Raw genomic sequence first — 144,179 nt, 5'->3', positions numbered from 1 at the left:
CCATCCAGCCGTCAGCTTTCAAAATATTCCAAGAGATGAAATGATGGCCTACGGGGCATGTTAGAACCACACACACACCCCTTGTGTGACTGATCAGCTTTGTGAAGAAGGGGGCTGGCATCAGTTTGTGACAGAAGAGCATCATAGAAGGATGCTGGCATCTGGCGGCTGGAGTGCCTGATGAGAATCCTGGCTGACTCGCCTGAGCAGAAGGATGGCACCAGGGGCTGAAACGTCTCCAACTGTGTGAAGTTGCCAAGAAACAGCCGAGAAACCTCTGTGGCAGAAGGAATCTGGGCAGGGTGTGGATGCAATCTGAAGAAATGGCACATCTGTCCTAAAACTCAGGTAAAGAAGTCTGGGTCCTTTCTAGACATGAATGTCCTCAATATTTTTATCTCTCTTTCCATCCCTGCCACTGTGACTGCAAGTCTGCCGCTAGCCTTTGGATCCCGGAATTCCCCACACTGCTCAGAAAAGAGGACAAAGCAAAGCATAACTTTTGGACAAATTTGTGGAGGAGAGGGCTATTGATGGCTTCTAGCCATGGTGGCTATGTTCTTCCTACATGATCAGAGGCAGTAATGCTTCTGAAAACCAGTTGCTGGAAGCCACAGGAGAGGAGAGTGTTGTTGCCATAGGGGCATTGGGTTGGCCAATGTGAGAAAAGGATGCTGAATTAGATGAGCCATTGGCCCGACCCAGCAGAGCTCTTCTGATGTTCTTCTGAACAATTCTGGCTTTCCAGCCAAGATATTGGTAGGATGTCTGACTTTTTAAACATTGGCGAGTTGCCTTTTTCATGCTGTGAGGGATTGCGGAAAGCTGGAGACTTAGCAGAGTTGGGTCCCAGTGATGCTGCAACATGGGAGAGTCAAAAGGGGGTGGGGAAGAGGCAGTGAAAACTGGAAGCTGGGAGTCTGTGTTACATGGAGTTGACATGACATAGGACTTTAAACAGAGGTTGGATGGCCACCTGTCAGGGGTTCTTTAGCTGTGAGCCCTACATTGCAGGAGGTTGGTCTATATGACACTTTGCGTCCCCATCAAATTTCCACTTCACTGTTTCTGTGACCCAGGCAAGCTTAGCTTCCAGGGGTGTGGGGTTTGGGTTACAGAGCAAGAAGGCAGATTTATTGAGCTGGGGAATGGGCCTAGGGAAAGCTTTGATTCATCAACCCTCCCTATGCCAAGGCTGAGGCTGGGAGATATTTAGCTCTCTTGGGGACTGCAGAGACACTGTGTAGCCTTATCAGAAAGGGAGTTTTCACACACCCTGGTTGAAATGTTAGGTCAATAACCTACGCAACTTAAAGCTTATGAGGGACCCAAAGACTCTCCTTGGAAAAGCTTCCTTGGAGGAGAGATCTTGACAACTGTTCTGGTCAAAGGTGGTTTGAAAGATGTCAGCTTAACCCAGAGAGATCAGTTTGTAAATTTCATGCTATCACTCTGTGTGGGGTGTGGGGTGTGGGAGGGAGGATGGGGTGGGAGTGGGTGACTGCTTTATTACAAAGTGAAGCCAGCCAGCCCAGCTATGCCCTGGGCTCCTTTGGGTGGAAGTGAACAACAACAACAACAACAACAACAACAACAACAACAACAACAACAACGGTGCCCAGAACTTGACAGTATTCCAGGTGGGGTCTGACCAAGGCAAAATAGAGCAGTACTATCCAGTGCTTTTTTTCCTTAAAAATGTTTAGGGGTACTCTCATTTTCCTACTCATATTGAAATACTGTCCCTCAAACTTATTCACAAACTGTTTAGGGGTATGCGTACCCCAGTATACCCCCAGAAAAAAAGCACCGGTACTGTCATTTTCCTTGATCAGGACACTATACTTCTGTTGATGCAGCCTAGAATTTCATTAGCTTTTTTTGCTGCTGTGTCATGCTGTTGACTCATGTTAAGCATATGGTCTGATAAGACCCCAAGAACCTTTTCACATGTACTGCTGTCAAGCTAAGTGTCCACCATTCTATATTTGTGCATCTGGTTAATCCTGCCTAAGTGTAGAACCTTCAGGTTGAGGAAGGCTGGTCTAATGCATCTCCTCCACAGGAGCACAGATTGCAGGCTCCTGGGGAAGAGAAAATGATGGTTAAACCAGTTTGAGGTGGTGGGTTTCTGGACCCAGTTCAAGGCTCTCACATTAGTGTCTAAAGCCCTATATGACTTGGGCCCCAAATATGTGAAAGAGACTCCTTTGAGCATTAAGATTACCAGGGGGAAGGATTCCAAATGACACAGGCCTCTATGTGGCGAGGTTACCTTACTGATACATGACTCTGATTTCCAAGATGTCTCTTTGCAGAATCTATTTTATTATGATGTCTTGCAAAAGTGCAGGGAACCTGTTCATTTCCTTCCAACTGCAATAAACGTTCCACACAGTTGTTGCTCTTACTTGCTTTACTGTTTATTTTGCTTGTACATTGTTATTTCTGAAAACGCAATAAACACATCTTTTTTTATATATAAAAAAATCAACAGAGGGGCCCCTCTTTCCTGCGGCAGTAAGTTGTTTTAAACTGTTTTAATGCTGCCATTTAAATTTTTGTAACCCACCCTGGAAGCTTATGGGTGGGCAAGATATCAAATTAATAATAATAATAATAATAATAATAATAATAATAATAATGATGATGATGATGATGTGTGGCTGTTATTAAGGTGTTTAATTTAAAAAAATGCACCATCTTTCATTTGGAAGTTAATTCTTGCTTTCTTTACAAAAGGTGTATCTGAACTGGAACTCCCCCAACCCCCACACCATCCTTCCAAATGCAGACAGGTTTGCCTCCTCTTCTGTTGTCTGCTCCTTTGTCTGGTGCAGCAATTTGAAGTGAGAGAGAAGGCGAGGCTGGCTCGAAATGCACTTATTTAAATGCCTGGTTCATCAGTGTCACTGGTAATATTACAGTGCATCTGTTTGTGTGTAATTAGCAGACAAAAGTAGCGAGGAGGATGCTTTGGAAATGACTCATTAGCAGACTACTAACGAAGATATGAGCCCGGCCACGCGGCTTGCAGCAGAGCGCAAACAGATGGGCTGCTCCCCCCCTGCTGGAGAGGGTAGATTCAGAGGTGAGCAACTGAAATGGGTTGTTCATTATCGGCAGCTCCAATTTGGCTCAGATTCTGCAGCGCTCATCGGAGAGGAGGGCCTTGATGTCCAGCTTCCAGTACGATGCAAGAGTTCAAGGAAGGCACGTTCCAAGTTTTGCAGGCGGGGACTGCATCAACCAGAAGTCTTTCAATACTGCTGTCTACAGAGACAGACCACTGATGAGGCAGGCTGAAGAACATGCCTCAGGCGGTAGACGTGCAAGAGGTGTCACCCCTTTGCCCCACTGCTTCCGCCGCTGCCAGAACGCCCCCCTCTCGCTGGCAAGAGGGAGGGGTGGAGAAGACAAATGGCAGCACCTTGAGGAGCACGCTGGCTCTTGCTGGGTTCAGCAAAATCCAGGGCACTCCTGTGCACAGATTTGTTGCTTGTCTCCTCCCACCCGGAGTGGAGTAGGCAAGTGGCAGTGCTTTGAGTGGTGCCCTGGCTCTCACCGGGTTCAGTGAAAGTTGGGGTGTTCCTGCATGCAGCTTTGCTGTTTTACTTCCCTCATCCTTTGGGGCGAGAAGACAAGTGGTAAGGAACGCCCTGGCTCTTGCTGAGTTTGGCAAGAGGGAGGGGCATTCAAGTGATGGTGGAAATGGGGACGATGGCGGCGGGGGGGGGGCAGGGAGAGGCACATTCCCATTTTGCCTCAGGTGATGATATAGGATGGGCCACCCTTGGCTGTATACAAGCCAGCATTCCCCGATCAGACATCCTCCAGCTACTTTGGACTACAAGTCCCGTAAACCCCAGCCAGTGTGGCCCTGTACATCATGCTGTGGATGATGGGAGCTGTGATCCAGAACTTATGGAGGGCAACCGGGTTGCAGAAAGCTCTGCATATCTCGAAGGGTCGCTTGCATGGCAGATGAGAGTTTCTGGACATGCTGTAGTTTTTCTTATCTAACAGAATTGTAGCTAAAGACCTGTAGCTGCTGTACAGCTCTTTACAGCCATACGTTGGCACCTGGGAGGGCCTGAATAGAATTGATGGAGGGACAAAATGTCACGTGTGTGTAGAAGTAAATATTCAGCAGAGAAAGCTTTTCATGGTATGAAAAGGTAGCAATGGGTTTGTTTGTTTTTAATTGCTGTCTGACCAGTGCATGTATATGTATATGTATATGTATATGTATATGTATATGTATATGTATATGTATATGTATATGTATATGTACACCCACCCACATTGAACTTAGGCTAAGCATTGCCCTTTAAAAATCAAAAGCCACAGCTGCAATCCAATATGAGCGATGTCTTAGGATGCAAAGATACAGGAACAGGAACCTGTTAAGCTGGCTCTATGTTCTTTAAGAATAATAGAATTGCAGAGTTGGAAGGTATCCTAGCATCATCTAGTCCCACCCCCTGCAATACAGGAACCCCAGCTAATAAATCCTGACAGATGGCCATCCAACCTCTGTTTAAAACCTCCAGTGAAGGGGAGTCTACCAATTCTGAGGGAGCCCGTTCCACTGTCAAATGGCTCTTCCTAAAATTGAGTTGGAATCTCCTTTCTTGTCATTCGAATTCATTGGTTCATGCAGGGGCGAAGCTAGCTGTTCCAGCACCCGGAGCGGTGGGGGTGGGGCGATCCTCCCAGGGGGCGGTGCAGCAATCCACCCACTGAGTCCACCTGGTAGACGCAAGCCCCTTGCTGCAGTTTCGGGCAGTGTGGGGCCATATGTCACTCCCAGGAGTGACGCGTGGCTCGGGCGCTCTGCAGGCCAGGCCGCACGGTAAGTGCTGCCACCTGTGGTGTGCCATTTTGTCACCCCCCTCAGGGATGACACCTGGGGTGGACTGCACCCCCCGTACCCCTCTTCTTACTCCCCTGGGTTCATGTCCTCCCATATGGAGCAACAGAGAAGAAGCTTTCTCTATCTTCCACAGGACAGCCCTTTAGATGGGGTGATGGGGTGGTGTCGTGGAACCCCTGCCCTGGAAAAGGAGGCCACCTTGGCTGGCTGGGTTAGTCAAATGCACCAGCAGCTCCTTTCGGGCCGCATGTTGGCTCTTTCTGGTTCACCACTCGAAGCTCATTTGGAATTTCTCTCCTTTTTGAACCTCCCCCCACCCACTTCTCTTTCCGCCTTTCCTGCACATCTCCAGGCCTGCTGTGCTCCGTTTCCCTCCCTGAGTCCTACAGGTGCTTGAAAAAGCATTAAGCTTTTATGTGCTGCAAAGAAGGGGGGGGGGGGGAGAGAGAGAGAGATGGGAAAGGAGGGGGAAGAGCTTGCTCCCCGTCTGCTTTTCGGGAGCTAGCTCGCAGCTGCCCAAGTTCAAGAGACAATAAAAAAGCAGAAGGTGATTCAGAAGGGCTCTGGAACCCCCCTCTACAGCCCTGCTTAAAGACGCAAGGGCAGCCACTTTGCACAACGCCACGTCCTTCTGCTTGGGCCGCTTCTGCTCATTTGCCTCATTGCTTTGCCATCAGTGAAGCATCAAGCGAATTCCAATCAGGCAATTGGCTTCCTCAGAGCTGAGAGAGAGAGAGAGAGAGCCAAGCACAGTTTGATCATCTGCTTAAGATGGAGAGGAGAGGAGTCTCCAGTCTGACTCCCACCTTGACCTTTCAAGCTGGAGCAAGTCACCCCAAGCTCTTCAACGCTTTAATGCTGCTCCTGATACCACAAGCACTTCTGGGAAAGCCTGGGAAGTGGAAGGATTTCTGTTCAGGCCCTTGTTGTCATTGGCTGGGCTTTTGTGTCTGCTGTCAGCTGTTGCTCACAAAGGCAGCATCAAAAAGAGGGTTTCTTACACAGTCGTCAGCAACATTGAATTTTTCCAATTCATGCTGGACCATTTTATTACAGTAATACCTCGGGATGAATACGCTTCAGCTTAAATATTTTCTGGTTGCGTTCTGTGGCAACCCGGAAGTAACGGAGCACGTTACTTCCGGGTTTTGCCGCTCACGCATGCGCAGATGCTCAAAATGACGTCACGCACATGCACGGAAGTGGTGAAACGCGACCCTCTCAAATGCATCCAGAGGTACCACTGTACTTATTTACATGCTCCATTTCTATCCCACTTTTTTCTCCAAGGATTTCATGTGCACAAGGCTCTCCTCCTCCTTATTTTTAATTCCCACAACAACCTTGTGAGGTAGGTTTGGCTGACAGAAGGCAGTGACTGGCCCCCAAGGCCACACCAAGTGGGGCCAAGTAGGGATTTGAACCCTAGTCTCCTGGGTCCTAGTCAGACACATTAACCACCTCTAGCTCTAGATGAACCAATCTAGCAAATGTTGCACTCTGTATCCAGAGTGTGACTCACCACTATGGTTTTGGGTGGGGCTTTCTTTCCCACTTTTTTAGGGGAAAGGGAATAATGAGTAGACCACTCCCAGCATGAGGGTTCTACCACAGGTGCAGCAAAGGCTCAGGTTTACTAAATGAGCTCTCTTAAAGAAACCCTCAAGAATTAGGCTGGCTTCCTCCCCTGCTTGAAGACAGATCAAGAGGCTTGGGGGTGGGCTAAGGGCTCACAGCTGCTGATGTCTTTTGTTGTTTTTGTTTAGTTGTTTAGTCGTGTCTGACTCTTCATGACCCCATGGACCAGAGCACAGCAGGCACTCCTGTCTTCCACTGCCTCCCGCAGTTTGGTCAAACTCATGCTGGTAGCTTCAAGAACAATGTCCAACCATCTCGTCCTCTGTCGTCCCCTTCTCCTTGTGCCCTCCATCTTTCCCAACATCAGGGTCTTTTCCAGGGAGTCTTCTCTTCTCATGAGGTGGCCAAAGTATTGGTGCCTCAGCTTCACGATCTGTCCTTCCAGTGAGCACTCAGGGTTGATTTCCTTAAGAATGGATAGGTTTGATCTTCTTGCAGACCATGGGTCTCTCTAGCGTCTCCTCCAGCACCATAATTCAAAAGCATAAATTCTTTGGCAATCAGCCTTCTTTATGGTCCAGCTCTCACTTCCATACATCACTACTGGGAAAACCATAGCTGATGTCTTTAAAGACCTCTAAATGCCCATCCCACTTGCTTGTCTCCATAGCCTCTTAATTTCCAACTTTCTTCCTCCAGGCAATCTTTTCTACTCTGACTTATCTGCTGGGGAACTGCAGACTGTGTTCTAGGACACATTCTGTTGATACTGAGCAGCAACCAGGCTTAGTGAACCCCACGGCCTTCATGAGGAATCTCTGACCAGATGTTAAAGAACCACAGGCTTGCCTGGAAGACAGCATGAGAACCACATTCCTGCAGCCCCTCTTAGAACCCCTCCAGGCTTTTTTGGCTGATATTTTCTGCAGCACACATGCCCCAGGCACCCCCAATGTGGGGCGGAACCCAGCGTGCCTGACTGGGACATGGGGAAACTTAGCCTCATGCTTAGGGATGATGGCTGGGAGATGAGTGGAAATGTTTTTCTGAATTTGAAGGCAGGGCGAGAATTACACCACAGAGTAGCCCTGGGAGAAGGGGGCGGCAAAGGAGAATCAGTCCCTGAAATGCTGTATAAGGCCAGGGCCCAACTTCACCATGTCCTGCTGAGTTATCTGGGTAGATTCTTTGATAATTCCCTCCACCTGCCAGCTAGACGTATTACTGAGTTCTTCAGTCTTTAAATCCCTCTAAAAGTGCCATTAAGCTCCTCATTTTGCTGCAATTTACAATTAGTTTACATCATTAAGCATGGTAAGAGTTGCTGCCTAAGCAACCATGGCCCCTATCTGTCATTGATTATTGCTCCATGTTGCTAGATGTTTCTGCATGCAAAACAGAGAAGAGGGAGGTTCTTTGGACACATGTTGGCTGATTTATGGCAGGCCGGGCTTGGAGGTACCAAAGGGAAATGCCGCAATCGCTTCCATGTGTGGAGGTTACGCTGCTAAGCACATTCAAAGAAACCTGGAGCTCCAGCATCCCTTTGGAGGCTATACAAGGCCGTTGCCCCAGCTCTAGAGGGAAAGCCTTCTTGGGGAGAAAGTTCCCTCTGTCTGTTTCCTAAATAGGGATCTGTAGTTTTTGACCGCTTATCTCGAACCAGTATCAGAATTCCTGTTGGTTTCTCCTCTCATGTGGCCTCCCTGGTGCATCATCTCCTAGTCACCTTACCTCTCTCTAGGCCTCCTGAGCTTATAGAATCATAGAATTGTAGAGTTGGAAGGGAACCAAGGGTCATGTAGTCCAACCCTCTGCAATGCTTATTCCTCAACCTCCTTGACCTTCCACTTATGTCACAGCCTGGATAACTCCAAGGTTGCAGGTTTGATCCCCATAAGGGACAGCTGCATATTCCTGCATTGCAGGGGGTTGAACTAGATGATCCCCAGGGTCTCTTCCAATTCTACATTTCTATGATTCTATGTCACAGAGGCAGCATGTGAAGGGCCATAGCTCAGTAGCAGGACATCTGCTTTGCATGCAGAAGGTCCCGAGTTCAAGCCAATTCATCAGATAGAGGGTTGGGCACAGCGCTGCTACATGCTGACATTAGAGAACTTGAGTGTTGTAGTGAGTAGAATGTTGGACAAGGACCCGGGAGAGACCAGGGTTCAAATCCCCACTCAGCCATGAAGCTCACTGAGAGACCTTGAATGCCAGTCACTGCCTCACTGCCTAAATATTCTCATAGGGGATTAAAAACAAAGCAAAGGAGAACCATCAGTGCCAACTAGAGCTCCTTGGAGGAAAAGATGAGATGTATATGCATTAGATAGATGATAGATGATAGATAGCCTCTACCCTCAGCACTTAACCTTTTTTTTGCTCTAGAAGACACACAGACCACAAGACGCACCTGGTTTTTGGAGGAGGAAAACAAGAATGGTGGGAGGAATGGAGGAAAACAAGATGGTCAGATGGTCTGACTCATACATTCCTATGGAAACAGCAGGAAATGGGCATTCGAAATCAAACTGAAAACTGGTGATGGAGAGGTAGATCCTGCGCTCCTCCCTATATAACTCTGAACTATAGAGGATAAAGTTGACGAAGCTTCTGGATCTGCCAGGAATATTTAGGACTTGCCTCGTTAGCCAACCGGGAGTGAGAAATGTCATTAGCTTCATTGCAGCTCCTAATGGAATGGAAGTGACAGGAGAACCCCCCTGAGCACCTTTCATATCCTGACAGGAACAGCCCTCTTTCAACTCTGCTGTATGAATTTATCATGGGGCATTTGATCTGCCATGGTTTTATTCTGGTCTCTCTAAAATAGGCCAAGTAACTAATGGCCTTTAAGAGAAGTGTGTGTGTGTGTGTGTGTGTGTGAGAGAGAGAGAGAGAGAGAGAGAGAGAGAGAATGAATGAGAACCACCTTCCTGATCTGACTTTAAGTATGTTTCATCTCCTTTGATCTTAAAATAAGAAGAGAAATTGCACTCACCTTCACTTTGTGTCATCCTGACAAGCTGTTTAATAGGAGATGTGACATTTGCCAAACTTTGAAATGTCTTCGGCTACAGCAGAGGTGGAGAGCATCTGAGTCTGACAATATGTAGGTGTTCTGGGATTCCATCAGTCCCAGCCAGCTTAGCCAATGGTCAAGGATGATGGGGTCAACGTCCTGAGGACCACAGATTCTTCAAACCAGATGATGAGTCTAGACTAATCATTCCCAAACTTTTTGGGACACTACCCATGAACTCATCCCCAGTTCCCCTTACCCTATAAAATGCATTATTCAGAATGGTGGTTTGCATGACACATTAAGGAAAATAACAGCACAGTAAAAATCAAAACAGTAACAATTAATTGCCCAGTTATGCAAAATCCAATTGAAACCATTTAGTTTAATTAATTCAACAAAACTGATGAACTTGATCCAGTGATACCAGCTTTTCAAAGTCTGATAGTCATTTGTACCTCCTGTGCCCCCAGGGCACCTTCTTTCCTCTAAGCACCCCTAGGTAATCCCACCTGCATCTCAGAAGGCAGTACTGCCTACTTTGGGGACCACTGGTCTAGAGTCTAGACCCTCACATACATTTTTTTTTTATGGCTTCACCTTCAAGTACAGTACTACAGATTTATGGGAGGGGGGCTAAATTCCCCAAAACTATTTTTGTTTGCATCTAAGATTGTAGTTCAAAAATACTAGGGTTTTTTATAGTGCAATTGTGTCGGGAAACCAGCTTAACCTTCCAAGCCTAGATTAAATTCTAACACTTACTGGATCTGGGGATTATTAGGAGTCTGGCATGCATAAACTCATACATACGTGATAGCATACAACTCACACATGCAGAGGTTATAGTGATGCAAGATGATAGTGATGCAGCACCTTCAACATGTCTGGTGCTTCATGAAAATAACAGGATACATCCCTGCCTCCAGGAGCTGACATGATAAAATTATATACAGTACGATCATGTATTGCATTGGGGAAGGGGGTATGTTCTGGGGATTGTAAAGGTAAAGGGACCCCTGACCGTCAGGTCCAGTCATGGACGACTCTGGGGTTGCAGCACTCATCTCGTTTTACTGGCCAAGGGAGCCGGCGTTTGTCCACAGACAGCTTCTGGGTCATGTGGCCAGCATGACTAAGCTGCTTCTGACAAACCAGAGCAGCTCACGGAAACGCTGTTTACCTTCCCACCGGAGGTACCTTCCCTTCCCTTCCCTTCCCTTCCCTTCCCTTCCCTTCCCTTCCCTTCCCTATTATCTTCCCTTCCCTTCCCTTTATCTATTTGCACTGTGACATGCTTTCGAACTGCTAAGTTGGCAGGAGCAGGGACCTCAGGGATGCTCTTGCTTGGGCTGGGAGGCTCTCAAGGGATCTTGTGGGGCTGTCCTAGTTCCCATAGGATCTTGCCAAAGCATTCCAGAACTTGCTTGAGAGCATCCCAGAGCCTGGTAGGCATTTAATTTGTGTGATTTCAACCAAACAGCCTTCAACCATGTAAGGCTGAAATCTTCACAACAGCCCTGTGAGGTGGGCTAAGCTAAGTTACATTACGTTGCTGTTTATTTATAAGCTGCCTTTCTGCCAAAAAGGCTCCCATGGGGCTCCCCAAAATAAGTACAGACATGCAAATGCAATAAGGCAAACACAAAATAATGAGAATACAATACAAAGGATGTAAACGAAAAAACATTTCAATGGTATTGAGAAGCAAACAGATTCATGTTCCTGAAAAAAGACAAATAACATTTCATACAAAAATGTTAATAGAAGACAAGAATACATAAGCATCATTTTTGCCTTACCAGGTCTGAGTGACTGGCCCAAGGTCACCCAGTGACCTTCATGGTCAGGTGGGGATTTGAACCAACCCTGGTCTCCCAGACCCTAGTCTGACATTCTAACTACTATGCCACTACTGAACCTGTATAGCACCTCTGGGCCTGTGTAGCACTCCTTCAGTTATAGCATTTGGGTCCCCAGGATTATAAACTCTGTTCCCAGGAGAGAAAATGTAAATTCTAGAAAAACTCTTTTTAAAGTTACTAAATTTTAATTACTAAATTGCTTTTTAAAATTACAAAAGGTAATCTCATTCCACAAAGATAATTGCACCTATACACATAAAACATAAAATGAATGTCACAATACAAATAATACATAGCCAACTTAAAGCTCAGGAAGCATAAATTTGTGACTTACTAGGTATCCTTGGTTACTGTTATTACTCATAAGAGAAATGTCAAGTAACAGAAGTGGAAAAAAATGTATAAGATTGACCTTTATCTTGGAATTTTATAATCTAATGATTAACAAACAAGCTCCATTTTTGCAATAAATATATTTTGTGCTTGTCCTTCAGGTATCATTTGTGGAAAGTTTTGTAACAATGCTGTCCCAAACCTTCCCGCACCATTGCAATATGGTTCATCTGATATCCAATTCTATATTAAGTTATAGCTTAATTAAGTTTTATCCCCCATCACCCTCCTTACGATTTAGGGGATGTCCTGCCTGAGTCCTCCCACTTTTGCTTTGCATCTGTCGACCTCAACTTTGTCTCCTGCCTTTTCGCCTTCCTTGGGCAAATGGATGCCCCAGAACCATTAAGGTTTATGACGCGTTTGTCAATAAAAGGAAAGGGAATGACAAATCTCCCCCAATGAAGTATGCTCTGAGCCGTATAAGAAGGGGTGTTGCACATAATGAAAGCGGACAGTTGATCAATAAGGAGTAACACAGAGGGAACCATTCATCTGGCAAAAGAGAGGCCGGAGTGGCCTGCTCAGAGCCAAAGCCATTTTCCTGTCCTTTCTCAGGATTTGTTTTCTTGGCTTTTGCATAGGAACATAGGAAGAGCCCTGCATCTGCATCAGGCCCATGACCCATCTCCTCCAGCATCCTCTTCTCACAGTGGCCAGCCAGATGCCTCAGTGGAAAGTGCCTTCTACCAACTGCAGTTGGTTTGTCAGCTCTGGCCCTTCCTGGACTGGGAAAGCCTGGCCACAGTAGTTCATGCCTTGGTTACTTCAAGATTGGATTACTGCGAGATGCTCTATGTAGGGTTTCTCTTGGGCTTGACCAGGAAGCTGTACATTGTGCAGAATGCTGCAGCACGATTGCTGACAGGAGTGAGGCCTGTGCTCAGAGATCTGCGTGGCTTGCCAATCTGCTATTGGGCCAAGTTCAAGGTGTTGCTATTAGTATATAAAGCCGTTTACAACTTGGGACCAGTTTAGCTGCAAGATTGCCTTAACTGCAAGAATCAGCCCTGTTACAGATACCACATAATGCCCATTCCATATTTGTAAGACATAGATCTTTTACTGTGGCAGCATCTACACTTTGGAACTCTCCGCCTGTTGATACCAGGCAGGTGCCTTTGCTGTACTCTCTTCAGTGTCTGCTAAATACCTTAGACAAGCCTACCCTTATGGTTAGAAAGTTGTGTCCATTTTAATCTATTTTAGTCTATTGCTTTTTTTTTTTAGCTTGCTGAAAGTCTTAAATGATCATTGTTAACTTTTATTATGTTTTATCCTTTTTGTAAGGGACGCGGGTGGCTCTGTGGGTTAAACCACAGAGCCTAGGACTTGCCGATCAGAAGGTCGGCAGTTTGAATCCCCGCGACAGGGTGAGCTCCTGTTGCTCGGTCCCTGCTCCTGCCCACCTAGCAGTTCGAAAGCACATCAAAGTGCAAATAGATAAATAGGTACCGCTCCGGCCGTAAGGTAAACGGCGTTTCCGTGCACTGCTCTGGTTTGCCAGAAGCGGCTTAGTCATGCTGGCCACATGACTCAGAAGCTGTACGCCGGCTCCCTCGGCCAATAAAGCGAGATGAGCGCTGCAACCCCAGAGTCGGCCACAACTGGACCTAATGGTCAGGGGTCTATCCTTTTCGTAAACTGCTTTGGGTTTTTCTTTTTACAATCAAGTACTGGGTGAAATTTATGAAAGAAATAATAATGGGAAACCTCCAACAGTGGAGGCACTGACATCATGGCTAGAAGCCAGTCATAGCCTTATATTCCATGAATTTATCTAAACCTCTTTTAAAGCTGTCCAAGTTGGGTGGCCATCACTACATCTTATAATAGCAAATTTCATAGTTTAGCTATGCACTGTGTTAATAAGTCCTCCCCACATCCTGATATCACTAATGCAAATATTTCTCTAAAGGCAACTGTGGCTGGGAAGTGGCTTCGGTGGGCTCATCAGACCTCAGCTTGCAGCCGATCAGTGGCATCATTATTGCTAAAGGAATCTGGGGAAATTTTGTCGCTAAGAAACTTTGTCACTTCAGCACAACACAAAGCACGGCCTTAACATATCTGCCTGTCAGCAGAAAAAGGAGAGGGAGGGGAGGGAAATCGAGGCAGAGGAGAGGAGGAAGCTTTTGAGGGAAGTCTGTAATGAAAAGGTTAGGTGATCTATTGAGGATAGAAGATAGGATGAGAGGACATCATGTACCGCTCAATTTTAGCAAAAGTTGCATTTAACAAGGTAACCTGGGGAACCAGACCTGAGGAGCTATCGTTTGCTGTGGATGAGCTATTGATTGCTGCAAATGAAGGACAGAAAGGAACGAGGGACCAGTGGATGCTGGAGGTGACTTTGGGACCACAAAGAACATCCCAAACTGAGAAGATGCTAGTCTTGCAGAAGAGGGCGAGGTTGGCTTTGGGCTCTGTGAAATAAAATAATTCTGATCCCACTTATATAACTTCCTAGTGCCCTATCAAGCAGATTTAGGTAGATATACGGTACATCCAGTGTTTTGTTTCCGGGGGAAATATGCTTATTATTACATGGAATGGTTTGAGATAGGAGGGTGGAAATCAGTGAACGCCCTGTGGATGGTGATTTGAAGTCCATGGAGAATCAAAATGAACACTTTATTTATTTACACTTGTCTCTCCAACCAGATGTTTTGGAAAACAATTCCCATCAGCCCTAGCTAGCAAATGCTGGAGGAATGGTGTTAAAGCCCCCGGGGTCTGAGGAATCCAAAAGAAAGACTAGTTTGAGACAAATCTTGCTAACATTGCCAGGAGATGGGCCCTGAGACAGCTCATCTTGTCCATTCCACCCCAGCCTGACCATCGGCTATTCTGATCAAGGCTGGGAGAGGCTTCGCCGATATCCTCTCTGTGCCACCACTGAGGGCATTTATCCCACCCTGGCTCCACAGAGGAGTGAACCCCTCCTTTGCTCCCTTGGAGTTTACCGGCAGCTGCTCAGTTCAGACCAAGAGGGATGCAAACTCTGTTAGAACTGGTTCATCTCTAATTCTAATATAAATTCAAGAGGATTCCAGCAGGGCTGTGTTTGCTAATTTGAATGACTGACAGCCAAGTGTTAGCTGGAAATGCTCTTCGTTTCAATAAACTGTCACGCTGACTCTTGAAAGGAAAACAATTGTACCTGTCACATCACCTGAGATAACCTTCAGTGGCGAGAGTGTTCCTCTTTTGTCAGGGCGATAAAGCCGGTGTTGATATGTAATATACTGAGCCCGTCAAACAGCCTTGCGGATTGTCTCTCCATTTGCTAATTAATTTTATCAGGCTCGTCATCTTTTTTGCTCGAGCCCAGGCAATCCTAAGCCTTGCAGAATTGATTTTTTTTTTTTTACTAGCTGAGGAATGGTGGAGAAACTTCTTTGTGCTAGGCAGGCAGCTGACAAGATTGCTGAGAGGCTGCTCTCTGTGTGCAAAGTTGTGGTGCAGCAGGAAACTCTCCAGAGCTCCCAGCACTCTAAGCTTGTGTAATAGGGCACAGCCCCGTAAAGCAAAAGCAGTGGTCCTCTGAGCGGGTGCTTGAGAGGTGGCCCTTTCCTTATCACAGGGCTACCTGGACTCCAGATAGTGGCTGGAGCAGCATTCTGAGCTCATTGCTTTGTAGCCGACCTAGCAGAGAGCTCTCCATGGTCCTGACCATCAGCAAGTGAGCCTGCAGTGAGCTTCTGACTTGCCAGGACATCCCTGTGGATTCCAGCTTGGAACTGGACAGTTTGGCAGCTTGACTTGTAGTCCAGGCAGGGAGGATTATCCTGGCCAGAAGCTGTCCCACAAAGCTGAGAAAGAGCCAACTATCTGTCAGTGTTTGGGCCTGTGAGGCTTTCTGTAACCACATTGTCCAGGAAGGTTGATGGTGTTTTGGAGGCCCTGCTAGCTAACTTCAAATTAGCTCTTAGATTCTCCAGATGTGCTTCCCGCCTGCCTTCCAAATTCATCCATAAGCTCCTTAAAAAACACCATTGCTCTGGGACTCATCTGGATGACAGCTTTTTGGACGGTTGATTTGGCAGTGCAGCACACAAGCTGGAGCATTCCTGGCCCCAGCTGGGACACCTCTGTGGGGAGGACTGTGGGAAACTGCTCCCCTCTCAGCAGTGACCCTCAGTGAGCAGCGACAGCAGTGTGCTAATTCTTGGAACTAGATTCATCAGTCATTCCCCCCTCCCCCTTCCTTCCTTTCTGATTTCTGCTCCTAGGAAAGTTTTTGCCAGCTTTTCCTATTTGGTTTTTTTTTTTTTTTTAAAAAGAAACTGTCCACTTGGAAGATTTATGGCTTCCAGGGTTTCACTCCCCCCTCCTACTTGTTCTTTCTTTGCTTTTGCATTGCACAAAACATCTGCTTCCATTCAGTCCTGTGTCAGCCTCCTGCGCATGTTGCTGTCGCAAAATGGTGCTTGCTGCCTTTTACAAAGCAGCTGGAGGCAGGATCCAGGAGGAGCACCTCATACCGCGGCAGCAGCAGATTCCTCATCCAGCTGGTGAAGCAGGCACTTTTGCTGTGCAATTGTCTACTCCACAATGAAGAGCAGGGTGGGGGGGGGGGTAAGACCACAAAATTGCTATGGTTACAGTTGCTAAATGTATCACTGGTCCTAAGAAGCAAAGATGTATTAAAAGTTGGCCGCAGGTGCATGAGACCTAGATGAGACAGAGGGACAAGTAGAATTGGTGGCTTGAGGATAGTTCAGAGGTAAAGGTGGAAGAGGTTCAGATGAGACTGGAAGCTGGTCCAGGAAAGGACTTGAAGGAACAGAGTAAATGACAAAGAGAGAGTGAATGGAGGGAAGTCTCTCTCTCTCTCTCTCTCTCTCTCTCTCTCTCTCTTCTGTCACTAGAACTTGTGGACATTGCAACGAAGCTGAATGTTTGACGATTCAGGGCACATAAAAGAAGTACCACTGGAATTATCAATACCAGTTGCTTCAAACCACAGAGATCTTGCTTGCTGGTTTCCAACAGGCATCTGGCTGACCATTGTTAGAAGAGGATGCTGGACTAGGTGGGCCATTGGCCTGAGACAGCAGGCTGTTCTTACATTCATGCATTCTTATGTTTTTATAGGACTTAACTCTCAGGGGTCCTTTACCTTTAGGTTCTTATAAAGGAGACTAATGCTGCCTATGATGGATCAGATGAAGGTGGGTCCAGATCATAGAATCGTAGGGTTGGAAGGGCCACAAGGATCATCTAGTCTAACTCCCTGCAATGCAGGAATCTCAACTAAAGCATCCATGACAGATGACCACCCAACCTCACCTTAAAAACCTTCATTGAAGGAAAGTCCACAACCTGCTGAGGGAGTCTTTTCCACTGTTAAATAGCTCTTACTGTCAAAAAGTTATTCCTGTTAAGTTGTAATCTCCTTTCTTGTAACTCGAAGACATTGATGCCTCTGAGAAACTTGCAAGTAAACCAACAAGGAGATAGCCCTTCCTTGTCACTTCCCCGTAGCACCTGGGGACCAGAAGTAGAGAAATCTGCTGAAGATGGAGGTTGCATTTCGATGACTAATAGTTTAGGTGACTAATAGTTATGCATAGACCCATCACCCCAATATATGAAGGAAGGCCATTGTATCCCAGATATGAGGAATGGAGGAGGCTTTGGAGGAAAGGGAGAGGAGGGTACCTATGTTTGAGCAGGAAGGTAGGAGACAGAAGATGCACAAGAGAAGTGGAAGAAAGGAAGCCAACATCAGAGAGTTGGGATATCTGGAAAGATTGGGACCATGATATCAATGCAAAGGCATCTTGGACACATTGTGGCTCCTGTCCAATTGGCCTCTGTGAGAACAGGATGCTGGACTGGATGGGCTATTGGCCTCATCCAGCAGGGCGCTTCTTATGTTCTTACCACAGTGGTGGCCCTACCATTAGGGAGGGTAAAGCAGCCGCTTCAGGTGGCAGATGCTGAGGGTGCGGAGGCAAGATGTTGGGAGGACAGAACTGGGTGGGCCATGGGTCCTTCCTTGCCCTGTTTCAGCGAACCTGTGCAGTGGAGGATGCTGAGCAGAGCTCAGCATCAGAGGAAGACTCAGCTGACAGTCTGTTAGGAATGGAAGAGTGGCGCATGATTGTGTCCTTTGCCTTAGTCTGCAAAGCATATTGGGTCAGCTCCAGAATGCTGAGTCATGGCTGGGAGTGAGCCAGCTGACATCCTATTCCTCTCCCTCTCTCTCCCTCCACTCCCCCAAACCATAGGGCTTGTCATGTGGCCTCTAGCACACAACCCAGGAGGGGCACATCCTGACCCTTGGTGTAATTACATTGATGGTGGCTGCTCCAGAGGACCCTGCTGGCTTGCAAAGGGGAGAGAAAACTCATTGCAATGACATGACGTTTCTGTCAGAAAGCTGAAACTTGATCAATAGCTGATTAATCTGGTGGAGAAATTAATGTATTAAAAGTTGTGATTGATGTCAAATACATTTTCTCTTGCCTATCGATCTTCCCTTACTTTTAGGCTAGACGTGCCAAAATGGTAGAGCCCAGAGACGGCAAGAGCCGCAAGTACATTCATCTCCTTAATTCTTATGGGTATAATTTACTAAGCACTGCAATGGACTGAGTTAAATGTGGTGCCATTGATCTGACTGCTGAATTGTCTGATTTGATTGGCGCTATGTCCAACTCAATAGAAAACACTACTGGGTCAATAAGTAATGCTAGTAATTGGATAGCTGTTTTCTGAAGAAAGATTGCCTGTGTTTAATGAAAGAGAGGCCACTCGCTCCCCTTATTCTCTCTCTACAGGGATTTCATGAATTTATTTTGGATTTGCTTGTGTGTCAGGAGAGATCTTAAAATGCAGCTTGGTCTAACCCCAGTGCTGAGTGTCTACCTCCTCCTCCATCACCAGGCCCACCTCCATACTATATTTCAACAGCCTAAATCATGGTGTGTCACAAGCAGAGAGGTTTCTTTGTTTATTGCATTTTTATCCCACCTTCTTCTCCAAGGAGATCAGGATGGTGTACATTGGTGTACATCCCTCATTTAACCCCCCAAACCGTTTGAGGTAGATTTGGTTGAGGGGTGGTGTCTGGCCCCAAGGTCACCCAGTGAGCTTCATGGTCAAATGGGGATTTGAACCCTGGTCTCCCAGGACCTAGTCTAACACCAATCACTACACCCCACTGGTTGATGCTTAATAGCATTTGTCTCAGAACTCTTCAAAGGGTCATAGCAGGACACACTCTGGAGATGGGGTTGTCATCTACTGGCTTTTACTCACCCACTGATATTAATAGACCAGCACCACTAATTTCAGTTGGTCTACTCTGAGTAAAACGCAGCTGAAAACACCCCCCTTTTTTTGTTCTGGCGTGATGGTAGTCATCTGAGCATGGAGGGTCAGTATGTGCATCCTGTTAGCATTTGGAGTTAGAATGCTGACAGAAGATGAACTGAATGCTGAATCCCTGTTGGAGGAGCACACTTTACCCTGGATATAATCTGAGTTTATAAAAATAAGGAAGCTATGTTTATTACAGGAAATGATAGAAATGATCCTAGTTCTAGCTACAGTGAGCCTTTCTTGCTCTTGAATTGCAGGTGAAGAGAGATCCAAAAACAGAGAGGGAGGCAAGGACAGGAAGTGAGGTCAGCAACCCTAAGAGTATCAGTCTAACACTGGAGGAAGTTCAATCAGTCAGCGCAGGAAGTACAGTCTAGGAAGCTTGGAACTTCCTCTCTATCTTCCCTTACCATGCAGTCAGCCCATCAGCCTACAGTACAAGTTGAGTTGCAACCTAACACTTCTAACCTGTCCTTTGTCAGATGACTTACCTTGGGTGATTTCGACTTGGTCCTTCTTTCCAGCCAAGAATCTACCTGCCCAGATGCTGATGCAATATCTGTTGTCGGGGCAGGGCAGCTGGATGTGGTCTGGAGAAAACAGCCTCATGGGTCAAATGTGAGAGGGCTGGTGGGCCAAATTTGGCCTGATGGCTGGAGGTTCCCTGCTCTTGTTCTGGATTGCTTTTCCTTTCTTTTTTTAAAGCAGGTCTGCATTTTTAACTAGATAAATGATTTACAAATGAGTTTGTAAAAGGAAAATGTTTGCTATGGAAATGAAAACACTAAACCAGCAGCATTTCATTCCAGATGCTCTATTGAGAGTGAAGAGCGAGAAGCACCACAATAGGAAGGATATTGATAAGCTAGAAAATGTGCAGAGGAGGGCAACCAAGATGATCAATGGTCTGGAAACCAAGACTTAGGAGGAACAGTTGAGACAGCTGGGTATGTTTAGCTTGGAGAAAAGAAGACTAAGAACCACCTTCAAATCTCTGAAGGGCCATCAAATGGAAAGATGGAGCAAGCTTGTTTTCTGCTGCTGCAGAGGGTAGGACCTAAACCAATGGATTCAAATTATGGATTCCAGCCAAACATCAGGAAGAGCTTTCTGATGGTAATAGCTGTGGAACAGTGAAACAGACTCCCTGAGAAGGTGATGGGCTCTCCTTCATGGGAGGTTTTTAGCAGAGGCTGGATGGCCATCTGCTATGAATTCTTTAACTATGATCCCTGAATTGCAAGGGGTTGGGCTATATGACTCTTAGAGTCCCTTCCAATTCTACAATTCTGGCCTGTGCATGGGAGCACTGTGGCCTAGTGCATTGCACATGGTTGATCACTCAGAGCATTTGCAAAGTTCCAGAGCCTTTGCACTGAAGCCTCAGCAAGAGAGCCACCCAGGAGATCATGCCCCACAAAAATTGCTGGAAAGAGGTGCCCTTTGAGTTCCTCATGTGAGGCCCCCAAAGGCTACTGTCAGGGAACTGCCATCGGAAGGACAGGAGGTGCAAAGGCTCACTGAGGTTGAGAGAGACGTAGCAGCAGAAGAGGGAACCAGTAGGGGGAGAGCAGGAACTTCAAGGGAAGGTGAGTCGGAGGGATGGCTCAGAGACGCTTCCAGCAAAAACAGCGGGGAGGTCTCAGGACCTCCTATAGGGACACCCATTCCTCGCCGGAAACTGTCACGCCGAGAGTCCAGAAGACGTGTTTCCGTTAAGGAGCTTTTATGTTGGAAACGATTCCGAAAGCAACCACTTTCGGATTCTGCTAGCGATTGATGCAGCCATGTCGGAGGGGCTCCGTCACAGGGAGAGGTTTGAAAACCTGATCAAACTCTGAGGGACTTGCATTTTACGCACAAGCAGCTCATCATCCCATCACAGCAATCCGAAAGTCTCTGAAAGCCAGCTTGTGCAGGGAGAGGCATCATGAGCGACCCAGCCGGAACCGGAGGAGCAGGAGCAGCTGGAGGGGGTCCAAGCCTGGAAGAAAGGTACAGGGCGTTGGAAATCCAGCTTGCCATGCAAACGGCGAGGCTTGAGGAAAGGAGGGCTCAGGATGCAGAAAAGGGGAAGGAGAAAACCACCCCGCTCGCCAGAAAGGTGCCAGGATTGGTGCAGAAATTCGGGGGGGATCCCAGAAACTATCATGCCTTTAGAACAGAGATGCAATACGCTCTCAACCTGCAGTTTGATGACTTCCCCGATGAAGAATCGCGAGTGGCTTTTGTAATTGGCCATCTCGAATCGGGAGCGAAGGACTGGGTTAGACCCCTGATGGCAGTAAATAATGAGATCCTAAAGGACACGAGGAAGTTTTTCCGTGCCATGGACCTGATGTTTTCCAGCGACATTGAGCAGGGAGTGGTGCGAAGGCAGTTAATGGCTTGCAAACAGGGGAGCCGATCTGTCCGTGAGTACTGGACTGAGTTTACTATGTTGATTCACAAATTGGGGTGGGACTTATCGGCGGAACCCATCCAGATGCTTTTCGAAGAGGGGCTTTCTTCGGCCGTTAAAGATGAACTTTCCCGGGGGCCCAGGGCGGAGTCTATGGACCAGCTGACCAAATCCGCACTGGCCATAGGAGCGCGCCAGGAAGCGAGGGCTTTGGAAAGGCGGGAAGGGAAAGGAGAACGTTGGAGGGAGCTCCGCATTCCAGACATTCCAGAGCCACCTTTCCCGTCGGGAGAGCCGATGGAAGTTGGAACAGCGCTGGCGCGCGCAGTTTCTAATCCCAGTGAAGGGCGGAAGAAGGAGGGAAAGAGCGCCAAGAAATGTTATCTCTGCCAACAGCCAGGGCACTTTGCCAGAGTCTGCCCACAAGGAAAGGAATGGCAAGGGATGGCAGGAGCTGTTGGGGAAAAGGAGGAGGAAAGCAAGGAGCAAGTAAAAGCCAACGCCTGGCTGCCACCGTCGGGGCACAGCAGCCAGGCCAAAGAGCAGTGAAAGTGCCCACGCCAGAACCTCCCAGACCTGCCTTAGTGATAGAGGTGTTGCTAGAGCTGCCAAACGGACACCCACTACAGATCAAGGCGCTTTTGGATTCAGGCAGCTCCTGTAATTTCATGAGTAAGGAGTTTGCAGCTGAGCATCAGATACAGACCATCCCTTTAACTAGCCCCTTGCAGGTGACCACGATTGACAGCAGAGAGCTGTTGGGAGGAGAAGTTAGCCAACAAACAGTCCCGATGATAATGAGGGTGGCAAAGCACACCGAACGGATAGCGTTTAATGTGGCCACCTTGGGAGGAGCTCCCATCATTTTGGGGATGAGCTGGCTGGCGCTACACGATCCGCTAGTGGGCTGGCATCAGAGGGTGGTCTCCTTTGGGTCAGCGCATTGCCTAGAACACTGCAAGCAGGGGAAGGTTCCGGGAGGAGCCAGAGTCACCCTAGCCGGGATGGAAGTAATGGATAAAGGGAAGGTACCCCCGCAATACGCAGATCTGAGCAACGTATTCAGCGAAAGGGAAGCAGACAAACTGCCGCCGCATAGACCCTTTGACTGTCAAATCAAGCTACTCCCTGGGGCCCAACTCCCGGTGGGCAAGCTGTACGCCATGTCAGACAGGGAGATGCAGGAGTTGAGGGAGTTCATTGACAAAAACCTGAAGCGAGGTTTCATCAGAGAGTCTCGAGCGGTGGGGGGCAGCCCAGTGTTTTTTGTGGACAAAAAAAACACAGATAAGCCGAGACTTGTAGTAGACTTTAGGGCCCTGAATGCAGTGTCGGAACCCCTGGCTTTTCCTATGCCCCGAATTGATGACATTTTGATCAGGGTGAGGAAGGGAAAGATTTTTACAAAACTGGACCTGCGGGGGGCGTACAATCTGATACGCATAAGGAAGGGGGATGAATGGAAGACCACCATGTTCACCCCTTTGGGAGCATTTGAATACCTCGTTATGCCCTTCGGTCTACAAGCAGGCTCGGCGTGCTTTCAAGCTTTTATGAATCACGTCCTGGGGCCTTTGCTCTACAAGAATTGTGTGGCCTTTCTAGATGACGTGTTGGTGTATTCGGAGGATGAGGAGCAGCATGTGAGGGACGTGCGAGAAGTGTTGGGCAGGCTGCAAGCCAACCAGCTGTGGGTGAAACTGGAGAAGTGCCAGTTTCATACCAAGGAGGTGGAATTCCTGGGGTACTGCTTGTCAGACAAGGGATTGGCCATGGATCCAGGCAAGGTCCAAGCGGTACTGGAATGGAAGACACCGAAAACCAAGAAGGATGTGCAAAGATTCCTGGGGTTTGGGAACTTTTATCGGAAGTTCATCAAGAACTTTGCACACTTGACGGCGCCCATCACCGACTGCCTGAGCAGGAAGAAGAAGTTTGTTTGGACGGCGGAGGCGGAGCGAGCATTTGAAGAACTGAAAAGGGCTTTCGCCTCGGAAGAACAACTTCTGCATGTGGACTTACGAAAACCCATGAGAGTGGAAACCGATGCGTCCGACCGGGCGATCGGGGCGGTACTTCTTCAACCGGGAAGGAATACGTCGGAGTGGAGACCGTGTGCCTTCTTCTCGAGGAAGCTGAATAAATCCGAGAGGAACTACACGGTGTATGACAGGGAACTACTCGCCATTCACGAAGCGTTCCGGAGGTGGAGACATTTATTAATTGGGGCACAACACAAGGTGCAAGTGTGCACAGACCACAAGAATTTAGAGTATTGGAGAACAGCACGAGTGCTCAATCAACGACAAGTGAGATGGGCACAGGAATTCTCCAAATTCCACTTTGAAATTTGTTATGTGCCAGGTCCAGAAAACGTCAGGGCGGACGCTCTCTCACGCAAACCAGAGTATTTGGAGGGGGAGGGGGCAATCAAAGAGAGACATGTCATCCCTGAGGACCGCTGGGTGTGTGGGGCGGCGCTGGTGGGGCGACGAGAACTGGTAGAGGAAACGGAAAAGGATGAATATGCCCAGGATAAGCTCAGAGGTCTCAGGGGGGAGGGCGAGAGCCCCGGAGGTTTTGAGGAAAGAAATGGGGCATTGTATTACAAAGGGGCACTGTATATACCAGAAGGTGAATTGAGGGGAAGAGTGCTCAAGCAGTTGCACGATAGCCCCACGGCGGGACATTTTGGGCAACACAAGACCATGTGGATGGTTACCAGGGAATTTTGGTGGCCCAAGGTGAGGGAAGATGTAAAGGAGTATGTAAGAAGGTGTGACCAATGTCAGAGAGCCAAAGGGGAAAGAAGGGCGCCGGCAGGGTTATTAGAACCATTACCCACACCAGAACGGCCTTGGGAAGCGGTATCAATAGATTTTATGACGGATCTGCCGAAGTCCAAGGGGAAAACAGCCATCATGGTAGTAGTAGACCTGTTAACTAAGATGTGCCACTTTGTAGCATGCTCACATGCAGTCACAGCGGAAGAAACAGCGAAGCTGTTTGTAGAACACATTTTTAGGTTGCACGGGGCCCCCTTGAGGGTGATCTCAGACCGCGGCAAACAATTTACTTCCAGGTTCTGGAGGAAGCTCATGAGCTTGCTGCACGTGGAAGTCAATTTTTCGACGGCCCGGCACCCTGAAACCAATGGGCAGGCGGAAAGAGCTAATGGCATCCTCCAACAATATCTGAGGTGTTATGTCAATGACAGAGAGAACGATTGGGTCGAAAAGTTGGCGCTGGCAGAATTTGCCTACAATAATGCGGAGAATGTGTCCACTGGGATGAGCCCCTTTTTGGCTAACTACGGGTGTCACCCCAGGGCATTTCCAGGGGAAGGAGGGGAGAGATGGAGCGTCCCAGCGGCCGAACATTTTGTAGAAGAGATGGAAGCGATCCATCATCAGCTCCAGCTCAACTTAGAAAGGGCCAAGGCACAATATAAGAAGCAGGCAGACAAGAACAGAAGGGAAGGCGAAACCATAAGGGTGGGAGATCAGGTGTGGCTGTCAACCCAAGGGTTGCCGTTCAAAGGGGGTTGTAAAAAATTAAGACCCAAAAGATTGGGACCCTTTGAGGTCATTCAGCAGGTCAACCCAGTGGCTTTCAAACTCCGGTTACCCAATCACATGAAATTGCACCCAGTGTTCCACAGGTCGTTACTGTCACCATACAGGGGGGGACGTAAAGGGGAGCACGCCAGGGGACCAGCCTTGGAAGAAAAGGAAAGCAGCAACCATGTAGCGGAAATCCTCGATTCCAGGTGGAAGGGTAATCAGGTGGAGTATTTGGTGGCGTGGGAAGGGGAACCGGAGTCAGAAAACACCTGGGTGACTGCAGGGGAGGTCAATGACGAGGTTTTAACAGAAACGTTCCACCAAAGATTCCCGAGGAAACCACAGCCGGTAGCAAGGTTTAGGAGGGAGTATTTCAGCACCACCGACGAGGAAGAGGAACTGGAAGGATTCGCGGAGTCGGAGTTGGAAGAGGGAATGGACTCCGATGACGAGGAGTACCGAGAGACCAGGGACAGCAACAAGTGGAGGGAAGTGTTCGAAACTTCAGACGATGAGGAAGGTTCTTTCAGGGGTTTTACCTCCTCACAGCCCGTAGGGGAGGAGACGGGAGGGGGTGAAGGGGGCCCTGGAGGGGAGGTGGATGTCAGGGAACTGCCATCGGAAGGACAGGAGGTGCAAAGGCTCACTGAGGTTGAGAGAGACGTAGCAGCAGAAGAGGGAACCAGTAGGGGGAGAGCAGGAACTTCAAGGGAAGGTGAGTCGGAGGGATGGCTCAGAGACGCTTCCAGCGAAAACAGCGGGGAGGTCTCAGGACCTCCCATAGGGACACCCATTCCTCGCCGGAAACTGTCACGCCGAGAGTCCAGAAGACGTGTTTCCGTTAAGGAGCTTTTATGTTGGAAACGATTCCGAAAGCAACCACTTTCGGATTCTGCTAGCGATTGATGCAGCCATGTCGGAGGGGCTCCGTCACAGGGAGAGGTTTGAAAACCTGATCAAACTCTGAGGGACTTGCATTTTACGCACAAGCAGCTCATCATCCCATCACAGCTACCACCACTTTTTTTCCTTTTGCAGCTTTGAAGACCCTCTCCCTTCCTCGCATTTCTGAATCAAGCCCAACAAAGGCATTTGAAAAGACCTTCTGTATTAGTGTAAGAAAGTAATCTTTTTTTAAAAAAAAAAATCATCATCATCATCATCATCATTATTCTATTTTGTCACTGGATGAAAAACTGGGGGGCTTAAATTTATCATGCCAGTCACTCCGGAAGCAGCACACCTGGGAGGTCATTTTTATGCCACTGTACAGTAAAAAGGAAAAAGGCAAGGCATAATGGACATCAAAGCCTGTTTCCATTTGCTGCTGCAGCATAGATGGCCCTATCAACACCACTTTCTAAATTATGATAAATTGGAACACTCTGGTGAGCAGCATGGGGTTGAGAAAACTGTGGGGAAATGGCATATCTGGGAGGTTTCTGCTTTTTAGTGGTGATGATTGTCACCCGCAGGTGAAGTGTGTTAATTATTTATTTCGGCTGATGGCTCTCCTTGCTCTCTAGCTTGAATGTGATGTTTTTAAGAAATCATAATGGACACTGATGGCACCAGTGACCTTTGGAGAGGGGTGGAGGGAAGTGAAGGCTCTTTTTAGCACCCCCCATACCTTCTAACGCACAGACCCAGTTCACAGGCCCTGGTAGTGTTGGTCTGAAGCTGCCTGTCTCAAACAGCCCACAGCAGCCATTTAATTGGTGTTCAGACAATTGTGACAACGTGCCTGGTTGTGACAGCAAGAAAAAGCTCTTAGAGGTGTCACTCCCCTCTCTGGGCTGCCTCTCGCCAAGAGCCGAGGCCTTCATTTACCACCAGCGAGGCAGGCTCCTTGTCCGGGCCTGTGGAAATGTCAACTCTGGTCGAGCCTCTCAAAGGAAGGATTTCCCAAGAAAACACACAGTCTTGAAATCAATTTACTTCTTGGGCTTTTTGCAGTTTCTTCTTAAGCTGTTAGCTGGGTCCAGTTGGGAATTCATCCACTAGGCTTAAAGAACTGTCAGTCTGTAGCTTGTCGGGCTGCAGCAACCTCTCATTCCTTTCCGTCCTTGGCAGTCCAAATGGTGGCGGTGTTCCTGTTAGTGTCAGACAGCGGTGCCTGGGCCGAGTGTCACTGCGACGACAACAGCGACAAATATGGTGCCTTAATTGCAAACAGGGAGGGGGATAGGGAGAAGGCTGTTACAGGCAGGCAGGGAAAAGAGCCACTCTCCCATAAAAATCACCTCCTCTGACACCCTCATTCAACCAAATGACTGGATTCCTCCTCCACCTCAGTCTGTTAAAAGTTACTTCTTCCTATTAAGACTTACACAGGGTTGAAGAGGTAGAATTACAGAAACTGCTACCTATAATGTGCATTACAGCAATACCTATTTACACCTTACAGCAAGGAAAACTACCAACAACATTCATCTAGTTCTGGGTAAACATACCTAAAATGATTACATTTCCACACACCACCAGAGTGTTCCAGGGATGGGAGGACCTGACTGTAAAGTCACACTGGAACATCCCATGAAAATTAACTCTGTTCAGATAGGAGTGTGCATAATTTGTTGATTTTGTTTCCTCTGAGATTCTCATTTCCTCAAGTTTATTTCTGATTTCCACACTAGTTTGCAAATTATTATTATTAATATTATTATTATTATTATTTTGGGGGGAAAGTCATGGTGAAATTTCATCAGCATTTTCATTCACATTTCTCCTAAGACCACATCTGTACTATGCATTTTTATTGATTTTATACAGTAAAACTCATGGACATCCAGTGAAGGTGAAGGTTTGAAGATTCAGGAAATACATTTTCATGCAGTGCTTAGTTAAACTATGGAACTCATTTCCACAGGCAATGATGGTAACCAAGTCAGGTGCCTTTAAAAGACTATGAACAAATTTATGGAGGAGAAGGCTGTCAATGGCTACTAGTCATGATGATTATATATTCCCTCCATTATCAGAGGTGCCATTCTTCTGAACACCAGTTTCTAGGGAACACCAATAGGTGAGTGGAACTATTGTGCTCATGTCCTGTTGGTGGGCTTTGCAGGAGCACCTGGCTTGCTACTGTGAGAAAAGGACTATGCAGGTTTTGCTCTGGACCAGTAGCCTCTTATGTCTTCTTTATGAGATTGCCTGTCAAGAGGAAAAGCCAGGCTCAAAAGAGTCAAAAGACTCCATTCGAGAGCAACAATGTCAGAAAACATGAATTTGTGAAATGCAGATCAAGCATATTCTCCTCTCTTTTCACCACAATGCTGCTCACTCACACATGAATGTTCATTTTCTGAAGGCTGGTTGTCTCCCATGCACACACTCACTGCTTGACCGCTGCAACATGATGGCTTGCTTGTATGAGGGGCCATAAGGGAGTACTTTCACATCACTTCAAACCCGACGCTGTTCAATAAGTCACTTTCCATGCTCAGCAGCTGCTCATAATGTTAGCAAGTACACAGCAATCAAGGGAAGAGATGGCAAGGATTGGACATGCATCGTTTATTTATTTATTGCATTTATCTCCCTCATTTTTCTCCAAGGAACTCAAGGTGGCATACATGGTCCCCCCCCCCCAATTTAAACCCCACAACCACCCCTGTGAGGTAGGTTAGGTTGAGAGGCAGTGATTGGCCCAAGGTGAGCTTTGTGGCCAAGTGGGGATTTAAAGCCTGATCTTTCCCAGCTCCTAGTCCGACACTCAGACCACCATACCACAGTGGCTCTGTGTGAACTCTTGTCCCATCACACCCCTGCTGCTGAAGTAACACGTGGATTGCCAGCAGTAGAATTTTTTTGTATCAGATGATGGTCAGGGGAACAGCTGGCTGGGCATCATTCCCAAGGACCCTCTTCTGCCATAAGCTGCCTGTTATCAGTGGCATAGCAAGGTCAGGTGGTACCCGGTGTGGAAAATTTATTGTCACTTATTAAAAGAAGGAAAAATAAGATACAGTTGCAAGTGTTATTTTCTGGTTTATTTACTTAACATTGTGAGCATAAGCACTTAAAACATTTTCCCCCTAACTTTGTCCTCTGTGCTTGAGAAGAGCTGTGTGGGCGATGGTGGGACTGTGGCTGAATCCTGCGCTGGGCAGGTGCCTTGCTCGCCAAGCCTGCCTCACCTTTCCCTCACTAAGCCACCGGGGCGAGAAAGGGGTCTGCTGGCGTGCCTTTGCCCGGGCAGGAGCCACCACAGCTGTACAGCGAATATAGGCAGGGAGGCAAGATAGTGCTCTGAGTGTTCGTCGCTTCCTTCTTGGGCTCCATGGTAGTGAGTGGGGAAGAGGTGGAAAGGGACGGAGGATGGGAGGACGAATGAAGGCAGGCGTGAGCCGTCTTGTGCTGTGCTCCTGAGGGGACTTCCTTGGAGGAAGCCCCATGGGTGACTGGCAGCTGAGCCCAAGGGGGACGCTGCATCCCCTCAGCTTGAAACCGGATGCACCAGAACCGCTCTTGCCTCTTTGCCCTGTAGGTATGGAAGGAGGGAGGAGAATCCCAGAGAAAACAGGCTTGTGACATATTTTTGCCATTTTGTTACCCTCCTCAGTGATGACACTTGGGGCGGCCTGCACCCCCCCTTCCTATGCCACTGCCTGTCATGGGTCCCATGGCATCAACTGGGATGAGGCAGGGCAGACGAGATATGGCAGAGAAGTAGAACCCAAAGGCTGGGGGCAAGGAGAGCCAAAGCAGAGAGATGTCCACTGCTTTGTTGCCAGATAGCAGAGAAGGCGAGAGGGGCCTCTTTGAGTCAGCCTCTGTTCTGTCCCTTGAGACCAATGTTCCCACGGTAGCCAAGGAGGAACCTGGCCAATCAGCAGGGCTGGCTGAGTCAGAGGTTGATGGAGAGTCCGCAGGAATGACTCAGGTCCTGTCTCCAAGGATGCACCACTGATTGTCAGTGTTGAGGTAGAAATTCTGCAGACTCATTATCAGTGAGGCCAGTTTCAGCCTGACCACAAAACCCGTTTTTGAGGAACCTAGGCTGACTGTGAAAGACAACTCCAGATAAGGTGCAAGGAGGGCTCTGCATGTATAGTTTTTTAAAAAAGTGTAAGTGTTTTCAAGGACTATGGTTGGATGATAAATAGTGAGATGCTAGCTAGGGTGGCAGAAGGTGGTTGACTACAGAACGAACAGTCAAGATGACATATTTTCCCCATATAGGGTGTTTGGTAATGGAAATGCTCTTGCAGGCTCTTTTGGACCCTTTCTTGGAATACATTACTGAATAAAGTCTGAGTAATTGGGGATTTGGTGTGACCCTTAAAGGAAATTTTATCCCATGCTGTGAACAGACCTGCCCACCCACCCCAAGCAGGGCATGCTAGCAAGCACAATCTACTTGCTAGGGGTGAGAACTGTGTCAAGGACTGAGCCCACCCTGCTCTTCAAAAGTCAAACAGGAGGGGAATGTCAAGTGCTGGGAATGTCTTAGCTCCCACCTAGCCATGAATCTGAGAACTTATGAATCATGTACCCTGTACTTTGAACTCGTGCTCATGCTGAAGGCATGTGCTGATTTCTTGACTAAAGCTTTCTGGTTTTCTCAAGCTAAGAGCAAGAGCTCCATGCCTGACAGAGAGAGCCAGGACATCACTTCACACCCTCAGAGGTGCTGCTGTCCCCCATGAATGGCCACATTCTCTATCCTCCCTCATCTACCACATTCCCATTCAGAAGAAACCCACAACCGGCTTTCTAGGCATTTTCGCTGGGAAGAAAGCCTTCCCTCCCAGCCCTTGTCTCCTTTGATGGCATTCAGCTCCGAGGCAGAGGTGTCATTCTCATGCAAGAGATTTTTGCTGCTCTTCATAATGTTCTGTATTGCAATTGAAAGGGGAACAAGCCACAGCTTTGGCAGCAGAAAATTGAATTAGCTTGGCAGCACCATGACACAAAATAAGACAGATATTGTACAGAAATATAATTGAAGCCGTATTATTCAGCCATCCTGCGAGGTTATTTGTCAGCATACGGGCTGCACGTTACAAATTAAAATGGCTATTGATTCTAAAGTTGTTTTAAAGTATTTTCTACCTCCAGCTCCTTTGAAACAATTATCTTGAACTGTCACCAAAGAGCTGAATCTCGGTTTTAACCAGGCCCTGGGAAGATAATGTATTTTCACTACATCTTGGCGCTTGGCGGACAACTCAGATTATACGCTTTTAATAGGTTGCTTGTTCTGCTCGGGACAATGGGGAGAAATGAAGATGAAATGCCATGATATGGAGGGTGCTGGCTGAGGCTGGGAGGAAGCAGGGTGGAACGCTGCATAATTTGCACTCAAGGCAACCCCCCCACCTTCCGCCAAGCCAGAAACTATTGCTCTCTGCTTGTCTCCCTTTGTTTTGCTGAACAGGAACAGCAGGAAGATGGGGAGCTGCCTTATACTGAGTCAGACCCCTTGATCCATCTATCTCAGTACTGGCAGCAGCATCTCCGCAGGGTTTCAGGCCAGGATTTCTCCCAGCCCAACTTAGAGATGCCTTGGGGGGTTGAACCCGGGACATTCTGCATGCACAACAAGTGCTCTGACACTGAGCAGAGGCCCTTGTCCAAGTTTTGCAGGATCGTGGATTTTGTGGAAGGTTTTGGTCTCTTGTTAACCACACAGGGGTGTCTTGGTCTGATAAATCTCCAGGAGGCAGTAAGTTTCTTCAGGGTCTGCCCTAAACATTTTGGTGCCTGAGGTAAAAAACCTAAACTCACCAGGAAGCAGAGGCGGATTATGGGGAGCGCAACCAGGTCAGTCAAACTGGACACAGAGCCTTGAGGGGTGCTTCAAGTATTATGTAGAATGGAAGCTGAGAGGCGGGGTGGGGGTACTGAATTTTGGTGTCACACAGGGTGCCGCTGAAATTTGAGATCCACCACTGCAGGAAGTTCCCCTATGCAAATTCTCCTATGGCAATGAGTTTGCTCTGCACCTCAGCTGGGTTCTTCCTCTGCTTCTGCCCCTCAAAATTCCCCCACCTCTAATTCACCGTCTACACTTGAGCTGCATTTCTGGGGAGTTTCTTCCCACATGGGCATCTTACTTAAATTATCATTATTTATTACGTTTATACTTCCTTCCTCCCAGAAGTGTGGTTATCCCACTCTTTTAACCTGTAATCAACCCTGTGAGGTAGGCTAGGCTGAGAGAAAATGGTGAGGCCTTGCCCAAGTCCAACCAATGTGCTTTGTGCCTTCAATCCTATCCACTAGGTGGCTACACTGGCTACTTTTTCAAAAAGCAAAGGCTGAAAGTCTCACGAGGTCAGCCTTTCCCAACCCAGTGCCCTCCAGATGCTGTTGACTACAACTCCCATCATCCCCTGTCGTCTGATGGAAGTTGCAGTCCAACAGCTGGAGGACACCAGATTGGCAAAGGCTGATGTGGATGAAAAGGTCTGTCCTTGTAGTGTTAAGACCATACAGAAGTCTAGCGTCCAGATCAAGGGAAATAATAGCACCACTCTATTCTGTTTTGGTCAGACCTTACCTGGAGTCCAGTGTCCAGTTCTTAAACCACAGTTGGAAGTTGGAATGTGTGCAGAGGATGGCAACCAAGATGATAATGGATATGGAAAAGAAGTCATGAGAAACGGTTGAGGTAACTGGGTATGTTTAGCCTGGAGAAGAGAAGACTGAGAGGTGATATGAGAACCACCTTCAAATATCTGAAGGGCTGTCACATGGAAGATGGAGCAAGCTTGTTCCCTGCTGCTCCAGAGGGTAGGACCAAATGAATGGATTCAAATTACAAGGAATAAGATTCCAATTAAACATTATGAAGAGCTTTATGATGGTAAGAGGAACAGTGGAATGGACTACTTTGAAGGTGGTGGACTCTCCTTCGCTGGAGGTCTGGAGAGTTTGAATGACCATCTGCCAGGGATTCTTTAACTGTGATTCCTGCGTTGCAGAGGGTTGGACTAGATGACCCTTGGTGTCCCTTCCAACTCTGCAATTCTATCATTCTGTCTGTAGGGCACCAGGTTGGCAAAGGCTGATGTAGATGAAAAGGTTTGTCACTGTAGCTATAAGGGGGCTGATAGTGGACAGGTAAAAAAAGAAAGGGGGGGGAGAGAACAAATCTTGTCCCCACTTCATGGTAACTGACTTTAATATATGCTCTTTCCATCAGGATTTTTATTAGAGCCCCCTCTCCCACTTATTACTCTATAATTTACACACTGGGTTGAAGTAACAAAAGTGCTAACAGACATCATTAAACTTTTACCCGCCTAATGGCACCTGAGATTTACCCCCCCCCCAACCTGGTGAGATTACCTTGCCCCATAAGAGGAAGAAAAAGGGAGAGAAGAGACAGGCCTCGCAGGATGCCAAATTAGTTTTAAGAAAGTATTAGAGCCGAGGATTCTAAAGGAAGATAAAGCTTGCAGATAGCAGCTGCTGGGTAGAAAATAATGGAGTTCCAGAGGCAGTTTCAGGGTTTGAGTGAGCGCGAGAGAAGCAGGTGGAATGTGTTCGACAGGCACGGGAGGACGGATAAAACAGGGCCCTGACAGGCTCTTTGAAGAAATAAATAGCATTTCAGAAGATGGACAGCAGCAGGCTCCACACCGGAATTGTTGGCCCCTGGATCCCTTTACAATGGGAGGAAAGCTACCAAACTGCAGGCATGTGGGGTGTAGGGACCACAGCAGTAGCAAATGGTTAAAGCTGCCCCACATATGCACACTGGGCCCCCATACAACTCATTCCCCAGTGCCACCTATTTCTTTAAAAAATAATTAACCAAGGAAGGGGTAAACATTGCAAATAACATCACATTTAGTTTAGGAATGAACAAATCTTGCCATTTTGGGTTTCTCTAAACATTTGCTATGATAGCCACCTTCAAATATCTAAAGGGCTGCCACATGGAAGATGGAACAAGATTGCTTTCTGCTGCTCCTGGGGGTAGAACCTGAACCATCGGATTGATTCAAATGACAAGGAAGGAGATTCCAACTCAATATTAGGAAGAACTTTGCTATGGCAAGAGCTGACAGTGGAAGAGACTCCCTCAGAAGGTGGTGGACTCTCCTTCTTTGGAGGTTTTACGTAGATCCATAAGCAGGCAGTAATGGTCCCAAACAAACACCTGTCCAGCATCCCACCTAAACTGTCACATAGAACCCTACCTTTAGCCCCAATTTCTGTCTCCCTTTCTTGCCAAACATTGCAGAGGGTGGGGCTACAACCTCTGTTGCATGTAGAAGGTCATAGGTTCAATCTCTGCCATCTCCAGGTAAGTGCTGCCAATCAGCCTAGATACTGAGCTACCAGTAGTCTGGCTTGGTATAAGGCAGCTATTTGTGTGTTCCTTTCAACACCCAAGCTGTAGGCAGATGTGGCTCCAAGTATCTTCCATGATGGTTTGTTACTAGGTAAATATTAGCCTGGTGGACCACTAGTCTGAGCCAGGCTGTACCAGAACTTGGAAACTGAGACGCCATGCTTCGACTTGAATCAGGCATGTCCAAAGTCTGTTTTGGGGACGTAATCCGGCCCATCAGTTGGTTTAATCTGGCCCCTGTGGCAGTTTATTTCCTGGGGTAAAATCCTAAAAAACCCTCAACAACTTCAACCCTAATAAAAGCTCAACAAAGCCTTAAAATAGGTCAACAACTTTGGTTGGCCCTCACGGCCCTTCACTTCATCAAATCTGGCCCTCTTTGAGAAAAGTTTGGACACCACTGGACTAGGCAGAACAATCTACATGTAAGCAAACTGATAATCTTGAAGAAAACAATCCAGTCTCTTCTCCTCCAAGCTGTCGTCATAGTAGTTATAACCAAACCCTTCTCATCTGGAGCTCGGAAAGCCAGGTTGATAGTGATTAACTTTGGGTCTTGTTTCAATTGATGTCTTGCAAACTTTCAGCCAGGAATAAACTCTTGTGATTAGCCAGGACTTAATTGTGCATTAATCCAACTCTCAACGTGCAGAGAACTAATGAAGTAATTAAAGGGACTTCATCACCTCTCACCAAGACCGATCAATACCTTATCGTGTTTTTCCAGGGCAGGAGAAGAAAAAGGAAATGCTTCGGGAGGGAAGATCATGAAATCCAGAAAGCCCTGGGTGGGTTGCCTTTGAGGTTTGCTTTTTGGAAGGTTAGGGTTAGAAAAGTCTGAAGCATTCTGTGGGAAATGAAGCACCAGGAACAATTTGTAAATAGGAATGCCATATTTCTGGGCATTCAAAAAATAAAATTCACCTGTCTCATTACAATCATTTATTTCTGTTTTAGCAATCAGCCTGGAAAACCTGTTGAAGTTTTTCTTTATTTATGAGACAGGTATCAAAGATATTTTCCTTTAAATGATGGGTGAATGACCCATAATATTCTTACATACACATTCTGCATCATGGCACACACCTAAAAAACCCATGACATGTGAAAGCAGCAGACATATATCATTGCAGGTGCACTCGCTGATGGATGGGATTGGCTGCTGCTCTCTGCCGACAACATTTTACCAATTTCCAAGCCTTGTTTCAAATTCAACCCCTAGAAATGAACATCCTCACCATACTTGTGCCCTTCCTTCCTCCTTCCTTCCTTCCTTCCTTCCTTCCTTCCTTCCTTCCTTCCTTCCTTCCTTCCCTCCCTCCCTCCTAGATCCAGTATAAAGCCTGTGATTCTTGTATGTGTCAAGTAAGCCCATAGGGTGTATTTGAGGGTGAGGAGGGCCCCCCTTTTGATTTACAAAATAAACTGGAGAGAGAGAGAGAAAGAGCCAACATCCAGACTCTGCCATGTTTCCACCATTCTTCTCGGGGTCCTCTGAGCCTCTTTTCCTTTGAGTTAAAGCTCCTTGCATAAAGTTTACGACTCCGGCTGGGGTATTTCCAGCAGATTACATTCAACCCAGCCAGCGTAGTGTGCACCAAGAGAAGCCAGTAAATCAGCGGCTGGCCTCATAATCGCCTCAATGGGTCTCTGCGCTGAAGCTGAGCCCCTTGTTAACAGCTGGCATCTGGTGAACAAAACAAAGATTTGGCTTTCCAGACACTTTGCACATCCGTAAAGAGGGAATGGTGGGCCTGCTCACTTTTGGAAAACCCTAGAGGGAGTTATCTTCCTAATTTTGAAAGGCTCCTATTTTTCCAAGTCCATATTGCAGATATTTTAATATCCTCACATCCCCAAGGGCCTTGAGATTACGGCATTGGCAGAGAAGAACTTTTGTGATGATTTTCAATGGAAATTTTGTTATTCACCAGCTTTTGCACTTCCTGGATGTTCCAATGCACCACTCAAAGCTGTTATGTTTAAACCTTTTTAATATATTCATTTTTTCAATTTTATTGTTTTGCTACTTTGGTATTTGCTTCCCTGGGCACCTTTGGGAGGAAGTGTCAGGTAGGAATTTAATAGTCAAATAAGTGTGTACGAAAATGTGCTTGGAAATACATATTCTGTCAGTAAATATGTTTTGAAACATTTAAAATCTGTAGCAGGGTTTTGGGTTTTGTTTTTAGAAAACAGGCAGATTGTGCAACAGACTAATGGAAAAACACAAGTAGCATGGACCAGGGACAAACTCAACCCTCTTGTCAGCTCATCTGAATTTTATTCTCCTTTAACCTAACCAAGGATGTCTGTCCTTATTATCCAAGGATGGTGGCTTCACTTTTTCACTGCATATTCATGATTTGTGCTTGTGATGGTACAGGGGCAGTTATGTGTGAGCCTGCTTTCAACACTGTTCTTCCAAAAGTTTTATGGCTGACACTCTGCTTTGTTTCAAATCAGTGCACATCCCATAACTTCTTGCTGAAACCCTGTGCCTTCTTATACCATAAACGTTCTGGTTTATTTTTCGTCCCACTTTTGTTGAGCTCTAGCACATCAGTTCCCTCCAGCTGGCAATAATGCAGCAACTCTGGGGAACCATCACAGAACAACTAATAAAGTAGAACAAAGTGTGAGTGGTCCAGTATAAACCCACCGCCAAGGCAACAATTGCTGCATCAGTGGTGTGTTGCAGAATATACCCACAATAGCCTCGACTGGAATGCTAATCTCTGTGCACTTTACAGGCCGAAGCTGCCTTCTTTCCCTTTCAGCAGAGATGTCTCCATCTTGAATTTGTCTCAGGAATTAAATACGGGTTGCAGAGATCGCTTTATGTTTAAGCACTCCGCCCCCCATTACACAAGTGCAGAAAGAGAAGGAACCTGGTTCAGCTGCTCCGATTCTATTTAGTTTGAAGACAATGAAATAATTCTCCGGGTTTGTGGTTACAGTTGGCGTATGATTTGCAAAATGTGTCCTCGGTAAATCACCTTTCCACCAACATTTTTATATAAATCAACTGAACTCTGAGTTGTTTGCTGTGCTTTAATTACTGAAGAAAGAGAGCACGGCACTCTGATATTACCCAAATCCTTTGATTTATAATTACCACCGTTTGTGTACTTTGCATTTCAGTCCTGTGCGCCAGAACTCAGCTTTCCAGCTCTTGAGCTAAGAACTTCAGCCTTAAATTAAATGTAAATAGACTGATATCTTGCTTTCTTTCTCTTTCTCCCCCCTCTGTCTCATTTTCCATTTCAATTCTCACTGCAAAGCCGGCTTAGAAGATGGAAAGGGGGACAATGTAGAACACCTCCTTTGAAAAGATGAAATCCTTTAATACAAAAATTCTCCCCCCCCCCCCGCAAGGGTGTTTACTTGCAAACTCAATACTTTTTGAACTTCATGGAGGAGGGAATAATGCCAGATGTTGGAAGCAAATTTCTAAATTGGGACAGAGAGGGTTGCACACTGTTGAAGAGGGATCGGGGAGTTGGTCACAGTGCATCCTTGAAAACTCCAACAGTCCCTACCCCATGGTGTGAATTAATAATTTCTGCACCATATGCTGGCTGGCTACTAGAGGAGGCAATGCAAACTGTGAAATGAGCCTTCTTTGCAGCCTGCACTGCCACAGAGTTGGCACAATTAGGTGCACTAGTCAGTGTTAAGTTGGCTTCGGAGCAAGACTTGAATACCTGAAGGGGCATCTCCACCCCCATCATTCAGCCTGGACACTGAGGTCCAGCACCAAGGGCCTTCTGGTGGTTCCCTCACTGCAAGAAATGAGGTTACAGGGAACCAGGCTGAGGGCCTTCTCGGTAGTGGCACCCGCCCTGTGAAACGCCCTCCCATCAGATGTCAAGGAAATCAACAACTATCTGACTTTTAGAAGACAGTCCTGTTTAGGGAAGTTTTAAATGTTTGACGTTCTATCGTGTTTTTAATATTCTGTTGTGAGCCGCACAGAGTGGCTGGGGAAACCCAGCCAGAATGGGTGGGGTATAAATAAATAAATAAATAAATATTATCATCATCACTTGCACTCTAGTCTTCATCCAGCTTGCTTTATAGTTCATAGCTTCCCAGAATGCCAAGCAGCCACTCAGGCGCCACAATGCAGGAGAGGACTCCCGAAGTGACCATGTCAGCCACTTGTTTCATCTTGCTAGATCAGGACAATGACAGGATTATCAGCTTTCTCTGCTGGAAAATCTCCTAGATTTTCAGAAACACACTAGGTTCCATCAGACTCTGAGGGCAGGCCATCCAAACAGGCCCACCACCCTTACAAGGGAGAACTGCAGCTACAATCTTGTTTTTAAGTTGTATTCAGTCAGCTTGTTTTTATTATTGCTTGTTAGCCGCCCTGAGCCCGGCCTTGGCTGGGGAGGGCAGGGTATAAATAATAATAATAATAATAATAATAATAATAATAATAATAATTACAAATTCCAGCATTCTTGCATTGCAGGGGGTTGGATTAGATGACCCCTGGGTCTCTCCCAACTCTACGATTCTATGCTTCTATAAAACCAAAACTCCACCAGATAATGGTATGACCATGATAATTGAGGGCATTGCCTTTGGTCCATGTTTCCTCATGGCAGGCAGAGCTGCAGCCTATTCTGGCTCTCCCTCTCTGTCCCATGCAGTTGGACTAGGTGACCCTTGGTGACTCATCCTGTTCTACAATTCCATGAAATAAATAAATGTGGGAGCTAGAGGAGTGCGATATAGCGGTCACACCCACACGCTGCCCTTGAGACGGGATCGTCCGCACATCTCAATAGACTTTGAAGTTCTGTCAAATGCTCAGCTGCAATTAGGATTTTTCTCACATCTGCAAGGTATTGGAGCACTTCAGCATCCGGATTTACCAAGACTTTATGGTTCTGACTCTAATCTTTCCCTGTCGATTTTGACAGCGGGGAATTTAGGAGGAGACGCAGCAGCCGTCTTGCACGTGGCTCTCATTGATGAGGCTGGAGGCAGGTGGCTGGCTTGGCAGCCTTGGGCCGGCTAATCTGGGAGTTCATGACTCTGTGATGGCAGGTTCATTACGGAAGTCCGTGAGTTTGTGTATAAGAGCAGCACAAAACCTTCAGGATAAGGAAGAATAAAACACATTGGGTTGCAGTCAACTCAGTTTTACTCAGAATAGATCCATGGAAATGAACTAAGGCTGCAATGCTAACCCCTACTTTCCTGGAAATAGGCATCACGAAACTCAGTCTACTTCTGAGTAGACAAGGCCAGGATTGTACTATTAGGTGGAAATGCTTCTGAAGACCAGTTGCTGGAAGCCACAGGAGTGAATAATTCTCTTGTGCTCGACTCCTGTTTGCAGGTTTCCCGTGGGGCATATGGATGGCTACTGTGTGAAGAGGATGTTGGAGTACATGAGCCCACTTTGGCCTGATCCAGCAGGCTCTTATGTTCTTAGTCGTGTTCATTCATTTCAATGGGCATATTCTGAGTAGTAGAAGAAGAAGAGTTTGGATTTAATATCCCGCTTTATCACTACCCAAAGGAGTCCCAAAGCAGCTAACATTCTCCTTTCCCTTCCTCCCCCACAACAAACACTCTGTGAGGTGAGTGGGGCTGAGAGACTTCAGAGAAGTGTGACTAGCCCAAGGTCACCCAGCAGCTGCATGTGGAGGACTGGAGACACGAACCCGGTTCACCAGATCCACCGCTCTTAACCACTATACCACACTGGCTCTGGGGACTAGCATTTGATACAACCCCATTGCAGTTGAATCTGGTCACTGGCTCAGCTATCGCAGCATAGTCTGATCTGATTGGTGATGGTTCTCCCGGGTTTATCAAAACTAGATTTTTTTAAATTTTTTTTTTTTGTATCTGGGAGGGTCTACATGCGGACTGCAGAATCTGTTGCACAAATCATACAGCATGATTTTGCTGTCAAGATCAGGAGATTTGTTCCTAGACAAGGATTTAGGACATCATCAACATCCTTTCTAACCCTCTGATGTCAAAGGAATGGTTTGTTCATCCTCTGGAAGAAAGTGATGAAGAGAGATGCCACCAAACCATTGATATTTTACATTTACTTCAGGGAGCAGGTATTCAATTTTATTTATCTGCATATTTTAAAAGCCTGTATCCCCCTTCCTTCCCAGAAAACAAGCTGAAAGTGGCTTACAATAAAATGTACAAACCCTTCAACCCAAAAGGGCTTCCAGTACTCAAAACTGAAAACAGCAGCCAGCATGTTAAAGCAATAAAACAAAAATGCTCTGTGTGGCTCAACTGCCCAAAGGGGAATTTTTTTTATAGAAGTACAAGTCCCCAACAATTCTTTTAGCAAAATTAGTGTGGTGCACACTCAGACTGGAATGAAAGCACAGCAAGAGCCTGGTTGCAGGATCAGGCTGGTGGCCCACCCAGCTCAGTGTTCTCACAGTGGCCAACCAGATGGCAGAAAGGATTGAGTCAACCCTTCCCAGCTTGTGGCAATATGAAGTTAGGGAAAGTATTTGCTTTTTTTCAACTCCCAAGTGATAAACCCTGCAATTACTTGTAGGCTAATAAATCATCTGTCTTTTTGTGCAAAAAGAAATAACAAGCTAATTAAAAAAGTTTCGTCCTCCCAAAATGGGCAATCAATACCTTATCTTAGTTTTGTAGAGAGAAATTGGAAACATTTCACAGTATGGAGAGTCGTCCCCCCCCCCCCGGAGATTGTATTGTTATAAATTGGGCGGGGAAAACTCCCCTAAAACATCTGGATTCAGTAAAGAGTTAGAATTTAAGCAAACCTCTGAGTTTCTGGGTCTAGTGTGGGCTGGTTTAGTTTTTATGTGTTCAGGAATACACCTGGAAAGAACCATCAAGAAGTAATCAGTGGAATGGCCGAGCCATTATCCCATTAGAAAGGCCATTAACAGAGACTCTCTGGGTGGGATGGAAAATGGGGAAAGCCCCTCCCAGAGGTGAGAGATAGCAGAGACAAAAGGCCAGAGTTTCAGGAGGAAGGAGCAGAACGGCAATGGGTGATGAGGTAAGCAAACAGGAAAAAAGTGTCTCTTTTGCAAAGTGGGGGGGGGCATAGCACAATGCGGACAGTCTGTTTTATACTGCAGAGAGAGTCAGATGTGATGATTGGAGCCTCTTGGAATCAGAAGCTGCAGCAATAGCAGCAGCAGGACCCTCTTGGGATGTGAATGCTCTGTATTCTCTCCACCTAGACGCAGCTCGCATATATGTGTAAATAAACCATATATCATGAAGACTCCACAGACTCCACTGTGCCTTATTGTTCCAAAAATAAACACAGACCCTGGTAAGATTGTCTTGTACTTTTAGAATCTCATCCTGCTTGGAAATGGGGTGGTGTGTACAGTATTGTGGGGATGGAGGGGCATAGTTTATATGGGGTAGGAAAGGCAGAAAATGTAGGAGAAAGGGGGCAGAACAATCTAATGACGTTCCCTCCCACTAATTCATCTGGAGCACAATCCATCCTTCACATCTCCTAGTGCTGCCTCATAGAAATGAATGGAAATTGTGCTGCTATGGTTGTTGCCGTGTAGGAGAAAGTCCTGGGATGGAGCCTGTGCCAGGGGAATGTGTTCTCTGCCTCCTGGGCTTCCGCCCTTCACAGAGCCAAACTTCCCTGCCAAATTCATACGTTGTTCTTTCCTCTTTTGACATACTGGAATGTAATGCATAAGTGCATTCCTTTCTCCAAATTGAGAAAGTTGAGTCTCTTTTCATGTATTTGAAATCCCTTTTGAACCTCGCCCAGCTCTTGGCTCCCTCCACCCTTCGCTTCCAGAACATTTTGTTCTCTCGCTCACAAAGATCTCAGGAGCGTTAATATTGTTGTTGCAGTGACTGACAGTTGCTGCGAATATGGCTGATGGAAAGTGAAATGACTGTGCTTTGGAAGCTGTACAAAGCCATGGTGCTCAGTCACATCTGCCAGGGAAAGGGCAGGATTTGAGAGGTGTCCACCAATTTCATGGAGAGCTTCTGATCTGCCCCCATACCAAGGGAGACTATTAAAAGGCAGCCTCGCCACCACCACCCCATTTCTTCTTTGGTGCTGACTGAGACATTTTCAATCCCCATTCTTTGTCCTCTGGCCTCTTCCCCCTCGTTTTCTTTCCAGTGGAGGTGAGTGTTGTAGCTTGGTTATCTTGCAGGAACAGCCATTGGGGAAATAAATGCAGGACACAGACGCCAGTGATGTACATCAGTTTGGTGTGAGGCATCCAGTCTGCAGTTCCTTATCTCATCTCTGCACCTTCTTCTGAAATGATGCTGACGAAACTTTGTTGGGAAACTGTGATTAGCTTTGCTGGTGATTGGCTGTCACAGAAGAAGAAACAGAAAGGGAGATGGGGAGGCACCGTATTAAGTAAACTAAGGCCACCCCCACACTGTACTTTTATACCGCTTTAACAGTCATGGTTTCCCCCTAAGAAACTCTCTGGAGAGAAGGCTTCAGGCACAAGGCCCAATGGCAGACCAGCTCTGCAGTACAAACTAGCAGTGGTGTGCAGCAAATTTTTTTTGTAGGGGGCCAGGGGTGCCAGCTTGCAAGGGAGATTGAGGAAAATGTCACATTCATGACGTTGTGACGTCCTGACATCTCATTCAAAGCCAGGCAGGTTTTGGGAAGGTGGAGGGTGGGCTCTTGGACCCTTTGGGGACTAGTCTAGCCCCCCTGGTTCACTGACCAAACACCACTGCAAACAAGTATGCAAATGTGACACAAAGGCTGGTAACTTATTCATTTTAATCGCCAATATTTTTCCTAACAAAAAAATGTGTTGCCAAAAATACTATTTCTATGGGAAAATGGGGGAAAAAAATAAGGATGATATCCTTTTGGGTAATATGTTTTGTTTTAGTTTTGAATTAAAAAAATTAAAAAACAAAACAAAAGCAATGGCTGGCAACTTTTAACTCCTCCATGTGGGAATCCCTTGCAATGCCTGGAGAAGATCAGTCAGATCGTTATCCACAGAAGTGGCCAGAGGAGGAGGAATGACTTCTGGGGGGAGTGCAGAAAGAAGAAACACCATAGTGTTCCTCTCTTCAATTACAAACTTTATTGAAAAAAGGAAAACAATTACCAAGCATAAAGTGCTGTTTTTCAGGACAAATACATGTGCAGGTGTTAAGTTTCAGCTGAGAGGTGACAAATGATATTTTATTTGTTTGCTTGTTAAATTTCTATACCTCCCTTCATCTGAGGATCACAGGGTGGTTTGCAATATAAAAACACAGAAATAGGGAACATAGTAACACACAAACACACCCAATTAAAAGCCCATGGATTGTTGGCCAAAGGCCTGTGAGAAGAGGAATGTTTTTGCCTGGCACCTAAAGATATATAACAAAGGCACCCGGTGAGCCTTTCTGAGGAGAGCATTGCACAACCCTTCCTTGGGACACATATGAAATCCTGGGAAGATTCCCCCCGCCTGTTTTTATATACATTTCTCTCACCCCTACCCCTGATCCTTCAAAATGTCCACAGATTTCATATCTCTAAACAGCCCTGAGAGGGATATGTTTTGCAATATACTTCTAAATCACAATAACTGGCAAATGCCTTTTGGGAAACTGTGTAAGAAGAGGGAGTACAAACAGAGTGGGGGCTGCTGCTGCTGCTGCTGCTAAAAAGTCATATTTTTAATTAAATTGTGGGCATTTTTAACTGATAAGAGACTCCTTTGGCTGGTGGTTAATGCCATTTAGCTGCATTAATTGGGATGTTTATACTTGGAGTTTTGCGGGAAGAAAAAGATACTGGAGCTGTGGAAATGGATCAGAGAGGCTTAAAAACCTGGCATCGGTCCAGCTCAGTTGTCCGCATTATGAAATAGAAACTATCTTATCAGCTTGCATAAAACAGCTTGTTTCGGGAAGATTGCAAGGACCGCATTTAATTAACTGAGCTTTGGGAACAGTAGAGTCTTATTGTTGAGAAATGTGCCTTTGCAGGGAAAATAAAGGCGTTTTCATTTAAGGGAAACAAAAGCGGGGTTTATCAGAACATTGCTTAATTGTCAGGCAAGCTAAAGAGCTTTGCTTTTGCCATAATTTATGAACTCACATTTATCAGTGCACCAACAAACAGGTGCTTCTCTTTGGGCTGAGGAAAGGCAGGGAAGCCTCGCTGCAAATCGCAATGAAACAGGCCAAAATAAATGAGCGCTATTTCCCCATAAATCGTGTCCTCCCTAAAAGAGGGCACGTGTTGTGGTGAGACCTGGAGACTGATCTCCTGGTTATGTGTGGGTCTATTGAATAGCCACAAGACCCGATTGGTAGGTCCCTTGTTGCTGGGTTTAATCTGGCCAATGGGGTGCAGTCTAAATGGATCGAGGGACCTATAGAAACCTATGCACATGTCCCAGAGCTTCCTCTTTTGGCTTGTGCATCGGAACACCCACCCACCTCTCCCTATTTTTAGGGCATTTTGCGATTGACCTTGCTATGCCGTCGTGTGTCGTCTGTCGTTGGGACAGGGGCACGGCAGGAATTTCCCCCACTTGGCTGGTTGCCTGTAGCCATTTGGGTTTCGCCTGCAGCGTAGCAATTCATCACAACTTGTAAGGTTGCAGATAGGCACTGGTTCATGTGATAGGGATGGGAGAACGGTCTCGCCATCCCTGTGCGAAGGGTATTCTGTTAAAGGAATCCAGGGACTCAACTTGGTTTGGTCAGCCCCTGAAAGGGGGTTGTGCCCATGCCTGAGTCCAGGGGAGCATCTGGGGAGTGAACAGAGTCTGTTCTCAGGTTTTTCACCTGCCTCAGGTATTCACCCTTGGCTGACCTATGATAGAGCTCTGGGTCAGCGCTACCTGCAAGGGTGTATGGAGCTAGTCAAACCAGAGCCTATGTAATCACTCACTTTTCTGTAATCAATAAAGTTGTGGCCTAAATTCTGCCAAAAACCAAAACTAAAATTTGAGACAAATGTGTCTTTATTTAGGGGGGAGATTTCTGGGTCTGAACATGCAAATGTTCCATGCCTGCCTTCATGCAATACATGGGAAGCTGCTTTATTCCTCCAGGTGAGACTGCTGGTCCTTCAGCCTTGCTCCTTTCTCTCCTGTGACTTGGCCTGCACACATTTCTCTTTACTCTCTCCTCTGCACATCTTCCAGCTGGTCAATATCCTTTTTAAACAGTAGTGCCCAGAACTAGACACGGAACTCAAGGCAGGGTCTGACCAAGCCAGCTTCAATGTAACTTGAGCACAGTTTCTTTAATTAAGTCGCACCGAATCCCAGGTGTATACCGTACATTTGCAAAGCCTTCCTTTCTGCCTGGGTTTCTGGGGGTCGGGGTCGGGGACAGGGTGGGGGAAGCAACCAGGCAATTCCATCACCTCCTGGTCTCTGCCCATTGGCATGGACCCACAGCGGGTGATGCACTTCAACCTGCACTGATGTGTACTGCGGTGGGCAAATTTGCAATGGGCAGCAAGAAATTGTATGTTTGCAACAAACAGCGACAGTGTATGCAATTGTGAGATGGCTAGAACATCACTATCAATGATGCTGAGAAATAATTGCATGAGGTGTAAAATGTGGGTGGAAGGGTATGTGAGAGAGCTGTCTCTTGATCTCTCATATCTATAGCCTGGGATGCATGTGCAGCTGAACCCAAGGACAGCAACACTCTGAGGCAGCAAAGCATAATACCTACATTGGCTACCAGTACGTTTCCGAGCACAATTCAAAGTGTTGGTGCTGACCTTTAAAGCCCTAAACAGCCTTGGCTCTGTAGACTTGAAAGAGTGTCTCCACCCCCATCGTTCAACCCGGACACTGAGGCCCACCTCCGAGGGCCTTCTGACAGTTCCCTCCCTGTGAGAAGTGAGGTTACAGGGAACCAGGCAGAGGGCCTTCTTGGTAGTGGTGCCCGCCCTGTGGAACGCCCTCCCACCAGATGTCAAGGAAATAAACATCTACTATATATGACTTTTAGAAGACATCTGAAGGCAGCCTTGTTTAGGGAAGCTTTTTATGTTTGAAGTTTTATTCTGTTTTTAGTCCTCTGTTGGGAGCCGTCCAGAGTGGCTGGGGAAACCTAGCCAGATGGGTGGGGTATAATAATAATAATAATAATAATAATAATAATAATAATATAGAAGGGGACCCAATTATTCATGTTTTCCTCTTGCAGGCAGATGTTTATTTATCTTAAATGTAGGGCACCATTACAAAGTCGTGATCCTTCATCAGCAGTCTGAAACAGTACAGTCCACCTCACTTCCATGATGTCACTATACTCCACAGGGGCGTGCATGCATTTTGGAACAAGAAAAGCCAATAAGGTCAATTTTCATTTGATCCTAAATTAATGTGCATGGATAGGATTGAGGCTCCCATCTGTTCCCATTCATGTCTCTAGAGGTGGTGGTGGCAGCAGCAGCAGGGCTAATTTCTCTCGCTGTTCCTCATGCTTGCCATTTTATTTACCCACAATGTGCCGGATGTGGTGTGTTATTCCAGGGTCTAGAAGGCGAAAAATCCCCGGCTTCTCAGATGCATACATTGAAAGTCAACCCTGTTGGGACAGTGGTGCCTCGCAAGACGAAATTAATTCGTTCTGTGAGTTTTTTCGTTCTACGAGTTTTTTTCGTCTTGCGAAAAACCGTCTTGCATTGGCGGTTTTTAAAAAAAGGCGCAAGACGTTTCGTCTTGCGAAGCAAGCCCATAGGGAAATCCGTCTTGCGAAGCAACTCAGAAAACGAAAAATTCTTTTGTCTTGCGAGTTTTTCGTCTTCCGAGGCATTCGTCTTGCGAGGTACCGCCAATGCATTCCTATGGGAAACCGTCAATACACATTGGTGCTTCGCAAGACGAAAAAACTCGTAGAACGAAAAAGCTCGCAGAACGAATTAATTTTGTCTTGCGAGGCACCACTGTATTCATCTTTTGCTGTGTGGTAGCCTCCGTTTTTCAGAGCAAGGAAATATTTCAGAATAAATAAAAGGATGCTGTCTCTCCCCATGCTACCACTGCCAAACACAGTCCCCTGTAAACAATTGGGTTAAAAAAAATTAGAACATGAGCATGGATGTCATAAAACAAATCTAATTTGTGAAAATGACTAATGAAATGATGTGCTGCTTAATAACAAAAATGAACTAAATAAATAACCAATGCAAACACCTCTGCTGTTATGTGAGTAGATGTCCAGCCAACAGTGGCAATCCCCTTTTCCTGAATTCACCCAGGCCTGGACTTTGAGATCCTTTCCAGGTGTGACTTTTAGGGGCCAAAATTTGAGTTTCAAACGCCCAGGATTTGTACACACTTTGTGATTTTCACCTCATTTTTTTCTGGTTTCTGAAGAGCAATACCACCACCTCATTCAAGTCCCTGGAGCGAGATGGGCTGTCCTGAAATTTAACAAGCAAACCAGAGACGAAATAATTGCAAGTTTAAAATAAGCAGTAATAAGCCTTCCTCTTCTTTGCTAAAGGAGAAAGTGGCATAATGTGCGTGAAGCATTTTGAAGCTTTGAAATGCTCTACATAAATGCTCTGATTATTATTAATTTGCAGAAGCTCATTTCAAGTTGCTACGTTGAAATATATTACTTGAATGCATCCATGTGTTTCTAAAGCGAGGTAGGAGCGGAGGCTGCCTGCCTGATCCCTCGAACAAAAGGCTGTTCATGTTTTCAATGAGTTCATTTTGTTTGGATCTCAAGTGTGATTTGATCAGCAAATTGTCCTTGGCATTTGACATGCCTGTCACCACCACCAAACGCCGTGATTCCTGCCTCTGGGAAATTAATTTCCCAGCCAATCTCCTGAGCAGCCTAGGCTTTTCTCTTTACAATCGCTCCCCTTACTAGCTGCCCACTTCATTCTCCTGCAGAAAAATATGTATTCCAGGCGGTTTATTAACCAGCGGCGAAGACTGCCAAGCTTTCACAATCCTCCTGCCGTAAGAAAATACAGGGCTGTAGTGTATCAGAGATCAGCATGAGCTGTTGTGAACAATAACAGTTCGTGGAAAATTCCAGCTGGGAGGAGCATTGAGAAATGTTCAAGGGCAGTTTCCCCCTCATGCGATGATTGTCAAGGAGGAAAGAGACCTGGGATGTGAATGGGAGGTAAAATCTGTTATCAAGGGAGGCCATTATGATACGCCAGGAGAAGAGAGAGAGAGAGAGAGAATTGGATTTCAGAAGAAATAGAGGCAAGCCAGATGTCCCACCGAAGCAAACTTTCTGAAATAGAGGAAATTGCAAATTTTCCCAGAGGGAAAGTTGGCAGGCAAGGAGGAGGGAGCCTGGAGGCACTCTGCAGGCGTGAGGAACCAGCTTGCACCTTTGAGGCAGCTCATTTGGGGGAAATCTTCTCTGAGCTTAATCCCATCTTAGACAGCTGGGAGTGACCAATAAACATGTCACCAGTGCACCAAGTTTATTTCCTATTGGAGGGAAAGGAAGGCAGGCAGGCAGGGAGGGGAATATATATTGCTCCTTTGGAACTCCCTTCCACTTGAAGTTAACCCACATCCAAGGCTGTGTACACATTACTGCCCTAGGGCACAGTGAAGTTGCGTTTCATAGCTCTTCCCCACTGGCTGCTCACAACAGCATGATTTCCCTAGTGTCAGATTCATTTCTGTTTGTATGCATACCCAGGTGCATTGATGGAGCAGGGCTGTCTTTACCCTGTGCAAAGGTGTTTGCACCTTGGCTAGAGATGAATTAGGAATGGCTTAAAGGACTCCAGCAGGTTTAAGAAACAATAGCAAGTACAATAGAAAGTATAGGATACACCTGCATTTTGGATAAAATGTGAACACAGATTGAAAACCCAGCCCTGGGAAAAAACACTGTGGGTGCCCAGTCAGCAGGAATGTGGACACAGAACTTTTTTTAAAAAAGTGTTCCCATTGGGGCACAGATTTTGAGGTTGTAGTGTCACTGCTTATATACTTCACTTATTGTGTGGCATATAACAGACGCTCCAAGTGTCCCTATTTTCCAGGGATGTTCCTGATTTGGAGAAGCTGTCCTGGTTTCTGATTTGATCCTGGAAAGCCCTACTTTTCCTTAGCCAGTCCCTATTTTCATTGGAGAAATGTTGGAGGGGTATGGAGTTATCCAACCCCCGAGCCGTCTGAACATATTTTTATATGCTGGAAGCTGCCCAGAGTGGCTGGCGTGACCCAGTAAGATGTGTGGAGTATAAATACAGTGGTGCCTCGCAAGACGAAATTAATTCGTTCTGCGAGTCTCTTCGTCTAGGTTTTTTTGTCTTGCGAAGCAACCCTATTAGCGGCTTAGTGGATTAGCGCTATTAGCGGTTTAGCGGCTATTAGCGGCTATTAAAGGCTTAAGGGATTAGCGGATTAGCTGCTAAAAGGCTATTAGCAGTTTAGCGGCTTAGAGAAAGGGGGTGGGGAGCGAAAAAAGCCCTCAAGACTCGCAAGACATTTTCGTCTTGCGAAGCAAGCCCATAGGGAAATTCGTCCTGCGAAGCGCATCGAAAAACGGAAAACCCTTTCGTCTAGCGGGTTTTCCGTCTTGCGAGGCATTCGTCTTGTGGGGCACCACTGTATTAAGATCAAGATAAGGATAAAGGTAAAGAGGGAAAGGATTTGCTGAATAAATAAATTGAACTGGAATACAAAGAGGGGAGGTGTGGGGAGGTCCGGGAAACAAGCAAATGCAAGATATGTTATGAAAGATTGAACTGCTTTTAATTGTTTTTAATTTTTTTCTTTTTCTTTTTTCTTTTTGTGATATTATGGAAAATCTAAATAAAACATTATTAATACAAAAAAAAAAAAAATGTGACCAGGGGATAGACAAAAGGGGCCAATCACTCTCTTGGGGCTCCCATTCTGTGAGGAAGGTCAATTCCAGTGAAGCTGTCAATGGTGCTGGTGCTGCAGCCAGAAGCAGGTGAGCTACCTGCCCCCCTCCTTTGGCTCTAGCTGGAAGGAATGTAATCCATAAAGTTGTGTGATTCATGTTTAAAGATCCTTTTGGCTCTAATCTCTTTAGCCACATTGCTTTCTCCCTGAGCTCCACAGTAGGATCAGAGAGCCTTTGCTGCTCCCTTTCATCCTGCCTCTAGACTCCTGTCCCTCTCCTTGTAAGCCTCCCACATCCGTCTGATGCAGCCCCCTCCCCCTCCCTCACTGGTGGGGATTTAACTCCCCTCTGAAGCCTGTGGCTGAGATTGCCACTTCTGCCTCCAGGATGGAAGGTCTGGAGAAGGTTTTTGTTGCTGCTGCTGTTATCGAAGAGAATCCTTGCTTTGTTCATCTGTGTTGGCCCACAAAGGGTTAATAATCTCCCCCCACGAAGGAGGGGTGGGTGGGTGGGGGACGTGGAGCAGCTCCATTTATCCACTTTGGTAATTGAAATCAATTCCAGGGCCTTATCTTTAGGAAACCTATAGAGGCAGACACTAATCTGCAGTCTGTGGCATTTTTAAAGGAGAAATCTATTTGAAAGAGAGAGAAGGGGGAAGCATTATCCCCTCTCCCCACCTCCCTCCCAAAACCAATCTCCTGCTTTTCCTTTGCAGGAAAGAATACGACTCCCCTCCCTGCCCCATGCAAGAGAGTTTCTTTTCAAATGTTAACACAAAGTATTGTTCAGGGCTTGGAGCAGCGGAGACAAAAAAATTGCTTAGATTTGCCCTCTCTCGGCCTCCTGCGATCAATTAGCTGATATCTTTGGATTTGCTCAGGCAGGGAAGGTGTGGGGGAAGGCGGGGTGGCAAAAGTTTGGATTTGTGGGTGGAGGAGAAAGGATGTGTCTCAGTTGCTGAACAGTCTGCCCAGAAACCTGGAGTCCAGGTGAAGGAAGACAAGAACAGAGAACATAAGAAGAGCCTTGCAGATGGATCAGGGCAAAGGAGTCCTGTTCTTACAGTGGCCAAATGTCCCTAATAACCCAGGCATCCAAATGGACTGCTTCTGGACCTAGAAGTTCCACAAGAACCTAAGAAGAGCCTGGCTGCTGGATCAGGCCAAAGGGGGACCATCTAGGCCAGCATCCTGTTCTTACAGTGGCCAACCAGATGCCCCAATGGGAAGCTTGACAGCAAAGATGTCAGATATGGAGGACAGGGCTATTGATGACTACTAGCCAGGATTGCTCTGCTCTGCCTCCACAGCTGGAGGCAGCAATGCTTCTCAATACCAGTTGTTAGAAACCTCAGGAGGGGGGAGGGCTCTTGCCCTGGAATCCTTTTCTGTGACTCCTCTACACTTAGCACATGTTCCTGAAGGATGGATTTCAAAGAGTCCTAAAAAGTTTCCACCAGTTTGATAGGATGAACCTGTAAATGCTAGACCATGTTCTCCCAAGAAGAGTACAACCTCAATGGTGCACTTGTACAGGCAATGACCATTTCACATGGGGTTGTGTTCCTGACCCCTGCGGGCATTGGTGGAACACATGTAAACCCACTGTACCCCATTGCACACCCGCTCCATCCCCTTTTCCGGACACTTCCGGGGTGCAGAGATGCCCACATGCAAGATCACACATTTTTTGAATCTTGAATGCTTGAATCTTGTGAAACAACACATTTTGCTTGAGAGGCAATCCGCAAAGTACTTTGCAGTAATAGTAGATTCCACACCAGATTCTTCCCATATTGAACAAGCAACATTTCTTTGGAGAGACACACTTTTGAAAAAAATGCTGCATGAGAGTCAAGACACATTTCTCAAGTTTGCAGATCGTGGCAACGAAAGCGGGGAAGAAATTGCTCATTTGATAAATGATAGATTGAAAGAACATGCTATTCTTCTCAGTGATTGTAGAGCTCAAGCCTATGATAATGAGGCAAATATGACCGGAAAATGCAATGATCCATAAGCAAAAATGCAAGAACAATACCGAACAGCAATTCTTTCACCTTGCAGTTGTCACACACTCAACTTATGTGGAAATGGTGATGCTGAATCCATTCCTGCTGCAATAACCTTTTTCAGAACAATTCAAACTGTGTACCACCTGTTCAGTTCCAGTCCAAAGCAGTGGGAATTACTACAAAACCATATTGGTTGTTCTCTTCAAGGTATGTCTGAAACAGGATGGTCAGATTGTGTTGAATGTGTACAGCCTTTTGCAGCTCCCTTGCCTGGCATTAAATTAGCACTGGAAGACCTTCTAGAACTAAATGTGATGGTCAAAACGACAAATGAAGTCCATGGAATTTCATTAAATGTGACATCTTTTGTTTCTGCGTTAATGTCAGCCTTGTGGTACAAAATACTAGCTGGCTTAGATATTTGCAACACGGTCATCCAAACTAGAGATGCCACACTGGATGTTGAAGTAACAAACATAGAAACTTCTCATACAGCTGACAAAAGGTTGAAACAACTGGAAATACATGTGGAATAAAGCCAAATTGGTTGCGTCAAACCTAGATATAGAAATAAAACTCTCCCATAGATGTGATGGAGTTAGGTGCAAGAGGGTAAAGGCTGCAAGACACCTGATTTGGCTAACTTGGAAGAAGTGAATGATACAGATGATACTCCAGAAGAGGCCTACTTCAGAAATTGTGTGTTTTATGTTTCTGCAGACAATGTTGCAGCAGGATTAACTATGCTACTAAGCAGTAGGCAGGGAAAAAATTGATTTCTTGTGGAAATATCTCACCTTGTACGAAAGTGATGTGGAGAGAAAAGCTTTATTTTAATCAGAGCAACATTCCTTCTGACCTTAATGGTAATGATTTTGGAAAAGAAACTCAACATTTACCCTCAGTACATAAAGCAAATTTTGTCAATGCATGGTTAAAACCATGGGATCTGTTGAATTTGTTAACACAGTACTGACTTGGTGACCTGTTTTCAAATGTTTGTGTTAGCTTAAGAATACGATTAACAATTCCAACAACAGTAGCTTCTGGGGAGAGGTCATTTAGCAAACTTCAGCTAATTAAGAATTATTTAAGGTCTACAACTTCTCAGGAGCGTCTTGTGGATTTGGCCAGGCTAAGTACTGAATCAAACATTGCCAGAACAATTAATTTTCATGCTGTAAATTGAAGTTTTTCATGAAAAACATTAGAAAAGCTCTTCTTGGAAAGCAAATAGTAAGTTTACCTACCTTATTTTTAACTAATGACTATTGTTTTACTAATACTAATGGTGATCTGATCTGTACTGCAGTAGAAAAGTATGTTTTGATATGAATTCTTTCTCATTTTCTGTATTGTAGCAAAAACAAAAATGTTCAAATTAAATGTGCTTTTTTTATTACCAATCCTCTTTTATTTCTTTATATTTATTGTGGAGGGAGTATAAGAGCACATAAGGTCTTACATGCAGAGAATGAACAGAGCGCTGCACTGCACCCCTCTCTTGTCTTCCATACCCTTTTAGACCTTACAGGCTACAGCTCATGGCATAAAACCGTTGTGGATAAAAACAGAATGATTAATGGAGAAGGGAAAGGGCCCCAAAGAAACTTTGTATCCCCTGATAAAATTCCTCTCGGAGGTCCTGTTCCTGAGTTGCTTCCTTCCTATGCCCTGCAACTCTGAGGAGGCAAGATGGATTAGCCCCAAAGGTGATCCAATGGCTTCCTGAGAACAGCAGTGGAGACTGGCCCACGAACCTCAGTCTGCCCTTAGTCACCCTTTTCCCTGCTTGCCTGTTTACAACCAGCCTGTCAGTCAGCTTCCTTCTCCTTAGCCTCCATGTTGCCCTTGTAGGACTCAGCAGGGAAGGGGATGGGGACAAAAACAAATTTATTTATTTATTTAAGTGCGGAATTACTTGCCTGCCCTTCACCACAAGGTCCCAGGGCGGATTGCAGAAAGAGAAAATGCAATTATGAAAACAGATAAAAGCATTACAATAATAGCATACAGAAAACTGTTCCGACTGCAGCAGAACAAGATCTAGTCCAAGAAAGAGGTAGGTTCCACAAAACAAAAACAAAACAAAACAAAACACACCTTAGCTGTCAAAGGCCAAGGAAAAAAAGGTGCATCTTCAGGGTAGGAGCTGTACAATGAAAATGCTAGATGTACCTCTGTGAAGAGGGGATTCCACAACTGAGGGGCCGCCCCCTCCTGGGCTGCCCTTCCTTGCACTTCTGAGGGTGGGCGGCAGAACTAGCCAGAGATTCCCCAGCTCTGCAAATATTAATATCTAACCAGGTCAGCAGGGATTGAGATGGCGTTTCTGCTCACCATTGTTGTGTATAAGCTACTTGGACTTCTTGAAGGCATTGGGTTCCCCTGTATCCCTAGCATGAGGGCCACATGGATGGACTTTGTAAGGATCCACCTTCCTGTCTTTCCCAGGCTCCCCCAAATCCATGTTCTCTTCAGAGAGCTTGTAAGGCCTTGGAAATCCCGGATGACTTCAGTTGAAATGTCCATGTGACTGATGATGATGGGCAAAAGGCATGTGAGCATGTGGGATGGACATCCACACGACTCAGCAAGGGAAGTGGCAGTGCTCACGATCCGGTCCTGACCCCCTGACACCTACATTCACTCACACTTCTATGGAACTAATTCATCCTCCCAATCATGACCTTCTCTGTCATTGGAAGGGAGTGGGCACCAGCCACCACTGTCAGATGGCCATCCATCAGGGCCGGATTTAGGTTACCTAAGCTACTGAAGGTAATGGGGCCCTTGATATGTCCAGCTGTCCTTTGTCAACAACAAATTGTCACTGTTTTTTTGTCTTGAATATATGCTATATGGTAATTTATGGACCTAATAGGTATCTAAAGCCATTTGCACACAACAAACAGGAGCCTACAAAACACAAAACACTCTTGCTGTATGTAGGTTTTATATTATTTGCTTTTTATCTTATATTTTGTGTCAGGGGGCTGCCATCGGAACAGGGGAGGGAGGCATGGGAATACAGAGAGTCGCCCACGCTTCTGAGGAGCAGTTCCTCGTGGGGAAAGCCATACCTCCAGTGGAGCAGAGGGGGAATGGGAAAGCCGAACAAGGGGAGGGCTCAAAGATGTTACTGAGAGCCCAAGCGCCTCACCTAGCCCGACTGGCCAGGAATCAGGCACACTGTTTCTGTCGCCCAGTTTACACAGAGGAGTGAAATGCAAGGAGGGAAGGTAGAGATTTGGGGTGTCTAAATTCTTATGCTGGAGGGGGAACCGGAAGGGGCCACTCCCAGAATCTGCAAGTGATTGAGACAGACATGAACTTTCTGGTTCTGCACTGTAAATAGTTTGCACAAAGAAAAACCAGCTAAAGACAGGTCGTAGTCCTGCCTGGTTACTTGTGAGCAACCACCTCACCGCCTGACATTTTGGAAATGTACCGTATTTTTCGCACCATTGGATGCACCGGACAATAGGACGCACCTTGTTTTAGAGGGGGGAGAACAAGAAAAAAAAAATTCTCTCCCTCTCTGCCCAGCACCCCTTCAGCGAAGCAGCAGGAGGCGCTGTGCAGAGAGGGGGAGAATTTCCCCCCTCTTGTTTTCCCCCTCTAAAACAAGATGCCGTTTAAGGTGCGTTCAGATGCCTTCAGACGGCTACCTTGGAAGCCTGGAGATCGAGAGGGGTCGGTGCACACCGACCCCTGTCACTCCCCAGGCTTCAGGTTCCTTTCGACCTGCTCTTTGGGGCTGGCGGGGGGAAGCCCACCACCAGCCCCAAAGAGCAGGTTGGGGAGCAGCGCAAAGGTGCGCGGCTATAGAGGCTCCTGCCATAGCAGCATGTCACCTCTTCAGCCGGGAGAGGGTCGCGGGGGGCTTCTTTAGTCCCATGTGCGCTCTCCCAGCTGGAGAGATGGCGCGCGGCTATAGAGGCTGCTGCCATAGCTGCGTGTCACCTCTCCAGCTGGGAGAGGGTAAGCGGGGCTTCTTTAGCCCCGTACGCCTCTCCCAGCTGGAGAGGTGGCGCGTGGCTATAGAGGCTGCTGCAATAGCTGCGTGTCACCTCTCCAGCTGGGAGAGGGTCGCGGGGGGCTTCTTTAGCCCTGTGCGCGCTCTCCTGGCTGGAGAGATGGCGCGTGGCTATAGAGGCTGCTGCAATAGCTGCGTGTCACCTCTCCAGCCGGCAGAGGGTCGCGGGGCTATGCTGTCTTCGCTCCATAGGATGCACACACATTCCCCCTTCATTTTTGAAGGGGAAAGTGCATCCTATGGTGCGAAAAATATGGTACATCTAGGTTTTTCCCCTTTAATTTTTTTGGAGGCCCCCAAGAGAGTGGGGCCTTAAGCTATAGCTTGTTTAGCTTATACGTAAATCCGGCACTGCCATCCATGCAAGATGGTGTAACACTTGTCTGGCATGTTGAGGCACCCCTTTTCAGAGCCCTACGAAGAAAGAGGAATCCTGAAGGACCAGCTCCCCCACCTCCCCCATTAGCCAGGATGGATGGGGCAGTCAGACTGACTTTATAAACCTTCAGTTGCTGGTGCAACGACTTCCTAGCCCAGCACAGAGTTCTAGAAAGTTCCAGGATTTGGCCCTCTAAAGTTCCCATAACCTTTGGGAAAACCAACGATATATCAAACCAAACCACCACACCCAACATCTGGGTGCGTAGAAAAATGATTGCTTGGTTTACAGTTTCCTGCTTTAATATATGGTATGCACTCCTGGAGCTGACAACAGTAGCAAGAAGAAGAACATGGATCTAGGCATGTGCTCTGTGGCTCACATGACATCTCACATGTGTCATGCACAAAGCACATGTATCCAAGGTACCACATCCTATGGGCTCATGGGAGGCAAAGCCCTTGGTCTGACTGATCCTTGTAGTTTCTGAAAAAAATAATTGCACCCAAAGGAAAGTAAACAAGAAAACCAGACACAACAATGTTCCCCCATAATCGCTTGAAGTGAGAGTCCAACAAAGGGAATGGATTTCTAATTTGAAGCCAATCAGGCTTGAAATCCCGGCTGTTCTGATTGTAATTACATAGATCAGGTAATCGATAAAGAGTTATAATGCACAGGCCCTATAAATGCAAAGTGAAAAAGGGAGCGAAAGAAAGGAAAAAATGGGGAAGAGCCTTTGCATCCTTGCAACCAGGTGGAGGGCGGAATGGGAGCTGAGATGGGTTGAAGATGTCAGTCATTCAAGAGGAATTCAGGATGACACAGGGGAGATAAAGGCAAAGGCATGCAGCCAATTCAGTCTCCTTTGATCTGAGGCAAGGTCCTAGGAAAGGTTTGTGCCAGCAATTTCCACGGTATTTGCAAGTAGCTGGTGCAGCTTCTACCTAAGCACTGAATTATGACAGCCTTCCTCAACCTGGTGCCCTCAAGATGTTTTCGACTACAACTTCCACCATTCCTGATCATCGGGCTGTTCGGCCTGGGCCTTATTGGATCTGGAGTCCAACAACATTTGGAAGGTACCAGATTTACCTTTCAGGCTGAATTATTTGGAGCCAGATACAAATAACCCAGAGGGCTAGTAGAAACCAGCTCAGGGGTTTCCACTACACACACACACTGGGTGCCCCAAAGGAAAAGGTTGTGGGCGGATCCATAAGTGGGGTGAAAATAGCTCATAAGCAAAGCGTGAAATAAGGGATACGTTCTTCTTAAAGTGATGAACCTGCTTCTCCTCGTTTGCACTCATTAGCAGTACAACAATTACTACCTTGAGGAAATATTCTTAAATTGTGATGGCATCCCTTTGAGCAAGACAGAGTCACTCAAATTTTGCTGCCTTCCTTAACTCAGTTGTTTCCCCCATCATTTCTTCCTCCTGTGGATCAATTTATCTGTCAATTTTGGTCTCTCTCAGTTTCCACATCTTAAATTCAGTTCTCCACATTTCCACATCAGTTTGCAATTTTTTTTAAAAAAACCCAACCCCCCATTATTATTTTTACAGAAATTGGGTGCAAATTTGTCTTAATATATACTTTTTAAATGCAGTTTTTCATAATATACTTTTGAAAACATTTTCCTGAGCACAATGCATTTTTATATGTATTATTTGGCTGAAGAAATGCATCACGTAAGTCAGAGAAGTGCAAATCCTGAAGGACAAGTGCATTTCGCTTTCCAAATGGTTTGGGGAAATTTGAATTGCAAAAGAAACCAAATTTCTCCCCTATCTCTACTCTCTTCACTTTATCAATCTCCCTTATCTTTTTTTTTTTAAAAAAAATATTTTGCTCTGCTTGAGCAAGTCTTCACTCCCATCCAAATCTTTGCTAATAGAGATCTCTTGACTGATGGCAGAGTAGGATTTCTCCCTCTCAAATCTCTTATTTTCCTGTAAAAAGTTAACAATTCATAGTTTCCTCCAAACTTCTTCTGCAAGACAATATAATTAAATGAGGCACATTAATAGCATGAGATAAGCCTCACTGGTCACATTTATGACAATATAAAAAAAGAAGGATGGGGGGAGACTAGGAGCAAAGAACAGAACCCTCTTAGACGCGATAAATCAATGCATTTTGATGCATAAAATTTGGAAATACAACTCTATGAATTGTAATAGAGCGTGACGAATTCTCATCAACAGAAGTAAATATTAAAACTGCAATGACAAATCGGCGCCTTGCATCCCGATGTTGGAGTGTTTTCTTGACACGCAAACCTCCAGCGTGGCAGCTCCTCGAACTTCATTCCTTTTTAATATAGATAATTTGCTTAAGTGTTCATCACGGCTCACAACTGACAATTGCCCTTTTAATATTCTGCTAATATGAATCTGCATTTCTGGTGCTTGATGAGGCTGGTTCCCTTGTATTTGAGCCTGGCACTTCCACCGCAAGCAGGAAACGGAGACCAAAATGACAAACTGGGGGGCCAAAGAGTGAGGTGGAGGAAGGCAGGCTCGAGTCCCAGGGTTGTCTATGGCTGCATTCACACTACAGGTACCTTGGGTTACATACACTTCAGGTTACATACGCTTCAGGTTACGGACTCCGCTAACCCAGAAATAGTGCTTCAGGTTAAGAACTTTGCTTCAGGATGAGAACAGAAATCGGGCTCCGGCAGTGCAGCAGCAGCAGGAGGCCCCATTAGCTAAAGTGGTGCTTCAGGTTAAGAACAGTTTCAGGTTAAGTACGGACCTCCGGAACGAATTAAGTACTTAACCCGAGGTACTACTGTATATCTTTAAAGCACAGTTGTGAGGTGGGGGTCTGCATGACACCCTGAGTTCCTTGCAATTCTTGGATTCCTGTATCTGTTAGGGTAGAAAGTATGAGAGCAAGCCTGACAAACCCGTCTCAGTGTCTAGGCCAGTGGTTTTCAACCAGTCTGCTGTGACACCCTGAGGTACCTTGAATGATAGTCAGGGGTGCCGCAGGCTACACTGGCCTCTGGCCCTCTTTCCCTCCCTCCCTTCTCTGATACCCTCTTGTGTCTCTGCCTCCCAAAGGCTTGCACAGCTGTTTGTTGCAGCAGACCTGGCTACAAGCTCACCAGGCAAATAGGGCCTCTAGGTCTAGCCAGGGCATGCTTCCCAGGCCCCTGTGGGGCAGTGGGAGGAGGCACTTCTCTGTGAGGTGGGGGGGGCAGCTCAGAGACCAGGGGCAATGGCAGCGACTGCCCAGTGGACTCCCAAGGAGAGAAGAGAAGAGGCTGAGGAAACACTCCACAAGGGAGGGTGTTTGAAAAAGGGTGAGAGGCTGCCATCTTGGCAGGCAAGGGGTGACATAACTGGGCTCCTGAGCCCCACATGGTGCCGCAGAAAGAATGTACTTGGTCAAGGGAGCCATGGACTCAAAAAGGTTGCCTCTGGTCTAGGCAATGGTTTTGGCTGACTAGTTAAGCACCAAAATCAGCATAACCAAAGAAGCTGCTCTGTGCCATACAACAAATGGGTGGAGGAACAACAGCTAGACAGTTGTGTGTGAGTAAACTGGAAAGCAGGCTGGAAGCTGGACACAGAAACATGCTTGTTCTGTGTGGATACAAAGCTGGGACTAATGGAGAAGCAAGATCTGTTGGGGTGTTACACCCAGGTTGTTTAGATGTAACAATAAAACCATATATCCTAAAGACACCAACATCTTTGTTGACCTTAATTCCAAGGAAACCATACCTGGGTAAGTGCTAGGACCCCTGGAATTTTTCGCTGCTCAGAGATTGGGGTATCTATAAGATATATGGTTTTATTATACACCCCATTCTTGTTGCGAGCTAGGGGGAGTATAGCAGTTAAAGTGTCAGACTAGGACCTGGGAGAGACCAGGGTTCAAATTCTCATGAAGCCATGAAGCTGACTGGGTGCCCTTGAGAGCCAGTTGGTGCCTCTCAGCTTAACTGACCTCACAAGTTTGTTGTGGATTAAACAAGGAAAGGGAGAACTCCTTCCAGAAACTCCTTGAGCTCCTTGGAGAAAAAAGTGGGATATAAACACAGAAGGAAGGAAGGAAGGAAGGAAGGAAGGAAGGAAGGAAGGAAAGAAAGAAAGAAAGAAAGAAAGAAAGAAAGAAAGAAAGAAAGAAAGAAAGAAAGAAAGAAGTGAATTGGCTTCAGTTTTCTAGTCTTGAGAAAAAACACAATGCTTGTCAAGAATTGACAGGGTTGATATGTCATGTATATGCAGCTTCAAAAACTAACAATAGGAGGAAATTGAACACAAGATTGGTCATGCAAAGACCAAGTCATTCTTTATAGCTTAGAAAGTGCCTAAAGGTGCTTGGAGAAAGATGCAGAAGATTGTGGACTCCTGCCAGCAGCAGCATCTTGTGCAGCACTGGCCAGCTCTGTCATGCAAGCTCCACCTGCTGAAATCCTGCTTCTGCTCAACTCTTATAGAGCCCATCCTTTTTTGCGTTTGACTACCCTAAGATAGCATAAAGATCTGAGCATCCGTGAGGGAGGGTGGATCACCTGATATAACCCAAACCAGACGGGCTCATCTGCTTTCTGACCCTCCCCTCCCGCCCTCCCCAATCATTTTTGATAAAACAACCACCTCTCTTCCCATTCATGCTGGCCCATTAGCATACCGTCACGCTTCTCTTGGTCCAAGGAAGTGGAGGCTATAATTGGACCCTTTTAACAAGGTACACAAGGCATTTTCAATGCAACTGCTTTCCTCAAATCGTGTTAACCTTTTCAGCGTTGTGCAAAGGAAATTAATTACTCGTATCAGAATACGTGACCTTTTCACGGCAAATGGGATTAGTGGCTGCTGTTCCTCTCTCTCTCTCTCTCTCTCTCTCTCTCTCTCTCTCTCTCTCCTCGCCTCCCCTCCCTCCCCTCCCCTTCCCCTGCCCTTTTTTTTGAGAGGTTTCAAGCTTGCATTGTGTCCAAAGCCAAGTTTGGTGTTTGCACACAGGTTTAACTAACTGCAATTATTTTTTTAATCATCTCCATGAAGGAATCAGCCCTCATTGGTTTCTTTCTCCATCTTTTCTGTTTCTGTTTTGGTGCTTCCATGACAGAGGCAGAAGGGCAAATTGTTTGTTTGCTTGTTTGTTTATTTCAAGTATTTTAAAACCTGCCCTTCACCAGATGATCCCAGGGCAGGATATGCTTAGATGTTAAAAACTCAATTAAACAATATTTCAAAACTAAAGCAGATGATACAAAAACCACAGTTAAAACATTCTGGACAGTGACTTAGAATCATAGAACTGTAAAGTTGGAAGGAACCCAAAGGGGTGTCTAGTCTAAGGTTACCAGACATCCCCGTTTCCCGGGGACAGTCCCCAGATTTACAAATCAGTCCCCATATAAAATCCATTGAAGTTGAAAAATGTCCCCAGATTCATTGAAAAAGATCTGGGAACCTTAGTCTAGTCCATCCCTGCAATGCAGGAAAAGTGACTGTGATGTGTTAGCAATACTCACTTTTGTTGCCCCAGCCACTTTTTTACTCCAACCTTACCTGTTGTGTTGTTGCATTCACATACTTTTTCTTCCAATGAGCTCAAGGTGGTTCTCCATCCCATTTCATCCTCATAGCAACCTTGTGAGGGAGGTTACGCGGAGAGACAGTGACTAGCCTAACACTTTAAGGCTGAGTGGGGATTCGAACCCTGTCCTCCCAGGGATTAGGTCAACATTCTAACCCTTACACCGCACTGGCTCTCTTTTATCCTCTGTATGTACATACAGCATGAATGCACATTCTGTGTAACCTAAGAACAGGCCTTGATTGCCTGGTCTCAAATTGAGCTAATACCCCACCGGAAGGAGTAACCCCATGGATTCTCTTCTTTCTCCCTGCAGGTCTTTGCCTCTCTTTTGGAAGCACGAAGTCCTTCCATTCCATTCATCTGTAGAGCTGCTGAGCTACAGAAAAGGGCGATGATGAATATGCTTTTGGGATGTGGACTGTCCCATCAATCACCTGGGCAAGCTCATTAACAAGAAAGATGCAGAAAACCTCAAAGTCCTTCAGAGAAGATGGCTTAATGTGTTTTCTCTGGTTGAGAAAACTTGCTTAACAGAACACCCAAGAGAACAAATTTTGATTACTAATTTTCTGTGTCCCGGGCACACAGCTCACAGCAACCATCTTTTTTCTTTTATTTGAGGGCAGAGAGAGAAAGATGAAACTCCTATTGCTTTGGCAAACTTAGTGACTGGTGGCAGAATTAAATTTATAGTGAATCTGGAAATAAATCAGCGGTCTGAGACTGTAGATTACCTTGGACATAGATCAGCATCATTGTAATGGGGAGGGAACTATGGAGATGCAAGATGGGGCAGAATTAAGGCACCAGAGTTTGCCAATAGCCCAATGAAACCATACCTTGAATGGCTGGATATATGTATATGAATATGGCACCTATGAAATGGCTAATCATGACTCGTTGCAAAGATAAAATTAGTTTAACGACCTGTCTTTGTCTGTTTCCAAGAGGATGCAAAATATAATCAGGGAAGAACAAGTATAAATACAATACCAAAGAGTAATTTCAGACATTCTACTGATGTCCTATTTATCAGGGCTGTATATTATTCTTTGGATGTATCCCTAATCCAAAAATATTAAGTTCCATTTCTTTGCCTATTAACATCTGGTAGGCACCTTCACTACACCCTTTTAGATACCTCCAAAAACATCTATATAATTTCATGATTCTGTTGATTTTATCTGCATATTATTGGTAAATGATTTTCTATTGTTTTGATATTTACTTATTTTTTTTTAAAATAAGGTGGTTCCTAATTTTTCCCAAACAAACAAGCAGACCAAAAGCCACAATGCTGCTTTTGATGCTCTTTTGTTTTTACTTTGAAGTTGGTGACTTCCTGCCGAGTCAGGTTCTTGCTGAGCTAAGTTAGGGACTGAGATACCCCAGGCATATCCTGGAAGGCTCTGTCTGTGTTGCAGGAAAGTCCAAACAGGTTTTGCCATATCTATGGGTTTTGGGACACGCAGGTCACCAAAGTGCATTCTTGAAGTGTGCGTAATATGGTGATTTTTCCCAAATCTACACATCACAGCATCATACATTTCTCCTGATTGATTGATTCCATGTGGGCTTTGTTTATTTTAGTCAAGTGACATGGAGGCAGAAGCAGCAACTTTAAAGCCTACTGGGTTTTTTTTTTTTTGTTTAACTAAAGGATAAAAGTGAAATGGTTCCACACTCAAGTTCATTGTAAGTGGGAAGTTTTCATTTTCTTTGGAAAGTAAAGGCTTGTAGCAATGAACACTGTTAAAACTGCAGAGTTTGGCTAATCGGTCCTGAAGACCACACAAGTGCAGAAAATATAAATTAACTCCTAATCATTTTTGTTTTGAATAACAAAAAATATTAGCTTTCAGTGGAATGTAGCCAGGGCTTGTTTTATATTTACAGAGTCAACCTATGAGGGTTGAATTTTTGGAATCACTATTGCATATTTAAATGCAGATTTTCTTGATAACCAATTAACACTTTACAATTCACAATTTAATGTGGAAATATGACAGACATGACCTATGGGTGAAAGTGAGATGTGAAAGTGATAAGGACTGGAAAGAGGGTGATGATTGGGCCATCCAGACTTCCGGCTAGACAAGAAACCACTCCCACTCTTCCCTGTGGGCTGCCTGGGGATAAGATTCCTGAGCACTACTCTGGGACATACTTTCCTTCACTGCTGTTTTGAGAACCAAGAGAGGAGGGGGCCATCACACCCTACTTCCTGTTCTCTCTGCTGTGTTTCTTCCCCCCCCTCGAAATGATTGTTTTTATTATGGCTTACCACCCACCTTATATCTGTGGGCACCCACAGTCTTCTTCCCAACCCATCCAAATAAATCTACTACTTTTTACTGTAGATCGTATTTTTCAACTTTTCTTTAATTTCCTTCAATTGCTCCTCAAGTTGCTGAACTCATCACAATCAAAATGCTAGAGTCAGCTCTATGTCGGGACTACATTTCAAATGGTGCAATATCACTGTGCCTTTCACTTTTTAAAAGAGAGAGAGAGAGTGGGAACCCTTAAAATGGTTAATTGTCGTTCCTCCTCATCTGCGCCATTTATTTATTTTTGCCCTTGCTTCAGTGATGCAGATATCAAAAGCCTAATGTTAAAAATCCAATTTAAAAAGCATGGAAACAAACAACAGGTACCCAGGTGCTGATTAACTGTGCTTTTTGTTAAGAGAGGAAAACAGCATTAAAAAGAACAGTCTTTGAGAGAGGTCACAGTGATTTATTGCAAAGCGGTCTCATTCATTCAGAATAAAAGAATGTTTCATTCAGAATAAAAGAATGCAGAATGGAGGCAGTTAAGAGCTCTAAGCAGAAACAGGCTTGGTTTTATCCAGGGAGGTGCCCCACACTCATCCTTGGGTGCGAGTGTGCAGGTAGTTTTCCTTGGTGAGCCAGCTCTACAATGCAAATGCTATGAAGAATGAAAAACCCCACATTGTAATAAACAGGGTCTCAGAACTGTTGGTGGGGCTGTAAAAAAAGAGGCACTTTTCCCATCTATGGTGGGACTGCCCAAAGATATTCATGATCTGGACAATGGTTTGTCAATAAATGACAGAAATCCTAAAACATTCCATCCCAGCTTCAACACAGCTTTGTTTACTAAATATATGGGATGATCAGCTGAAAGTTTTCAGCTCTCAGGAGCTCTTGAGATAGATGTCGGTGGCTACCATAACCTCAGTTGCCTCTGAATGGAAAACACTATGCTGTTGGGTGGGATTTTATCTTGTAAACAACAAATACAGGCACTCAGGACTGCCTTTCTGCAGAAATTTGGCTTTTCTAATCACAGAATCATAGCATCGTAGAGTTGGAAGGGGTGGTCTTAAGTACTCTACCAATTGAATGGTCACCCATGCCCCCCTCAAAGTCCCATTTCTCCCCTCTACCACAATTTCTGACTATGGACCAGTCTAATATATGCGGCAGAATCCCAGGGATGAAGCAGATCTCAGTGGCGGAACACTTACTCTGCATGCTGAAGATCAAGCCCTGGCATCATAACTCAGAAAGGGTTTAGATCCACCACCAGCCACAGCAGACACTCCTACAGTAGATGGAACTCAAACCACTTCATACATTCAACCAAGATCTTTCCTCTCACTTTCATCATGGAAAAAAGCTGGTTGCAGTATCTTGCAGGGAATGTCCATTTTTATAAATTCCTTCTCCATGCATGTTTACCACAGTCATACCTTGGTTCTCAAATGCCCTGTGACTCGAACATTTTGGCTCCCGAACGCCGCAAATCCGGAAGTGAGTGTTCCGGTTTGCGAACTTTTTTTGGAAGCCAAACATCCAGTGCGGCTTCTGAGGCTTCCAATTGAGTGCAGGAAGCTCCTGCAGCCAATCGGAAGCCGTGCCTTGGTGTTTGAATGTTTTTGTAAGTCTAACAGACGTTCGGAATGGATTCTGTTTGAGAACCAAGGTACGACTGTATTTGAAATGATGTTTGCATCCTGAGAGCAAAATCATGAAGGATCCACTCCAAAGTTAATCCATGAAATATCTCCAGTTCCAAATTGTTCTGTCCGGCTGCCAGGGTTTGTTTGGGAACAGTGGTGACCGGCTAAACAACATGACACATTGAACAGGTGGAACAATGGAGTCAGGCCCATTACCAGCTGTGAATGTTAAATGAGCTATTTCTTGCAACGAGTAACAGACATGAAACACTGTCATTTTGTGGACAGTTTGAAATGATTGCAAAGAAGAGAAGGCAGAAAAAAGAGAACAGCCAGGGAGAGAGAATGAAACACAAGAAGAATGAGGCAGGTAAAGAGTAGAAAATGTCTGGCCTATTGATTTAAAAATAGCATTTTTGTCAACCTGAAATTGTTTTAAGAATTGATCATGTTCCTTCAGTTTGCCAGCATTCTTACTCAAATGATGAAGTCCCTCTATCTTTTTCCTAAAAGCAAAATCGCTCTCCCATTTATGTGCAGATACTGTTGTCAAAATATGAGATACAAATATGTTCCTTTTAAAACTGAGAAATAATGGGGAAATTTCAGCATAATATTTTATTAGTGGCAAAGTATCCTCCCCTTGGTGATTTTTGGTGCGGGACACTGTGAAAGAAGGTATAAGTTTCTACCTGTTCTGAGTGAGGGAAATGACTCCCAAAGCAATGCTCTCACTCTGTGCTGTCTGTCCGATATTGCCAAGCCAAATCTGTGTAGTGTCATGATGACAATGCACCATCTGATCTCTAATTGGCTGGGGTTATTATCCTGGCAGAAGAAGATCCAGTGGCACCACAGCAAAGTCCAGCTGGGGAATGAGCAGCCAGAAAGTGGGGTAAGAATAGAGCAGGGGAGCTGGGCGGGGGGGATAGCCCCACCATCACCATGAAAGCACTATAAGCCTGTTGCCAAAATATAAATGGATCGCTATGTTTGGCGCAGTGTGGATCTGTTTCTTTCAACAGATGGGCCTCCCCAATGCATTCAAAAAATATTGGGGGGACGACCATGGGGTCACAAGCACTAACCCTCCCCTACATCTGTGTGTGCAGCATATGACAAGGGATTATACCCTTTGGATAAGCAGATACAGGAGAATTGTTATATAAGTCCCCTATCATTAGTACTCTGGTCGGCATCATTGGCTGTTTCCTTTCTGCTCACAGTTCTTTGGATATAACTCCATGGTTTGAATCCAAAGTATTATATTGTTATAGGTGTGAAGGTAGAATGCATAAGAGGGAACCTGGTTAGCCAGTCAAACCAGCTCCTTTCTGCCCCTAGCTGGCCAACCAAGCACTGCCATATACAAGTCCCAAGAGGTTGCCATAGAGTCTTTTCCTAATTTCTCTGGCTGGATGCCACATCCACAGAGAGCAACAGGCAAAGGGAGTCTGTATATGAAAGAATTGTGTGGGTGAGAGAAAGATTTTAGCTGTTGCTGGAAGCTAGAGACACAGAGTCATGTCTGCCAGGGCCGTCTTTACCCGGGGGTGCAAGAGGTGTGGTGCACCCGGGCGCCGAATTATGGGAGGTTCCCGCCGCTATAGCTGCCTAAGCTCTTAACCGCGACCCCTGGGTGATTGCAGTCAATGGGTCATTTCTGTTCTCGTTTGCAGAAGAGCTGCAGAATCAACGTATCTGGTGGCGCCCGCTACTGGTGTCTTTCATTTTCACATGATCGCAAAAACGGAAAGACCGAGTTATCACTGCCACTTTAAATTTTTTCCATGTTAGCAGTTTCTGCTGCTCCTCTCCTTAAAAGTCCAACAACTTTGAGCTGCCCCTGTAAAAAAAGCTCAACAACCTTGACCTGGCCTCCCTAAAAAATTGGGGGGCGCTGGGTGGATCTTTGCACCCTGGTGCTGCATATGCTAAAGGCGGCCCTGATGTCTGCTCTTCATTGAGCCCAAAACTGTAACTTGGGAATCTTATTGGGAAACCTAATTGAGAAGCACGGGCAGCTGGAGTGTTAATGGGGTGAGCCTTTAAATCCTATGCTTAGGTTGCATGGATGTGTAAATAAAACCACATACCCTAAACTAAAGACATCTTCCACTGACCTTCATTCCAAGGAAACTGAACCATGGAGGTGCACTGGAACCCCTAAAGTCTCTTGCCTTTTGGAGGTTAGAGTGTGTGTAGAAATACATTATATATCTAATTAGTCATAACAAATACATTTTACTGCATTGGCTTAAACACTGCTGTTGCTTCTAGCTGACACTGACTGCCAGTTGCTGTGGCTCCAATTAACAACTGGAGGACAAAATGTCCAGAGGCTTCACTTCATTGGCAAGAGGAGTTGCAGAGCAACTGAGACACCCCTTTTCTAGAAGGGTGCCAAGTCACAGCGGGCAAACACTGCAGGGCTGGCCTGCAAGAAGCAGGCTGGTGTTGATAGTGTTGCTATGGTTACAGTGAGCTATAAACAGTTCAACCCAAGAAATGGAGCTTAATATTACAGTTGTGAGTTTTTGGGTTGGTTGTGTGTGTGTGTGTAATGTTGCCTTGAGCTCCTTCCAATTCTTGGGATCCTGTGTCTGTTGGGGTAGAGTTTGTGAGAGCAAGCATGCCAAACCAGTCCCTTTGTCTAGGGCTAGGCAATGGTTGTGACTGACTAGTTTAAGCATCCTGCTTTGCATAACCAAAGAAGTTGCTCTGTGCCATAGAATAAGTAGGCGGGCCTCCTCCCCTCCCCTAGCTGCTAGGTAAGAGAACAATAGCCAGAGTGGTGTGTAAGAGCTCAGCTAGAAGCAGGCTGGGAGCTGGACACTCAGACATGCTTGCTCTATGCTGAATCCAAAGCTCTGACTAATGGAGAAGCAAGATCAGTTAGGGTGTTAGGGCTGTGAGCTCTTCCATCATATGCTTGTGGGATGTGTTACATCAGTACAGTCAATTACAACATGCTTTACTTCCTAGAGTGGATGCAACTTACTGTTCCTGCTGTAAGTGACTCAGCAGGTGAGTGTTACTCTATAAAAGTAGAGTCACGCAGCCATTTTGATTCTGTTCGATTCAACTCTCAGTTAAGTCTCATCCATTTTGTTGTCTGCTGGCTCTCAGCCAGCAGCGCTTGGGCCCATCCTCACAAAGGATGGAAGCCACGTTATATCTTTGTAACCAGAAGCTTAAAGCCTGCCTTCTAGGATGTATACTGTGAACAACTTGACTCGTGAGTCTTTATTGTATTTTCAGAGGGAGAAAAGGGGACACCAGAGATAATCCATCTGGGCAAGCCAGATTGGATTAGTCATTTTGAAGAGAGTCAAACAAATCTGTCAACTAGCTTCTGTGAATATAGAAGGGATTTGCTCTGCTACATCACTCACTAGCATGAGTGAAAGAAGGCTAAAACTTAACAAATATTTCCTTGCCTATTATCCCAAACATCCCCACTGTGCTCAGGTTGTAGAGATGTGTAATTAAAACCATATATCCTAAAGATACCACTGTCTCCATTGACCTTCATTCCAGGGAAACGGATCCTGGATAAATTTTTAATGTTTGATGTTTGATTGCAGTATTATTATTATTATTATTATTATTATTATTATTTTGGTGGGGTAATAATAATAATAATAAGAAGTTGTTCTTGGAACCCCTGGAGTCTCTCATCGCTCAGAGATTGGGGTGGCATCATGTAACTTCACTTTTGCTTCTGTTTGATGAAGTTTATGCCATAATAAAATCTGTTAGTTTTTCAGGCACCCTGCAAAATGCTTCATTGATTTCACTGCAGCAGACTAGAACAGGGCTGCCCACCTGAGATTCTTTTTTTGAAGTGTGATTATAGGCATATTAGGAATTACTTCTCCTTCTGTTTCCTCTGCTAAAACTTAAAAGCACATCCTTATTTGGATTCTCCCCCCCCCCCCCAGTTATACGAGTGGCAATTTGCAGTAACCCTGCCCACCTCTTGCTTATTTCAATGGGGCTTGTGTAAGGGAATCTATCAGGATACTGTGTCCTTCAGTGGTCATCTATCGAATGCAGTAGCTGAAAATGTAGATTGCCGCCAGTGTTGTGCAACCTGAGGAAGGCGAAGATCCTAGCATCTCTTTCTGCCCACCCTGAATCCTGCCAAAGGCAGCAGGAAATAATGGAAATGCTTCAGTCAGAGCCACAGAGAAGATGCATACAAAGCCGATGCGATGCCTCAGACGGGCTGGTTTTGTTTGAAGAGTTTCATCTGTCTCAATTCAGTTCTTCCAGATGTCACCCCAATACTTTATTCACTGCTACAAACCACACAAACAAATGAAAAATTAAAACTATTGTTATCCAGATAATCCATCAGGGGGTTGCTTCCCCCCTCCACATTCTTTGCATATTTATAATGCCTCTGTAGGCAGAATGTCCAATTAGAACAGATGGTTGATGGGTTGCATTGACTTACCTATCCAGAGAAACTGGGCAGGTAGCCACAGAGACTTGATGAATGTATTCCAGAGTTGTATTTTTAAATGTGGATTTTAACCCATATGATGCTATGGTTGCCGACCAACCAACCAGAAATATCCACATCTATCCATCTATATCCCAGCCTGCTTTGCAAGCCCTTGCCAGCAGCGTGAGTGGTGAGGCTGTTCAATTGCAAAATAAACAAATTTGTGCACCTCTGGTGAATAGACAGCTTTTGGGCTAGACTTCACCCACTCAAATCCACAAAACTCCTTCTGGGAACCACTCCTGGCTCCAGCCCTGGAAAAGAGGACTCCACCCCAACCCAGATGGTTCAAGAGTGCTTTACTGAACTGTTTCCCCCAAAGAGCTGCCAACCTTGTCCTAAGCCCAGCAGCTGCAGAAGGACAACATGTAAAAATGGTGACCCATCATCTGAAGGACTTGAATATGAAACAGAATCACAGAATTGTAGTGTTAGAAGGGACTGAAAGGGTCATCTAAGTGCAACCTCCTGCAATGCAGGAATCACACCTAAAGAGTCCTGGACAGGTGGCCACACAACCTCTGTTCCAGTGAAGGGGAGTCCACCACTTTCCAATGCTGTGTGTTCCACTTCAAAAAGCTCTTACCATCTGTAAGTTCTTCCTGATGTTCAGTTGGAATCTCCTTTCTTGTAACTTGAATCCATTGGTTCAGGTTTCAGCCTCTGGAGCAGAAGAAAACAAGCCTGCTCCCTCTTCCATGTGACAACCCTTTGGACAGTTGAAGATGACTCTCATATAATCTCTCGCTCTTCTCTTTTCCAGGCTGAACGTATCCAACTCCATCAAGCATTCATCCTAAGGCTTTGCTTCCGGATCCTTGATCCTCTTGGTTGCCCACATCTTCACATGTTCCATGCCACCTATGGGCTCTGGAAGAGAATCCCAGGGCCCTAATCTCAGAGAAGGATCGTTGATATCAGATTTCCCCTCCCTGTCCCCACAGCAGCCCTGATTTTCCCAATGGCTGAGCTCTGATGGTGGAGCAGAAACACGTTTATCTCAGGGAAAGACCAGGGAAAGGTCTTGGGCGCAAAGTATCCATCAGGGTTAGTAACCACTGAGTTTCTGTATCTTCCATGAATTTGTCTACTCTTCTTTTTAGATTCATAAGATTGCTCTGTCTCTGCATTGCCATCCATACTGCGTGGGGTGTTTTTTTTTTTTTTTTTTGCTGTTTGTGGTTTGTTTTCTTATTGATTTGTAAAACTTAATTTAAAAACAAGAAACCCAGCTTTGGGTGGGGGCAGTGGAACATGCTGCTCCCTAGTAACAGCCTTGTGTAAACCCTGGCTTCCCCCCTTGCTTTCTATGGGCAGGCATCACTTCTATTCTGGGGGAGAGAAAAAATGCAAGCTGGACAGATTTTGTGAGGTAAGCCTACAGCTGAAACACAGAATATCCACTGAGATTAAATGGGAAATGGAAATGCAGAGGGAACGGAGTTATTGCTTTACCATGTTATTATGAAATTGTTTTGCAGTGTTGACTTTGAAATACATTCCTGTTTCCTTTGTTGTAAGTTACTTTGAGAATGATTTTTGTGTGTGTGGAAAAGTGGCATACAAATAATGGATGAATGCGGCTAGCTGAAACCCCTGGGTATTTATAGTATTTCCTGCTATATTCCCCTCCTATTGAGGAAAGGCAGGATAATATCTGCACTGCATGCAGAAGGACCCAGGATCAATCTCCAGGCAGGGCTCGGGGAGACCCCCTCTCTGAAATCCTAAATAGCTATTGCTAGTCAGAGTAGACAGTGCTGAACAATGGTCTGACTCAGTATAAGGCAGATTCTTATGTTCCTATTGCTACAGTAAAAAACTCTGATTTAGGGCTGATAGCTATGCCCTTTAGCACTAAATAATATAGAGGTTTGAGGCTTCAGGATGAGTGTCCTCTGCAAGCTCCAAACAGTCTTACAGGACCCCTATTCCAAGCTGGCTGGAACATGGAATGAGCCCTCGTGTGATGTTTGCACCATTGATATAATAACATAAATGTTTCAAAGTTATTTCAAATATGCAACAGACAAGGCCTGCCATTTAAAAAAGGTCTTGAAGATCCCCAGCTCAAAATAAACCCCTCACCTTGACTTGACATTAGACTTATTTCCAGAAATCTAATGTATTAATTGCTGAAAGTTACCTCCTGCTCTCTGTTTTGTCCCTCATGATCTCTCAACCCTTCACAATTTTGTACCAGTTTTGAAATTAAAATGGCACCAGAATTAAATCTATTTGCCTGAAGATAATGAAGCCCTGGTATATGTGTGACTGTATGTGTCCGTTTACGTATGATTTATGGGCTTTTCCTCAAACAAAAACGTCTTTCGAACAATTGAATTTCTCTTTTGTCTTCTGTATTTAATTTTCCTGTTAAACTTAAAAATTTAAATAATAAAATGATTTACAATGTACGACAACAGAGGCCCACATTATTCCGCTCATGGTCCTGTCTAATTTAAATTCTTTCAGCACACTTTGCAAGAGCTGATTTAAAATGAAAGGGCAGAGAAAATAGACCAGCGCTACAATTGACAAAGGGGAATTTGCATTAAGGTTGGAAGTCCCCTGGGTCTGCAAACAAGAAAAGAGAGAAAAAAAGATGATGAACTAAAATGAGAACTAATTTTCTTATTGTAGCTTCGGGGTCTTGGGATGGGGGATATTAGCAAACACATTTCTGCATAGAAATTGGGTATCTGGTCATCTGGCAGCTGAAACAAGCAAGGAAGCCATGGCTTAATTTGACTCAGGGCTTTCCCTGGTACCTATTTCCAGCACTAACAATTAGCTAAAAATATTAAGGAAGACAGTATAGTCAGTATAGTCCGTTTGACTTCCAAAACGTTTGGAAACGTTTCAAAGATAGTTCTCAAACTGTAACAGTCACTTCTGGGTTTGCGGCTTTCTGGAGCCAAAATGTTCTGGAACTAAGCTGTTCGAAAATCAAGGTATGACTGTATATCTCAGAGTGTGTACAAAGTAACGTACTTTGTGGAGAAAAGCCCTGATCTCTTGCCCTCCATTTCACCTGAGTGAGCCACATATGTTCTTCTGCTGAGCTCCAAGAGCCACAAACACAGCTGCATCTGCATCAAGAAGTCCTGGTGATAATTGATACTGAGATCAAGGCCACTGAGTGCTGGATCAGGGCCCCCAGCAAGGGCGGACCGGCTAAAAATCTTTACATAGAATTTATATGGCACTTGATTGTAAAAGTGGTTTACAAAAGATAAAAGAGTGCAGAAGCATCATAGCCAGACACTGCAGAGACCTGTCAGGAGTTAAGCACAGACCAATGGTATCAAATAGTATGGGAAACAGCCTTATTAGAAAAACTGACCAACAAACTGAAACCGACATGGGGACAAATAGAAGAAGATGCCTTCACCTCAATATGGTTACCCTTTATCACATACACAGACCAACAAGACAACAACAAGAACCCACCAACAGCATTCGAATCAAACTGGCTAACCTGATCCAAAATCTGGCTAACCTGATCCTGTCTCGGTAGCAGAACAGCAACCAGTGCAGATCTATGAGCCCAGGTGTTATATGCTGACAAGGCCTCCTTCTCAGCAGTAATCATGCTGCGGCATTGTGCTTTAACTACAGCTTTTGGATCAAGTATGAGAAAAGCCCAGTTAGAGCGCATCTCAGTACAATGGTACCTTGGGTTACAGACACTTCAGGTTACAGACTCATCAGGTTACAGACTCCGCTAACCCAGAAATAGTACCTCAGGTTAAGAACTTTGCTTTAGGATGAGAACAGAAATTGTGCTCTGGCGGCATGGCGGCAGCAGGAGGCCCCTTTAGCTAAAGTGGTACCTCAGGTTAAGAACAGTTTCAGGTTAAGAACAGACCTCCAGAACGAATTAAGTTCTTAACCCGAGGTACCACTGTAATCCAATCTTGAAGCAAGTAACACATGAATTACTGTTGCAAGGCTTTCCTGTTCCAGGAATGGGCATAGCTGTCGAATCAGTCCCAGTTGGTAAAAGGCAGTTCTAGCCACGGAGGGTACCTGAGTCTCCAGTGATGGAGCTGAATCCAGAAGCATCTGCAAACTGTGAACCTGCTCCTTTGGTGCAACCCTATCCATGGTAAACAACTGACTAATTTCTCAGACATGGGAACTATTCACCCCCCAGTGCCTCCATCTTGCCAGTATTCAAGCTCAGCTCCCCCCCCCCCAATTCCTTTTCACCACTGCATCCAGGCAATGGCCCAGGACTGTGTGTCCGCTTCTGATTTAGATGCTAAGGGAAAACAGAGCTGAGTGCCATCAGCATACTGATGGCACCTTGTCCCGATACTCCTAATGACCACTCCCAATGGCTTCATGTAGATATTAGATAGCACTGGAGATAAGCTAGTCCCCTGTGGCACCCTATAATGTAGTCTTCAGGGGAGTGAAAGGCACTCTCCCAATGCTCCTGGAGGAGACTGCTTTTAGACTGGCTGTCACATGAGAGCAGCACCCAATGAGCTAAAGCTGTGGTGGGCGAGAAGAGTGTAGCAGACTTGGAGCCTGCAGCCCATCTTGCTGGCACAAATCTCACTTGAAACATACAAGCCCCCTTCGTGGAAGAGAAAATCTAACCGCAGGCAGGAGCAAAAAAGGTCAATGGGAATATTAATTGGATATTATTTCATAGTAGGATTTATGCTTAAAATATACCTTTAGCTGGAAGATCTCACTCAATGGCCTGCTGTGTGTCCCCCCTCAAGCCCCGTCCCCCCCCCCAACCAGGCACCAGCATTCTGTCGGTTTTATAGGCATAATTCTTTTCTTTTATGGAGAATCCATTTTAATCTATTTTATTTTTAATGCCACCCCACTGAATGCATAAATCCATTTAAATGTCAGATTAAACAACAGTTGCGCAAACCCTGCAGGATGTTCAGACAGCAACATTATTTTAAAAGAGGAGGCTTGGTGAGATGCGAAGAGGTTGTGCTTCCTATATGGATGGGATCAAAAGGAGATTTTCTTTCCTGATCGTTGAGCAGAGCATGTTGAGTCAGGTGTATTTGGACAGTGTTTGTTGAAGGAGCACTTGGCACTTCATGAGATACCTTATCAGAAAGATAAACACTCTGTAGGAGAAGAGATCACATACAGTCAAGAAAAAAAGAGAAAAGAGAAAGCTGGAAAAAGCAGCTTGCGTGCAGTGGGTGGACACTTGTACAGCCTTCCTCACTAAGTGAGATCAGCCCTTTCCCAACATGACATCAAGCCCTTTCCTTCTTCTTCTTCACTAATAAATGTCCAGTCTTGTTAAGAAGATAAGAAGAGTCCTGTTGGACCAGGCCAATCTAGTCTAGTCCAGCATCCCATTCTCACAGTGGCTAACCTCTATTGTATATTGTTTATATAGGACAGTGGCAAAGTGTGAGTTGCCAGTGCCCAGGGTAAGGCACGTATTGTGCCCCCTAACCTGTGGAGAGAAGCAATCCTGCGTCACAGACAGGATAAAAGTCTGGTGAGCCCACCATGCAAGAGTTGGTCCCTACTCTGCTCTTCAGGGTTTGGGGGCATCTAGGACCAACCACTGACATCACAGTTTATGGTGAGCACAGAATAATCCTTCAGAAAGGAAAAGTGCTCTGATTATGCTTTCCTTTCGTCAGCATGCGCTCTGCACAAGCTCTGTGGCACCATCCTATTTGCACATGCGAGGAGAGCCCCACGCTTGGAGAAAAAGGTAGCAGCAGATTTGGTTTTGGAGAGTGGTGCATGGCAGTGGAGTTCCCTCCTTGGGGGACTCAACTTTCTCCATTTCTCCATTTGGAAAACTGTCCATTTATTCCTACTCTCTGCTTCCTGCTACTTAACCAATTCCTGATCCTAACCAACTTATTCTGTGACTGTTAAGCTTACTCGGGAGTCTTTGGAGAGGTACCCTGTGGAAAGCATTTTGAAAGCCCAAGTACACTATGTCAACCAGATCACCTCAATTTATATATTTGTTGCCACTCTCCAATAACTCCAATAGGTTTGTGAGATAGGACTTACATTTGCAGAAGCCATGCTGGTTCTCCTTTAGCAAGGCTTGTTTTTCTATATGCTTAGTTATTTTATCTTTAACAATACTTTCCAACAGATTTCCTGGGACAGACCTTAAGATAACAAGCCTTTAATTTCCAGGATCCCTCCTGGATCCCCCTTTTTTTAATAAAAAAAATGGTGATACATTGGCCACTTTCCAGACCTTGGGTGCAGTATAATGGCTGATACAGCAGTTTCACATTTGAATGCTATAAAAAATGGACTTGTTGATTTGCCAGTTTTAAATTTGTCTAAACCACAGGGCCTAGGGCTTGCTGATCAGAAGGTCGACGGTTCGAATCCGCGCAATGGGGTGAGCTCCCATTGCTCGGTCCCTGTTCCTGCCAACCTAGCAGTTCGAAAGCACGTCAAGTGCAAGTAGATAAATAGGTACCACTCCGGCGGGAAGATAAACGGTGTTTCAGTGTGCTGCTCTGGTTCGCCAGAAGCAGCTTTGTCATGCTGGTCACATGACCCAGAAGCTGTCTGCAGACAAACGCTGGCTCCCTCGGCCAGTAAAGCAAGATGAGCGCTGCAACCCCAGAGTCGTCCGCGACTGGACCTAACATTCAGGGGTCCCTTTACCTTTAAGGCCTGGAACTTTGTCTCTTGCCACCACTCTTGCCTCAGCTCCTTTGTTTCTCCCTTTGCTTCCTCCCAAAGCAAGTTCTGTTCTTGTTCTGCTTGAACCTCCTTTGCTTAAGGCCAGCCATTTCCCCATTACTAAGTTCAGCTCATTTGTCTCCTTTCCCACTCAGGAAGTTTAGTCCCCTTTTTCTTCAGTTAAGGGTGAAGTAGAAATACAGGTGATGCTACTTCAAGTGAGTGGGAAGGAGTAAAAAAGACAAAAGCTATTTCTGTTGAGGACTTCTCAGAAAGATGGGCTGAAGCCACTTCTCGTGAGGCCAGAGGAGAAAGACAAGTGGGACTACCTCAACATAAAAGGGATATTATTTTAATGGTGAGTTCATTGAAAATTTCATATTTTACATAAAAAAAGCATTTGATGCATTAGGTGAGCACAAAAAGCATTCAATTCAGCCGAACTGGACATCTGATTGAATGCCAACAAGACTGAAACCGGAATGAATCAGTTGCTCAGCCCATCCCTAAAATACAGGGGAAGCTTCTTCTTGCGAAGGTGAAGCAGAAACACTGGCTGAAGCCAGTTGAGAACAAAAGGCTACCAGGGAAAGAGAGGATATTGTGCCCTGGTGTTCCCACCACGTGGAGGCAGCCTGTCTGAAGTGCTGCTTTGTGACAGAGTCTGCACACCGACACAGGCAGCCCCCACCTGAACTGGAAGCTGCAGAAGGTTGGGGCTGGAGATCAAAGCCAATCTCACATTTGCATTGGATCCCTGCAAAAAAGGGAAAGTGGTGACACCACAGCTCTAATTAAAAGGTTCCTCATGCATTCTGTTCTCTCTGCCCAAAGCCAGGTGTCTCCAGGGGAAAGCAGTACCTGGAAGCTTTGGGTAAATTTCAGACAAACATCTGAACCTGCCTCCGTTTGAAATGAACCTTTGAACTACCAGAGTTTGCCCGCCAGCAGCTGACGAACCTCCCTTTCCCTAGAAATCCGAGCTACGGGGACCAGCCGATGTCAGCGCAGGAAGAGAATAAAAATGTAAATTTGATTCTTCCGAAATTGCCTTCATGTTCCTCTAAGTGTTTTTCCTGGATAAGGCAATGTATTTAACTAATTGATCCTGAACATGGCTGTGCGCTTCGAAAGCGCTCCCCACCAGCCACAGATGATGCATTATACAAAAGCATCAACGGACGCTTTGGTCTCTCATTGAGAAACTTCATGCATTTTGTTATTTACATGCATATAAATTAACCACTTTGATCTGAGGTTGTTAATAAAACAACTAAGCCTTGAAGTCTCCCGGAAGGAAAGCGAGGCGGGCTTGCGCTAAGATGCTTTTAATTAATAAATCTGCAAGTGTTGAGGAAAATGTACACACTGAGCATTGGGGGTAGGTGGGGGGGACAGCAGAGGCAATCCTGGCCCATTACCATTTAAAAGGCATTGTAATTGCATGCCCTTTGGAATATGGGAGCTCTAAGCTGGTTGGATAACCCAGGCATTTAAGCACAAAGGAGCAGAAAAAAAAGGGAATTCTAGGTGAGCCAAATCCCATCAGTGAATTAAAGGATGACTGTCTGGCTTTGGAAAACAGAGCCTGAGAGGGGCTAATGAATTGTCATACTGAGATTGCAAGCACAATGTCTGCACAAAGCAGAGCTACCAGGATCTGGTCCGATCCCTCCCCTGCAATCAGAGCCACCCCAAGACATTTTGCTGCCTGAGGCAAAGAACAACATGGTTCGCTGCTTCCATGTCCAGAAGGTGACTGGACTGAGAGCTGACACAAACTTCAATGCTGGCAACAGGATAGCAGCAATTCCTGGCACACCTAGGGGCTGCTGGGTAGTTTGAGGAGTGTGCAGGGAAGGCCACCCAGCACACCTGCTTCTGCCCTCAACAGAGGGGAACAGTCAAGGAGGTAGTTTTGCTGCCACCCATCAGCAACTGACGCCTGAGGCAGTTGCCTCCCTCTGCCTAATGGTTGTGCCAGCCTTGCCCCCAATTAAAACCACGAACCTGAAAAAAGGATAGAAAGAACCCAGGTTGCCAGATTAAGATTCAAGCGACACAACTGATGCACCAAAGAAGGCAGAATCAGACCCCCAGAAAGGAAGCTAGAGAATTCTGGCGACCTGCATCTGGGCAAGGTCCAAGAAATAAGAGAACTTCAGGGCTTGAATGGTTGCAGAGCTCAGGCTGTGTTGCTAGTTTAGGCTTCAGATGCGGCATACTCCTAAAGCACATTTCCCATCCATCAGAGAACCCTGGGAACTGTAATTTGCTAAGGGTGATATGAATTGTAACTCTCTGAGGCATACCCTTCCTGTTTTTTGGGGGGGCGGGGCGGAAAGGAATATGCTTTAAATATATGGTGTGTGTGTAGCCTATATAAGGGAGGCACCGTCAGATGAAGGTGTAGTTTGACATGCAATCTGCTGGAATCTGCTGACTATTAAAGGTACAGGAGCCCTATCCTCTTTTTCTTCTGCCACCCATGGGAAGGCCTGCCCCCCCTCCATTTCTATCATTTCTTGCTTATGTTTGAGGGTTTGATTTAAGCATGAAACTTTAATGGCTAGTATAGCAAAGGCTGTTTCCATGCTAACCCTCTCAGCCCTGGAATTTCTAATTTTTGTTTGTTCATTATTCAAACTTCAGCTGCTGTTGTCTAAAGAATTGATGCATCTCAGTGTTTTCTGTGTTTTTAAATACCCTGATATGCATTAAAGATTTTTGAGATTTCTATGAACTCCTGTGCCTTTAATTAAACACTTCCTGTTTGCTTGTTTCGATACATCTGTGCTCCACCTTGGATAACCCCTTATAAAGTGGCTTGCAAATTTTTAAAAACAAGGACACATCACATAATCAACAACACACCGTAAGCTCACAATAATGTAAAATAACATAAAACAACATGGATATCATGCCAGCCGATCCAAACGATAAAAGTCTTTACTAACAAAAGCATTTTCAAAGCATATGTATAGAGAGAGGCTTGCTAAATTTCTCTAGATGTGAGGTTTGCAGGTGCAGTCCAGTTTATTGCTTCCTGATGATTTGAGGAATAAGCAATGTGTGACCTATGTCAGTTTCTGCTGCTGTGGGAGGGGAAGGCTTTAATAATTGATTTCTACTTCTTCTTTTTTTAATTTTTCACTATAAAAAATGAAGAGGAAAAATAGGCATGTAACCTGTAATTAAAGCTTCACTCAGCTGAAGCAGATGCTGACATCAGGGCAATTAAGAGAGGCTTTTTAAAATCAGTAACCATTCACCAATGCTCATCAGAAAATAAGACTACAGAGAGTTATGCTACTGGAATCTTTGCTGAATAGGACTGATGTGTGAACAAAAAATATAATAGATATATAATAGATTAATAATATTATTTGTTTTTAAATTGTTTTAATTCTATTAGTGTTTAATTACTTTTTAACAATTTATAATATAATATAATATAATATAATATAATCTATGGTTCTATGGTTCTATAATATAATATAATATAATATAATATAATATAATAATATAATTAATATATGTAATAATATACTATAACTATTTTTTGAATTTGTCAGTCACTTTCTCTTGCCCAGGGCAACCCAAAGCAACTTACAACCAAATAAACAGATAATGAACCTCACATTAAAACCAAGGGGAAAGAAAAATAGATTAAAAACATCCTGCCCAAAAGGTTTTTAGCTTTATGTATTTTGTCTCTGTTGTTTTTAATTTTTGTAAGCTACCTTGAGTCCCAGCCGAGGGAAAAGGTGGGGTATAAATAAATATAACAACAAACAACCACCAGGGGGTATATTAATATACCAGGGGGTATATTATTCCACAGGAAAGGTATGGAATAGTAGCATCATTGTAGAGTACAACTGAATAAATCAGGAATCTTCATCAACCCAGAACCTGTAGCACCTTCTTTGGTGTCCCCAGGATGAACCACAACCCCCAGATTCAAAGCCTTCATTTGTTTTAATTTAAGAAAGAGTAGGTTTCTAGCAGCCTGGGATATAAGCAATCAGCAGCCACAATGCCAGTTTCTATTCCTGAGAAGCAGGGGTGAGAGGCATTAATTACTCGTTTCCTCTTCTGAATTTTCTTTTCTTTTAATATTTAATGGACATATTTAGATATGAAACTGAAAATACCTTTGCTAAATGGAGCTTGTTGTGGGTATACATTTCTAGGCTCTGAGAGTAGGGATGACCACATAATGCTTTGCAATATTAAGCACTGTTTGGAACTTCCATTATAATGTCACAATTCCAAATAATTGTGGGGAAGCAATTCCTCAGCCGTGTTAAAGAGCTCTAGTTTTGTAGGAAACCCGGTTGAGCAAAGGAGCAATGGTCCATGCAAAAAAGAAGCTCCACAGCTCAAGATAAAGTTTGGGGTGTGTGTGTTGCAATTCCGTGCCATTCTCACTGCAAGCCGCCCCCGAAGAGGGTTATCTGCACGCTGCACAAATGAAGGCTGCTCTTACCACAGGCAGATTGCTGCCTTCCCAACCTGCAACGCAACCCTCTGTGGACACAGAAGATGGAGAGCAATTTCATTGTAAAATATTCATAGACAGCTGCTCTATCGCGTTTCATCTCAGTGTCGGTATAAACCGGAGCTGGTCTATAATTAAATCATTTATGTTTCAGATGCTTAACAGGGTGTTTTAAATGTTTGGGTCTTGTAAATGATGTTTATTTATGGGGAGCTAATTAAGCACTCAGCCAATGGGTCTCTGAGCCAGTCCGAAGGGCCAGTCACGGACTCTTCCTGCTGGCTGTTGCTCCTTCCTTTCAGTGAGGAGCAAGGAAAATGGTCTGTGCACTGTGACAAAGTCAAAACAGGGGGAAATGATCCAGGATGAACACAATCCTAAAACTGGGGATGAAGGGACAGATCTGGCGAGCATCACTAAGACCTTGATGCAGCACCAGCCCAGAGGGTCAGGGAGGAGGTGTCACCATTGCCCATAGGCAGGGACGTCTTAAGCATATCCGGCGCTGTGGTGCAAAGATCCCTCTGGCGCCCCCCCCCCCAATTTCCCAGAGTTGTCGACTTTTTTTTAGTTTAGGGAGGGAACACCAGCAGTGGTGGAGGAAGGCTGTTGGGACAGGACAGCGCTGCTGGAGGAGGCGGGCAGCGGCTGGAGGGTGGCTCCTCCAGAAGGGAAGAGGCGGAGGGCACCTAGTTGGCTAAGGCTGAGTTGGACTCATGAAGGTGCTCAACAAGCACCTGCAAACTGCAGCTCCATGAGCCTCCCATCAGTGGAAGAGCCTGAATCCAGATGGCATTGTCCTTTGCCAAATGTGGCACTTGAATCCATGACATTATCTGTGCCCCAGGAAGCTTTAAGTCACATCAGTCTAGCGTACAGCTCGGCATTAACATTTTGCAAATAGGTGCATTTAAAAATCCAATGAATGGAAAAGAACATTTCATGGGCTGGTGCAAGCTGGTGGTCGATTCCCAGAGCTCAGCAACTTCTGATCTCCTCTAGAATGTAACTTTGTTCAGAGTGATTCTGAAAGGGAAGATGCAGCAGAAATGTGACAAATTACCGTACTTTCCTGTGTATTAGATAAGGTTTTTTTTTACTTTAAAATAATGTTAAAAATGGGGGGGGGTGTAGTCTTATACACGGATAGTGCTGAGGGGGGAGACGTTTGATTGGTTGCAGCCACGAGCAGGAGCTTGTCAGCAGCGATTGGGTGGGTGAATGGTGTCTGTGGCAAGGGCTGCTTTGGATTGGCTGCTGCTGCAGTTTGGTGGATTATTGATGGATGTGACAAGGGCTCTTGTGGATTGGCTGCCACTGTGGCAATTGGGCTTCTGCGACCTGTTCAATTTGTAGCATTTGTCATTTGGGTGACTGATTTTCTGCATTCTCCCCCCCAAAAAAGCTTAACAAATCTTGGCAATCTCCCCCCATTTTCTTAATTTGGAGTCCCCAAAAGTAGGGGCATCTTATACATGAGGGCGTGTTATACACAGAAAAATACAGTACATGAATGTTCTTCTGGATATAAAATTATTCTTTTTTTCTACTAAGAACAAAAGAACATAAGAAGAGCAAGCTGGATCAGGCCAATGGTCCATTCGAGCCACTGATAGCCATCCCTCCATGAATTTGTCTCATCCTATCAAGGTTCGTGGCCATCACTGCTTCCTGTGGGAGTGAGTTCCATAGTTTAACTACATGCTGCATGAAGGACTTTTTTTTTATCTTCCAACATTCATCTTCATTGGATGGCCATGAGTTCTAGTGTTGGGAGAGAGAGGAAAAGCTTTTCTCTATCCACTTTCGGCATGCCATGTATACTTTTATAAACTTTGACCATGTCACCTCTTTTCTAAACTAATAAGTGGCAAATGCTGCAACCTTTATTCATAGGGGAGCCATTCCATCCCTTTGATAATGCTCAGAGATTTCTAAGAACAGAACTAGGAATGGTGGAGTAACGTAGAGATTCTGACCTGATTGAGCCAGCATGGTGTAGAGGTTAAGAGCGGTGGACTCGTAATCTGGTGAACCAGGTTCGCGTCTCCGCTCCTCCACATGCAGCTGCTGGGTGACCTTGGGCCAGTCACACTTCTCTGAAGTCTCTCAGCCTCACTCACCTCACAGAGTGTTTGTTGTGGGGGAGGAAGGGAAAGGAGATTGTTAACCGCTTTGAGACTCCTTAAGGGGAGTGAAAGGCAGGATATCAAGTCCAAACTCCAACTCCTCCTCCTCCTCCTCCTCCTCCTCCTTCTTCTTCTTCCTGTAACTTTCTCCTCTCTATAACTTCTATTCCTGAATCTATAATCTGTGAATGTGTGCTAGCTGTCTCAAATAAACACACCTGACTTAAATATCGAGTGAATGCAGCTTAAATTTTCTAGTTGGATTGAAGCTGCTTTGAGAAATGAAACACAACAGTGCTATTTCTGAAGAAACTATAGGATTGATAAATTGCATGGTTGATGTTGTATGTGGAAGTGCACAGAATGTTAAGAAAGTGCTCATGTATAATACCCTGAGATCCTGAGAATCCTTGGTTCAAATCCCAGCGTTGCAAAGAACTTGCTTCCACAAGCCCCTCCCTGCAAGCTCATGGCCCGATAACTTCAGTTATGGGTACAAAATGTTACAATGAGAGAACGATTTACAGGAAGAGCCTCAGTAAACTGTAAGTGGCAGTATAATGACTTATTTGAGGTCCAAATGGTGGAGCAACAGCTATTTAGAAACTGTTGCCCTTAGAAGTGACCTTGAGGTGGCCCTTGAAAAAATCCTGAGTTATTCTTTTTAACACCACATTTTCACTCTCCTTCTCTTGCCGTCTAGAAACTTTGCCATTGTTGCTCAAAAGGGTAAGTGTAACTCTCAGGTGGGTTTTTATTGTTTTTAGTCTTGACATTTTGATGTTGTTTTTCACTGCCTTGGGCATTATTGAGAGCAGAAAGGCAGGGTAAGCATGCCTTAATAAGCCAATGCATTAAAAATTACTACATCCAATATAATGATTTAATATTAATCTCAGGAAAAGCCTGGATTGGTTAGATGGACATATGTGGGGAGACTTGGCAATCCTGCCCATTCCCCCACGTCAAGGGATGGGCTGGATGGCCTTTGTTTCCCTTTTGCCTGCTTTCTTACTTTTTGAGCCTCGGGAGGAAAATTGAAACTAGCGCAGGCAATTCTGGAATGCTCTTTGCTCCCCTCCCAGTGCCATTGCAAAAGCAGCTTTACAGCAAAGTTAACAATGTGGAAAATATAGGACAGGCACATTCAACAATGAATGGCTTCCATTTGCTTAAAAGGGATTTAGCCCTTTATGGGCTTTAATGCTTCCTTACTGTCCTCTTTAAAAAGTTGCTGTAATCTGTTCCACACATTTCCCCTAAATCACAATTAGGTGCCATGGGTCAGTGGATGATATGGGCTACTTGGTGGTAACATGATTACCCTCTGGTTGGCCCAACCATGGCTTTTAGGGACATATCGCCTGGGGATTATTTTCTCCTTTTTCAGAAAGATGGTAAGCAGAGGGTGAAGAGGCAGCTCCAGGAGTCTTCCTTCTTTCTTTCTGTCCTTCATTAATTAATATCCCACCTTTTTCTCCAAAGAGCTCAAGGTGGCATACATAGTTCTCCCCCATCTCATTTAATCCACACAACAGCCCTGTGGGGAAGGTTAGGCTGAGAGGCAGCGACTGGCCCAAGATTGCCCCGTGAACGTCTTGCCCGAGTGGTGAGGATTCGAAATCTGGTCACCTTGGTCCTAGTCTGACACTCTAACTGCTGCTCCACGCTGGCTCTCTTCCCTGAGGGCAGAAGCAGCAGAACTTCAGCCACATAGCACCCTTCACCCTCCAGATTTTTTGGATTACAACTCCCATGAGCTCCAAGGGCACCTTCCAACATTTGGCTGACTCCACTGTTTTCTGGGCAGAAAGGAGTATTAAAGGCTTCTTGTGGCAGTTGAGTCTTGCTTGAGCAATAAGCTCTGACTTGTTCCTCCATTCTTGGTTACTGTTTGGTTCTGCCTTCTGGCTGGTCTCGCTAGAGCTCTGGGTTGACCCACACTGCTGTCCATGGTCCTGACAAAGCTTGGGCAGCCTGGACACCTCTTTGCTTAGGAGATGCTTACTTCCTATGGAAGGCAGCATAGGGGGAAGAGGCAAGTCACCAAAAGCCTCACATGGACATGAATGTTTCATTCTGTTCATTCCCTCAAATGGGGTAGACCTCATGGAATTTATTGGCAAGGAAGAAGGAGACTGAGGCACACAGAGGGGAGGGACAAATAGATAACGGCACAGTGTTGGGGAGTTAAAGAAGCCAAGGGGACGCCAATAATTTGCTCTTGGGGAAGGGATAGGAAGGGAAAGGGGGAACTTCCACTGCAATTTGCTCTCAAGATTGCAGGTAGGAACTGATCTAGGCACAAATGGCTGCAGGGTTTCTAGGACTGGATCCTCTTGATGCCTCCCCGCCCCCTTGGGACATGGTTGTGGACTTCGTTGGAGAGAAGAAGATGGCCTCTCTCTAAAAAAAGAAGAGAAAAAAGGGGGACGTAAAAATGTGTTTTAATTTGGTTTTTATATTATCATTTATTTCTGAATGTTTTAAATAGTCTGTTTTAACTTTCCCCCTCTTACAGTTTCATTGTTTTATTCGCTTTGTAAATTGCTTGTAAATATTGGCCCATCTCCAGATGTATCTCTCCTAGGATTAACTGCTCCAAAGCTTTGCTCCTTAACATGAAACTGCTGATATTGATTCCTGATCTAGATGGTCATGATCTCCTGGGCCCACATCAAGGGGCTGGCGGGGAAGTGTGCTGTGGCCATCTATCTTCTGGTCATTGCCGAGCTCACCTGTAGGAGAATGGAGAACAAGCTCTCAATTGATATTAATGTGGCGTGTGCAGTGGCTCAGAACACTCTATAGGGAATTTGGAAATGTGAGTTGTAATCCTGTTTTAGGGGATTTTCCTCTTTCTAGTTCCAACCCTCTCACAAATTGAATTATATTCAATAAAATGCAATGCATACTACTTGTATGATTTTTGGTTTTGCATTTTGAGGAGGATGCTGGGGAGCAGCGATTCAGAGTCTCCCCGAATATAAGAACCCCTAAGAAACATAGTTCTGTTCATTAATCCTGCCTCAAAGAGGTTCGGGGGGGGGGGGAGCACGTTCCTATGAAGGACTAGAAGTGGGGGCATTAAAGCCAATTTTTTACCTCAGCATAATCACCAGGGGTTGGGAGAAGGAGCTTTAAGGCTGTTGTTGCTGTTGTTATTTATTAAATTTGTATACTGGCCTTCATCCAAAGTTCCCTGGACTGTTCACAACAGAAAAATACAAAATGTCTGCTGGCCTCCTGCTTCCCTGCTCTGTCATGAAGTTCACAGGGTGACCTTGGGCCAGTCACAGTCTCCCAGCATAATCTATTTTGTTGTGAGGATAAAATGATTTAGAATATGTAGCTCTGCTGATCTTTCAAGCCACACAGGTATTTAAATTTACTAAACAATAGTAATGACAAAGCCCATGTAATGCAAGCTGAGGGGAATCTGCTCACCTCTCCAAGTAAGTGCTGAGGCAAGAGGGAATCCCCCAGCATCCTTTGCGCACCCTTGCTCTTGCCAAGGCATCTGCATAGGCAGGAATGGCTGGCCTTAGGCACTTTGAGTTGGGCTGCTTCAGCAAGTGATTGATCCTAGGATCTGTGGCACCAGCCATTTGTGTTGGTGTTAGGTGCGGGAGGACAACATTTTGCAAATGAAAATGCAAGACATAAAGGGCAAGTTTGAAATGCAACTTTTCTTTCCCTGGTGGCAGGCAGAGGGAAGCAAAATAATTAGAAGGGAGGGGGCACGAACGGAAGGGCGCCACGGAAACTTTACAGCACTAAAACCACATGGCAATATATGGAAATGTTGTCAATTACTGTAAAGCAAAGAAATCCAGGATTGAATTTTCCATAAAGTGTTTAATACAGTCTTTCTAGTGATCCTCAGAAAGAAGTCTCCGAAATGTCAGTGAACCAGAATTGATTTTGGATGTACCATATCCATTAAAGCAGGAACATTTTCTTTAAACTGCTTATTAATCTAACCTTGCCTTATAGGTTTTCCATGTGAATCCTTCCCTTCAGCCTTTACAAATCAGGGAAGTGTCACCCCTTGATTTACTGACAAAGCCGATGAGTGACATAATTTACCTCGCTTGAGATCAGTTCATCAAACTGAGGAGTGCTTTAGTGGCCATAAAAACCCAGGCATTAGATACAATTGCGCCTGTTTAAAATGCAAAAGGGGTAACCTACATTTTGAAAATGCGGTAAAAGAGAACAAGAAGCGATGCCAGGATGAAAATTTATGAGGCACGGAAAGCCTGCATATGAATTCAGCAATTGCTGTGTGGGGTGGAATTGGCTTGAAAACTCGGCTCCCGCTATCTAGTTTCCACAGGCTCTTTGTTGAAGAGGAGCATTGTTAATGGATACTTCCAAGCAAGAGGGGCTGAGATGTTAGCATTCAGGCTGGCGGTATTATCTGGCCTCATGCTGCATGGGTCTTTTTAAAACACACACATTTTCCCCTTAGCATCACACTGGGGTGTTGCAACAGGGCTGTCTTGTTAGTGATACTGTGTAATAGCGAGGAACAAGCCTCCTGACGTATCAAGTGGCAAAGGGAGGCAGAACACAGAAAAATGTGGATCTCACTGAGAAGAGATACAGAAACTCCTAGCCAGTTGGCTTTGACAGAAAGGGAAAGACTTCCACCATTTCCCTTCTCAAATGCTCAGAACCTCCGATGTCGTATAAAGGTTCAAATTAAAATGCAAAGCTGGCTTTTCTCGATAGTCAGGATTCCTCCATTTAGTCATGGAATACTTTCTGTCTACAGTTCCATCTTTGTGACCAGGACAGCAAGATACGAATGGGAGATCTGGGTGTTGCTTCCATTTCATCTGCTTCCAGTGATGTTCTGCCTTCAGAGGCATATCTATGCCCCCTTACGCTGTTGGCAAAGGGATGTATTGGTACCTCCAAAGCTGGGAAAGATCATGGACCAGAAACGCAAAATGTTTGCTTTTTGTCACCTTTTGTGCTCCATCAGTGACTTCCATCAGCCATCAGGGTTGGATTGGGCCTGTTCTCCTCCTCCTCCTCCTCCATCATTTGTTGACTGTCTGCCTGCTTTCCTTCTTCCCTCTGCTTACTGCTTTCCGCTTCCACCTCCTCCCTCCCTCCCTCCCTCCCTCCCTCCCTCCCTCCCTCTCTTCCTTTTTCCTCCTCTTGCCACTCTCACCTGCTCTCTCCATCTTTCTTCCCTCCAAGCCCTACTGGGCACTCCCACTCCTCTAATAGCACTGCTGGCTGACTGGGCAGCCACCCCTCCAGGGCTGCTGCAATGGCTCAGTGACTGGCCCCCAAGGTCACACCCAGTAAGTTTCATGGCAGAGTGAGGATTTGGACACCTTGCAATGTAGCAATGTGTCAAAAAAAATGCATATACTAGGAAAATTTGCCTAAAGATGAATATATTATGAAAGATAACCTACAAAAAAATTGGGGAAATTTGAATGCAAAAACATGTACATTAGGCAAAATTGCATACACTTAAATTGCCTGGGGCTGCAACATCTAGGCCAATCTTTATTTGAACTGTCCTCCTTGCTTGCCACAGAAAAAACTGCCTCAGATGAATCACGGAAGAAATCTTTCCTGTTTGGGTTCAGAAAGTGGTAGAAATGCCCAAGTTCAACCTCAATCAAGTTTCCAAATAATATTTATCAGATGTTCTATGGTGTGCTCAGGGCAGTTCAATTTCCTGTTATCTGTCAAAAGTGTTGCATCTTGGAAGGCAGTGCTTTGATAGCCTCTGTTGGCTGGGATGGGAGGCAGAACTATTCCTAGTGGCTTAGCAGGAAGGACTCCTCTCTAAAAGGCTTCCTTAGAAACACAATGACACCATAGTGTGGCTCCTGTTTGACTCCCCGCTTCCTTTTCAGTGGAAAAAGCCAATCTATTTATGTACATATAGAGCGGAGAGTTTCTTCTTCCTCTAATCACAGAAACTGAAGGCACTGGCATGTGTTTTTCTAAAAACGTTTTCTCTCTCTCCCTGAGATGCCCAACCTTCAGACATAGTGGCAGGCTGAGCAGTCAGTGATATGTCACCCTTCACCTGAGTAGACAGGATACATTCTTCACAATTTGCTTCTTCCAGTTCTCAACAAACCTAATATATTGTTGCCAAGGTTCACTTTCATCACCTGTTTCAGCCTCCAGAACTCTGTTTGCAGTGTGAAGGCTTCCAGAGCGTGTAGGAACAAGAGTGCTTCTGAGTACATGCAGACGGCTTCCCCCTTTTCACTGGTAGCTTTTCTCCTTGAGTGGTGAGTCTCACTTCCAAGCAGGTTTGAAGAAGAAGTAGAAGAAGAAGAAGAAGAAGAAGAAGAAGAAGAAGAAGAAGAAGAAGAAGAAGAGTAGTAGTAGTAGTAGTAGTAGTAGTTTGGATTTGATATGCCGCTTTATCACTACCCTAAGGAGTCTCAAAGCAGCTAACATTCTCCTTTCCCTTTCTCCTCCACAACAAACACTCTGTGAGGTGAGCGGGGCTGAGAGACTTCAAAGAAGTGTGACTGGGCCAAGGTCACCCAGCAGCTGCATGTGGAGGAGCGGAGAGGTGAACCTGGTTCACCAGATTACGAGTCCACCGCTCTTAACCACTACACCATGCTGGCTCAATCAGGTCAGAATCTCTACGTTACTCCACCATTCCTAGTTCTGTTCTTAGAAATCTCTGAGCATTATCAAAGGGATGGAATGGCTCCCCTATGAATAAAGGTTGCAGCATTTGCCACTTATTAGTTTAGAAAAGAGGTGACATGGTCAAAGTCAAAGATTACGAGACTACCACTCTTAACCACTGCACCACACTGGCTCTCAAGAGAGGCTGTATCATCAGAGCTGTGCCATTGGTAAGGAGCTGTATTGGTGCCTCCCCTTGTCCCTTGCGCTCTTCTCGAGGAGATGTGTCCGCCATCCCATCTCCAGAAAAAAACGACATAATTGAGTCATCACAAACAACTTTTAAACTGGGCGTTTAACAACACAATAATGGAATAATAGATTTTTGGAGTTGGAAGAGACCCTGAGAGTCATCTAGTCCAACTCCCTCAATGCAGGAATCTTTTTGCCCAACTTGGGAGCTTGAACCCACAAGCCTGAGATTACTCCTAATAAAGTGGGTACACAGAGCTGCAGCCTAAATCAGGGAAGCCAGAAGCAGGAACTTCTGGCAATACCACACTTGCCTTTTTGTTACTTCCAACAAGGCACCAGTAGAAAGGCACTAACCTGGAGGTTATGGCCCGGTGCACCCTTTACTTGGAAGTAAGCCCTGCTTAAGTCAATGGTAAACATGCTGTGGCACATACACTGGAAATTGGTCCCAGCAGGAAAGAAACCAGGGAAAAGCAACTTGGCTGCACATCCAGCAAAATAAAAATGGGTTGAGTAAGTATCTTCAAGGACTGTGATTGGATGAGCAATGGTGGGGCAAAGGAGGGGCAGAATGTGGTTGGGGAGATCAGTAGAAAGGTCTCTATGAACTAAAAGCAGAGACACTGTATGTACTTTTGTTACCCAAGAAAACCTTCAATAAAACATTTTTTTACTAAAAAAAAAGCCTATATTACATATATCATAATGGATATGCTCTCACAGACTCTTTTGGACTCTGTCCAGTAATGCATTACTGAATAAAAGTCTGACCAGTTAGGAATCTGGTTTGTACATCCATACTGAACCCACAAAGGGAGTTTTCTCCCACCGCTGCAACTGACAGAGGGTTGCCAAGTGTGTCTTTTATGGGTGCTGTGCTCTTGCAAACAACTAAGGTGCATTTGCAGACCTGTGGGCTGCGACAGTACATCCACTTACCTAGGAGTAGGTCCCAATGAACTTACTGGAACTTACTCCTGAGTAGGCACGTGTACTGTTATACACACCAAACATGTCCAGGTCTTGTGCTTTTGAAGAAAAAAACCAAAGAAGCCTGTTATTTACTTAAGCCCAGAAACTAACCCAGGATGTAATAAGAATTTTTTTTAAAAAAGCATTTTTTAAAAAAATGCCTGAGACAAACAAGAGGCACCTCTCAAAGCCATCTAATATTTTAATGCATCACTGCTAATAACTTCCGTTATGCATCATCAAGATATGGGATGCATTAAGAAGAAGATTAGAAAAAGGAGCTAGGAAGCAAGATTCCATTTTAGATGCATGCATGGCGGCAGCGGGAGGCGGGAGGCGGGAGGAGAATTCCAGGAACCAAATCACTGACACATGGCAGCTGTCACTCCAACTTATATGATTAAGGCACAAAAATTACATGTTCTTGCAGTGGAAAATAGGGAGGGTTGATAAGAGGAACAGCTGGAGTTCAGCTTTCTTATCTGTATTTTACACACATCCCCTTGCATTTCACCTTCCTCCTCAGAATCCCAAGGGTTTAAAAATTCTCAGCCTCCACCCCAAGAATGCTTCTGTTTCTTACATGCAGTTGTATTATTGGTGTGTGTGTGTGTGTGTAGAGCATCCTTCACCAACTTTCTGCCCTCCAAATGCTTTTGGACTACAACTCCCATCAGCCCCAGTCCATATGGGTTTGCTAGGGCTGATTAATGGGATTCAGGTGAGGGTCAGATGCCTTGTCAATCCCAGCAGGTATATAAGAGGATGATGCGGCCTGCCCAGGCCGTAGGTTGCACTGACTGGATATCCCCCGCCTGTGCTCACTCTAGAGAAATAAGGAATGTTGCATTTGACTGTACCCAGCGCCGGATTTAGATGAAGAGAGGCCCTAGGCTACTCCACTTGCGAGGCCCCTCCTCATCCCTCATCCTCACAACTAGAAGAAAATGGAAGAGTGTTATAAACAAAATTGAGCTTGAGGTCCAGTAGTGGACAACTCTGGGGTTGCAGTGCTCAACTCGCTTTATTGGCCGAGGGAGCCGGCATACAGCTTCCGGGTCATGTGGCCAGCATGACTAAGCCACTTCTGGTGAACCAGAGCAGCGCACGGAAGCACCATTTACCTTCCCGCTGGAGCAGTACCTATTTATCTACTTGCACTTTGATGTGCTTTCGAACTGCTAGATTGGCAGGAGACCAGTGGATTACATCCCACATATAGTTAGCAGCAGAGTGGAGAAACCTGTATGCCAACAGTTGCTTAAGAAGGAATAGGCAAGGGAGTATCGGTTGCCTTTCTGTCTATCGCCCCTACAGTTCAGGTAAGGTATTACAAGCATTGCTGCTTTACTCCCAACACCAGTATGAGAAAGGGTTAGGGATTTCTGCTTCTGCTTCCAGATAGCTCTATCTTGGCCTGTGCATTTTACTACTCTTCTCCTGCAAACCCTATTCTCCAATTGCAAAGCACAGCTGGTTTCTGGGCCTGTTACTTTTCTGGAAAATTCAGATAGACTTTGCACCAAGTGAAAATATGGAAAACAATTTCCTCCAGAGAGATTCCTGTTTGGGATTAGTGCATAATTTTAACCCAGTATGTATTGCTTTCACAGACATCTCTAGAAACAAAGAAAAAAAAAATCAATTCTATAAACCCATTATTTTAAAAAGCTGCATGACTTGTCATCTCTATAACGGAATCAACAATGGGCAGAACTGCGAGCTTAGTATCCAAGCTAGGAGGACACTGCAGTCCAGCATTATACATCTCCCTTGGCTATATAACAGAACCTTATCTGGTGGAACTCACACAAGCCCAGCCTGCAGCATCCATCAATTTATTTCAGCCCTTTGATAAATAGTTCTTTCAAAGTTTAGGCAGAACCCTTTGCTTCTGCTTTGCCAAGTCCTTTAATTTTTAAAATCAGTTGGCCAAGGTGCATTGATTAGGCCCATCTGCCCTGGAGATAAAGTGCCAGGACACCCTTGTTTTTCCCCTTTATTCAGCCTTTCGGGCTCATTCTGTTAGTCACATGCAGACAAAGATACAGATAGGAGAATTAATCCAAGCCAGTGCCCAAAGACTGAATGAACTGGGCATGGCACCCAGGAACAGGGCTCAGGAACTGTCCCTTGGGGCAAACGGCAAGCCTACTATCAAGACAGGGGGAGATTATGGTAACTTGCAGATCAGGGATGGGGAGACCTGTGTTTTTGGACTACAGCTTTCATCATTCCTGATCGTTGGCCATGCTAGCTGCATGGGCTGATGGGAGCTGTTCTCTGTTGGAGACCATGCTTGAGGCTGACTATGCAACATTATTTTCTGTATCCATGGCCTGGTCTGCATGTCACGCTAAGCCAAGCCATGGCTTAGCATGAACATAAGAACCTAAGGAGAGCTTGTTGGATCATGCACCACGTTGACTGAGCACATAATCTGAAACCTGGACTTGTGGTTTGGCTCTCTCCTGACTACCCATGAGCTTGAACCAAGGTTTTAGGCTCATGGTTCATTAAGGAGGACTAAAGCATGAGCCAAGGTTTGGCAATGGCTTAACTCAGCATGGTAGCAGAATGGCTGGGAAGAGGCAGAGCAGCCACCATTTCTTTTCTCAGAGCCTGTCCACTTGTGCATCTAGCATGATTTGCAAACCAGGTCACAGAAAGGAGATTTTCTGGAGCCAGTTAGAAGCAGCATTAAGCTGGAATGAGCAGCATTTCAAATGGGATACTGCTGGCCCAGGCCACCTTCTAGAATAGAGAGAGTGGGAGAGAATAACTTCTTGCTGGCACTTCCTATGCACAGGCAGACAGGAAGAAGCAACATGGTTTGGCAATTGACTGGCAGCAGGAGGGACAGTCAGGATGAGTCATAATCATCAGGACCATTGAGATGCCAAGCAGAGTGGAGCAACTGCTGCTTATAGCATTGATGGGTCCCAGAACATCTGGGAGGAAACGAGTCAGACCTCTGGTTCCCAGCTTGCATAAGAGAACTGACATGATGAGATCCCAGGGACAAGGAACAGCACCAAAATGGGATTTGTGCCCTATCTGGTTATAATTCCAAATCAGACAGCTGGAAAAACCAAAGGAGAAAGCAAAGGGGAATAAAACACCAATCCAATCTTCACCTTTTCAAAACAGGCAAGGGATCATTGCAGGGAGGGGGCAGGCTTACACACTGCCAAGGAAAAGCTGTTGATCCCATGAGCTTAGTATAGATCCCAGATGTACATATGTGCAATTAAGGTTTGTTTTTGCCCTGACAAGCATCACTTTACAGTTCTTTACAATGAATTGCAATTGCTATTTTACCACCCATTCATTCAGTTTGGAGACGTCCTTCTGGAGCTCATCACAATCTCTTTTTGTCTGACTTATGTCATAAAAAGAGTCACTAGGGCCACGCTGCATATGCTCCAGGATTGTGGCGGGCTATTCTTAAAAGGAACTGCAAATATTCCCTTGGTTGATGTCATATTTCTGTCTGGCTTGTGCTCTTTTTGCCTTTTGGAAGTACTCCAGATCCTAGCCAATCAGGGATCAAAAAGCAAACAGGGTGATGCCACATTGCTACATAGATTTGGCTCTGCTATGTAAATAAATGCATAATGTACATGAATGTCACTGAGGAAAACAAAATCAGTTGAGAATGAATTCCAGAAAGGCCAATATAAATGAACTGATGAGTATTTCGGCAAGTGGCGCTGCAGAAAAATCACCAACAGTACTGAAAATGTTCATGAAGTTGATTTGGAGTCGATTTGGCTCAGCCCCAGTAAGCATTTATTTCTCCACCAGTTCTGTTTTGTTGCTAGGGAAAGTTTCTCTTTAGAGGACAGAGAGAAGCTGTTCTATCAGAGTGTCCCTGCGCACGCACGCACACACAACACACCCTTTCTCCTGGGGAACACTGTGATTGAAATGGGTCACAGTGCCTTCCCAGAGCAGGTAACCAGAACCCATTTCCTCTCCCCTCCCTCCCCTCCTGGGATCTGTCCCAGCTCCTCTTCACATGCTTGGCAAACCCGGCATTAAATGTCCTGAAGCTGTGAATTAAGTGGCAAGATGCTGGTGCTGATGCATCTAACGATGCTCTTATCTGGAGACATCAGCCGAGAGCCAGCTTTGCCGGAGAGTTTCAAGCCATTAAACTCAGGCTTCCTTCCATTATCGGGTTAGCATTGTTGATTAGAAACAGCCTCTTCTTTTCCTCCTGACTAGCTGAGCTGTTTAATGATAGGCCTGCTTTCTCTGCTTCATTTAGCCGTGGGGACAGGAGCAGGGGATGTGTTCCAGTAACCCTTGCCTGACTGGCTCTGTTTGCCAGAAGAACTCCAGGATAGTTTTTCTCACAGCCTGGGGCTGAATGGGAATTTCTGGCCTCGATCACGGACCCTGCCTGGTGGTCCCACAGGAAGCAGTGAACACCTTTTCCAATGCCCAGGAATACCCTTCCCTCTGATGAAGCTAATATCTCTTGGCTGTGCTTTTGGTTTACGTTTGTTGTGTGGATAAGTGACCACCCTGTAGATTTTGTAACGCAGCAGGGGGGAAAAATGAAGGTAGAGAATTTGGGAAGATGAAGCTTTTCCATTGGAATTTCTGCTCTACACACACCTCAGGCTGGTTTCATTAATAAACCAACTGTAAGGCCCAACATGGTGTGTATACCTGAGGAAACCTTGCAGAATCTTCTGGAAGGTGTAGGTCTTTGGCTAGAAAGTGTGAAAAACAAACACTGTTCAGACACTAACTGGAGCGGCCTGAGAAGCAGTCACCCGAACAGCAGCTGGGCACTCCTAAAATGCAAGCTACCTACAAATATCCTCAGCAATGGCCCAGTTCTCTCAAAGTGGACTGACATAGTTGTGCATCCTCCCTCCCTGCAAAACCACCCACGCTGTCTCTTTCCTCCTGCCCCTCTCCGAATGCTGGATTTAGCATCCAACTTCTTCAGGTCAAGTTCTGTCACTGGGAAAAAACACCCGGCATTACTTACGGCTGTGAGCAAAGTGTAGAAGCCACACCCTGGGCCCCCACCTCCATCCCAGCTGCTGCCAGGAGGCTGCCCCTCCCTGAGGAATCAATTCCATGTTTGTGGACTCAAACACTCGGTGAGCTAAAAGGGAAGCATCAGTGCTGCTCAGGTATTTAATGCAAGTGGTCCCCCCCCCTTCTTCTTCAGTGTAAGAGCCCTGGGAAGATTTTGTGTGCAGTGACCTGTAATCTTGTTACTTTCCGCCAACCTGCTAGGAGCAGGAGTTCTTGTTTTCACACACGGGAGCGTAATAGAAAAGCGGCACTGGTGGGGCCGAGATTTTGCTAAACTCTTTTTCATTTTTGTAACGCTTGACTGAGCTCTTTTTATCTTGTTGAAGTGGGTGGATTGTTGAAATCCTGAGTGTCTCCCCCACCTTCACCCACAATTTTGCCTGCTCACAAAGACATCTCAGCACAGAAAGTTCCACATCCGCTAACAAAAAACCCCCCTGAGATATTGTTTTGAAGTTTGCTTTTCAGCAGAACTCGATTGAGCATAAGAAAAGCATGCTGGATCAGGCCGGTGACCCATCTAGTACAGCTTCCTCTTCTCACAGTGGCCAATCAAATGCCTGGTATTACAAACACACAAATAGGATTTGAGCACATGCAGAGAGCACAGCCATCACGGCTAGTAGCAATTAGTAGCCCTCTCCTCCATGAATTTGACCAATCCTGTATTAAATCCTTCTAAGTTGGTGACCATCACTGCCTTCTGTGGGAGCAACTTCCATAGTTTAGCTATGAGTGTGTGAAGAAGTCTTTTCTTTTACCTCTGTTGAATCTTCCAAAATTCAGCTTCGTTGGGTGCCCACAAGTTCTACTGTTATGAAAGAGGGAGAAATTTTTTTCTCTAGCCACAGTTTTCTTCTATCCCTCCTTCCCTCTAACCTCTGCTGTTCCTTAAACCACCATTTCCCTCTGTGTCCCTCCTTTCCTAAGTGGCCTTTGCCCCCCACCCTGACTTCAGGCAAGTCGAGGATTTTTATGTGGTGCTACAAATGCTCCAGTTCGGCTGTGTGATGATAGCCTTACATTTTCATGTATATAGGAGGATATATTTTTACATGAATGTTATTTTGTATTTGTTTTTCACTATTTTATATTGATTTCGCACTATGCTGTCATTTTCGTAACTTTATCATTGGTCCCTGCCTTGAATACTTCGTAGAATGGTGGGACATCCATAGCAGCCTCTGACTGACCAGAAATAGCAAATAAGCTCTCTTTCTTTCTGCAGTTTGAATGTTTGTTCTCATTCCAACTCATTCCCAGTTCTCCTGGTCAGATGAGTTCCTTTGCTTATTGCAGCAGCAATGGTGGACCACAGCCCTTACTCTGCTTGAGTCCAGTCTGATTGGCTATTTTTTGGGGTGTTTGTTTTGCAAAGCTTGGTGAAGGCAGTGAGGGGGGTGGGGTCCGGCCTGCCAGTCACTCTGCTAAATCACACGCTGTGAATTCTCATCTTTCCAGTTGCCGTACCAGGCTAATTCAAAATCTTTTCATACAAACTACACATTTGGCATGGTAATTTCCAGTTGCTGTTGAGAGCCAAACCGTACACACAAAGGGAGAAAAGGTTTTTATTTATTTTTAAAAAACAGCATTTTATACTGCCTGACTATGATTTTATGAGGCTTCACTGAAGCATATCAAAGGGCCTCTTCTAGGAAAATATATCTACCTTTATCGATACGTGTTTTTTAAAGTCTTGTGCAGCTTTATTTTTCTCTTCACAAAACAGAGAGACAGGTTGCCGTTGGCATCATGCCAGCACTCAGCCAGCTGTAAAGTTGGCAAGTGAATTAATTTTTAGTGCTTCCATGTGTTTTCCACTGTGTCCACTCACTGCCCATGGCAACCTCCCAAGAATTGTGAAACGTATTTACCTACCCTGCCACTGCAAAATACTTCTGACTGACCACCACAGAGTAGGGTCAAGTGGCCCTCTCCTGTCGTGAAATGTTGTTTGACCTACTAGCTATATGCGTGGGGTTAGAATGCATTGCATGAGAATAAGAGAGAACTGGGTTCAAATTCCGATGGAGCCACGAAGCTCACTGGGTGACCTTGGGCCAGTCATTACCTGTCAGCTTACTTTGCAGGACTGTTGTGTAGAGAAAGCAGGTGGGGTGGTAAACTGCTGTAGAAATACATAAATAAAAGGTACATGCAGGCTTTTATTCAGCTGGAGCTCACTGGAGTTCAGCTCCAGCACCTCTTAGGTGGGCACCATTGCCATTCTAAGAGAAGAAAGGAGACGTTCATGGTGAGCTCTGGCACCTCTTTTTCTAGAAAAATAATACTGGGCTCATGTAAATGTAAAAGTTACATGTTATCTGTTGCCTGCATGTATTCTGATTCACATCTTTACTTCTTTAATTAGATTGGGAACTTGTCTGTTCTAGTTTTAGTTTTGGAAAAGCACCTCATGGTTTGGAGTATTTTAAATAATTGCCCCCTTATTCATTTATTTTATTTAGTTCTCACAGAGTGACCCATAGCAATTTACATGAAAGCCAACTAGAACATCCAATAAAAAAATCTAAAAGCACAGTTAAAAGAGCTAAAACAGTTCAGGATTTACTGACCCCATCTCACCAAAAGAAGCCACATGCCACCCTTCAAATTAAGGGCCAAAAGTCTCGGTAAAGAGAAAAGTCTTTGCTTTATTGAAAAATGGATAAAGGCATGCCTCCCTGGAGAGAGCATTCCACACATTGGGAGCCATCACTGAAAAGACCTGCTCTCATGTTGCCACCTTTGAACCTCACAGGGTGGGGACACATGAGGAAGGGTCTCAGGTGATGATTGCAGGATCTGGGTTGGTTCATGTGAGGAGAGGCCGTCTCTGAGGTACTGGGGTCCTGAGCTGCATAAGGCTTTATAGGTCAAAACAAGCCCCCTGGATTGAGCCTAGAAACAAATTGGTATGGGGTGCAGTCATGCCAGAATTGGTGTTATATATTCAGACCCTCTTGCCATGATAAAAATCTGGCCACCAGATTCTGCACCAGCTGTAGTTTCTAAACCATCTTCAAAGGCAGCATGACATATAACTCATTGCAGTAGTTCAACCTAGAGTGGTTATTTCATTCACATAACATCTCAATGAGGTTGAGTGAGCATCCCTCACCCAGCAAGCTTCATAGCTCTGAGGTCTTTCATCTCGGGCCTCCCGACTCCTAGATCTCAACTGCTATGCTGGGTTTCTTTGCAAGGCACTTGGATGGAGGTCTAAGAGTCATGGTATTGATAGTACATGCATTATCTTAAAGCACCTGGGAGAGGCGGCAGCTTGAGATTCAACTGGCTCTTCCCATGCTCTTGAAGAGGCCACTACAAGATAATGGTAATGTCAGGCATGAGCCAGCTCCCAGTGAAGGTTTCCAGCCAACGGAAGAAAGCAGCCAGGAACAGAGAGAGTTAACTTTCATGCAGGATGAACAGCAGCTTGTGAGGTGTGAAACACAGAGCAGTCAGATACAACATTCCTAGAGTGGACATGTTTCGACATGAAGATTGATGTTTGTCCAGCCAGTAGATAAACTTCCTGTTTCCTCTTGGGTTGGGACAAACTTCCTCTGCATGTGACCAGAAGTGGGCATGACCTCACCTGTGCAGGTAACAAAAGCACAGGGCTGGCCACCACATATCTCTCTTCTCCATTTTGCTTTCGTCGTAGAAGCATCAGCCTGAGATGCTCTTTTGGCTTCCAGTCAAGAGAGGACAAAGGAACTATCTCCTTATGGGATAGATTCCAAGTGTATATATTTTGTAACTGAAGTCTGCCTTCTGAGATCCATCTGTGAACAGAATGTGTGAGTAAACTATTTTACACCTTTTATACAAGATTGTGTCGTGTCTATTCCTTTTAGGAGGGAATAAAGGGGAATTACTAGGAAACTTATTTTAGAGGCTTAAGCAAGCCTGGCAAACCTATCTGCTGTGTAAATTTAAAGGGGGAAAGTTACTCAGCCAAATTATAGAACTTGTTAATGCAAGTTGGAAAGGATATAATTGAACAATATATCCTCTCCTGCCTCCCTGAACATTCCCACACAGGTAGTGCCAACTCCCCCACCCCTTGGAATGCCAGGCGATAAGGGAACGGCTGAGGGCAGGCTGGAACCCAGCCAAAGCTCTTGGGAAGTTCAAACAGGAGTGAATGGAGAAATAAGTAGTTTGTCAGAAAGGGAGGGGGGGGAACCTGATCCAATCCCTCCTCAGAGTCGGCTAAGGGGAGGGCTGTTAGACCAGAAACAAAGCAAGAGATGTAAGACGCAAAAGTTCTCTCTCTTCTGTAGAAACCGGAAGGCATCTTCAGAAGGGTCATCTTGATTGATGATGTCAGAGGCTGTGTTAGAGCCGTCCAGAGCTATCTGTTTGTTTTGACAATAAACCATCCTTTTTAATTAGCTATGCTTACTGTGTTGCTGGGAACCTGACAGGTAATCCCATACCCCTTGCTTTAGCTGACACGCAGACAAGGGATGGCAGGAGGGAACAAGACTAGGACAGATCCCACAGGGCTACTAGGTTGGTGATGGAGCAGAGCACCACCCTACTGTTAAAAAAGGCTCTGTAATTTCTGATGTGATTACAAAGAATGAGAACATACTTAATCTATTAATTCATTGGTGCTGACCTTTAAAGCCCTAAAGAGCCTCGGTCCTGTATACCCGAAGGAGCGTCTCCACCCCCATCGTTCAGCCCAGACACTGAGGTCCAGCACCGAGGGCCTTCTGGCAGTTCCCTTGCTGTGAGAAGTGAGGTTACACAGAACCAGGCAGAGGGTCTTCTTGGTGGTGCCCTCACAGTGGAATGCCCTCCCATCAGATGTCAAGGAAATAAACAACTACAGTGGTAACTCGGGTTAAGAACTTAATTCGTTCTGGAGATCTGTTCTTAACCTGAAACTGTTCTTAACCTGAAGCACCACTTTAGCTAATGGGGCCTCCTGCTGCTGCCGCGCCGCCAGAGCATGATTTCTGTTCTCATCCTGAAGCAAAGTTCTTAACCTGAGGTAATATTTCTGGGTTAGCGGAGTCTGTAACCTGAAGCGTATGTAACCCAAGGTACCACTGTATCTGAATTTCAGAAGACATCTGAAGGCAGCCCTGTTTAGGGAAGTTTTTAATGTTTGGTCTTTTATTGCATTTTTAATATTTTGTTGGAAGCTGCCCAGAGTGGCCGGGGAAACCCAACCAGATGGGTGGGGTATTATTATTATTATTAATAATAATAATAATAATAATAATTATCCTGGAAGCATCACTAGGCTGGATAATGGTGCAATACAGAGAGATAGATATTATACCCATTATTCTCTTTATAGAGCTTCAAACAAATAGAGGGTATGTTTTTTTGGGGGGTCTTTGAGCACCTTGTGGCCCAAAATGTACCAGGGTTTGTTAGAGGTGAATGAACTGCCTCCATGTTGTCGGTGGCCTGCTTTAAAACAACTATTGTGACTTCCTGCTTTTCTTCCAGCAATGGGAAAGTATCTTCACATAATCTGTTTCTGTGCATATCTTGCAGGACTGTCGATTATTCTTAAGCAACGTACAGACTAGGAAACTTGGGAGAAGGCATGGGTTGCAAATGATAGCTTGTTTTGTTCCAAGCAATTTAGACAAATATGATAGATCACTTAACAGATGGATTACAAGCATCTCTCTCAGTGGAGATGACAAAACTTCAGTATGTTTGATGAATAAATAGAGCTGGGTTCTTTTTTTTTTTTTTTTTGTCTTCTCTGTTGACTTGCGAAATGAGGTGTGCTTAAGTGGAATGTTCCATCAATACATAGACATAATTTGTTTAATGGACGTCTCATCCAACATTCCTTCTGCAGGTCTTTGCTGTTCACCTACAACAGCCTTCTCCAACCTGGTGCTCTCCATATGTTACAACTCCCTCCAGACTCAGTAGGCATGGCCATCACTCCTCCTCCTGGCCCTCATGCATGATGCTACCAGCGTCCTAAAGAAACTGATTAGCCCAGCAAGGCAGGCAGTGGATGTTCAGCCTGAATATGAGATATCCTGCCGTTTCCTGAGGCCTTGTGAATAAGCAAAGGTCTGCCTGCCTTCTGAGGAGGGGCCATGAAGTGGATAGAACAAAACTTCTAAATTTAGCAAATGAAACTATAAATGTCTCCAGGCCTTTATAATCTCCACATCAGCAGGACAAGATGCTTACTCAATAAAAGAGTTGAGCTAAGTGTTCGCAGCGTGTAATTCCATAAGGATTTTTTTTCCAGAGGAAAATGCTATCATTTTCCATCTCTGTTTAATGAATCATGTGAATTATAGGAACATTTACAAATGACTTTCTCTGCAGCCTATTAGTTTGTTTCTGTAGGGTTCTAATGGAAGACATGCCTCATTTAGAGCTCGCCTTGCCCCGAAGCCATAAAGAATAAATTGTATTATTATAAGCAGTTACCTTTGAAAATGATCTTGTAAAAAAAAAAAAAAAAGTACATTGCATTATTGGCAAAATGGGTCGGGTGGAGGGGGGTGGGTGAAGTACTGTCATTTTAGACCAAACGCTGCAGGCGGTGGCTTGAGTGAGGTTTTATTTTTGTGGCTGTTACCAGGCACTAAAGGAAGGCAGCTGGAAGAGGAAGGAAAGTGCAATCTGAAGAAGGTCATTTGGCCCAATAATAACCCAGGGGCTGGCAGGCTGGCATAGGTGCCAACACCTGCAGGCCCAGCTCTTTTGCCTGCCCTCAATATTTTTGAGGGGGCAGTCACCCAATGTTCAAAACAATCAGGGGGCGGAGAAGGCTGAGCATGGAGCTGAGAGCAGCACAACTTCAGCGGCTGGCTCCTCCTCCTCCTGCCATGGGGCAGGATGGGGGGGGGGGAAGCAGTCCTTGGCTGAGAATCCTCCGAAAAACAATCTCTCAAAGGACCTGTTGATGGCATTTTACAATTGTACTGTTGAGAGTGTATTAACTTATGGTCTCTGTGTGTGGTTTGGGAGCTGCGTGGTCAGGGGAAAAACAATGGTGCCCAGGGTTGTAAAGACTGCGGAGAGAATAACTGGGTGCGCTCTTCACACCTTGGATCAAATCTATGCTTCCAGGTGCCATAAGAAAGCTGCAGAGATACTGCAGGATAGTGCACACCCCAGAAATGATCTCTTTCAGCTTCTGCCTTCTGGAAGAAGGTACAGGGTTATAAAGATTAGGACTAGCCGCCTCAGAAACAGTTTCTATTCAAATGTGATTTTGGTTTTAAACGCAGTGTAAGGAGTCTCTATGGGAGTATATTGTATTTAAAAATGGGGTATCAGAGTTTTTAGGGGGCTAACCAGGTTGGGATAGCTGGGATAGCAGATTTTTCAATTTCGTTGTTCTGTATGGGACAATGACAATAAAGATTATTGTATCGTATTGTATTGTGGTAGTAGTGGCAGGAGAAGGAAGAGGAGACTGATAATGGAGCCAAGTGCAGTGCAGGGCGGCTTAAGTGGCCAGTGGCTTCTCCTTCTCCTGATACTTAAGGGAAAGATGGGGGGAGCAGTCCTCGGCTGGTCATGGCGGCAGGAGGAGGAAGCCGAGCGAGAGAAAAGAGGAGTTGCCAACCATTGAAACCATGCTACTGCCATGTTTGGCTCCACCCAGGCTCCTCCCAACATCCTGATGTTGCATCCTGACGTCATGCGCGCAATGTCCCCATGTCATGTGTATGGCATCAGCCCCCCAATCTTCTGCACATGTTGGTGCCTCAGCTAGCAGGGATGATATAAGACCAGGCAGGAAAGCCAAGCACCTGCCTTGGATGCTGGGCTTCAGAGCTGCTTCTCTACTCTATTGTTCACTCAAAGGAAAACAGTAGGAGCAGCCCATCTTCAGTGGTCAAGCTGGCAGCCCTGGCCTGGTTGGCCAGCATTATGGTAATGGCACATGCTTTTGTGCTGCAGTCATAGGGATACTAATTTCAGGGCCAGCATAAATATAGGTGTGCATGAGAATGACTGTGATTAAATCCGGGTGTGCAAATTTAGCCTCTTCTACAGCAGGGATAAATGTTCACGCAAGTTGTGCAACAAACGCAAGAAAGTGAAATACAGTGGATTTGCAACTGATGTGTGCTTAACTTGCATGATTTCAACTTTATGTGGTTGATGGCTGACTGGCTGAAATCGCACAAACTAAATGCATGGAAGATGGGGAGCTTAAAAGCTCTTCTTGTGCAAGGTTTTCCTGCTATGGAAATAACTTTTCAGCTCTCAGACTTGCTTACTGGGCTCTGGGAAGCTCTGGCAAGATCTCACCGAACCTTGGATGGCCCTGTGAGTTCTAATGCCTCTTGCTTATCCAATCTCATCCAGTCCCTGATCCATACCAAACAAGCAGATTCATAATATAATTTAAGGTCTGGGAGGGCAAACCCGCCTCCGTCTTTTACGTCTGTAAGTATTTTATGTTTTATCCTTGGCCTTTTGCCCCCCCCCCCCCGATAAATTTAGAAATCTCTTTCTGCCATTTTTTTGAAACATTCATCTTTCAGAATGACTTGTATTGATTGAAAAAGAAATAGCATTTTTGGCAACACATTCATTTTAATCACCAATATTTTTCCTAACATTGAGAGATTCATTCTGCTCCATATTTCTAAATTTGTTTTTACCTCAAGTCACATTTTTTCATAGTTATTTTTAAATAGGTTTATATTTCTTGATGTTAACCAAATCCCTAAATATTTAACCTTTTTTATAGACTTCAATTATGGAAATTTTTTTGGGGGGGGGGTTTAAACCCTGCTCAGTGTCTCAGTTGCAACATGTGAAATTACCTATGTAGGGCAGTTCTAAGGGGGTGATTTGACTATATGAAGGTTTTACCCAGGGCAAAAGAACCCAGCTAGCCCCCCACGGATACAGCTCTGACCAGCCTTAACCTAAAAAAATCTGAAAATGGAACAATGACAGATTCCTAAAGCATTATTTCTACTTCACAAACAAAGGCAATTTGGGATTAAGGAATCTGGTGAGAAATACAGATGAAGTGAATCTCAGAAGCAACTCACACTGGAAGGGGACAGACCAGAAGAGAGGCTCTTTTATCTTATCCATAAGTTTTCTGTGAAGAACCTAAAGTTTATCATGACAAGCAAAGCTGATCCAGCATCTGTGTGATAAAATCCAAATAGCTTTTCTCCCTGTTCTAGTACTAAAATAAATAAACAACAGCAGTAATAGCAGAGCTAACCACTTGTCACAGGTCAAATTTTCCTCCAAGCACGTCTGCACCTTCATGGTAGATCTGATGCTGATGGCAGGTGGAGAAATCTCTCTCCCTTTGGAAGCCCTGTGCAGAAAGAAATCCTCTCTCCTACTCTAAGAGATAGAATCACAGAATTTCAGAGCTGGAAGGTACCCAAGGGTCATCTAGTCCAAGCCACTGCAATGCGAGAACCACAGCTAAGGAATTCCTGACAGATGGCCATCCAAGTTCTGTTTAAAAACCTCCAATGAATCACAGAATTGTAGAGTTGGGTGGGATCCCAAAAGGGGCATCTAGTCCAACCCTTCACAATGCAGCAATCCCAATGAAAGAATCCCTGACAGATGGTCATCAGACCTCTGTTGAAAAATCTCCAATGAAGGAGAGTCCACCACCTTCTGAAGCAGTCCGCTCCACTGTCGAACAGCTCTTACAATCATGAAGTTCTTCCTATTCTTTAGTCAGAGTCTCCTTCCTTGTAATTTGAATCCATTGGTTTAGGTCCTACCATTTGGAGCATCAGAAAACAAGCTAGCTCCACCTTCCATGTGACAGCCCTTTAGAGTCCTTGTAACCCACACTGGCAGCTTGTTCCATGAGCTGCTCTTCACAGGGCTTCTTGGGATACAAGACAGATCTACCTTAGACACTGAAAGGCTGCAGGAATTCAGAAAGCTATTGATTATAATAATTAGGTAGTGGAGGGACATTGACCTGTGTGTCTGAGCTGCTGGAAGTGAGAGAGGAGGCGAAATTTCATGGTGGATTATGCTATTTGACTATTTCTCCCCCATTATGCCACACAATGAGCAATTTCCCAGCTTCTGAGTGGCTGTATGTCAGGATAATTTGCACTTAATAGCTCTTCTCCCCTTCCCCCATTGAGGAGATGAAGGGGAGCAGTGTTACCTTTTCAGTGCAATTGCATGGAATGGCCGGCCTCATTCACCACCGGGAATGAGAATGATGAACAGGCTCTCATTGACAGAGGCAGTGAGATGTAATTTGAAAGAAGGTGGAATGGTCACATTGGATGTAAGATGTGACGAATGTGTGCAGGTGGGATGTACCAATTGCTCTGCAATCCTCTGGAATGGCCCGATCTGTCAGAGGATCCCAGATCTGGTAGCAGGACTCATCAATCCAACTAAATCCAGTTTAAATGCAGAGTGCAAGCATCACACATTGAGCCAATTTAGTCACGGGGTTGATGCCACTGCTGTTATCTAATCATCTTCTTAAAATGTTAAGATGCAAATGTGGTCAGTGGCTTCCAAACCTGCCCCGCCCCCAAATACCGCAGACTGCTTGAAAATTGAAAATTTAGCCTGATATGATAGCTACCTTGCAATATCTGAAGGGCTGTCTCATGAAGGATGGACCAAGCTTGTTTTCTGCTGCTCCAGAGGACAGGATCCAAACCGATGGATTCAAATAATAAGGAAGGAGATTCCAAGTAAACATCAGGAAGAACTTCCTGTTTCTAAGAGCTGTTTGAAAGCAGAATGGACTCCCTTGGAAGGTGGTGGACTCTTCTTCACTGTTGGTTTTTAAGCAGAAGTTGGATGGCCATTTACCAGGGATTCTTTAGCTATGAGTCCTACAATGAAGGGGATTGGACCAGATGGCTTCCGGGATCCCTTCTAATAAATTACAATTCTATGATCCTATGCTGATGGTCTTGGCGGACCATTTAATGATTTTTCAGCCTATTGTAACAACTGTAAGTACTAGATGCTGTACAATTTTCAATGTTGTTTTTATTGCTTACTTTTGTTTCTTATATTGTATTTTATTTCAATGTGTAATCCATAAAATTCTAATTTTAATACAATAAAAGATGATATAAGAAACAGAATAGGCAATAAGAAGCAATTAAAAATCATTAGGAATATTTCATGCAGAAATGGATGACATTCGCAAACCGCTGGTGGTCCATGGACCACAGCTTGGGAGTGAGCTCAGCATTTCAGGATGAGGCCTATTTTAGAAAATGTCCAAGAGGATCAGCATAAAAGAAGGCGGCAACAACCGCCTGTGTGGGCAGGCACAATGGCACTCCACTTTTCTATGCAAACTCCTAAGTGTAAAGGACAGTGATACACTCAGCAACATCTCCCCTTCTGAATAACAAAAGCCTCAATGAATGCAAGCCTGAAGTAGCCTTTTAACTGAAGTGTGTGGGGATAATTGCTTGCTGGGGAGAAAGGATTTTTCAACATGTTGTTGAAACCATTTCTTCATTGTTGCTATCAAGCAACTTCTTGAACATCTGGTGTGGGCCTTGCTTTTCTTCTGCAGTCCCCTCCCCGTGCCTGACACTGATTTTCCAAGAATTGTTTGAAAGGCAGGATGTAGGAATATACCCAGTCAGAACGCTGAGTGCTGTGGGTGGTGGTGGCTCTTTGGGTTCTGGAGCTCTTTTCCATCACTTGATGCCTGATCCTTTACTTGCAGAGCAGTAGTTACCAAATTGGGTGGTTCAGCCCCCCCGGGGGGGCAGTGGAATTATGGTGTGTGTGTTAAGAGGCAACGGGGCAGCAGGAGAGCAATGGAGGTGTAAATGACTATCAGACTTTGAAAAGCTAATATCCCTGGATCAAGTTCATCAATTTATTCATTCATTGCATTTATACCCCACTCTTTCCTCTCCATGGAGCTTGAGGTGGTTCTCCCACTCGTGATTCAATCGCCACAAAAATCCTGTGAGGTTGGTTAGGCTGAGAGGCAGTGATTGGCCCTCAAGGTCAGCCAGTGAGATTTGTGGCCAAGTGGAGAATTAAACCCTACCCTCCTAGGTCCTAGTCCAGCACTCTATCCACTATATGACATTGGCAGGGAACATGGTTCCAGCGGGCAAACCCTAATCTTCACAGCCTACAAAGGCTCTCGGCAGGTCACATAGCTGAGAATACAGACTACAGAGGCAGCAAAGTTTAGTATGTAGTATTTAATGACGACAAGCTGTGTTAGGGGCCACGAATAATGGTTCACTAAACAGGCAAAAGAAAAAATGCCTGCCTGCCTAGAGAATCAGTGTTCATAGTTACTAATAAATGTGTCTGCTTTACAGGAACGCTAAAGCAACATCTTACAATTTCAGGAAATTAGAAACCATCATATCTATGAACGTTATTTACAGTTACTAAAAGCAGAAATGATCAAACAGAAATGTGCCAAGAGCACAGTTATGCCCTGTGGTAAATTTGATGTCGTTACCATCATTTGTGTGTGTGGTGTGGGTGGGTATGCCTGGCCTACAGGTTGGACCCAGCCCATAATGGTATAAGAGGCTGCTAGGGAGCCACCAACCTAAATAGCTTTTAAAGTGGATTAGACAAATTCAGGGAGGAAAGGGCTATTGATGGCTACTAGCCACGGTTGGAGGCAGCCATGCTTCTGAATACCAGTTGCTGGAAACCACAGGAGAAGCAGGAGCCCTGTATCTTGGAATGCCATGAAAATTGCACCCATTTACTGTTGTGCACCAAATTCCAGTAGTATGTTATGCATGAAGAAATTGGTCCAGTCGTGGTGGAAAAATTCTGAGATATATAATGCACACGGTCTCCAGCACTGCCTTTTGTCTTCTAGTGCAGGGCTGGGGCAACACTGGTCCTACTGTGGGATCCAGTCTCTCCTATTTTGGGGCCATCAATTATTGCAAAGAATTCAACAAAGGGAATAAATACGGCACAATCTCTTTTGCATGAGCCTGCTATAAGCCTTTATAGGGCCTTTATCTACCCACTATAACAAGGTGCTGATAACACGGCTGCTTTTAAACTTATCTTGTAGGTTTAACTGTTCGGCTATTCAGCGCTTGTAACTTGTTGCTAAGTAACTATCTGTTAAAAGCGAAACAAAGCCTTCTGAAAGTGGGAGAGGAATGATAATGCTGGTGTGCTTGTTGGCGCAATTCTGTCCGATGGAAGAGGTAAATGTGGGCAGCTCAGCCCAGCCGCCTCTGATGGCAAATGGCTGACAGGTCTCCTTGGCCCCCAAGACAGGCAATTCATGCTGTTATAATGATTTTAAGCTCCACTTCATCTTGCCCATAGTATTGGGAGTCTGCTCATGCCACCCTAGTTATGTTGCTTGCAGGCAGGTATGCATGTGTTCCTTCTTGTTATTAGATAACAAAAGCATCATTGCGTGAGGGGGGAAAATCAATATTGTGATATCCACAATCTGGATCAGCAGAACATAGATGGCTTCCAGGAGTAAGCCTGAGGTTGTTGAGTGTGTGCTTGTGGGCTGTGAGACTCAGAATTTAAGAGACATACATATAATCTGGACACATAGAAAGGAAGAATGGGGTAAGGGAGTTATATGTTAATCCAATCTGGCTCTGTGCGTAATTTGTTTTCTTTGTTGCAACATAGAAATTTCTAATCTCAGGTGAAGGGGTAAAATATATTATGATGGTTAACTTTTGAAGTGTGCATTATCTGTTCATCTCTAAGGTATTCAAGTTCTACATCTGATAGTGCAATTATATATGCACATCTATTCAGAAGTAAGGTCCAATGAGTTTCTCCCAGATAAGTGTATAGATGTTACCTTTACAGATGACCGAAAATAAAAGGGCAACTAGTGAAATAGTAAAGTTTGTGTTTTTCTTTGACAATAAGGCATTACCATATAGCTCAAAATGCATTTTAATTGGTGGGGTTAAGAGGAAGGGGATGGCTTGAAGAAGAAAAGCAGAATCCATGGGCTCACTGATACATGGTGCCCAAGGGCACACAGAAACCTGCAGCTGGCTCTGACTCAGGTACAAGAGCATAGAATCACGGAATTGTAAGGTGAGAAGAGACCACAAGGGCAATCTAGTCCAACCTCATGCAATGAAGGAATCACAGCTCAAGAATCCCTGACAGATAGCCATCCAACCTCTGCTTAAAAATCTTCAGTCAGCGGTAGACAACCTAAGGCCCATGAGCCACAAGCAACCCACGGGGCATCGTTTAACCGGCCCACGAGCTGCCCCTGAACCAAGCCACCAGCTCAGCGAGTCCCCATCCCCATTCACTGCACTAAACTGGCACAGTGCAGCGCGGGGACTTGCTTCCGTGGTGCCAGAAATCTCAGCTGCGGATGCGCAGACCCTGGAAATCGCGTCTGTGCAGATGCCAGAAATCGTAGGCATGCGTGTGATCCGGCTCATGGTGGGATCTCCACTGGAGTGAACCAGCCCAGATGAGATAAACCTTGCCGACCCCTGCCTTAAGTGAAGAAGACTCTACCACCTTCCAAGGGAGTCTATTCTACTCTTACTGCCAGAAAGTTCTTCCTATTGTTTAGATGAATCTCCTTTCTTGTTAATTGGATCCATTGGTTCAGGTCCCACCCTCTGAAGCAGCAAAAAACATAAAGAGGAACAGGACGGAAAAGACTGAAAGAAGCTCACCCAAAATGAATCAGAAGCTCCTCTTCGTCATAATCAAAGGCAATGCACGGAGGTTCTAGTCTCACTTCACTAGAGGCTAAATTCAAAATGCAGACACTTGATTATCCGAAGTTCTCTCCCAACATCCTGCTGTCCCAACCCCAAAACTCCCCCTTCTCTTCCTAAACTGAAGACCATCCTTTCCAGGCCCTCAAATCTCTTTAAAAGATCACTTAACTAGATCCAGCAATAGAGGGGCTGTGAAAAATATTCATTGGAGTGACCCCTCCCAAGAGATTCTGTGGTAAACAACAGTTCAGTTCAGCCTGAAGAGCACTCAGGGCCCCTGATCACTCATGTGTTCTTGAGGTGTCTTTAGAAGGAAACTTTGGTGGCCTTTGCCAGCCATCAAACCAAGCACTGTCTGTTTGGAGAAACAGAATAATTATCTAGGTATGAATAGAACCTCCACCCCACTTTCACACATGCTCTATTTGCAGGTGGCAATTTTGGGGTGGGGGTGGTGGTTAATGGGTGTTTTAGAGAGTGTGGAAGAGAAAGGGGTGTGTGTGACTCATTGGCATTCCTCCTAGCAGAGGCTGACTGGCAGTCATCATGTTTACATCTTGGAACCCCCTTGGTACACCTTAGGACAGCCTTTGGAGGAGCACAGGAAAATGGTAGCCGTCACAAATTTTGCAATGGTGGCAAACAGTGGTGTGAGGGGAAAGGTGCAGTCATTTTGCCTACCCCTTTGCCTCTGAAACTACCCCATATTTTTGGCAAACGTTTTCCCTGGAGAACCTTTGTCTCTACACTAAAGTGAGCACTCCTGCAGCTGGAGAAAGTCCTTGTAGGGGAGCCTTCTTTAGCAAAATCTTCTTCTCAAAGCAGAAGAAGTTGAAAATATCATGTAGACTTTATAAATTTTGCTCCTCCTGTTAGACATCCTTTGTGGCTTTACTTAGTCACCCTATTACACCAAAAGACCTCAAAATAATCTGGGTTCAGCACCTGGAGGCACATGACCAATGTCATGGATAACTCTCCCCCTTCCCCCTAATAATAAATCTATCCTTTTCAGAAATCTAGGAATTTCAGACATGTCAGAGCTTGTCAGTCAAAGGAAATGATGCTGATCAGACTATCATTTCCACAACCCTGCAAAATAATTCCCTGGGATTACAGTCCCTGGCGTGTCACCAGCATGGAGCTTGAGGGAAAGGCCAGAAACATGGTCAAGGTTTGTAGGTCAAGGGGAAAGCCACTGTTTTGTCTCTCCTAAGGGAAGAAAAACATTTTAAAAAGCAGTGCTGGAGAAAAAGAGGATAGATTCACAATGACACTAAGATATAGGAGGAAGTTTAACAATAATGTCTCCTGCCTGAAGCATTTGGTGGAAAACTTCTGCAGGAGCACTGAAAGGATAACATGTTTTCTTTCTTTCTGTTATTATTTATGTTACATCCCAGAATAACAGAGAAAACATGGGTATTAACACAACATAAGCAACCATCAACAGAGGCCCGGAACAATTGCTAGATTCTGGCAGCATTTTACAAATTCCCTTGGAATTGCTGATCCATTTCCTTTATGTTCTTACATCTTAACATTTGAAAACAATTTGCCAGGAGTAACAGAATATGTTCAACCGAGAGAGAATAAGGAGCACACAGGCTCATTTAGAACAAAAACAGGTTGTTGTTTTTTCATCAAATGCATGAAAGATATAATTTGGATACTGATAGATTTAGGAGTTTTGCAGTGACTTAAAGCTATATGAATAGGTTGCAATAGACAACAAGAAGTTGAGTTACTTAAGAGAATAAGCTACAGTGATTTTGTGCTGTTTGTTATATTGTTGTGGGGTTGGGGGGGGGGGGGGCTTAGTCTTAATCTCGAGTCCCTTCCAATTTCTGGGAAGATATGAATTCCTGTAGAAAGTATGAAAACAAACTTGCCAAACCAGCTCCATTGTCCAGGCAATGGTTGTGACTAACTAGCTAAGCACCCTGATGAGATGTCAGGGAGTGGCAGGGCACGGATGAGTGTGTGATGGATACAGGGGAGCTGGAGGCTCACCCAGGAGAGGGGACCAGTGATTTTTGGAGTTTGGTGCCACCCATGAGGCAGGAGCCAGGGTGGGAGGAAAGGGAATGGTCTGAGAAGTCAAAGATGGAAGAGGGAGAGCAAGACATATCAGAAGCAGAGGAAGAGATTGTTCAGGTGAAGGGCAGGCCAGTTGGATCCCCATCATTCCCTGCCCCACCACCTCCTAGAACGAGGAGGGGCTTGAAGAGGGAAGCACAGTGACATCTTCAGAGCAGGAGAAGTCTCAGGTTGCATGCGCGCACTCCATCAAATGAAGGTGCATAGTCCTAGGGGGTATGTGTGACCCCACTGTTGGTTCAACTGCTGCGCTGGGCACAAATGTGGAAAAGTTAATGCCAGGTAAGCAGATGCCAGAAGCATGTGTGCATGTGTATCTGGTGCACCTTTGGAGCTGCTGTAAGTGTGTGCTTTGGGCAATAAAGTATTAATTATCGGCTGTTTCTCTTCTTTGGCTGGGTGTGAGCAGGACAGATCAAGGCAACCTCAACCTCTTCCAGCTATCAATCATATAACATGAGGAGCCAACTCCTCTCATCTAGTCCAGGATCCTCTTTTCACATTGGCCAAACAGATGTCTCTGGGAAGCCTGCAAGCCGGACCTGAGCATAAGAGCCTGATCCCCTCCTGCATTTTCTAACAACCACTATGAAGAAGCACTGCTGTCTCCAGAAGCAGCAGCCGAGCATATGATAGCCTTCTCCTCCTTGAAGTCACTGATAGCCTTCTCCTCCTTGAATTTGTCTAATCCTCTTTTTTAAGCCATCTAGGTTGGTGGCCATCACTACCTCTTGTGGGACTGACTTCCATCATATGTGCTGTCTGAAGAAGCACTTCCTTTTGTCTGCCCTGAATCTTTCAACATTTGGTTTCACTGGATGTCCTAGTGTTACGAGAGAGGGAGAATAAACTTTTCTCTATCCACTTCCTACCACGTGAAGTTCACTTCTAAGGAAATGACCTCAGACCCAACACCAGTTCCTTGGACTGCAGTATCCCCACAGGATCAGCCCAGCTGATGGCTGCAGACTTGGATCCTCACATGTCTGTGAGTTTGATTCCACCTACAGCTGGCCAGGTTTAATGAGGGCTGGGTGAGAGGAGTGTGATCAGTGTAATGCAGGGAAGAAAGTGTTAATTTCACTTGCCACAGGCCAGGATGCTATACTGGCTGGTAATCCTTCTTCTTCACCACCTTCATTTCTTTTAAGTCTATAGCTCGCTTTCTAGCCCTCTTGGGGATTTCATGTTTTGAAATGTAAAATGATTTAGCATCACAATGGATATGGTTGCATTAGTTACAGAAGAACTGCTACACAGACACATTCTGCAAACTTCATTTCTTGAAGAGGGAGTGGTTAGAGGGGGTGAGGTGGAGGGGATCCCAGGATCCTTTAGAAGCATGCACACACAAAAAAAGCAAAATTGGGGCCACCTTTTATCAGGACCAGAAAGAAGGGACAATTGACATGTCTGGCTTAGAGGGAGGAATGGAGCCAAAAGTCCAGCCATATGTAGGATGACAGGAATTGGAAAAACTGCCACAGAGTCAACCCTCTGAAGAGCAGCTGATGAATGTTGCAAGCCCCGCCATTAGAGGCGAGATTTGTGAGGGTTGCCTTGGTCCAGGGCAGAGCGCAGTAAGTGACTTGAAACAAATTATTTAAAGCTTGAGAGAGACAGAGCAAAGCCTTTCTGGGGTTTCTGACGGCATGTCAAAGTTCTGAGGCTTGCATTTAGAATCCCCTCCTGAGTGCCCGCATGTGTGAAAGAGAGGGGGGCAGTCACTCTTCCCTGCAATTTGTTCATCAGCTGATGCTTCTAAGTATTCCGGCCCATCTCCTCTGGTCCCGGCACGCTCTTCTCTCCCCAAAGTTTTTCCGACACTCCTTGTCATGTCAAATCCCATCTTAAAACCACTCTATTTCCATAATCCTCCTTCCAGGGCCTTCAAAGGCCCTCTTAGCCTCCTCCCTCCCCCTCTCTGTTCCACCTCCCCCATGTGTCCTCCGTGTAGGTGAAACCAACATTAAATGCAGGAATTACGTTGTCACTCTGTGATAACTTTTCTACCATTCTGTAGCATCTTGAAGATGAAAGGCTTTATGTTGGCAAGAGGAGTTTTCACGCCAGTGAGTCAGAGCCCTGATTCAAATCTGCCATCCTGCTCATTTTCCCACTGAGACACCTGCCTTACCCTGGTTCACTTTAGAGCTGGCCCTGGTACAGTGTCCCTATCTCCCCAACCTTGCAGAATAAAAAAACTGCCTTGCAGGGGTTGGACTAAATGACCCTTTGCGTGTCCTCCAACTCTACAGTTCTATGATCCTATGTAATAAGGCAAAGGCCCTTTATCTACTTAGCCATATCTTCCAGAGAAGTGGATCTCACCCTACTCCATGACTGGCCTGCCTACTATATAAGACTTTAGTTGGCTATACAGTAGCTACCTCCAGAGACTACTGCTTCTATGGCTAGCTTAGACGGGCTTGTTGGAGCTGTCCAAGGTCTTGAATGCTCTTGCTCTCGTGAGTCTCAAGCACCCACTGAACTGTTATGTTCTTGGGCAAGATACAGTCCCCCGGTGAGTCCACCACTTCTTCATCATTATCACCAGCTGCTCTTGCTCCTCCTCCTCCACCACCACCATTTGCTTGTTTGCTAAGCAGAGAACACTGGTCCTACTGTGGGATCTCTAATCAGAGTAGGCCAGACTTCCCCAGCCTACTGCCCTCCAAACTTTGGTGGATGACATCTCTCACCATCCTCGATGGCCATGCTGGCTGGGGCTGATGGGAGTTGGAATCCAACAAACAACAAAAGCTATAAGCCATAGGAAAGGAAAAAAGAGTTGAGCCACAAATCTGGTTCTTAATTTCCTGGCAGCCAAATACAGAAACAAGCAAGGCAATGTACTTCTCACCACATAAAGCAACACACAGACCCATTTGATGTAACACCCCCCCCCCCAGAAGCTTAACTCAGACAGAATCCAAGGTAAGAAAATAAGAAAAGCCTGCTGGTTCAGAACAATGGTCCATCTAGTTCAGTATCCTGTTCTCACATTGGCCAGCCAGATGCCCCAGTGGGAAACCCACAAGCAGGACCTGAGCACAAGAGTACCATCCCCTCTTGTGGTTTCATTGGGAGGGCACCAGATTCAGAAACGCTGACATATGCAATCTCGGGGAGGATGGGCAAGTGCTCTGGTTCATTTTTGTTGTACATTTCCACTGCAACCTATACTGCCCCTGAGCAGCTCTGGGATTTGCATACTTTTGAGACCACTCCTTTGTTCCAGACAGATCCCTACAATAACCCATAAGTAGCCTCTAGGCAGCAAAAGCATTTTAAAACCCAACCTCGACACCACTGAGGTTATTTTGCTCGTTGAAATCACCCCATGCTCGATTATGCTTGCAACTGCTGACTCTAAGGCATCTTTGCGGTTCAGAACATCTGTCTGCAAAGCCACGCAATAAGAAGCGACGTCGCTAAGTCGTTTGATGGAAAACGGCCATTTTTCATCCTTGGCATTAGCGTTCTTAATGTGACACCTCTTCTGTCGAGAAGCCCCCCTTGAGCTCCCACAAACAGCTCCCTGGCTGAGCAATCTTGCTCTCTAATTTAGAGTTTAAGTGTATTTACTAGGAGATCACCCCTAAAGAATACCATTTACCAAGCTGACAACCCCCAAATTGAATTTCAGCTTCCGCTACTGTACGTCAGTGACAGAAGTAGCAATCAGAATAAAGACTGCTGAGGCTGCATTTAACACACACACACACACACACACAAACACACACACACGTCAGCCATGGCTGGGTTCAAATTTCTTTTCTCTTTAGTTCAAAAAGTTTAAATTTGCAACTGGTTTTGCCCCACCCTCTGGCCCTGGGACTCCTCATAAGGAAGCTGTGCCTGGAGGAAGAACTGTGAGGGGAGAGACTCTATCAGGCAAGGCCTCCTTCCACCTGCCTTGTTCCACCCTCTTGTCTCTGCTTCTCAATTTGTATTGGATTATTTTTTCACTTTGGTTTGCCATTGTTTTATTGATTATAGTTTAGAAATTATTTATTGTAACTGTTGAGTGGATTTCTGCTTAACTTTTATATGTTATTATTATTATTTAATACTATTCTAACAATTGTTGAATGTTACTTTTTTGATGTAGGTTGCCTATTTTAAAGTTATGTTTTATTATCACATTTTTGTATTGCATTAGATTGTTATAAGAAGTACATTTTTTGTTTCTTCAGCTTGTAAACCGCCTTGAGTATTGTAAGCTAGAAAGACAGTATACAAATTAAAAATGATGATGATGAAAAAATTGTTTTCCAATTTGTTGCTGCTAACATGGCATGTTTTTCGGTCGTATGACATACATGTTGTGATTGTCATTTGTTTTAAACTGCTTTTAATATTGTGTTTTAATGTTGTAACCTGCCCTGGGACCTTAGGGTAAAGGGCTGGCTATTGATTGATTGATTGATTGCATTTATAACCCACCTTTTTCTCCAAGAAGCTTAAGCTGGCTGTCAGGAGTCCAGGTTCCCAGCTTGATAACACAGTAAGCGTACCTAATTAAAAAAGGAGATTTTATTGCAAAAACAAACAGATAGCTCTGGACGGCTCTGACAAAGCCACCGTCATCATTACTCAAGATGACCCTTCTGAAGATCCCTTCCAGGTTTTGCGGAATATATTGAACTTGCGTAGGTTACATTTCTTGTTTTGCTTCCTGTCTAACAGCCACCCCCTTAGCCGACTCTTAGGAGGGATTGGATCAGCTCCAATCTATTCCCCTTTGGACAGACTACTTCCTTCTCTGTCCCCACCTGTTGGAACTTCCCTAGAGCTTTGACTGGGTTCCTGCCCACTCTCAGTCATTCCCTTATCAATCAGCATTCCAGTGGGCAGGGGAGTTGGCAATAGCCAGTGTTCATCCTGCATGACAGTTGACTCTCTCTGTTCCTGGCTGCTTTCTTCAGTTGGCTGCAAACCTTCACTGGGAGCTGTCTCATTCATGACACTGGCTCACATGGTTCTTCCCCCCCTCCTCATTTATAATCCCCACAACAATCCTGCGAGGCAGGTTAGGCTGAGAGGCAGTGACTGGCCCAAGGTCACACCCAGTAAGCTTCATATGGTGGAGTGGAGATTTCAACCCTGGTCTCCTGGGTCCTAGTCTGACACCCTCACCACTGTGCCACACTGGCTCTCTATATAGAATATAAATGAATAATTCAATTTGGGTACATAATGCTGCAAATATTCTTCCTCAGTCTTCCAAGCGGCCTTCTCCTCTTGAGCTTTTGGTTAAGTTTGGATCTTAATGGGCAGCAATAAATGGTTCTCATTTATGGCCATGGATTGATCTTGCCACAATGCTTCATTAAAACTAAAAAATGTTAAAATTGTCTACCTACCCCTCAGCCATCTCACTTAGACAGGCCACCACCAGGAAAAAAACCTTCAGGAAAATGTCACCACCTCCCTCCATTTGTCTGCCTTTCCCTTCACTATTGTCCCAACACAACGTCCTCTAGACCTAATGTGCCCTTGCAGGTGTGTCAGGGCAGATGTGTGGGTTTGTTGTTGTTGTTGTTGTTGTTGTTTTGCAATCTTGAATTTGGCTAGAGAAGGGGAAATCATTTGAGTAGATCTGGTTGGAGAAGGTGCTTTAACTGGTTTCTGGCTGGCTGACTAAACTTGCTGGACTCTTCAGGCACTGAAAGGCAAATCAGGAAGAGAAATCAATCATATCAAAGGTAGAAGATGGATTGAAAAGAAGAAGAATGGGCAAGAGGCTGTATGTGATTTAGCCAGGAGATCATTAGTGGGGACAGGCACAGTCAGGAGAATGGAAAGAACAGAAGCCAGGATGAAAAGGAGCACGACAAGAAAATTAATAGACTGGAATAAGCAATATGCAATCAAGGAGCTTCGAAAAGGAAAGTGATGGGGTGGTAATTACTCAGAGCCTTGCATCTGGGGAAGTTGCATTTTACATAAAGGGGAGAGAATTGCCTGCTTTGAAATGAGAAGGAACAAGAGGAGAGAAAAGGGAGGCGGGCAGGGGAATCCTATTGCCGTGTACACAGAAGCAAGACCCACTGGGGTCAATAGGACTTACAAGCATAACATTGCAGCTGGAAGAACAGAAAGGAAGGTGAAATAAAGGGATAAACTAGGAGGGTGAATGGGTGGTTAGATTTTGAATTCATATTATTCATATTATTACACACCACCCAATCTCCAAACTGTGAGAGATTCTAGCGGTTCCAGAATCGGTTTCCTTGGAATGAAGGTCAGCAGAGACTGTGGTGACTTTAGTATATGTGGTTTATTTACACATATATAAAGCCTGAACCTAAGATGGAGGGGGTCTCAGCATTAGCACCACAGCAGAATTTGCGTCTCCCTTCATCACGGCCTTAGATTCCAGCACAAATCAAGCCTGCATCTGTATCCAGTTCCTCAGTTTGTTTTCTTGCTGCTTAGCTCATGCACAACAACCCTGGCTATCACTGTTCTAACTACCAGCCAGGTGAGGGGTAAGACCCACCCACTTCCCTTTTGGCATAGGGCAACTTCTCTGGTGATGTTAATCCTGGTGCCAAAGTGGCCAGCTAATCTTGCAATTGCCTAGATGAAGAGACTGGTTTGTCCAGCTTGCTCTCCTGCTTTTTACCCCTGAAGTCTGCGGGCACTGGTAACTTCCCATTTATGATAGTTTTTATACAGCAGATCTTGCAAACAAAGCATTTTAGAGCTAGTTATCTGACCAAACTCTCACCAGCTTCCTTAAGAAATGCATTTATTAAGCCACATTTCCAAGTGAAGCCCACTGCAGTCTTAGATGGCCACTACAATAAGGTCCTGTATGCAGACAGACTTTGTGTTTGTGGTCAGCCTCATGTGGGAGATGTCACTCATTTTCTGTTAGCCTGCCCCTTATATAGAGATCCAAGAGATCACTTTCTGAAACCCATGTTCACACAAGCAAGCAGGTCCACCCTGGCAGACATGGTCCAGTTTCTTTTGAGTGACAGTTAATAGCTTTGTAACACACAGAGTGGCCCACTATGCACTGACTGCAAATAAATAAATAAACAAATAAAAAAATCAAGAAAAAACGAGTTAGAGTAAATCGCTAATCAATTGTTGTGGTGATTCAGATGTTTAATTTGAAATCAAGATGGATTTGAGTTTGTTGGTGCCTCTGGGAGCCTCTCTTCAACTTCATGGAATTTGGCTTATATTCTGGATGCACGATCTGTATTGTTTTATTGGTACAGTGGTATCTTGGTTCTCAAACTTAATCCATTCCAGAAGTCCATTCCAAAACCAAGGTGCACTTTCCCTTAGAAAGTAATGCAAAGTGGATTAATCCATTCCAGACTTTTAAAAACAACCCCTAAAACAGCAATTTAACATGAATTTTACTCTGTAACGAGGCCATTGATGCATAAAATGATAGCAATAATCAATTTACTGTACTATAAAATAAATAAGACAGTATTGTAGATGATGAAAATTATTATTATTTTCTTACTTGCTCTGATGATAGTCATTTTTGGAGGGGGGGCTTTTATCCATTTCCGCAGTCACACAATCAATCACTCAGCTGAACTGGGTTCCACACAGTCACAAAAACAAATTAACCGAAAAAGCCTCAAAAACAAAAACACAAAATAAATAGCAAAACCAAAAGCACCAAATCTAGTGGTACCTTGGTTCTTGAATTTAGTCTGTTCCGGAAGTCCATTTGACTTCCGAAATGCTTCAAAACCAAGGCGCGGCTTCTGATTGGTGCAGGCACCCTGGAAACAATAGCCAAAGTTCAGCTTCTGAAAATGTTTGAAAACCGGAACACTTAGAACCAAGGCGTTTGAGAACCAAGGTACCACTGTACTGTAGTTGTGGGTTTGTCATGGCTTTGGCTAGAACAATAAATATATATTGAAACTTAGTTTTTGGTGAGGCTGTGGGAGTCAGACTAATTTCCCCGTTAACTGCCCTTTATTTAGTCAGACTTTGTCCTCCCCAGGGCCAAAAATATTGCTATTTCTCTATAATAGAATGGGTAGGAAGGAGGGGAAAAAACAAAATAAGTGAGTAATTTTGTACCTCTTCCCTGCAGGGGACAAAAACAGACTAAGTGAGGGGCAATTCTGCACTAATCCCACAGCCCAAATTACCAAGAGTGAAAGTGCCTGAAGCTTTATGCAGTAAGCTTTCTGCTTAAAAGGAAGCATTTCCTCTTGAAAGCCCTAATGGCACACTGTGAACAAGCTGTTGCTACAACTGACTTCCATTGCAGGTATGATAATGATGATAACACCAGAAAATTGTGGAAGGGTGGCATTGAAAACACTGGAGTGCTGCACCTTAACGATGCTGCCATGTGGACTGACTTCCTGTTAAAAGGTGCAAGGACAAAGGAAGTTGTCTTCTGCCGAGTCAGTCTTAAATAATGTCTACACACTGACTGGCAACAGTCCTCCAGGAGATGAACCTGGGAGCTTTGACATGCAAAGCAAGTGCTTTATGCCTTGAGAAGAAGGACTGTATAGAAGCAACCCCAGTTTAAGCCAACACCTGTGGCTCATGTCTTTACTCTGGGTGAAGGCAACCAAAATGTCAGAAGCAAAAAGAAAGAGAGAGATGAAAAGCCAAGCGTACCACCTTGCCCTCATGACAGTGGTGCCCAGGGCATGCAGACGTCACAGCAGGATGCGTGCGTGTCATGTTGGCACATGCCGCGGCATGCTGATGTCACTTGCACATGCCACAGGGACCCAAGCCAATGGATTCAAATTACAAGAAAGGGATTTTGACTATACATTAGGAAGCACTTTCTGGTGATGAGCGTTGTTCGACAGTGGAATGGATTACATCAGAAGGTGGTGGGCTTTCCTTCACTGGAGGTTTTTAAACAGGTTAGATGGCCATCTGTCAGTAGTGGAATCTACACACACATTAAAAAACGCTGTGAAAATGCTTTTTAAAAAAACGTTTTGAAAAATACATTGAAATTGGCATAGTTCACTCTCGCCATCTAGTGTCACATTTGTATATTGCACTTAACAACTTATTTAAAACATTTTACTTGCAGCTGTGTAGTCCAGGGTTTCCTTAGCTGTGATTCCTGCATTGCAGGGGTTTGCATTAGATTACCCTTGGTTATCCCTTCCAACTCTACCATTCTATGAATTATACACCCACATCCCTAACTCTTCATCCCCCCCCCCCCCAGAGGAGTATTTTCTCTGACCAGAGGGGAAGGAACGTAGCCCAGTGGTGGAGCATCTGCCTTGGATGCAGAAGGTCCCACATTAAATCCTTGGCATCTCCAGAGAGGACTAGAAGACACTCTTGCCTGAAATGCTGGGGAGCCACTGTCAGTGTAGACAATACTGAGCTAGATGGACCAATGTATAAAGCAGCTTCGTATGCTGCTTTGCCGAGAGCCCCTGAACACTGCCCCCTCCCCAGTCTCCAGTGCATCATGTGCTGCCTTGCATGGACCAGCTTCTCATCTCCTCCCCACCTGAAAGTTGACCCTTCTGGAGAGCTGCCTGCCCTTGCCATGTTCTTCCTTGCGGCTTCTGCTGTCTCTGGTTGCCCTTTACCTGCTCCAATCTAACTGTGATGAATTTCAAGCCCAGCCGTTCAGACTGTTTCTTAAACAGCACCAGATGGTTTCGCAGCCACCTAGGCGTACTCCAGAAGGCAGCCAGATCAGTTTGGAAGCCTGACATAAGAAGCATGACCGACTAGGTGAAGGAAAGGAGCAGAATCAGGACCTCGGAGAAGCAGGAGGCATTTGACACAGATCAAGAGGTCTGGTGGGGCTGAACTCCCTGGTGGGGATTTACTGGAGTCTGGGGCAAAGATGCCTGCCTGAAACACACAGCTACCCCATGTTCTGTTTCTTGCAAACCAACCCTTCAGGGTTAAATATGTGCATGCAAAACAGTGTTCCAATAGCTAAGAAATTGCAGCATTGGATTTTGTGTTTGTTTATTCATTAGGTGCATCTCTTTCCTACCTGTTCTGCACGTGTGGGTCTCAGAGTAGGGTATAATAGTTCTATTATCATTTCAGGATGTTCTTAGAGAAAGCAATTAATAATGGAAATTAATAAATAAAACAGTAAAATAATAATTATAATTTCAATTAGACAATAAACGAGATAGATGATGATGGGTTGTAGTCAATGCTAGTCTTAATTGAGAGTAGACTCGCTGAAATTAACGAACCTAAGTTAGCCATGTTTGTTAGCCTTAATGGGTCTACTCTGAGTAAGACTAGTGTTGGATGCCAACAAATGACATCATAAAACGAAATAACTACACCGTCATACTTTAAGTGAAGATGTCTGTAAAAGTTCACCTCCTTCTTGGCTCCATACTTATTGGGCCATCTGTAATTCACCTAAATAAATACTATCCTTGAACCTGGTCTGAATAGACATTGGATTCTTATTTCATTATACGTGATAAAGCTATTTTTAGCCATCTCACCCCTTGCTTTTTCCAGTAAGACCAATTGCAGTCGTTAACAGTCCTCAACAGGTTTACCACACCTATCAGCCAATCACCCATTCCCACCACCCTTCTGAGTAACACCCCTCCCCACCCTCTCACTATATATAAGTGTCTGGTTGTGACTTCTTTTTCAGTGTATCTGAAGAAGTGTGCATACACACAAAAGCTCACACCAATAACAAACTTAGTTGGTCTCTTAGGTGCTAATGGAAGGATTTTTTTTATATTGTTTCGACTATGGCAGACCAACACGGCTACCTACCTGTAACTATCCTTAACTATTAGGGCTGTAAGTTGTCTCCCCCCCCCTTTTTTTTTACATTGTGGTTTTTTTTCTTCACCATTCCAATGTTTTTTTAAAAAGTGTAAGAATTTTTTAAATATCGGATTTCATTTACTTTCTTTAAGCCACTTTGTTGGAAGGTAAAGTTTATATTGGCATCAATCTGATATACATCCTGTGGTCTTACTGATGAGTGCATTTATAATACTGTTAATTGCCTTTTGGCAAATTCTGCTAAGCTTCATGAATGGAAATTAATAACAATCTATTCTCCTCTTTGCAGCTCAGCACTTTGCAACAACCAACACTACAACATGGCTTAATTATATATTTTTTAATGTAATCTTTGCCATAAATTGATTTCTTGTTTTCTCGTGTAGGACCAAAGGCTTTAAAGAACTCCTCCCCTGCATGAGATTCTGGGTCACATTTGAGATTCAAAGAGGTCTTGAGATTCAAAGAGGTCCTTAAAGAAATCAATGGCTGCTAGTTCCGTGCCAAAAATATCTCCTTCACATTATTATTTTTGTTTATTTTACCATCCTCTATCCATTAGTGAGAAAAGAAAAGTCACTGAAAAAAATCAGTCAAATTAATGGAGTCTCTCTGTGGTGCAGCTGTTGTTGCTGGGTTCACTTTACTTTTGAAGTGGCCGAGGGGTGTTCCTGAAATTCTGCAAATCATCTCTTAAGCAGTCTATGCTCTGCAGCTTTCCATTGTGCCCCAATGTTTCCTAAAAAACCCACAATATACATGGGAAACTGGAGAGGCTGCCTACCATACACATGGCAACTGTCTATTGTTAGTGGTTTTTAAAGTGATGATGATGATGATGATGATGATGATGGTGATGATTGTTTCACATAGGGGTAAAAGGAACAAATTCAGCTCACTATTAAGCCTTCATGACTTTTTTTAATACCACCCTTCATCCATAGACCTCTGGGCAGTTCAATCAGGGGCAGATGTAATGAGATTTATTTATTTGGTTAATAAAAGTAATATACTGCTTGGTTGCAGGGAAAAAACACACACCTCAGAGCAGTTTACAAGATAAAATAATAACATTATCGCAAAAAAAAAATTACAGCTGTGATTTAAACATGCAGGAGATTTAAACTGCAATAAAACAGACTAAAACAAATGAAAACTCCTACAAACTTTCTAAACATTGGAGTAGGCTTATCTAAACAAGAAGTGTGGTATGTAATTCACTGGGAGCAATCAAACACAACATTCCTTGTTTTGCTAGAGTGGACATGCAAAGGAATGTTTGGTCCAGCCAGTCAAAACTTCCTGTTCCGCCTGGCCTAGAGCATCCTTCCTTGCATATGAGTAGTGGGTGGGCGTGACCTTGCCTGACCTGGTAAAAGGCCAAGGCATGCTGCCACGCTCTCTTTTCCATCTTCCTTTCGTCCTGCGAGCTTCCTGGAATGAACTGCTGGTTGCCAGCCAAGCAGTCCCCCAGGTCATCTCCCTTATGGGGTAAACCTGTCTGTACATGTTTGTAACTTTAAGCCTAAAGCCTGCTTTCAGGGATCACACTGTGCTCTGCATTGGTCGTGAGTAAACTTTCTTTTTATTGCTTATGAATAAGACTGTGGTGTCTTTATTCTTTTAGGAGGGATTCAAGGGGTCTTACCAGGAAAATATTAGAACACATTTCAATCTGGACAAGCCAGACTGAATTACGTATTGTCTTAGGAAACTCACACGAGTTTGCAACTAGTTTTCTGCTGTGTAAAGGGGAACACACTCTGCTAAGTAAAGGAACTTGTTAGTGCAAGTTAGGAAGGATATTAATAAACAATATATCCTTTCCTGCCACCCTGAACATTCTCACAAGAATGTCTTCAGGAGGCACAACAACAACAACAACAACAACAACAACAACAACAAACCAACCAGTGGAGGTGCCTGCCTCGTATCATTATGCAGGGAGTTCCAAATTGTTTGTGCTGATACATTAAATGATTGAGTCCTCTGCTAGGGCTTGTTCAACTCAGGAAGCCCAGGCAGCTGGGGAGAGTGCAGGAGACTGAAGAAAAGTTCAATAGGAAGAAAGCAGCACACTTTAAAGGCCTCCAGCTCCCTTACAAGATAAGCTCAACCCCCACAGCTACTGAAATTATGAAGTGCCCTATGGATTTCAACAAAGCAATCATTTCTACTAATCATAAACAAATTCCTTTATATATATATATATATATATATATATATATATATATATATATCATTAAATTTTCTGTTTTACAATTCAGAATACTCATTTAAACCTCCTTAAAATATCAATGACTTCCTTTCTTCACTTTCCATGGTTCATTTTCCATATCATAAATCCTTGCATATTTTACATAAACTAAACCATTCAGTGTTCCATTATTACATCCATCAAAACTTATTTACACTGTTGAATTTATCTTAATGCTGACAACATTTTCAAGTGTACACAATTCCCCCCATCTATTCAATAAACATTTCCCAATCTTCTCTAAACGTATGTTCTTCTTGTTCCTTTAAAATGGCACTCCAAAACAATCCACCAACTATTAGTTCATTGATATTGCCAGTTTTTCAAAGCTCTTGTGCTCAAATCTTGCTTGCAGGTTTCCCACAGGAACCTGCTTGGGCACTGAGAGAACAGGATGCTGAACTCGTTGGCCCACTGGCTTGACCCACCAGCAGGCTCTTCTGATGTTCTTATGGCTGTCACATGATGAAAGACGTCTTAGTCAATCACATCAGTTTTAGTACATCAATTAATCAAGCAAGCAAGCAAGCAAGCAATGAAACCTCTAGGATAATTTTTCATTTCTGGATGACACATAAATGTTGTGTATCCTGCTCTTGAACTTGCAATTGGTTGTATTATAACTAAATACAATATTCGCCATGTGCAATCTGATTTAGTTAATCCGAATGTTTTTAAAAGTAATACTGTGATTGATCAAGGAAACGCTGCAGATCTACTGGGGTGGCTTAGGCACACTAGTGGCGCTGGGTATTGAGCGTTAGTCACCAAGAAGGTGCCAAGGAGAACATCATTGGCATTAGTGTCCCTGCTCATCACAAAGGCATCCTGGTGGTGGGCTACCTGGGCAGCTGGATTGAGCACAATGGATACCTCTCCATGGCTAAACTGTGCTGAAATAGAAGCTGAAATGGGTTTTCTGCTTCAGGTAGCTTCCTTGGTTATGTGTATGCTCTCTGGACTCCATTCATGGAGGATAAAGCCCAGGACTGCCAAAAATCAGGAAAAGTATTCATCTTATACCCAAATCATTACTTTTCTCAATGAAGTTCCAACAAAAGATAATGTTGGGAATTACGAAGGGTTGCAGAACAAATCCAGATCCTTAGTTATATGGGTATGCAAACAAATCTCCATTGAACTATAGAGATAGGCTGTCAAAAGTGGTACTGGTTTTTTGTTTTAAATTCAACCTGGGACTTTCTTGATGGTTTGTGTCTTTATTAGCATTTAAAGGAAAAGAAAATTAAAGGGTTGTAGAGGTTTGAAAGCATCTCTTTATTTGAAAATGGCAGAGGAGTTGGGTTTAGGCCAAGTAATTAGGCACCAAACTTGAAATGAAATGTCTCCCTTGAAATGAGAATTTAAATGAATTAGCTGTATCTATCGCTGGGCTTTGAAAGAGCTGCTTAATTTGAGGGAGGGGGAGAGGAGCTAGGTATAATCCCAGTTTGGCATTGTACAACTTAATTATAGGCAGGCTTGACAACAAACAAAAACGCCGAGCCATGCATGTGGGTTCTGGCCTGCTCGACTTGGGGGCTCCGTTAATTATTTTACAAGTATTGGAATTGCTTCCTAATTAATTTTCTGTGTTCGACCCGATTGTAGGTCTGAGGAAATGAGGTTAGTTGGCTTGATCCTTTTCATCGAATTATGCAATTTCAAGTTTAAACTGCTTAGCCATTAAGGTTACGTTAGGATTTATCGCTGTTGACAAGTTCCTGCCGCCTCGGCTGGATATGAACAAGCTCTGAGCCAGATGGAAAACTTTTGGCCTTCTCAGCCATAAGGGGGAGCAAAAGCATTTGCACAGAAGAAATGGTGCCAATGACTTTAGAAAGGAGAGTAAACTTTTTTTTTTATTTGAATATTTAGCCCTTTTCTTCAAAGGCAATAAATACATTTAGAAACAGAAGCACGGTATTATTATTTTTTAAAAAAACATTTAACATCTCTTTGGCCAAGTTTGAACACCATACCAAACCATAGCTAAAAACAAGACTATGGTTTCATTTGAACAAGCAGCATGCTTAAAAGTTTCTTTAATGCTACTCACTGGCACCAGCTGCCCTGCTCAGAAACAAGAGCAATGTAGTTGCAAATAAAGCTAATGCAATTCTATGCTGCATTAATGGAAGTATAGTGTTCAGAAAGGGAAGTAAAAGTACACTCTATTCTGCCTTAATCAGACCCCAACTGCAGTCCAGTATCCAGTTCTGGGCACCACAGTTTAAGAAGGATATAGACAAGCGAGAAGGTGTGCTGAGTAGGGTGACCAAGATGATCAAGGGCCTGGAAACCAAGCCATATGAGGAATGGTTGAGGGAGATGGGTATGTTCAGCATAGAGAAGAGAAGATGTGATGTGATAACTAAGGTTACCAGATGTCCCCATTTCCCGGGGTCAGTCCCCGGATTTACAAATCAGTCCCCTGGCAAAATCCATCTATTTAGTAGGAAGTTGAAAAGTGTCCCTGGATTCATTGAAAAAAATCTGGTAACCTTAATGATAACCGTCTTCAGTATCTAAAGGGCTGTCACATGGGAAATGGAGTAAGCTTGTTTTCTGCTTCACCAGAGGGGAGGACCTGATCTAATGGATTCAATGACAAGAAATGAGATTCCAGCTAAACACTGGGAAGAACTTCCTGATGGTAAGAGCTGTTCAACTGTAGAACAAACTGTCTCAGAAGATGGTGGACTCTCCTCCACTGGAGGTCTTGGATGGCCATCTGTCAGGGCTTCTTTAGCTGTGATTTCTGCATTGCAGGAAGTTGTACTAGATGATCCTTGGGGATCTCTTCCAGCTCTGCAGTTCTGTGCGTCTATGAAAACAGGGTATAACAGCAGCAGCAGCAACAACAACAACAATGGTCTGCCTGGTATGTCCTGACATCCAAATTTGGCGTCCTAGATGAATGAATGAATAAAACTTTATTTGCATAGCCAACAGGCCATAGCATCAAAGGACAAACACCAACAGAAGTACATTACAAATATAGTTAAAATCTTGTGACCTATTAAAGCCCTAGGTAAATTAATAATCTCAGTACTTAAAACTTGGCAGAAGTAATAAAATAATAATAATAAAACATAATGATAATAATCATAAAAACCCAGACGAGGAATCCGGGTGACCACACTGATATCATTCAGATACCAGCTCTCAGTCTCATTGCTCTCTCGATAAATTTGGCAACCTTCTCTGTTGTCGAGCTGTTCTGGTCGGCTAGAAGTGAGCACAATTTGGCTTCGCAAGAGCGGCCGGGGATGGCAGATAGGAGCGGCGTGATGGTCTCGTCCCTGAGATCTTTATATAGGGAGCAAGACAAGAGAACGTGTGACGCCGTCTCTGCATAGCCAGCTCCACAGGGGCAGAGCCGGTTCTCAAATGGAATTTTTTGATATCTACCTTCAAGAACAGCTGACGGTAACATATTTAGTCTGGCCAGTGTAAAGGCCCGCCTAAGTTTTGGAATGGTTAAGGTAGACAAATAAGGTGCCCGAAAATCAAAATGGGAGGGGGGCAGATAAGCGTACCAAGCACTAAATTTCTTAATATAGGCCAGATTATTCTGCTGCTCAATATCCTTCAAGCGCTGATCGATAATGGTTTTTGCCTTGGGGAGACCCACTTTCAGGAGATGCTGTGCTTGTAGGCCACATGTAAGTAGTTTTTGATGCACTACTTTGGACCACCGACTTCTATGAGCGTCTCGTGCTACTAGAGGTAATAGTCCGGATGGGTTTAAATTTAAACGAAGCCAATAGTTGAATGTTCTTATCCAGGTCCGGGTCTCGACGGAGAGGAGGCCGGTCTCCAGCCGTAGGGCCGCATTTGGTACGCATGATGGAACGGCTAGAATCTGTCTTAGGAATTTAGACTGGACCGTTTCGAGTGTGCGGCAATGATTTCCCGTCCAGATTTGGGCCCCGTAGAGTAGTTGTGCCAAGGGTTTTGCTTGAAAGACCTCCAAAGCTGCTGGGATATGTCTGCCCCCCTTCGTAAAGTAAAAGCGAGACAGTATTTTGACGCTTTGAGATGCTTTTTCCCTAGCATATTTATGGTGGGCCTCCCAGGCCCCTGTTGACTGGAAAACTACTCCGAGGTATTTGAAAATTTTGACCTGTTCTATTGGCTGATTGTCCATCTCCCATCTGTGATGTCTGTGTCTCCTAGCGAAGACCATGACTTTAGTTTTTTGGTGATTAACCACCAATTGATCTCTCCTGCAGTAAGCTGAGAATTCTCTTAGTAGCCTTTTGACGTCCTAGATGTTTTTCTTCCAAACAAGCCATGAATGTAAAAGGAGAGAGGAGGCCTTGAAGGAGTGTGAATATCAGCTGATGGGAAAGGGCTGCCCAAATCTCTGAGCAAATGGCTCCTTTGAACAAAGGATATGCGACATGCATAATTATGATATTTATCAGGATTGGCCATGGGCTCAACTGGATGTCCTTGACCAGCCTTTCTCTTGGCCTCATTTTGCCACTTGTAAAATGGGAGGACAACAATTCATTTGCTGCAAGTTCAGTATTTCCCAAACTTAAAAATGACTATGTACACCATGGTTCCCCCATCTCAACATCAAGCTATCTGAAGAAGTGGAAATGAACAAGATACATTTTGGTCTAGCAAAAACAAAGCTCCCATAAAACCTCCCTGGCAAAAGTGTTCAAATGTGTAAAGTATTATTAGAAAGGGTATGCAGATTGGCTTTTCTGCATGAGGAAAAGGACAAGAGGGAACTGGCCTGTACTTCAAAAAGGTAAATTTAAATGTCAGTAGGAAGCCATATGCTTAATTGGGTTGGAGAACTGATTCCCACAAGGGATGTGCAGGCGTCCCCAGCCTGGATGTAAATCTATTTTTTAGTATAATTAATCCTGGCTTCTGTGTCAGGAGATGTAAATGGCATTTAAGATCTCTTTTAGAACTTTTCATCTATGTTACTAAATTGATGCCAAGGTTGGGGTGTGTGTGTGTGGGAGCACATATGCCTCCAATTTTAATATGTGCATTAACCCAACTGTTGTTTTTTTTCAAAATTATTTTTATTAAACATTTTCTTGGTTTACAAAAGTACATGTGTTGTCTCTTATTTTCAGGTTGTACAGGCTTTCTTACAAATCAGTTACATTTGTTGTGAGACATTCGTGTTGAGTACAGTATAAGGTTGGGGAAGAAGAGGGGTGGGGTGGTGAGGTTTATATTCTCTTGTATAGTGTACGTGTGGGGTTTTATGTACCCGTCAGCTGGGTAGGTTCTCTTTCTATTCGTTTATTACATTTTCTTGGTAGTGAGAGGTATTGGGGGGCAGGGTGTTGGTTGTCTGTGGCTGGCTGCATTGGGGTTTGTTTGCATTTGTGAGGGAGGGACGGCTTGTTGGGTTAGGTAAGCCAGATTGATTTGTATGCTGTTGGTAGATTCTTATTGTCTTGTTGGGCTGTGTATGTGATAAAGGGGAGCCATACTGGGGTGAAGGCGTTCTCTTCTATTTGTCCCTGGGTAAGTTTCAGTTTTTGGTTAGCTTTTCTAGTAAGGCCGTTTCCCATACAATTTGATACCATTAGTCCATGTTTACTACTGACAGGTCTTTCCAGTGTCTGGCTATGAGGCTTCTGGATGCTGAGAGTAGGTGGGTTATAAGCTCTGAATAATGTGAATGGTCATTATGATCTTTAAAGATGTTCAGTAGGGCCAGTTTTGGGGTGAGTTCTAATATCTGATTGGTTATTTTGCATATCTCTAGCAGGACTGCTGTCCAGAAGGGTTGGATTTTAGGGCATTCCCACCACATATGGAGGTATGTGCCTGTGGAGGTGCAGCATATCCAACATCTTGGTGAGGTTCTTGGGCGTATCAGTGCCAATTTCTGTGGTGTTAAGTACCACCTGTAGGTGAGTTTCGGAGTGAGTTCCCTTCTTTGGGCTGATATGGACTTAATGTGAGGTCCATTGGGTGGGGTTAATTTCATAGTCTACGTCATGCTCCCATTGTTCTTTGATTGTGTCAAGGGGGTTTGTGGGATTTTGGAGAGGTATTTTGTATATTGTGGATACCATCTGTTTGCCATGTCCCTCTGCTGTCAGGAGAAGGTTTTCGAAGTTGTTCAAGGGCCTAGTGGCTGCTGATTTTACTGCTGGTTTGTTTAAGAAGGCATGTAGTCGATGGTGTGTTAGTGAAGGTATTTGGGTGTCCCCTAGTTTGCCATATATTTCTTGTGTTGCTATGGGTTTTTTGTTGTAGTAGAAGTCTTTTAGAGAGTGTAGGCCTTTGGCTTGCCAGGTTTCTATCTGGAGGTTTTGTGCTGTGTGTTGGAATAGTGGGTGACAGGCCAGGGGGCTTAGTGGGGATGGGGATAGTTTGCCTACTTTTCCCTTTCATGCTTTAAGCATGGACTGTGTGAACCTGTTCAGTTTTGTGGGAATTTTCTTTTATTTGTTTTGGCAAAATGGGTATGCTGTTGTGGGGATGTTTTCAATGGCATCTCTCTCCAAGTAGACCCATTGTTTCATCTCATCTTCTAGAATATACAGGACTATGTGGCATACCTGGTTGGTGATGTGATATGATTCTATGTTGGGGATTCCCCATTCTCCTTCTGAGGAGAGGAGGTGCAGGTATTTGGGACTTATTCTTGGCTTTTTGTGTGAGAAAATAAATGAGTGTAGTTTTTTCTGCTACTTCTGGAATTGGGTTGGGGGAATCTATATTGGAAGGGTTTGGAATAAATAGGTTAGTTCTGGTAAGGTCCTAATGCCAGCCTACCATTTACAGAGGCTTGTTGCATTTCTCCAGTCGTCTGCTACAGATATACGTGCCTTGACCAAATCCACCCTCCCACAATCCTCACAGCTGTAAGTTCCATCTGGAGCACCTCCAGAGCTTTGGTATCCCTGGAGAAATATGACGGCAGGACCAGAAGATGAGGAAGCTTATCTACTTCAGACTCCATCATTTTCACTTGCCTGTGTTGTCCTTTCTGCAGCCCTGTGTCTCAGGATGGCTTATCAGCCTGAAGTGGAAGAGGCACAATAAGAAGGTAGCAGCAGCAGTTGGCCAAGAAGTGTGCCTAAGCAGCTCTAATGGCCTGGAAAGAGGGTCAGGAAAGTGGTTCAAAGAAAGCCCCTTGCTACCAGTTAGCCCAGGAGTGCTGGGAACCCTAAGCAAAATAATGAAGAGCAGGCTTTGTATCTGTATCTGAGATGCCATTCAGCCTCTATGAAAGCAGCAGCAAAGGTTAGTGTAAAATCCAATACCTTTCCCAACTGCTGAGGTGTTCAGAAGGAGAATTTCTGTGATGCGATGCTAAGCCAGAAAGCAAAAGTCGCATCTTGTTAGCCTTGTAATTTTGCATGCAATATTTACTTAACAATCAAAAGTGTTATTGTCACATTTTGAAAAACACATCATTAACTCCCTTATTTGTGCCATTACCACAGCCCATCATGCATACAAGCCCACCAGAACTCAGCTTGCAGACCAAACTGGTTTCCCGGAGCAAGACTCAATGCTCTCAGTCCTGATTATAAACCAGAGCTGGCAAAACAGAGAGTGATTTAATGAAGTTTTGATACAGCTCATCAAATACTGAAATGGGAAGTTGCAATATTAATTTAGAAACTCATTATCATTTCAATTCCACTCATTCTAAACTGCATTAATAACGGGGCAGATCGTGGCATTTCTGAAGGATGATGTATCATTCAAAGGGCAAAAATATCATTCAAAATTACATTTCATTTGACACCCAAACATCAAGCATATTCTTCTTATAACCATGTAATCATTATTTTTCTTTTGCCATGTGTTTCTTCCCACCTAAGGGTGGGGGAGAGCATGGAGATCTCTTTCAGGAGGCTGTGACAATCTTTCGGATGAGGCCACACAGAAAACGCTTCTGTGGTTGGAGAGAAAGAAGTGGAGAGGAAGTGACCAGCTGTGGCTTGCCATGGTTCTCCAGCCTTTTAGGAAGCAGGAAGAGCTTTTTTTAAATAGAATAATAGAATTGTAGAGTTGAAAGGGACCCCAAAAGTGACCTAGTTCAAGCTCTTTGTTCTCGTTCTGTGTCCTGGAGATACACTGGACTAGAACCAGAACCTTCCCTGTGCAAAGCATCTGCCACTTGGTGGGAGACTTAGAGCTCTTATGAAACAATTTCTAAACTAGAATCATGGTTAGCTTGGTAGGCAGGTTCAGAATTATCGGAGCAGGAGGCGTTGTGCAAAAGAGGCCAGAGAAACCAACCAACTGATGAAAATGAACAAGAAACAAAGTGTTATTACAGAGACCACAATGGTTAAAAACAGCAGTGGAATGAACCCTGCTACTTTGATCAATAATGAGGCACAGAAATTAAAATTATGAATTGCAATCTGGATGTAGTGGTCACCCTCTCCAGTGTCGAACAATTGTAAGACTTGCTGCCATCATCAGGTAAGTTATGAAGTCCTTCAAAGAATAATGGAATTGTAGCATTGGGTAGGATCCCCAAAAGGTAATTGAGTTTAACCCCCTGAAATGCAGGAATCACAGCTAAAGAATCCCTGACAGGTAGCTATCCAACCTCTGCTTAAAATTCTCCAGTGAAGATATCTCCAGGTCCATCACCTTCTGAGGTAGTCAGTTCTATAGCTGAGCAGCTCTAACTACCACTAAGCTTTTCCAAATGTTTAGTCAGAATTTCTTTTCTTGTCAGTTGAATCCATTGGTTCAGGTCGTATCCTCTGGAGCAGCAGAGAAATATGCTTGCTGCTTCTTTCATGTGACAGTCCTTTAGATATCTGAAGATTGGTGAGGTCCTGGCAGGGCCAGCCCACCCATGAGGCAAGGTTAGGTGACTGCCTCAGGTGGCAGAATCCACAGGGGCAGCAGATCCCAATGTAGAGCTTTATCCTGCCCCCTTGTTTCTGTTGTAGATCTTCACTTACCCCTTCTTCCCTGGTGAGGAGGGGAACACCATTCTGTGGCTTGCCTCAGGAGCCAAAATATATTGGACATTTATAGAGTAGATGGAAAAAGACCAATCTCATGGTTTATATCAATTGTCTGAGCCATGGTACAGTTCAAACATTAACCCTAAAGGAGGGTACTCATGGGCAGGACCACCACATATGAACAAAAGACCCCAAGTTGCCACAATTTGTCCAGCATTGTGACAAGACACTTTCAATAACTTTACTAAGCAGGGAGGGCTATAAATATCATCTATGTCTTATTTTGAGTGCATTTCATCTTTCACCAAGGATGATCAGAAATGATGCTTATCCCAAATCTGACTCCAACAAATATAACTCTCTCCTAAAGGTGCTTTAATGTTATCAAGGTCTCTGAGGATTTGCTTACCTATGTATCCTGCTGGATGTAACTCTTCATTCAGGGAGACCCTTCTAATGTTGCTTGAAGGCAACACCCGGGAAGCAGAAAGGCTTCAAAATACAGTCACAAGCAGCAGGATTAAACCCTGGGCTGATGTTGTGCATCCCAACATTTCTTCTACGTCTTACACTTTGCCTTTTTATTCAGATGCCAAGGGGCACTTCGCAGTCAACATTCTGACCATGTTTTAAGTGTATTTGTCAATCAAGTAATTCCCAGGCAAGTCTACTCAGAGTCCAAAGCAGGTGGTGTTTGCTTCTAGCATCATCAAGAACACACACACAAAAAAACAGTTAACACCCTGGGAAGCTTTTGCACATGCTCCATTCGTCATCTTTGACTTGTTGCATTTTAATCTAATTATTCTCTCATGGCTTTTTAATAAACCTACCGCTGGCACCTGGCTTGATGCTGACAGGTTCCCTGGGACTGCAGCTGTTTGGCTCTGAAGCCGTTTCTGTCAAGCAATGGGGAAGGCAACAGAGCACCCACCCAAAGGCTCTGCCTCGCTCTGTCTTTCTGTCACTCCTCAAGAAGGTTCCCAGAACCCATTTCCTTCTTCCTTCAGAAAGGGGGACTGAGTGATTGATGGCCATTCACAGCCTCCAAGGAAAGAGAATTGGTTCCAGCAATGCGTTGATGTGGACTTTGTAATGCCAGATTCAACTTTCTCTCTCTTTAGAGAGACTCCACTTACTTTACACCATGGAAATTAAAAAACGCAGCCACACAATCTATGTGTTTATGTGAGTTTTGTTTTTTGCAGGGTATGAAGGAGCGTCTCCACCCCCATCATTCTGCCCAGACACTGAAGTCCAGTGCCGAGGGCCTTCTGGTGGTTCCCTCGCTGTGAGAAGTCAAGTTACAGGGAACCAGGCAGAGGGCCTTCTTGGTAGTGGCACCTGCCCTGTGGAATACCCTCCCACCAGATCTCAAAGAGAAAAACAATTAGCAGACTTTTAGAAGACATCTGAAGGCAGCCCTGTTTAGGGAAGCTTTTAATATTTAACAGACTATTGTATTTTAATATTTTGCTGGAAGCTGCCCAGAGTGGCTGAGAAAACCCAGCCAGATGGGCGGGGTATAAATAATAAATTATTATTCTTATTATTCTTATTCTTATTATTATTGATGCTAGGGCTGTGTCCCAGATTTGGCCCATTCCCAGACCAAATGGGCCAGTTCAGGACCTGGGTGGATTAGATTAACCCTGGAGTAGCCCTGGATTGGCCTGGGTCAGTTCAGCCCACCTGGAGCAACCCAGAGCTGTCAAAAGTTGTGACTGTTAGTTGGAAGTGGTAGGGTAGAAGGAGAGCAGGTAGACATTCTTACTAGAAAGTAAGCCCCCTTTATCTCACTGGGACTTCCTTTCAAGTAAGTGGCTGGTGGGGTGGCATGGGAAGGGTGTTGTTGCTTAGCTGGCTTCCCAATACCATGAATTTCTGCCCATTACTGAGAGGGGGAGGCAGTAGGCAGTGGAAATCTCTGATGCTCCTGTCACTGTGCCCATGCCATATGGATCTCCCCACCACTTCACTGCTGTGCAGTGTTGGGAGGCCAGGTGAGCAACACCACACTCCCTGCACTGCCCCACCAGCCACTACTGTTCCCCGCACCCCAACCACATGAGCTAATGCAATTCTAGGTTACATCCTCAGAAGTATAGGGTCCAGATCAAGGGAAGGATTGGTGCCACTCTATTCTGCCTTGGTCAGACTCCACCTGGAATCCCGTGTCCAGTTCTGGGCACCAGAGTTTAATAAGAATATTGACAGGCTGGAATGTGTGCAGTAAAGATTGACTAAGATGATCAAGGGTCTGGAAACCAAGCCTTATGAGGAGCAGTTGAAGGAGTTGGGTATGGTTAATCATCTTCAAGTATCTGAAGGGCTGTCCCATCGAAGATGAAGCTTGTTCTCTGCTGTATTACAGGGAATTGGAATAAATGACCCTTTGGGTGCCTTCCAACTCTACAATCCTATGATTCTGTAATGAAGAGGGAAATTGAATTGAAAGGTAAAGTTACAACGGGAGATGGATGAATGTGCCAGTCTGAGTTTCTCTCAGTTTCTCATTTTTACAATCTTAAATCCATTTCTTCACATTTCCACATCAATTATCTAATTTTTTTTTTTAAAACCCTCATGAAAATTCATCAGCACTTTGATGCAAATTTCCCCTGATATACATGCTGTTGTATGCAGTTTTGACTAATATACACATTTTTGTACGCACTTTCCCCAAACAGAATGCGTTTTTGTGTGTTATTTTGACCAATGGATACATTCCAATGCACACTTTCCCCAAATATATACAATTTTAAAAACACATGGGTTGGTTGAAGAACTGAATTGAAAAATTCAGATAATTGCACATTTCTTAGAAGAATCATATTTTGGTTTCTGTATTGGGTGGAAAAGTGTGACTTGGATCATTTCTCATTAAAAGGCAAAACTGAATTTCTCCTCCACCCCTCACTGCAGCACTAAGACCTGTTAAAGATACCAGGGTTGTGTCTTGTGGTGGAGGGAACAGGGTCTTTAGGTATTTTTTGAGATGCCGAGGGGGAAACAAGGATGCAAAACCAGCAGCACCGAGTTCCTGCCAAAGCAAAGGCAGGGTGACAGCTGCCTTCTTGGACAGAAAGATCCCAACGGCAGTCCTCCAATCCAAGCGGGTCTAATTATGGGCCACCAGCTCATGCAATCCTCTTTGAAGGAGATCTGCCTAGAAATCCCCTCCTGTTTGCAAGGTGAGCACTGCAATTTGCAGGCTGAGCAGCGCCAGCAGGTTTGAGAAAAGGTCGAGGGCCTGGGAATCCACACCCCTTGCCTTCTGGGATTCATGACATGAAACAGTGGAAGACGCTGCTGACGCAGGAACTGCCCTTTCGCAAAGGTCATGCCTCCTCCTCCTGATTTTACTACAGAGCCCCCAGAGAAAATGGAGAGGAGGCAGGCTAGTGTGGAAGTCAGAGAGCTCATGCTCTGCTCTTACCCAAATGGCAACAGAGAAAGACATAGGCAAGAGAGGAATCTGCATGCTTCAGGAGGTGATTTCTTCCCCCTTTCCCCCTCTCTCCTTCTGAGAAAGGGCTGTGAACAGCTTTGCTTAGAACCAGGTGTGGAATAGTGGTAAGCAGTGCTTCCCCCCCTAGAGAAATAGGTGCCGGTACTCACCATGAAGTTGTTACAATAATTGCCACACTTTTTAACCACAAAAAATGCCAGTACTGCGTACCCTTGAGTACCCCCTGGGAAAAAAGCACTGGTGTTAAGAGTGTCACACTGGGATCTGAGCGACCAGGGTTTAGATCCCCACTTCAGCCATGGAACTCACTCGGGTGACCCTGCACCAATCACAGTCTCTACTACTAACTTACCTCACAGTGCTGGGTTTATGTATAAGCTATACAAGCTATAGCTTAGGGCCCCATTCTCTTGGGGGCCCCCAAAAAAATTAAAGGGAAAAAAACCTAGATGTACATTTCCAAAATATAAGATAAAAAACAAATAAAATAAAACCTACATACAGCAATGATGTTTTGTGTTGTGTAGGCTCCTATGATGTAAATAATGGGCTCCGCCTGCTAGGCTTTTGTTATGTGCAGATGGCTTTAGATACCTATTAGGTCCATAGATTACCATATAGCATATATTCAAGACAAAAAACAGTGGCAATTTGTTGTTGACAAAGGACAGCTGGACATATAAAGGGCCCCATTACCTTCAATAGGTTAGGGCCTCATCAAACCTAAATCTGGCCCCGCTCACAGGTTATTGTGAGGATAAAATGCATACCACCCTGAGCACCTTGGAGGTAGAGGGTGGTGTATAAATGCAATTTTTAAAACGTGGCTTTCCCTGAGCTCACTCTTATCAATTTGATTTGCACAGGACACTTAGGAAACTATTTGCATCTAGCAAGGAAACAGACGTGGGTGGCGCTGTGGGTTAAACCACAGAGCCTAGGACCTGCCGATCGAAAGGTCGGCGGTTCGAATCCCCGCGGCGGGGTGAGCTCCTGTTGTTCGGTCCCAGCTCCTGCCTACCTAGCAGTTCGAAAGCAAGTAAGTGCAAGTAGATAAATAGGTACCGCTTTATAGCGGGAAGGTAAACGGTGTTTCCGTGTGCGGCGCTGGTGCTGGCTCACCAGATGCAGCTTAGCCACGCTGGCCACGTGACCTGGAAGTATCTTCGGACAGCGCCGACTCCCGGCCTCTTGAGCGAGATGAGCTCGCAACCCTAGAGTCGGTCACAACTGGTCCTGATGGGCAGGGGTACCTTTTTAAGGAAACAGAAGAGGTGTGAGAGCTGTCACTGCTCAGTGGCAGAGCGTAAGCTCAGCCTGCAGAAGGAGTCCAGGTTCGTTGCTTGACTTCTCCAGTTCAAAGCTCTCAAATGGCAAGTGCTCCACCTTAGAGAGCCAACACCTATCCAAGCGGATAATGCAAGCCTAGATCGACAACTTCATGTGTTTCAATCGGCTAGAGATTGAGAAACTCACACCACTAGAGGGTAGCAGAGCACATGTGTGGGATTGCTAACTTCAGAAGACAAGGCCTCAGGGTCCACCATGTTTTTCTGCAGCAATGGACATGCACCAGTCTCTGCTAGGGGGACAATATACTGTGCCAAAACTGTTTGCATGCAGATCTCATTTCATTATATTTCATTTCCAGTTCCATTAATCTCATTTTATTGTATTTTATTTTTATACCCAACTCCATTAAACAGCACAGCTGCTCAAGCAGCTAAGTGAATATAGCTAATGAACAGGCATGACAAAAGCTAGATGGTTCAAGAACTAAATTGCCTTTGGAGTGAGCAAAGCAGAATGAGGAAAGGAACTTGTTTTGCAAATGATTTAAAAACTTGCATAAATCGTGGGAGTCTCTTTTTTAAGTGTACAATATGTAGTGTTAAGTGGGTACACTTGTTGCAATTAAGTTAGCAAGGGAGGGTGGAAATCCATGGTCAATAATGTACTTTAAGCACATTTTCTATGTGGCTATTGATACAGACCACTTGTGACAAGAAACTGATATAGTGTAGCACAAACAGGAACAGAGAAGAGGAGCTTAACAAGACCAACACCGCTAAGGGGAATAGCAAGGAGGGGGCCAAGTAAGCAATGGATTCTGGCTATGCTCATGAGGTGATTGGGAAATATAAGTATGGATGTATGAAAGCCTCAGGCAGAATCACATAGAAAATTCTGTGCACCTTCTCTTAAAAAAATCATGCACACTCCAGTCTTGATTCTGCCTCGACTCAATATAAGAAGAGCCTGTTGGATCAGGCCAGTGACCCATCTAGTCCAACACTGTGTTCACACAGTGGCCAGCCTGATGCCTGTGGGAAACCTGCAAGCAGGATTTGAGAACAAGAGCCCTCTCCCCTCCTGTGGCTTCCAGCAACTGGTATTCAAAAACATTGCTGCCTCCATCATGACTAAGAGCCATCAATAGCCCTCTCCTCTATGAATTTGCGTAATCCTCTTTCAAAGTCATCTAGGTTGGTGGCCAACCTGGAGAGATCGGCTAGAGAGAGGATCCTTGGTGTGGCCCAGTATGGCAGGTCTGAGGTCACTTTGTGCTCTCAGCCTTAAGCCTAGGATGGAACCAGCTCTCTTGAGTGGAAATGTGCATGACTTGACTTCCTGACCCCATTTTCTTCCATATGGTGCCCTGCAAGAGAGAAATGTCCCATCCAGATCTTTTGGATCTTTTTTTTGCTGTCAATTTAAACCGACTGCCTTGCCTGGGACTGTCTATTTCAGCTCAGTGCAGCTCTGACGGAACAGCAAATTCATGAAGGAAAAAATAAACCCACACAAGTTACAATAATTTAAATAATTGGGTGTTTTTGTGTGTGTATGTGACAGCATCAGGAATACACAATGCTCATCCACTGTAAAATCCTGAGGGACTGCAGAAAACAGGAGCAGATGAATCCTTGTGAAAGAAAAATGCTATTTTCATGCAAATATCCCTCCGTAATAAAATACCCAGGGAATATAAAATGGCAAGGAAATGCATGAGATACATACTGCCTGGTTTTCAAAACACAAGTGTGCCTCTCCTTAAAAAAATAGCACTGATTGTATTAACAGTAATGAATGAAGGAGCATTTTAACAACAGAGCAACAAGGAGGGCAAAGAAGGCAGGGGTGTGTGGAGGACGATGATGACACACTGTCTGGTTTTTATTGTGAAAGGCAAAGAGAGGCCAGGTCTTTGGGAATAAGAGAAGCCAGGGAGATTTGTAGAACCAGAGGAGGCATTCTTTAAGAACATGCCACACCAGGCAGTCTCCTGCCCCCATTATATACTACACAGTTCCACAGAAGCATCAGGGAAGGGGGCAGCCAGAATTCAGCTGCAGAGGAGACTAGTTCATCTGTCTGTGCTTCTCATGAGTCCTCTCCAATTCCCAAACATATGGGGCCCACTACATTCTTCCCATCAGATATTCTGCAGCAGACTTCCCAGTGCAATATCTTGCAAGCTATTAACAAGCTCTTAACCTGTTTGTGTGTGGGGGGAAATCCAGTGCACTGCTTTTTGGAGCTTTCCAAATTAGGTTTATTAATGTCAGATTATAGGAACGGTTTGAAAACAAACGATGGGCTGGGAGATTTCTCAGCACTAAAACCAAGCAAAACAAAAGCACCCCAGGCCCTATTAATCTTGCCGCTAATAAAAATGAAATAGACCCATGGCCCTTTTCTGGAGATGAAGTTCACTGTGATTATTTCTCTGCACCAGCCGTGAAGTGCTCGACTCCAACCCTCCAGAATACATCGGCTGTTTGGAGAGAGATCATTAGCTCGGACAGCGGGGGAGGTGTCACAGTACGGTAATTTATCAGTTGCCTATGGAGAAGTGAACAGCTTTCTCTGGATCATCTGAAAACGCCAAGAACATTTTCTCTCTCGAGACCAGCAGCGAGGGGAGATCTTAAAGCTGGGATTTTTATCTGCTAAAATAGAGTTTCGTCTTCTACAACTGGGCGTATTATGCAGTGCATTTAAAACAGCAACAGCAACCATTTTTTAAAAACCTCCACGCTCTGAAACAGCAGTTGAAGCCGTGCATTTTAGAAATACCGTTAGCCTGTTTTATAACGGATGCCGGAGAAGGGGAGGCACTTCAAACCTGGATGAGAAAATGTCAAATTTACCTGTTGCTTTTCAGAGATGCAAATATATTGGTGCATCATCCTTAAGCTGGATCGTGCAACCATTATAGTAACCACAGAATCCTTTGAAGCCCCAGCACTCAGCTGAGCAGAAGCAGGTGATGAAATCCATGCCGCCAAAACGCCAAAGCGAAGTCTCAAGCCATGTGATGACTTCTTGTAAAGGCCAGTGCTGACACTCTTCCAGGGTGGTGGTGCAGCCCACCCACTTGAATACTTTCCATTTATCCCATAACCCCCTTCTTCTAAGCTAGTGCCCCTTCTGCCCTCAGATCCCTGAGTGCTTTTGAAGCATTGTTTTCCCTCAGTCAGCTGGGAGAAGAATAAAAATAGCATTTCCTATAGAGTTATGTTTAATGGCAATTCCCTTCTCCATAGATAGGATTCTTCTGTAAAGCTTAAAGGCAAAGGAAAAGGGACCCCTGACCGTTAGGTCCAGTCATGGGCGACTCTGGGGTTGCGGCGCTCATCTCGCTTTATTGGCCGAGGGAGCCGGCGTAGAGCTTCCGAGTCATGTCGCCAGCATGACTAAGCCGCTTCTGGCGAACCAGAACAGCACATGGAAAAGCCGTTTATCTTCCTGCCGGAGCGGTACCTATTTATCTACTTGCACTTTGATGTGCTTTCGAACTGCTAAGTCTATAAAGCTTACTTGGAGGCAAATCTCTGTCAGCAGAGGTGTCCGGAAGCTTTAATTAGATGCTTCCTTCTTGCAGTTTTTGCCCCTGCCATTGCTTCCTGTTCAGATCCCAACGCCTGCCTTCTTCCTTCACATAACTGCAGTTCTCAAAGTGAGAAGAATAAGTGAGCCTGTTTAAGAGGAGTCCAGTTCATCACCACCCCTGAATTCTATGAGACTTCTCCTTGCAACTAAAACTTGACAAATGTCATGTCCCCTTCTTCAGGAAATTT

The 144,179-nt window shown here is 44.9% G+C and overlaps 1 long non-coding RNA gene across 1 annotated transcript; it reads right to left on the bottom strand.

Annotated features, from left to right (window-relative positions):
* Positions 1 to 86,422: 86,422 nt before the first annotated feature.
* Positions 86,423 to 143,378, bottom strand: LOC310683262. Its single transcript, XR_014514335.1, has 3 exons — positions 143,250 to 143,378; positions 91,768 to 91,856; positions 86,423 to 86,681 (listed from the first exon to the last, which is right to left on the bottom strand). It is a non-coding gene; the product is annotated as an uncharacterized lncRNA (long non-coding RNA).
* Positions 143,379 to 144,179: the final 801 nt, after the last annotated feature.

Source organism: Podarcis tiliguerta (assembly GCF_965153285.1).
Source record: "Podarcis tiliguerta genome assembly, chromosome: 8".
NCBI lineage: Eukaryota > Metazoa > Chordata > Lepidosauria > Squamata > Lacertidae > Podarcis > Podarcis tiliguerta.
This window is presented reverse-complemented; position numbering and strand designations above follow the sequence as displayed.